This window comes from Apteryx mantelli, chromosome 13 (genome assembly GCF_036417845.1).
Source record: "Apteryx mantelli isolate bAptMan1 chromosome 13, bAptMan1.hap1, whole genome shotgun sequence".
In the NCBI taxonomy this organism is placed as follows: Eukaryota; Metazoa; Chordata; class Aves; order Apterygiformes; family Apterygidae; genus Apteryx; species Apteryx mantelli.
The window spans coordinates 21,962,921-22,107,099 of NC_089990.1; the positions used below are offsets into that span (position 1 = coordinate 21,962,921).

At 44.4% G+C, this 144,179-nt stretch overlaps 1 protein-coding gene across 2 annotated transcripts; it reads right to left on the reverse strand.

Moving 5' to 3' along the window:
* Positions 1–23,874: 23,874 nt before the first annotated feature.
* On the reverse strand, positions 23,875–100,170 carry DCX (doublecortin). 2 transcript variants are annotated; one of them, XM_013955112.2, is made up of 7 exons: positions 100,134–100,170; positions 98,273–98,663; positions 87,301–87,641; positions 42,627–42,729; positions 38,433–38,555; positions 28,024–28,118; positions 23,875–25,453 (listed from the first exon to the last, which is right to left on the reverse strand). In XM_013955112.2, exons 2-7 carry the CDS (start codon positions 98,634–98,636, stop codon positions 25,397–25,399), a joined length of 1,083 nt encoding a protein of 360 aa, XP_013810566.1. In that variant the 5' UTR covers positions 98,637–98,663; positions 100,134–100,170; the 3' UTR covers positions 23,875–25,396. The 2 variants fall into 2 exon arrangements, with proteins under 2 accessions (XP_013810566.1, XP_013810565.1); XM_013955111.2 differs by having other exon boundaries at positions 38,418–38,555.
* Positions 100,171–144,179: the final 44,009 nt, after the last annotated feature.

Genomic DNA, 144,179 nt, shown 5'->3' on the forward strand with positions numbered 1-144,179 from the left:
CCTGCTAAGCATGGGACAGTCAAGGGCACATACAAAGTATGAGCCATAGAAATATGAGACACCTAAATGTTTAGGCATTTAAGCAGTAGCTTGGAGAGCGACTCAAGTCCACAGACACTCAAGTCCCTTATCAGATCTCACCCAACGTTTTTAAGTCCAAAGCACTCTGCACATGTGGGCTTTGGTGTGGCTCTGACCCTTAGGACAGGGTGCCAGCACGAGAATGAACATGCAGCACCACAGTTAACACACATGCATTTGTCCGAAGTTGACACGTACGATTAAAATGCTTTTCTAAACAGCTGTGCACCAGCACTGCGTGTGCTACCCTTTCCATGGGACTCAGAAGCAAGTACGCAGCTTAGTTGTTTCCGCTTCAGGACAGAAATTGCCACTTGGTAATTTTTGCTGCCATTTGCTTTCCCTAGTGAAAGGAGACCTGTTTGGGGCTGTGCACATCGCATAATCTCAGTCCATCTGGATCCTTTAACTAGATTAATATATCTCTTTTCCCTGATAATCAAATGAAGACACAAAGTGACTAGGGGCCACATTTTTAAGAATCTGCAGGCAGACAGGATCTTCCAAAGTGCAGAGGTGTCTGCATATTTTAAAAAATTGACCTTAAATAACTTCCACGATAGCCCTAAATCCAGGTAGATTTGCAGTTAACTACAGAGAGGTACCATTTAAGTTCTGAATTCAAAAGAAAGTAATTTAGCATGGTAGATACTGATTATTACAATTAATATTAATGCAAGTCAAGAGATCTTTAACAAGTTGTATAGAAAACTCTAACAGCAATGTTGGCTGATTCTTTCAAGACATGCTTTTGTGCTGAAACCACAGGAAACAAGTTCCTCCAGAATTCCAGTCTCTCCCTTCTGCTTTTCTATAAAAGTCAGTTTAAAAGAGGACTACGAGCACAAATTAATGGGTAACTCCCTATCAGGCCACTCCATTATTCTATGTATCCACTTATCTACTATTTTAGACACAGTACAAAAGTCTCTCCTTTATGCACAAAAAGAAAAAAAAAAAGTAAAATACTTGAATTTTACAATAAAAGAATCCACAGTGAGAACTGACAGTATTTTTAGAAGATCAGAGGCAGTATGAAAAACAGAATTATATGAGCAACAAGATTAAATCACACTTTATCAGCCTGGCCCCTTTATTTGGTGTATCTGTTAATCGTGCCTGTAGAGAGAACGATCCTGTTAGTGTTAGGCTGGTTAGCACAGAAGAAGTGAGAGCAACCATGCTTTTGCAGTAAGGCACAAGGAGCAGTTGGCTCGTGTTTAGCATACAATTGAGATGTGACTTTCTCAAACAAATATATATTACAGCAGTACACAAAAACATTTTCTCACTGTGCCTGCTGAAGTGCTGATTACTAGTAATAAAGAAAGTTTTCATGCTGGTGTTAAAGCAGCAAACCGAATAAATACAAGTGTAGGTGACACCTCTGGCACTTACCTGGCTGAGGCCAGTCCCCGCTCCGGGGCACGTCAAACTCCTCAAATCACTCCTGCAAACGCCATCCCCTCCGCTTCTTAACCTGAAACTCTCTGGGCTGTACTACGATCACATCACCAGAGGGGTGTGTTCCAGGATGACCCCTTCCAGGGATGAGTCACAGGGACACTGGGAAACCATCTGAGCTGCCCCGAAAGGCACAACCTTGTTTATTCCTCCTGAACTGTTTGTTCGCTGCAATTGTGGCCATAGCTGTGAATGAATTTTTAAAGGAGGAGATGAGGCAAGGCCATCTGGCAAGAGTTACAGGCATTTTTTGGTATGGAAAACAGGGCAGATTAACGTGCACCATAAAAAGTGATACTCCTTTTTAGGCTGCACGCTGTTCCTCACTGTCTTTGCCTCAGCGCGTCTCCTCTGGTAACGGCCCATCCTGGCCGCAGAGAGGAATCACGCAGGGTTTCTGTGGGACTCGGATGGCTGAGGTTTTGCAGCTCATGAGATGTGGCAAAACCCAATGGGTGGCTTCGTGCCCTCAGCTCTGAGCACTGCAGCAAGCCCGGAGCAGCCTTGGGGGTGGCTCTTGCACACTGTCCGGTACCTTCTCCTGGCCCGTGTGTCTACAGTCTAGCATATCCCTGATTTTGCTGTTCCCATTTCACTTGTGGAAGAGAAAACAGCCTCAACAGGGAAGAAATCCTGCCTGGCCAAGTAACGGAGCAGACTCCAAAGATCTCGAATCATTAAAGAGGGTGGGCTGCTCTGGGACACGCAACACTCCTGGCCAGCTCTCTTGAGCTCTGATCCCAGCTCCACCACCAATCTGCCCAGGTTCACTCAGGCACTCCTCCTGTCTTACTACTCTCCCCCGCTAATAAAGGGAGGATATATCACTTCATGTGGGTAACGACAGGGTTTACAACTGGGAAAATAATACATTTTTCAGGGCTATGGCAGAATAAAAAATAGGAGAAAAATAAATTCCCATTGAAACACAGTGTTTTTGGCGAAACAAACTTCTCTCCATACTCCCCTCAGCCCCAATTTCATTTTGGGTAAATTCAGGACGTATTAATTTGACATGAAAGGTGTCTTATTTGAGGATTACATAACTTATTCCTTTATACAGCTTTTATTTATGCTTTTGTAAATGTAAGCCAATTTTTAAATAAGCACCACTTAAAAATACATTGCAAAATTTCATTTGATAGATATTGAGACAAACTCTCAGCATTTTTAAATATTTTCCCTTGTCTGCCTCCTCCATGTAATTCCTCTTGTTTCAGCATAGCTGGTCTAAATTTACAGATAGGTCCATTCCTTCTCCCAGACTGTGTATTCAGCAAATCTTCTACTTGCCTAAAGGAGTTTGGATCTGGGGGATGAGCTACATCTAGAAAACATTCTGGAGACAAAGCGTTAAGTACTACCATAAATCTCTGTTCTGCAAGGTTCACTGCAGGACTGTTTGCTCTCTTATAAAACACTTATTTGACTTCCTTTTGAAGGCATGCTGAAATTTGGACAGAAAGTCCCTGGAAGCTGCCACTACAGTTTAAGTATTTAATGCCTAAAAAAACCCTACATAATAAAGCCATGTGTTTTCAATACTTGACTGAACATGCAGACTGGAGTTTAAACCATAATAAAAGCTGGCTTCCTCCTACACATACCACGCAGGGCTGAGGAAGAACATGAAAAGTCACACTCGGGTACAACGAAATTCCACTGTTTTGTGAGCTGATAATATCCACAGCTTATACAGACGTGTTCTCACAGTAGCTGCCTTTGATCCAACACTGGAACAAAATCATGAGAATTTTTTTCATATAAGTATCAAATCTGGTGGTGTAATTCAAGAATCATATGCGATTTCTCTGGACTAGGGAGGAGCTTTTGCTGAAGTCTCCTCAGAAACAGGAATCCCTTTAGAAAGGGAGCAAGATGAGCCACACAAGCAGGCAATCCAGGACAAGTGGACAGCTCTACTCTTGCTGCAGAACCTTGGCAGAAAAAGCTTGTAATTCAGCGGGGCAATGCCAAAGCATTCAAAGGGACATGCTCACAAGTGTCACCATGGTCTGGAAAAAGGCCTCACTAACTGTGGATAATTTGGACCTTCAGCACATCCCCTGAAATCCCTGGATGCTGCTCCCAGCAGCTTCTAGGCTCCCTGCTAGAGGGGTGTCCTAAGCATCATCATCACACCCTCTTCTAGGATGGTTTACACCAGTGACTATGTTGCATCTCTAGGTGTCCCAAACTCCCCCATTTCCCTGCTCCTGGAAACAGCCATGACTACACCTAAGAGCATCCACTAGCCCTTCAGCTCCAGAAAAATAACAGAAGGCTATCAAGCAAGTCCTCATCTGCTAATGGCCTATTAATGAAAGGCTGTGTGGTTTCTGCAGTAGATTACTATCCCCACCTGATTTAGGACACCTTTGACATCCCCTGCCCTCTTTCTGAACCCCATAGCCTTGTGACAGTCTCCAGGCTGCCGGGAGACACCATGGAACATTATGTCTTGTTGAATTGGGGTAGACACTCACTGTCTTGCACAGCCTGCTAACACCCCCCAGAGCAGTGCCCCACCTCCTGCCCACACTCTCTCCTGCCCTACACCTGCAACTTTCCACACTTGACTCATGCCTGCACCCTCAACAGGCACTCAAGGGCCCAAAGCTAGTTTACATAAAGACACATCACAGCACAACTAAACAAGGGAACTTGCTCCTTCATGGGGCAGTGATTCCCATACATCCAACCCATCCCAGCACACAACTCTATCCCTGTGCTCAGAATCCCTGTCTCTTCACACCTCCAGAAAAACACACCCTTCCCTAGGCACTGCCCTCTGCAGTCCTGCATCCATGCACAGCTCCAATACCTCACAATCCTCAAGCCCAGCCACAGGAATCACTCCTTACAGTCTACCAGTCTCTCTCTGGCCAGAGCTCCACAGCCTAGGCTGCAGGCTTAGCCTCATCAGGGGGTTGAGGGCCAGCTGTGCCTAATGCAGGATGATTCACAGCTGGAGAAAGGCCACAAGTCAGCGCTATAGCCAGATAGTTTATTACGTGGTTGCCAATGACTTCAAGAGACTGTTTTGAACCAGACAGTCCTCTTCGGTTCTGTGCTCCTGTGGGGCCATCAGTGGAAGGTCTGACTACAGGATACACAGAATAACAGCATGGCTCTGGGCTTACCAGACCAATGGGCAACACTTCTGAACAGAGTAATCAAAGTGCTTAAGAGCTGTCCCAAATACAGATGGCAATAGCATTAATTCTGACTACTAAAAAAAATGAACTGTAGTAATCAGAAGAGAAGCTGTTCCTTTTGAGAGCAGCTGGAGCTCTCATCCTTGTGGCCCAAGCCTCCAATGCGACAGTAAATGTGGCACATTTCCTATTTAAGCCCTGTGGCTTAGTTCTGCTGGCACAGCCACATCTTTGCAGTTTTAACAGGACAAACACTAGCAAGATCATAACATGCCTGAGACATGTCCAAAGCCACTGAAAGCAGAATTTTAACAGGCTACGGTCCAAAGCCACCTCATTTTATTGATTCAGTATTTGCAGCATCCTGCTACGTAGAACAACACATTTTTCTTCTCTCCCCACCTAACCTCAATCAGAGCTACTCTTATGAAAACACTTTCTTCCCAAGGAAGAGTGCAATGGCAGGGTCTGCTTGGTGCCAAAGGACTTCTGGGTTTCCCAGTAAGGGCACCAACCTTTGATCCAGTTCCAGATTGCTTTCCTTTAATATCTGTTCTCATGCCTGTCAGCAGAGCTATTACTGCAACGTGTCAGGTTTTGCCTGACTCATGACTATTTATCACAGATGCCTGCAACTTGCTTGTCACCTTGCAAACACACTCCACTGCCAGTTTCTCATGTTCCACTGGAGCCACATTCATCTATTATTCACTTATTTGCATGGGGCAAATTGTTAATAAAACATTAGGTGGTTTCCAGCAGAGATTCTCCTTAAGGGCTACATGTCTGTTTTGCTCTTTCTTGCAGTTTTGTATAGACAGGAACACAAGAGGCAGAAATCGAAAACAAATCAAGATCCACAAAAACTCAGAGTTCAGCCTTGTGTTCTCAGTTGAGGTTTAAGTCTGGTCACAAAAAGCATTTAGAAAACGGATCACTCATCCCTTGCCTGTTAGGATTTTGATAATAGGTTCCTTCATACTTTCATCCAGTGCATACATGATAGCATGGACTGGAGTAAGGGATCAGTCCCAGACTGCTGTGTCACACAGCACACTTGCTGCACTGAACCTGGTAGAACAAAGACAACCCCTGTGAAGAAGAGAAGCACAGAAGGGGCCATACTCTGCCCCTGGTTACTGTTTTCAGAAAAATACCTCCAAATACCTTAACCACAATCGGGGGAAGAAATTCTAACCCTTTAGAAATAAAGGGCCAGTTCTGCTCTCAAAGAGAGCCACCAGTGATTTTAACAGAGGCAAGAAAAACAACAACATTGTCACCCCTCAGATTCCCTGGAGAAACAAGACTTGAGGCAGGTGTTTGCAGTGACTTTTTTGGGTAGGAGAGCTGAGTAGGGAAATGAGATGGAGGCAGAGGGCTGCAGGACAGCCCCGGCCGGAGGGGCAGGCCCCAGGACCCCTCTGAACTGGCACAAACGTGACTCACCTGTGAGCCCACCTGCAGCTCAGCACTCTGCTCTCCCCTTGGCCCCCGCACCAGGCAGTTGCTTAGCACTCTGTAGAAACCAACTTTTCTCTCATGGAGCCTCATGGCCACCTTCTCTGCCCACTGCTGACCGCAGCGAGACCCTGAGCAAAGCAGCAGAGCCCCAGCGCAGGGCTCACGGCCCGCTGCGCACACCGCCACGTCTCCCCAAGCGGGAAAGGCCCTGCAGCAGCAGCCTCCTCTGCGGCACCGCAGCGCGAGGGCGAGCCATGTGTGCGAGCACGGACGCGGGGCCATGCAGGGGGGAGCTAAGGGGCTTTCCTTCAGCGCTGCGCTCCGTCCCAGGCGCCATGCGTGTTGGCATGGGTAAGGGGGGACGCAGAGCACCCCAGACCTGCCCAGCGGGGGAACGGTGAGTGGCTGTACATAAATCAAGCAGCCTGTGCCCAGCTCCCTGCTCCCCGTGAGCCCCCGCGCACTCAGTACTGGGGTTGCAAGAGGAGTCCCTCCACCGCCGCTCCTCCAGCCGGCCCCGGCCCCGGTACGGAGGAGGGCAGCCCGGACAGCCCAGGGGCCTGCCGAGACGTGACCGAGCGTCCCGGCCACGGCGTCAACGCGGAGGGCGGCGGGCGGACGGCTCCGAGCGGCCGGAGCGACCCGCGCGGCCCGCTAGGTGGCGGCCTCGCCCAACGGTCGCCCAACGGTCGCCCAACGGCCGCGGCGGCTCCCCAACGGCCGGCGCGCGAGGGGCCGCGCGGGGCGGGGGGGAGCGGCGGCGCCGCCGCCTCCCTTCCGAGGGCGCCGCGGGAAGCGAGCCGCAGCCCTGCCGCCGCGGGAGCCCTCACGGGGCCGCCGGGTCCCCTCAGCTCCGCGCCGTGGCGTCGCCGTGCGTGCGGCGGGGAAGCGGCACGGGGCCCCGTCGCTGAGGCAGCTGTTGCCCCACGGGTGACAAGGACCACGTTACCCACGAGTGCGCGGGCGCCGGCGGCGAGGGGCAGGCAGCTGCCCGCGCCCACAGCCCCTGGCAGGGATGTTTGTGGAGGCACACACGAAGCCCCAAGTGCTGCCATGTACCTTTGTGCAGGCAGATGTCAGTCATGCTGAAAAACACACATGAAGAGAAAACTCCCTGAGGGGCTTAGAGAAGGCAGGAGTTTCCTTCTCTTTGAATTGCCATTTGTGCTCTGAGTGTTGTGTCAATATTAAATATTTAACGCATTGCCGGGAGCGCTCTTGCTGCTTGGTGGGATTTGGATAAAGCCATTCCTGTCTCGGGGTCATGAGAAAAGCTCTCAGGCTGAAGTGTTTTCCCTTCTCCACCTGAGCAGCTGAGACCTCTAGGAACGTCGCCCCTCTGAAACCGGCTTACGTCAATGCCTCGCTTAACATCGGAGGGGGTTAGCCAGGCCTTCGGTCGCGTTTCCTCTGTCGCTCACAGCTCTTGGGATGATGCTGCAGAAACGTCCAGCGTCACGCACTGGGATGGTCGCTACGCAGAGTGGGGTCAGCCTCTCCACAGCACGCTTGGCCATATGATGCCTTTTTTTAATTTAACGGAGGAACGTGCGTTGGCAAAGCACACAATGTCTCATGTGTCTCCTTTTCTCCTACCTGTTAACACAGGGTTGAAAGGTCCCCATGCGCCTGCATTTGGGAGATCTTTCTCATTTGCTGGACGCATTTACAGAGATCTCAGCCTTCTGCACCACATCAGCCATTATGATGCACAGATTACTTACCTAGATGTTATATTACGGTGGAGTCTCACAATAGGCTGGAATAACCTTTCTATTTGAACTAGGTTCACGCATGTTATCTTGCAGTTTCAGATCCTGGCTCTGCTCCTGATGGTGCTGCTGCTTTCGGGTACTGCTAACTCTTAGCTATTTGTTTCACATGTAACACTACTTATACAGAGTCTCAAATAGTAGTTATTGTTCCTGCCAGCATGATAAATTCAAAGAGCAAGCAGTTTGATAGATGTAGGCAAGCTCTTTCTGCAGCTGCCTGGGAAGACTTTCTGACCTGCTGTTGCTTGTTGTACCTAAGCCCACTTTGGATATCTGCCCTGCTTTTTGGCTCTGGCCCTAGGTGACTCTCCAGGTCACACACAAACCTGTGGCAGCATCAGGAATTGAAACCAGCTCTCCTGAGTTGTAGCCTAGTGCTCTAATTACTCTTTTTGTAATGTTATTGTCTGACATTTTTAAAAGTCACAGCTGATCTACTTTTTTGACCAGCAGCAGAGCCATTTAGATTTCAAGATCAAGGACAGTAAGGGCAGGCTTGGTTTTTTTGTATCTATATCTATGTCAAGGGGACTGAAGAGTGTTTTTTTAGTTTATGCTTTAATGGAATAAGCCATGAGGGGGATGTTGTGCTTGTCCATGTGTGCCTGGGTGCCTGTCCCAGAGCACTTTGTGATGAGCCACTAGCATAAGGAAATTGTCCTTCAAAAAGAGCAATGAGAAGGGCATAGGAGGACACATTTGCCCTCATTTTCGAGTTCTCCAGCATGTAACTGTACTGCCTCTCCTTTCAGTTCACCTCCCTGCCCAAAGGACAACCTATTCATTTGCACAGCTACAAAAGCTTGGCCTCATCTCACTGCATTTGGCTCATCTTCTTTCTATATATGTATAGTAGTATGTGGGTGGGCAACCTCATTTGAGAGTTGATTTCATTATAGATTGTGTTCCTCCCATCACATATCTCTTAGTTATTGTCTTCCCTGATGAGGACATCTAAATTAAAGCATAAACAATTTGTGGCAGAACAGCATCTTCCCAAGATTTTCTCTGCTGGATCCACAAATGCATTGTTCTCCAAAGACCAAGGCTAATAATCTATTAACCTAAAATCAAGGTTTCATTTCTTTGTCCTGCTATAAATGCTGGTCATAGCATTTGACAGCAAGAATCATAATAATGTACAGGCTGCTTACAGACTTGGCTGTGTATGGGTCTTTAGTGGGAATTTTTCTGGTTATTAAAGTCAGACTGCCGTACTGAGCTAATACAAGCTCAGGTTGGCTTTGCTGACTTATTTTACAGCAGAGCTGGGGCCACCTATGTCAGAGGATGGACTCTTCTTCCCCTGCCTGTCCCCAAGAAAGGAAGTTGAGCTCCCCCATTCCACAACAGCTGAAACCCTGAGCAGTTCCCGTATTGCCTATGGGAAGAAGATCTTTTGATTGCTCTAGTGCTCTCTGCCAAGAGCCTTGGCAATCTTATAATGATCCTGCCCAGTGTCCCAAAGCACCGTGGTCACATTAGTGCAGTGCTGCAGTGGGGGTCATCAGCCATGCAACGGAGCTGTGCTGCCGTCAGGACCCAAGCTAGTACCGTGGTGCTGTGTGGCTCCAATCTCTGCACTACACCCCACTGCATGATGCACACGTGCTCTTAGTCACAGCTCTTTTGTCCAGATGTTCGTAAGCTTTTAAGGCAGCTAAAGATGCAGGTTAGCCTAAAGGGACTGATAAAGCACTGATACAATTAAAGTGCTGCCACTGAGGTGTTTAGACCACTAATGTGTTTTCAATGCTCTCATGAGACTCTCTCCATGGTTATAAATGCTCATATTCATTTGGACATCTCCATTTTACAAGGTGGACAAACATTGGCTGATACCTTTTCTGGAGATCACCAACCAGCTGGCCTGTGGTAGCAGCGCCTGAGGGAAACTTGTTAAATTGCAGAATTTTATGACAAAGGTTTAAAAGGTGCATCTGAAAAAGTGATCAAGCTCACAGTTTGTTGCCCTGGGCTTGAGAAGACCAAGATTTGAACACAGATGCTGAACATCATTTCCAGTGATCTAAAATCCTTCTCCAATTGACCCTCAGTTTCCATATACCTTTAAAAGCAATAAAACTATTGTGAAACCTCAGTGCTGTGGGAATGACAGCTTGTATTACTAAAATGACATATTGCCAGAGACCTGAAATAACTTACTTTTCCTCAGCTCTGGTTGTGTTCCTGGCTGTCACCCTCTCAAGGTGACTAGAAGAATAGAAGTTTAACCAGCTTAATGACACTTCCCATGACTGTACATGGGTGATAAAAGCCCACGCTGAACACTTAAATTAGAAGATGACACACATGTCATGGCTGGAGCACAGTTGTCAGAAAAAACAACTCAAATCTTTTCCAAACAGCTGTTCAAGTGCTAACACTTGTTTGGGTGCACCAACTGTGGGAATACCTATGCTTAAAATAAATGGGTTTCCAGCACAAGGCAAGCAGCGGTTTTGACTTATTTAGCATCCTTTAATGGCTCTCATGTTTACTGCAGCTTTGCACCATCCTGGCCCAGCTGGATTCTGTCCTAAGCGAATTCGGAGAACAGCCTCGGAAGAAGGTGCTTCTTCGCAAAGGCACATCGCTCCAGCAAAACCCAGCTGTAGCTGGTGGCCTGGAAATTGGAGGAGGAGTGGGGCTGAGAGAGGACAGTGGGAGGGGATGTCACTGGCAGGCCAGCACCATGTCTCGCACAGCGAGAGGTGCTTTCCTGAAGGCTTTGTAGTCTCCATTTATCCCGGTGATGTCCAGCTGCAAGCATGTAACTGCACCCACGGCTGCGTGCCCGCCTGCCGCTTACCCTCTCTAAAGGTAAATGTCTTGCAAAATCTTTTGTGCCCTTCACCTCCATACAAATTAATGGAGTTTAAGGCACTCAGTGCCTTATTACTCTACAGTAGAACCTCAAAAGAGAAATATAAGCTAAAGCAAAATGTCTGCATCATTTAATACCTGCCGTTTTGGGAGAAGCAGAGCCACAGTCATTGTGAAGTGGGATGTTTCTGGGATCTCGAGAGGAACATATTTATGTAAAACATTGATGGGAATTTTTAAAATCAAGAGATTAGATCTGGTGAACAGAATAAAAAATACAGATTAGCAATGAATGATTATGGTTATTGTCACAGTGACATAGGTGTGCATAAGGTAATTGAAATTATAGTGCATAAAACATGACTCCTGCTGCTTCACACACACATATGCTTGATAGTTTTGTAAGACTTACACAAGGAGTTCGAACTTTAATTCAATGCACCATACAGAGCCCAGGTAACCATTACTCTTATTAACAAGACTACAAAGATAGGACTGAGACCCTATAAATTGCAAGTCATTGGGAGTTCTGTTTTTTATTTAGAGGGCTACAAGATTAAACCTTATTGGTTTGGTGCCTTTTTTTTTTAAACTTGTTTTATGACTCTTTTTTTCCAGTGTACTTTTTCCAGAGGGTTCATGTCTGCTTACAGGTGTGCAGGACCTGCATTATGGTGAAGGTGATGCGTGCACGGAAACCCATACCTTTGCAGTTTAGCATAGGTGCATTTGAGACAAACATCACCATATAAACCTTGAGCCACAGAGCTGATGCTACAGCCATGTTCCACATTTTGCAGGCAGCATATGCTGACGGAGTCCTGTAAATGTCCTATTACACCGTGGATCTGGCTGCCATATTTTGGGCTAGAAATCAAAGCCAGCAGCCACAGAAAATTTGGATCATATGCAGCTGACAAGCCTGACAGGCAAGAAGTATGCTTTGTTTGATTGGAACCAGACTTGTGCAGCAAGCAATGCCTGAGCATCGAGTAATGGAGATGAGGTCAAGAGACAAGCCAAAGGTTTTCCAACCAGGCCAAAACATTTATTTCAGCCCAAACAACTGACACAGAATGGGGCCAATGCACTTGGACCTAGAGCTTTTACAAATGAACACACTCTGTTCTGCTGCTCTCATGAAACATTATATTCAGGGATACCTGACCTGCATTTCTGCATAGATCTGGGCTGACGTAGTAGGAATGTTGGGCTTTGGAAACTTAGTTTTGCTCTCACTTACAGGGCTGTAAATCTGGAGTGATTTCATATGTGTCAGTGGGGCGTATAGTAGCAGAATAGCATCAGTTCCAGTGGTTTCAAGTGCTGTTTTTTGATAGTTAAGTAGGACACTATCCCAGCCTAGGTTTCCCCTTGACACTCTCTAAAGCCCCTGCAATAGCTGTGTTAAATGCACACAGTAGGGTAAGGGTTTTAAAGCTGCCATTTTCAGAACATTTTCTATAGGCAGGAGCACTCACTCTTTTGTCTGTTGATCTCATCTAATACTTAACCCCTAGAAAAGCCACCAGTGGGCTTTGTTTGCTTTTGGGGTGCATAAAGACACAAGCAAAATATTATATTTTCTAAAGTATTTGTTCTGTTTTTCTGTTAACATTTGCTTCAGTTCCAGTTCATGCACATTCAAATAAAGGCTGCTCTCCTGGCATTTTTAATCCCACTGATTTTATTCTGGGAACTGCAGTTTCTTTAGCATGGTCTTTCAGTGAAAACAGTACTGTACTGTATGCCCTGCTCCAGTCTGTCCAAGCCCAGCACAATAATGGCAAGCGGGTGCCAGTAACTGGCCAAGTGGGGCACTGTGCTGGCAGTCCCTGCTGCTTCCCAGTCGGCGTGGGGTCCTCTCTGGACCTAGGAGGCAAGGAGCACAGCCTTCTCTGCGCTGAAGTACGGTGCTCGCAGGAAATAAAGGATGAAGGGCTCCATCCAAGCATGCGACAGTGGGAAGGATCTGAGCCTTTTCAAGACAGCCCCGTCTCCAGCCAGGATGGCCAGGGCTGACTCACCACATTCACTTTTAATTTTGCGGATGCGAAGCAGAAACGAACAGGAAAGTGGCTTGTACTATATAATTAAATGAGGAGGTTTAAGCCTTATGGGTGATTTTCAGGGCTTACAAGGAAAAATGTTATTGTGTTCAGTGTGGTTCCGACAGGGTTGCTCTGAAAGAAGAACTTGGGCCTTGCTCAGGCCTGTGGGGAAAGCCAGGACAAACACAACAGCTCTCCCAAATCTCACCAAACCTCCCAAACTAATGCGTGAGCAAACAGGCCTTGCCCAGACCCCTAATGCAAATACAGAGCTCAGCTTAGGGGCCGCATCCTGCTGTTTTGAATCCATAGCTCTGATTGAAGTGCAGCATGTAAGAAAAGAGCTGACCTTACCTGCCCTAGATCTGCTGTGGCACACACTGAGCTAGTCCTTTGGTCAGAAGGATGGGTCCTTTACTGGTCAGGCTGTTTAGTCAGGCATGTGGGTCTTAGTTAATTCAGAGCAGTCACATTTCCTCCCCAGTCTTTTTTCTCCATTTGTACAACTGGGTCTGATTTAGGGAAGTTAAGGAATCAAAATGAACAAGTACCACTACAATGCATAAGACACAATATATATAGTATATAAGTCAACACACATTTGTCAGGGCAAATAAAAGCATCCAAAAAGTTTTATCGGCCTAAATATTGGAACCAAATTTTATTTTTTGAAAATGACATTACACACATCTTGCAAATGTACATTTAGATGAGAAAACAATGAGTAACAAATATTGAGAGCAAAGCTATAAAGTGGACAGGATCTCTGCTGCATGGCATTGCATTACAAGAATAATCAGACCTGGGATGGTTGTTACAAGTAGTAAAAACAGTTCACAACACCTCACAAAAATGGAAGTTCGTTCTAGAAAGTCAAATCTACTAACAAAAGGAAATTCTACTAAGGGAGAAGAGGCACAGGGGATAGAGATGTGGATGTAGGTAGATTTTGTGGTTTTGTGAGGGATTTTTTTAAGTCTATTTCTTACAAAATCCATCTTTGCAAGTGACTATTTTCCAAGCCTTTGGCTGTTTTCTGTCCCCTGCTGCCAGCAGAACCACAGCTATCAAACAATAAGCCCTGCATGCCGAACTCGGAGCTCGGAAGCGTGGAGAAATGGTTTGTTTTCAGAATCCATAACAACATAATTCCCATATATCATCCCCCATCCCCTTCTACTGTGTATCCAGTAAAATCAAAAAGTGTGTGCAAACTCTGCAAATCAAGGGCCTTGCGACCAGTCCCATGTTAAACAACCAGGTGTGGGATGCCACGGCCAATACACCACATGCCACATGCCTCAGCTGCACCAGATCAGCATGATCACAGATTTTACCAGTGACACAGACTTCCAAAAATTTAAACTGTTCCCCAGCTCAAGCAAAGGCAACAGATGACTGATCTCCATCTGTTTTACCTTGAAAGTTAGAGTGCAATCAAAGTGCCAAGGCAAGGCGCTGTGAGAAGTTCCCCAAGAGAACCTGTTGAGAACTGCTTTTCAAACCTCATTGTATCCCATTTTATTTATGCCCAAATCTGTACTTTACAACCACGAGAGAGACAAAGACAGAATAATAGAGAGAAAAGGAGAGAGAGAATCTTTCCAGAAGGAAAGGAAGAGCTAATTAAGAAAAGAGAGGTACAGGACCATGCATTTACTCTCAAAAGCTTGTTCACGAGCAAGCTAACATTTCTAACACTACAACCACTCATCTACATCTGTTTGCTAAGTAATTGAGTTCTACCTACAACTAGGGAGCAGAAGGGTTTTTTCTTTTCTTCCCCTTCCCTTTAAAACGTCAATAAAAATGTTTTCTGTACAAGTTGAATGGCACAAAAGGTGGTTAAAATGCTAAATAACTCACCACAAATGGAGAATGCAAAATTAGTTCAAAACATGCATGGACTGTGTACATGTAAGCAAGGAATCATTGGCATAAAGCTGCAATATATTACAAGATGATACAGTTGAGATCTTTTGGCATAACCTCTGCTTGTTCTACCCCTTTAAGAGAACTTCACATTAAAATTCAGCTTAAAGGGACTTCAAGGGATATCCCCAAGCAGAAAGTTAACTATGGGCAACGTTATTTGTCTGAAGAGAAAAGAATTCCCCCTCCCCTTCCCTGTGCTCCCCCAAAGTACAAAAGTCAACATAATGCTACGTAGAGCATTGCTGCAGGCTTGCCAAAGAGAAAGGTTAGATAGATCTGGTTTAGAACGAAAGCATCATTTAAATTAATAACTCTTTGTACAACATGTCATTAATTAAATACCTTATTATTTAAACAAAAACAAAATGAAATTTACCAGTCCAAAAAAATAACAGCTCAACCCATACCACCCATGTGTCCTCCAAGGTTATGTACACAGAGTTTAAAGTATACCAGCTAAACTTTAAACCCGGCTGCCCCGCCAACCCCCCCACTGAACAACAATAGAAAATACATTGTGGCCTCTCAGTTATATTATATTGCAGCTTTGCTATTAATGACAAAAATCATACAAAATCAATTAATGATCTAAGACAGTAATCCATGATCAAGCTCCAGTTCAGCTGCATATCTCCCTCCCTTACCACGACTGACTTCTCCGTGGACTTGCAGATGACCGAGAGCCGCCAGCTCCGGATGCCGAGCGAAGGCAGCTCACGTCCTTCAGGAAACAGTGGTGCGAACGGCTTGGGCTAAGCTCGGCAAGAGCCGCTTACTCTACCTTGTGATTGCATCTGTGACTAAGAAAATAGGCAAAGGCTAGTAACAGCAAAGTCAGCAAGCTGGTACTCCTTTCCTGTGCTTTGAGACTAGACAGTGTCATAAGATACAGAAGATCAAGGAGGGAAATGTGTCACAATTTCAGAGAATAGAAGGAGATTTGTCGAGACAGGTTTCCTCTTTCTGAAAGACCCTAGGTGTCTTCTAAATTGACAATTGTAGCTATACTAGTACTGCCACAGTGGTAAAGCCACTTGGATCACACATCATTTAAATAAGTACATGCTGAATTCTGACATGTAAAATTATTAAGTTTGCTTCTTATAACTCACAGGCTTTCTTGTTCTTACATTCAACACTTCTGCTTCACCTTATCTATAAACACCAATTAACAGTGCAATTCATTCCCTAGACATTCTTCTTTTTAAGGAGACACATCATTAGACATCACACTAAATCTGGAAAAATCTCTTCCACTGTGTTAAAAACAAAAGAGGGGGGGAAGACGGGGGAGAAGTAGCGTGCTGTTCTGCACCCCTCAGTGACTTTCCTGTGTGGTCAGCACGACAGGGAGACAGAGCAGCACTACGTTTCAGCTGCCACCTGCAAAGGGAATGATACAAGGACCCATCCATACCTGCTGTGCTATGGTTAGAAGCAGATGGAAAAAAGCAGCCAAAAAAAAAAGTAAATACTAACATTCTTCAGTTCTAGAAGTCTAGTTCTGGGCCTAGACCCCAGTCTGGGGTCCATTTAGTCCATTACAGACATTTCCTAAGTTTGACTCTGCACACAGGCGTCCCAGAAACTTGGAGGGATTCAGGACCAGGGTTTGCTTTAGGTCCACCTTGGCCAAGTGCCACCAGTGTATTTCTTTCTGACTGCATGTGCCCAGTGACTCAACAGCTCTGCAACAACTCCACTGTTCAAATATGACTCGAATTAATCTTGATTCCTATATATAAAACTGAGGCGTGTTTTAGCTGCAAATAAAGATGAAAGACCAGCTTGGATAAAATCAAAAGCAGCCTTGAGTTTAGCTGAATGACTTAAACCAACTGAACCTTTCTTTTTATGTTCAAAGACATTTGGCAATACTTTTCTCTAAAAACTAAGCTGATCATAAATCTCTATTCTGCTTGGTACTAGCTGGGACTAGCATGGAAAAATACTGAAAGAAACAGAAATGCTGTTTCTAGTTCCATAAACATGCTGGGCTCAGGGTATGTCTATTGGTAGACTGAGGTGACAGTAAAGCCAACGCTCTTCAGAACCAGCAAATGCAGAGAGCCTGATTTGCTAAGGCTCCTTGTTTGATTTTCAGCCCTACAAGTTATAGGATGATATTTCAACAAATGGAACCATTTCAACTTCATCATTAACTACAATAAAATGATACAAAACATCTCCCAAATATAACTTTCTATTGCAGGTACATACAAGAGATCACCTTCTAGCTGGGGTCAATGAGGTTTTCTCTGCAAAATCTGCAGCTGTCACCCAGGAAACTGATTCCGCACTTAACTAATCAATCACGCAGAATTATTGACAGCAATCAAGCTTTGAAAGAGGAGACCAACCTTGGACCAAATGGATTCAGCTCCCTTAATTACAGAGGAGTTTCTATCTGTTTTAAGCAGCAGAGAATTAATTGTACTGGGTTTCACTTGCGTTATATTGAGTGTAAGAGAATCTACAGACACAAAAAAGACCTGCAATCATTATGCAAAAAAATCCAAGAGTAAACAGCAAAAAATCTGTTCACATAAGTCACTTGTCCTGCCTTTTAGGAGTAAATTCCCAAGCACTGTAACTCCACTGAAATTAAAAGAATGATTTCATGAGACAAACCAGCATTAAGCATAGATCCCCTTGTTCAGCAGGGCCTTCCTATGGATTTATTGAATGCAACAGCTCTAATACCTTTGGCTCAGGATTTCACAGGCAAGATCATCATCAGCCACTCTGTGTGTGCAGCATTACAAGGTACCCCCCCTCCCAGGAGCCCACCTTGGCTTCACCCTGGTGAAAGTGGGTTGCTCCTTTTTCCAGAGTCTGCTGGGCTCCATGGGGAAGGACTGGAGGTCCAGAGGTGCCCTTATTATTCCGTCGTACATGTCTTGCAGTTTCCCAGTGTGCCAGGCCTGTCCTCCGAGCCAGGCCACACTGATGAATTTCTATTTCTGATCTAATAGGGAAGGATAAAAATAAAGCCAAAGCAAAGCACAGCCTGGTGCTGTCATTCAGCAAAGGGCTGGACCTTCCCTTCCCCCTTTTGGGGATGACACAGACATCCACACACCAGCAGGAGAGAAAACAGGGGGCAGGGGAGGAATTTCAAACTGAGTTCTCCTGCCTGCGGCCAAGTGTGACCTTATTTCTGCAATTGGGAGTGGGACACAGACTGTTGTGGCAGATACCCTGCATCCCAGCTTAGATACCTGCAGGGGCAATAACTCTCTCAACAGGCAGCCAGGGTCCCCTGCTGCTTTTCCATCCAGCACCAAGCTGTAGGGCCTCAGTCAGCCCCAGCCTCCCCCTTTGTTTCTCCCAGGAGTTTCTTGGCTCTCTTCTTTTATTATTCCCACACATCGATGGTGTTGATGTTCCCAGTGCTCTGCCTCATGCTCTCCGTTCCATCTGATTTTCTGTGAAGTTCAAGCTTATTTCGCCACTCAGTAAATATCTCCTAACAAATGCCCCTTTCCGTTGCTCTTGGAAACAAATCTCTTCTCTTTGTTTCCCATGACACTGGCCATCAGAGCATCTTTCTCTAATGATGCCAACTTTCTTTTTTTCAGCTGACAGACTCTAATTGCTGCAAAGATTTGTTAATTCCCTTTGGGAATCCTCCTGCTTCAATTGTTTTAGTGGCAAACTGTCCAACCTAGGGAGGCTCGAAAACTGGCTTGAGTGTCCTGAGCTACAGTTCACTGAGCTACAGAGCAAGAGCCAGAATAGGTTAGTTCAACTAAATGCATTAAGCAATGGAGACTGAAAGGCAACTCTTTCCCATGAAGGGATCTGGCCATGAACTCTTTCCAAACAAGGAAGCTTTCAACAACAGGCCCACTGTCTTCTTGGTAGAAGGCCTTTGAAGTCATCAGACTTATTCATCATTTACAAATACATGGCCCATGTTTTGGACGGTAACACAAATTCCCCTCAGATATGTACATGTACACATAACAAGAAGAGGAGCAACAGGAGACTGTATTCTGGCCAGAGGTGGCCAGTTCAGCTCCAGATGAGAGCACTGCGTTATTGGATGTGGCCTTGCTCTCAGGTCATTGCTGGCTCCTCCACAGATTTGGGGGGAACTAAAAATGGCACGACTATTTCACCATTAATGAAATAATAACAGCTCCTACCCAGCATTTGTACTACTCAGCATTTGAGAGAGCCAAAGTTCCTGAAAAGACTTGCCAAAAAACAGTGGACTGTAGTTTTCCTCAATATGGTTTTCAGACTTTGCTAAGCAATCAATAAATCTTAAGAGCTCTTTGTAGCTGTTTGTTTGAGCAGATCTCAAAACACCCGATAGACAGAAGTAAGTATTATGATCTGCTTTTAATGCATCAGGACACATGGCACAAGGAGAACTGATCTGCCCACGGTCATGCATCAGGCCAAAGAACCAGTGACTCCAAAGTCCTGCTGCTGCATCCACTAGGTTTGATTCTCATTTGCCATAAGCTTATCTATTGGCTGAAAATTGGTGTCAGTGTTTTTAACCTTCTCTAAACAGAGTGTCCCAAAGGATGGAAAATGGTCTATGACCCCAATGCTCTATGACTTCATCTGCAGAAGAAGTACTCTTGCCTTGCCCTACACCTGGGAATCTATCAGGGTAGCTATACAATGGAATTGCTGGGGAAAAAAAAAAAAAAACCTTTCTGTCAACCCACTCGTAAACTCTCTGAGCATCTTCCATCTCCCTATTAACACATGGCATTTTGTCAGCTTGGCCGCAGACCTGCGGTCAGGCAACAAATGACTAGATCTTTTCCAGAGGTGAAAAAATTCCCCCGGGGTCTATTCAGGCTGGCCCCAGCCTTTCAGCTGGAGGCACCTGGAAGGTGAGATACCAGATCTCAAGCCAGGAGAAAAAGGACAGTTAAGACTACCCGAACAACAGGATCAATAACCAATGCAGCAGAACCCAGCCCAGCCCCACCAGTCAACATGGACTGGCTGCACTGTGAGACACAAGACTCAGATTTAACATTTCCTGAGATACCATGGAGAGGCCTGCTGAGATTCATAGAGACGGGACAGAGGCATCAGCCAGAAGGAAACTGTGGTCATTACCACATCAAATACAGTCATTTTCAAGAGCTGGTTCTACAAATGTGAGATGAACTAATCATCTCAAGAGACTCAAGAATCAAGCAGTCTGTCCTGTCCACTTTTGTCAAGGTCACTTTTACCTAGGCCTTGTTGGGCACTTGTATAGTCTCACTTCTGAAGCCCAAAGCATGTTGGAAGGCACTTAAAGAGTTAACCTACTTGGTCTCATTACACCAAGGTGGTGTTTCAGCTGGATCCCTTCTAGGTTATCATGTATAAAGTCAGGTATAAAGTACTAATCCTGTTGCATGGACTGACCTCACTCTTTACCTAGAGAGGAAAAGATCTACATCCCCTGTCATCCACCTTCTACAAACAACCTCACCAGTCCCAATGCCTGTTCCAGCCAAATTCCATCAGCAACTAGAAGAATAACTTTGAGCCTAAGTAAATCACCACCAGAGAAAAGAAACTGTTCTGTTCCCTCTTGGTCATGATCAGCACTTTGTGTACGGTAAGACTAAATGAGATGCAGCTCTATATTGCTTTTCCCTGGTTGGGGATTGTCCTAGCTTGAGGATACACTTTCTGGACTATTTTTATCTCTACTTTACTTGCCTATTTTTAATTCCATTCTCTAAAAATGATTCTGCCTCTACTGTAGCCAAAAACAGCTCTCCAACTGACCCGAGTGGATGTGGGGTACCACTGATGTCAATGCAAAATCCTTACTGTGCTCTTACTGCAATATAGAAAGCTCATACTACAAGGTCCATACTGTGCCCCTGCAGAGACCATGCAGCTTCCAGGGATGGCTGTCCCTGCAACAGCATCTAATTAGGGATACAGCATGGGCTTACAGAGCAATTTTGGGAGGTATTCTGTGATTTAGCAGTAAGACCAGCACGGAGGAGGAAAGGCATGAAAAAGCAAACACAAGACATCCTAGAAAATGTCATCAGTATTATATGGATAAAAGGAAACTAACACTTATACCATTGCTTCCTATTAAAAACCCATGGGTATAACACTGTTTTGCTGTTTGCCATAATTATTTTGGTCCTACCTCCCTTTTTTCCCTTCAAAAGCACTATTCAAGGAAATGAGAGAGAAATAACAGCTAGATTCAGGGTGTGATTGTTTGCATGCACATATAGGTGTTAGCTAGACGTGTAAGAGCGATGTGGTAGTTGTTTTCTGGTGTCTATGAAAATAACAGTTAGTGCTGCCAGCTCCTGAGAAGACCATGAATGACGTGCAGATATAGGAAACACAGACATTAGTAGGCAAAGCTATCTCCATCTCCCACCACAGAGTGGACCAAGTTAAAATCCAGTTACCAAATTCTTTCAAAATTATTTCAAGGTGCAGAGACTTGGTTAGCTCCTAAGCTGGTGGACTTGAAGTAGCTCCATAAGTTATACTAGATGACGCTTTAACCCAGAAATTTCAGGATGCAAATGCTTTAAAAAGTGACAAAAATGCCAAGCTCAAGAATTTTGCTGCATGGCCCTGATCTTCTGCAATCAAGACTATCACTGCAAGGTATGAATATGAATACTAAATATGTAAGTCTCTCTATGCTTTGAGGGTTGTTCTAATTCCTCCTTAACAATTATGTATCTGAAATAGGTATTTTAACTGTTTTATATGCAAATTCACTAAAATATATGGGGTACTGAATAAATAAAGGCAGATTTCTAAGAAATAAAGCTCTACCAGTTTAAGAGCCTCTCCAATTTGTTTTTAAATACTGCATTGCTTTAAAGCAGTATATTCTTAGTGATTCAATTAGTCTCTGAAAACACTAAAGGCAGCCTCATGAGGGAAATTAGACAGGGCTTTTACAGCAGAATTAATATGGCAAATCCTCATATCCTGTGGAGTTTTATGTGCTTATAAAAGTAGAAAAAAATATAAAAGGTAAACTCTGGAGTATATAGTGGAATTACTATCATCTGCTCCAGGAACTCATAGGGTCTGGAATTATTATAGTATATCGAAAGTAATTCCTAATTCATTCCAGTTCAGGAAAGCATTCTGACCAGGCCCAAGCCTACATCTCACAAAAAATCAGCAGGAGTAAAGCACATGGTACAAGCTAAGCATGTGCTTAAGTTCTTTCCTGAATCAGGGCTGTCCCTATATTTAAATGACTAAGGTATGATGCCTGTGCGTTATTTCTCTTCGTATTCAAATCTATGATCCTACAAAGCCAAAGATACCTACCGCTGAATGTACACTACATTCCACATGCATTTCTGTACACGAACTCATGCAATATCAGCATTAATACAGACTTACCTATATGTTACAGCTGAAATGCTCACTGACTTCTACCTACTGCCCAGGCATTCCTACCTAGAAAATTGCTTTTTAAAACTTGGGAGTTTGACCTCATACCCTGTTTTCTTTGTGGCTTTTGCTAGCTTGAATGGCTATTTTTCCCTGCTGAATAACTTTTTTTCTTCTTTTAGGCCTCTTCAAGTTCCCTTGCTAACACCCCAAAAGTATTGCTGGGCTCAGCCCCACTGCAGGGTGATCCTGTGCAAACAAAACTCCGCTCCCAAGGGAGCATTTGCAGGATCAGGTATTAGATGCAGCTTGGGAAGACCACCTCAGTGATTCCTTAGCACGCTCCACCAGGAAGAGCATCTTTAAATAACCAAACACTATTCACGGCAGGAAGGAAAGTAACCATCTCAACGGTAACAACTATCCATAGCACATCCACAGACCCATTTACCCTCTGCCATCCTGCTTTATCTTTTCCAAACTGAACTGATGGATGCTGGAGGAAAGTACATCTCAGACTCCTTTCATACTGCTGTCAGTTGTAGCCCTTCAGTCTTCTCATAGATATCAGAGATCTAGATTTTCCTGGTGGATCTGTGGTGAATGTCCTGCACTGAAGGGCAGGAGAAGGTAGATGTGATTTCCTGGCTGGTCTCCTGGGTTAGCAGAGACTCGCAGGAGGGTGGCAGGACACGCTAACCCTGGCTGTGAGCAAAATGGCCTGTCACTGAAGTGACACCATCTTTGACTGGAGTCCAAGTCCATCATCTCTAACAGGCAGGGCCATGACTACTAGTCAAGGGCCCTGGAAAGGCAGAAATTTGGGCAGGAACTCAGATTTCCAGCAACACAGAGGAGAGAGTAAAGGCATTTCAATTTATCTGTCCCTGTAAAGTTTTTACTGAGACAAAAGCTCTAATGAATAATATTGTTGGCATAACCAGTTAATGGCCTTTGACATCCTTACTCTCTCTACAGTAGCACCCACAAGGTTAAACAGCCCCAAATTAGCACCCATAACCAAATCTGCACCCAGAATAGTTCAGCACCTTCTGTTAGAGGATCTGAAAGCACTTTACAAATGTTAACAAACATTTGGCCTCACAACCCCCAGTGAGGTAGAGCAGTATTATCCCCATAGTACAGATGGGCATATTGAGGCACAGGGTTACCAAGAGCCCTGCTTGAGTTCAGACACCAAATCTAGTGGTGCCAAGAGCCAAATGAAGGTGTCCTGACTACCACAGCTATGCTGTGTCCACAGGACCGTACTTTCCCCCACAAAGCTTCAGTATGAGCCCTTAGCCTTTTGAACTGAAGCTGGGCACCTATTTACAATACATCAAATATTTAGCAGTTACATAGTCAGAGAGTTACTCAAAGTTGTTTGCGGGCACAAATGATTTCTTGTGCAAAACTCTGGGTGTAAATGATCAAGCACTAAGACTACAGGGTGCAAATTTGGTCCACAACAGCTCTGACCCCTCAGCAATTCCCAATCCTATCTCTCAGATTCAGCTCTTTAAGTTGCACTGCATGTATCATCACATGAACCTCTGAAGACACAACCTGCACAGATTGTTTCATACCAGTGATGCAAGCAAACAAAACATGGAGCGGCTTCGGGAAAAACCCAGCATTCATGTACCGTCGAACATCACAACATTATAATTCCTTCTAATCATCAGGGGTTGCAAAGGAATAAGGAATAGGTATATACGTTGAAACAAAGGCAAATAGAGCAACAAAGAAAGGTTTGATTGCATGGATTTCATTTAGGTAAAGTTCTGTAATTCTCAGTTTCATCAAAAGCATATTCCATGAGAAATAGAGGCAATGCCAGCTAGCCTATGACAAAGCTTCGGCATAGTAAAAACCACCAGCCCTGCACAAATAGATGAACTTTGCATTCTGTAGGAGTCATTACTGATTAATAAAAGCAAAAGATTTCTCTAAATACATTGTTTGTTTTTGTCTGATAGAAGAGTTTCTTAAAACATGTTTTTTGAACACCATAAAGTTCCATTTGTTATATAAGTAGAGAATTTGGTCAAAGTTAGGAATACTGAAGTGTAAAAAACCAAATATGCAGTCTTAAACATTACAAAAACTATCAAAACATTCAATATTTTGAACTGATTCTCTTTTTTTCCCTACAAGTGTCTGTTTTGGCAGTGACGACAAGATATCTAAATTAAGTTGCTGTTACTGTTCTGCAGTTGTTGGTTGGCTTTTTTTTTGTACATTTTTCTGAATGTGTTTTTTAAACAAAAGAAAATTACCAGCTTTTATAAAAAAGAAGGAGCTTGAATCCTTACTCTCAAAACACAGATACAAGGTTTTCCTTTATAAAAAGTGTATTGATTTTTTGCTATAAAAAGTGACCTATAGGGTGTCAGACCTGAAAACAAATTTTCACAGTGTTTTCAGTGTTGGCTGTTTACAAGGCAATACTACTGTAAGCAGAGATAGAGAGATACCACGGAGTAGGTAAAAAAATTTGTTATCAGCCAGCAGTATCTTTGGATTATATGTGAAAGCTGTTGCACTCTAGACAACTCAGCTGACTTACTTTCTTTTTTATTTTCTTTTTGCATAATCACTACAAAATATTCCAATATTTGAATATCTGAAGAAACACTATTGTACTCACTTTACTTAGCATCTTATGCAACCATTCCTAATCTTTTCCAAACTTCTGCTGGCATAGTCTGCTGGCATAGTAAGCATCAAACTAATAAGTCATTTCCCTCCCTGCCCTCCAGCAACAAAAACAGTACTAGTTGGCATGCAGGTGCTACAATCAGGGGTGAAAATGAGAAGCAGGTCTGCTAGCAAACACTGGCAGTTTGGACAGGTGAAGAATATCATTTGCTCTACTTGAGTTTGCAAATCGGTCAGCAAGATATTGATTTGCACTCTTCCAGGGGGAGCTATTTTACTATCACTAGAAAAATCATGTGGATGCAGCAGAGGAAGAAATAATAGAAGAAAATGAGAAATGTGCAGGATCGTTGGCACACTGGCCTAAAATTGCTGGCAATGTCCATTTTGCATCCCTATAACTTTACTTAGAAGAATGGTATCCCTCTATCTCTATAAATTGATAGGTGTTGATTTGTGGCATGGAGGATAAATCACAGAAAAAAAATGACATATAACTGTGTGTCCTTTGTCTGATCTGAAAGCACCAGTCACCTATCTGCTTCTTTTGGCAGAAGTACTCTACTGTATCTTAACCGTAGCTTGCAATATGGACAATCAGCTTCGTGTCGCTTTACATGGAATCTCCCAGGGAATCAGAGTCATCCAAAGACAGAGGCAGATACAAGTCCTGTAGGGAAAAAGAAGAAAATGTTAACTCACACGCTCAGTTGCCACCTTTGCTCATGAGTAGCCAACTGGTCCAGTTCTGCGCACTTCAAAGGGGCCAGGTGGATGTCTTGGTCACTGGTTATGGGGCGGGCTAACCAGTTGTCCAAGTAGTTCATGGCTAAAATCAAAGCAGGCTACTTGCAGCACAGTGGATCTCTGTGCCAAAAGAAAGATGATTGTTCAGTGACAAGTTTGAGAAGAATTTTTTTATCACTTCTGGATGAATATATCCATTGTAGCATATGCATGAAAAAACGGGATCTTTCCTTAAACAGGTCACTTTGAATCTCAGTGCACAATAAAGAGTCTTATTTTATTTTTTTGACAGCTGTCCTTAGGATCAATCTCTAGAAAAATCACCTGTTCCATGATTTACTCTGTATTTTAAGCCATTTTGGATCAATTAGAAGGGTTAGGAAAATGATCCCCAAATTATTATTTGGATCTAGCACTGAATGTAAAAGTTCTTCAGGGTCCCTTTCTGGGATACCATTTTATTCCACTTCTTTACATTTCTGCATGGAACTAGGTACACTAACCTGCTCTAGGGCTAAAGCTCTTCTTGGTCCTTTTTGAACCCTGACCTATGCACAAGGAAGAACTGTGAGCAAAATAAAGCAAAGCACAAATACATAGAAAGGGGATTCACAACAAATGCTGATATGAGAAGAGGTAAAATATGACTTTGTGGTGAACTAAGCCTAAGCATTTATCATTTGAGCTTTAGGGGAAAAAAGGAAAAGTGATTTCGTCGTAAGTGGGAAATAGCTCCTAGGAGGAAAACAATGATGCATGAATATTCCGGTAACCTAAAATTTTACATTCATGTCTGCTGATTGGCTTAATTTAGCGGAGAAGCTCATAGATGGATTGGCTTTGCCTTCAGCAATCACCATCTATTATAAATGTTCCAGGGGCTTCACTGGAAAGGTCATAAATCAGCCAGCCGAAAACAAACATAAAACATTAAAGAAGATGAGTTTATACTTGTCTTTACCAGGAAGCAAATCCTCATCTCCAAATCCCTAAATGAAGCAGTGTTTGGAAAGTATTTTCAGGTCTTGGACTGCTGAAGAAAAGGATGCAGTTTGCGGTTTACAGCATTACTCTTGTTGAAATACACACAAGCAACTGTTGAATGCAAACTATGGGCCAGATCCTGTTTTCAGTTATAAATTAATAATAAATCTGGACCCATTCCATTAAAACTGGTGGGTTTCCTCAGACTTAAGTGGAGCAGCTGAAATCAGAGCGCAGTCCTGAGGAAAATACCAATTTCATCTGGTTTCAGCTATGCCTTTGTTAAAGTCAAACAAAGCTCAGTGGCTACAACCTCTCCATATATTGGAAATATTTTAAGGATATGATTTCTGAGAAGCCATAACTCCACCCCAGGCTCCCCCAGGACCATTGAACCCCATGTCCAAAGGTCTGGATCCGAAGTCCTATGTATTAGGGGTGTAATCCAAAGCCCACTGGACTTTTGGGGGGTTCTTCCCATTGACTTCTCTGTGCTTTGTTCCATCATTACAACAACAGCAGTCCAACTTCTGCTACCATTACTCACTTTGAGAAAAACCATAATCCTCAAACAAAATAACAAGTTGAACTTGTGCAATATAGCCCACAATGAATGACATGTGGCTGGCTGACTGCAAAACCTCAGCACCATCACAATTTTTTAAATAGTCTTCCAGAATTTCATCTCAAGTCAATTCTTTCAAAATCAGACTCAGGCTGGGGGGAAATTCTGATTACTAAATTCAAGTGGCATTTGATTTCTAAAGCAGAAATCCCACTGACCTTCTCTCAGCCCTTAAGTTTATGCTCAAATTCCATCTAAAGACTGTTGGAAGAAGAGAATAGCAACACTGTGGCTATCCCAGAAATAAGAAAGCCCATGGAAATGACAAGTTGGATTCAGTGTGGAGAGACACTGAGTAACAGAACCATGAAAAGCTGCGACTGCTGCTACCCCTTTCAAATAAATCAATACATGAAATCATCTGTGAGGCCAGCCCAAGTTTACTGATCTCTGCTAGGACTACTCACTACCTGTTAGACACCCTGGATGTTACCAGGAAAAACAGCCACTGTGGCAGAACACAATTAGTACACCACCAGTAAAAGAATCACTTATTGCCTGTAAGACAGAGCACGACCTAAAGCATTAAAAAAAAATCCTTTTGAAGCAGCATTAAAATGAAGGCTTAGAGCTTCAGTAACATTCACGTTTCTTCTGCTGTTTAATGCGCCAGATTTGCCAAGACTTAAGCTTTCCAAGAGAGGAAGATTTATATGAAGATGGTATTTATCAGTAACCAAGAAATTCTTTTGAATATTGATACTGCTTTTTCGTCATGTCACTAGAGCACAAAGTGACAATATTTCTAGGTAATGGGTCAAATTCTCCACTGGTTCAACTTACAGAGTTGTGCTTCCAGAGAATATGGTCCTGAATTAAGTATCTTACATATCTGAGTAGACTAAGAAAGAAACAGATGTAGTAAGGTATAAGAAACGTAATACCTTGTGCTTACGGAGGCTCCCTGGGCTGGTGGGTGTGGAGATTGGAGACTGCTTGGATTTGGGTGTAGACAGCTGACTGCTTGAGGTCCCATTTGCTGTCACAAAACAAGAGAGAAGCCAGCAATCAGACAAGCAAGAACCCAATCATTTCTCTCCTTTGGGGAGATGGAAGATATCCAAACAGTCAACACAGAAAAACTGTAGTTTATTCATGTTATGCAGGGGAAAAAAAACAAGCATGGCCATTCACCTGACTTAAATCTTTCTGTTGTTCAAGATACTGGGCTGTAAAATACAGTGAAATTCAAAATACATTGAAGAAGCAATATTTTGCCTTACAAATATTCACCAAACTGATCCAAGATACGCATCAACAGAAAAACAGAAGGACAATTTCTACATTCTCAAACAGTTTAGCACAGCTGAAGCCCCCAGGATTTAAAAGCACGAGTGGAAACCAAAGACTGCAGATATCCTGGATCCTACACAAGAAATGCTAGAAGTCAAGCACACATTAGAAATTATGCAAAAATCTAAATGACCGAGGGTTCTTCTGAAAACCTGGCATAAGCACTGGGCAGTGTGTCCTGGCTCCCCTTGGTGTCTCGAGGCCGGACACGTTCTGCAACTCCACCACTGCCAGCCCCAACCCGCAGAGACAGGAACGTGGCCCACCAAGGAGAGGAAAAGTGGTACTGCATGAAGCAAAGACCCCCATTTCAAAGATCAAAATCTGGCCTTTGGGGTTGTTTTGTTTGTTTGTGTTGTTTTGAGGAAAACAAAATTATTCTCAGTGTTCCTAGTCATTAAAAAATATGGTTCAGCTAAACCAGCTTTTGGAAGGGTTGCTCTGTGATACATTCGCAGAGACAGCTTTTAATCAAAATGAAGGGGCCCAGGTCTATGTCAGAGTCGGCTATCATATATTTATTGGACTAAAAAGAAATCAAAGTAAACAGCATATTATGGAGAAAAGTGAAGCAAAACAAAATGGAATATGGAAAAATTAAGTTTTTCTTACCACTGATGTTCTTTGAAGTAAGCTAATGCCTTTGATAATTAACAAGTGTCACACTAAAAATTTCATAGGGATACTTCTCCTAGTGAGTATGGTCATGCATACGTTCTGTATCAATTTCAGGGATACAGCCCTTCACCCTGGCCTTGTTACCATGGGCTGTAAACATATAGCTCTGTCAGCACAAGTAGCATTACCTGGGGGGAGGAAATTCAAACTCATGATAGCTATATCTAAGTATTATCTTTTCTGGCCTTTTCTTTTTGCAATCCAAGCAGCAGCAAGCTGGAGGCCTTATGAGCACTGAAATATGTTTCCTAGTCAAGTCTACAGAAAGTGACATTTCCAAAACCTACTCCAGATGTTAACATATTCAACACAATTCACAAAACTAAACCCCAAGTATTTTGATTGTCACTTTCTTAAATGGCACTAATGTTGCCAACCCTCTAGACAACTATACCAATCCCTCCCCCTCTTTTAAAGAAACTGTTTTTAATTGCTTTGATATTTCATATAGAAAGACAAGCATGTAATGATTCAGGCTTGCTGTCCTGCTCTCCAAGCGCCCAGAACCTCTGCATACCATTACTCTAACTGTAAAGGCACGTGGCATCCACAGGAGGATGGATAATTTCAACATATGGGACTTATACTTTCAGTTGTAGTAACTGCATATGCAAATTAGATATGCAATTAAGCAAGTATTTGAGTGTCTAGAGGAGGCCTAAAAAGTGTATAAAGTATCATACCTTGCCACTGGCAAGGTGTGTGTTTTTAAGAGCAAAAATAGGAGTAACTGATAAAGGTGTAGTTAGGGAAAGCAAGGTGGCAGTATATCAGTATATGCACCTTCAGCATCACCACTGCCATGAAAAGTGGAAATGAGAATTAGGAGCATCTCAGAGGGCTGCAGCCCTGTGGAGGTGGCGAGGTTTGGCCTGGGTAGAGACGGGTGGGCTGAGTTGCAGCTGTACAGCCCTGACTCTAGTGATTCTGGCCAAGCTGAACTGAATTCTCATGTAAATGTGTGAGCATATTCCCTACCGCAGGTTTACACATATGCGCAGCAGCCAGTAGGGCTAAAATACATCAGGCCTTTTCATCAGTGCTTTTTTGCAGAGTCTGGTCCCAATCAAGCAAGTATTTTTAACCTCAGGCTCATTACTGTGGGGGATGGCTGGAGGTAGGCAGCTAAGTGTGCACTTGATTAACTGCCTCCGAGGGTCAACGGCAGAGCCTGGCTTGGCTTCAGCCCTGCCGGATGCTTCACCTCAGTGCTCCAGCCCTGTGTTTGGACTGTGCTGGAGGTGATCAGCCTGCTCAGCCCCTCCTCGTAGAGCAGCTCCATTGGGTATAAACCATTCAAAATTACAAAAAAAAAAAAAAAAAAAAAAATCACTGGAGCAGGGACTGAACTACATGTCACTACATGTCATGTAGAAAGAAATGTTCCTCCTTCCCACTCTGTGATCAGCAATTCCACACTGGACCTTAGATCTCTTTTCTGTCAATATGCCCATACACCCTTCCTGCTAAAACTTATGGCTTCATCAACTTGTGAAATCAAGTGAGTGTAAAGAAACATATGCCCCAAGCCACAGGATGGAGGAGGAGAAGCAAGAGCAGACATGTTATTCCAGCTCAGACTCAACAGATGCATGGTGACATGGGACCTCTATCTTCACATCCATCATTTCTATGCAAAAAGGACTGTTGGGAAGAGGAGGCTATTCATCATAGATAGCTTTTTCTCATTACAAATGCACCTCACTGAGGAAGTAGATGTCTCTTAAAAGTTGGTAGAAATAATGATTTCTCTATAATTGGGGAATGGAGTGACCCTTCACCTCCCTGTTCCACCCAGACCATTCTTTACTGCAGGGGGAGAAAACTAGTTATGGAGACCCAGAAGCTACTGCACACTGGTCACCACTCTGTGACATTTCCACTTTTCACTTTGCTCCAGTTCTACAAAGTGAGTTGCCCTTAAGGTTGGTGGGAAAAAAAGTAGAGTTCACTAACTATATGCCATATAATGAAGGCAGTTCAGACAAAAAGACACTGGATCTCTTTTATGCTTCTTTAGCAAGTGACTTTGGGTTTCCTGTTAAAGAAAACACGGAGTAGAATAATTCTAATATGTCCTGTACTAGGTGGAATGCATCTCTAATTTCTAACATGCCTCTTTGTATTTATTTCCAATTATCACTGATCCTGAGGCAGGCGGTAATCCTTCCTAAGATGAAGAGCACCACTTAGAAACCCCAGGAAGAACCCAAATTTCCCTTCCACAAACAGGAAAACTGGAGAATGGCTAACATTCAGTGCGCAGCAAATGGATGTAATTGCTGCAGGGAAGGAGAGAAACTCCCTAATACAATAAGACTTTTAAGTGCTATAGCGGGATGTTAATATTTTATGAGCACTGATGAAAAAACAGACATGACATCCAAATCAGTAATCCAATGAGACGGATGTATATCATTACAGATACTCGCGTACAGTTTTGCAGCAGCAGCAGCAGCAACAATTAAGAAGCTCAGTTTAATTTTCTCTATGTCTCCTAATGAAGAATAGCATTCATAATCAAACTTGCACACATTTCTTCTGAACTCAATGCAAAGAAATAACAAGAGGCAAAGAGCAGATCCCAGGTGATATTTAATGCTGCTGCTCCACTGAAATCTGCTGATGACTTACAGTAGCTGGGGATCTCACATAAGCTCAGCTATTGGAAACCATTCTTCATAAACAGCTTTCATTTGAATTCGTTTGTTCTTTCTGTGGCTTTACTGTTTGTGTGTTTATCTCTTATTTATGGCATTGTATCTGATTTGCAACCTCAATTTACCTTAAAGCTCCTCTGTGCCTACGACACATCCTTTAATTGCACAATCACATGCCTCACTTTCCTCCCTAGGCCCCTTGCCTCCTTCAGTGCACAAGACAGTTTGTACTCAGGAAAAGAATCAGGCTTGTCCAGCAAAGAAGAGGGAGGATGGAAAATACAACATCGTGTCATGTTTGAGATGGCTAAGAGATATCCAGGTAACCTGAATTCTCTGCCTGCCTCTCCCACAGATATTTTAGCTGAATTTCTCAAATGCAATTGCTCCTTGAGCGCTGCTCAGGTTTGCTTGGCTAGCTGGGACTCTGGATCTGAATTTGCAGCACTGGTAAGCAGTGAGACCTGCAAATGAGGTTAGGGAGATCACCTTTTGAACCTGACATTTCTATCAATGAACAGAACTGGAAAAAAGCAGGGCCCAAGGATCAAAGGGAATGCTCAAAATCTGTGGCTATTTCTCTTCTTCTCGCAATTTGAAAAATGAGGCTAATACTCCTTGCCCCTGTGGGGTTTCCAGGGTTCTGCAGATGACTTCTTAGTTTGGGGAGCACACGCTCATACATCACAAAAGTGAGAGAAAAAAAAAACGTGAAATACGTGAACAATTTTGTCTCCAGGTGAGGGATTGAAGAGTCACCAAGAAAATAAGAGGGGCAATGACCAGAACAAGAGGAGCACAAAGCAGATGTAAAAATCGCAGCTCATTTACTGAGCACAAGCCATCCGGCCCCCCAAGACAGAGGAGCCTGTGGAAGAACTAAAGACTCCATTATAGTGCTCACTCAGGAGTGGAAGAATTCAGAATACGCCAACATCCGTCACTCAGGCACCATCCTAACTTCTAAGCACTCAGCTTTGCAGTGTTGACACCCTTTTACCATAGTGTTTTGCGAGGGCGATCTCTCCGCTGGGTGCATACTGAGGACTGTCAGCTAGCAGAACATAAGTGCAAGTGGGATAACAAGCTGCTCTATCTTGTGAGCAATGCAAAAGACATCTGCTGCCTTTTTAACACATTCATATATAATGACCCTCGGGAGCCAGATCTGCAGCCAGGACAGACGGACATTCTGTATCTGTTTTGCTAATTGCTGCTGCCTTGTGAATATGCTTTTGTCCCTCTCTGAACCCTGCCACTAGAGGAGTGAGAAATTAAAGTCTGAAGCCGTGCCTCAGAGCCCTGCTCATAGCCTCCCTTAGCCAAATCAGTGCAAGGCTGGGGAAAGTTGTGTTCACATTTCAGCACAGGTACCTGTGGCTCTGTACTGCAAGAGACTACGGTCATGCTGGTTTTAAAAATCATAGACTCTCCTACCACAGCACATGTATTTATACAGCAGAACAATCATCTATCATGTAAGTTACTGTAAGATGAATTACGGTTTTCAAAATAAAGAAATAATGGCAAATGACATCCTATTTTCGCCACTGTTTTCCTCACCTGAAGGTTTGACTTCATATTACAGTGGCCTGTTAAAGAAATCTTTTGTCCTAATGTTGCCCAACTTCATGCTGACCCTACCACATTTAAATTTCACGGACTCTATACAACACCTTTGCACATCCTCCTCCTGGACAACATGAGAAGACTGCCTCACGCCCACCACAACATACCATTTTCTCAACACATCAGCACATAACAACCGCCTGTGAGCTGCTATGGCAGGACACAGCAGCAGGAACCCAGAGCCAACCTCCTCTCACCCAGTCCACCTCTAACATGCTAGGAGAAGGCACTGCAGGTGTGACTTAGGCTCGTTTTTATTGCTCTAAGCTGTGTCATTTAGTAAAGCTGGCTTCACAGAAAGAGATATAGAGGCAGGGAAGGACCACAGAAGTTTTGTACCTCCAATCCAGTGCTCTAAATTGCAATCAGGTATATTTGGGTCATCCCCAATAGACATCTGTCTAAATTATTTTTAAAAAAACAGCAAGTCTGACAGGGAATCACAAGCTCCTTAGGAGACCTGCTTCAGTGATTAATGATCCTTATAACAGAAAGGTATTCCTAATATCTAGTCTATATATCCCTTATTAAAAATTAAACCAATTACTTCCTGTCTTATCCCTAATGAACACAGAGAAAAATTGACCCTATCCTCTCTTTAAGACTTTGAATGCACTTGAAGAGTGTTAAATTGTTCCTTCGTGAACTTCCGAATCTGTCAACTTCCTTCAACCTTGCCTCTCAAGCCAGTTTCTGGGAATTTTCTTCTCTTCCTCTTTCTCAGCATGCCTGCGCAGAACAAAGTACAACACCCCAGGCTCAGCCAAGGCCAAATAGAGAGAGCAATCCCAGCCAGGCTCAAGGGCTGCGTTCCTGTCAGTATGTCCCAAGAAAGGCATGTGCTTTTTCTTAACAGAGCACCACCTGGCTGACATACATGCAGTCAGAGTTTCACCATAACTTTTAGATCTCTAGGCAGAGCTCATCCCAGTTCACACTGATATATGAGAGAGTAAAATCAGTGGAGGTCTACTAGCTGTCGTTTGGGGGATAGAGAAGAGAGAGGCACTTGGCTACATGCTTGTAGAGGGATCAGTAAAATCTTGTTGTATTTTGCTAACTCTGCCTTGCTGGAAACAGCATTTTGCGAGAGTTGTGTGGAGGATGATGGTGAAAGGCTGCATCACAGCCTCAGCATCAAAGAGATGAGAAGCTAAAGGATGTTCACTGGAAGGACAGTGGGAACTGCTGACCAGGCAGGCAGGGCCTTCCAGTCAAAACAAACTGAGAGGTGAAAACAGCCCCAAATGGAGCAATCAGGGCAGTGTCTGCAGAAATTGCTGGATCAAAACAGAAATGCAGTGGTATCACTGAGAAGGTGCATATATGGGCTGGGGTGGGGAGGAATGAGAGAAGGATGAAAGCATTCCTCTTGGGAATATAGGACTCCCCTTGGGAGTACAGGTCCTGGTTTCATCGGCACAGCTACAGCTCTCAGACACTGCACTCTGGCAACTGATCTCCATTAGAGGTAAGGAAACATGGCTGTAAGGACTGTGGTCTTCACCATCTGATTATATGAAGACATTTCTTCACTCTCCATTTATTCATTCATCTCATCTTCTTTCAATCATTCATTTAAATGACTGTGATGATAGAGAGATAAAAGTTCTGTCCCACCTCCTTTTCAGTGCTGGCTTTACATACTTGTTACATTTATTTCCTTCTGTATTCTGCCCTCATTCTGACTCACTGTTGGCCCAGAAACCACAGTCAGAAACGAAGCTTTGGGTGCCATCAGGGGAAACTGGACTCTGGCCCACAATACGATCTCCCTGTGGCTCTCCCAGAAAGTCCATTACACCAGGAGCCATGTTACTCATTGAGAAGTAGATCACTGGATCCATAGTCAAAACCAAAAGGAGTAAAGGGTATCAAAGGTAAATAGAGAGCATCTGGCACAGAAGGCAGATCCCTACATAGAAAGCTTCCAGGCTGGCAAATCAACTTAAATGGGGATCTACACAATGTAATTCCTGTGACTATGGCCGACACAGCATCAGGCCACACAGCTGTGTTAATCCACCTGCGTAATCTGACAAATTATTGCAGCAGTATCGAATGGCTGTGGCAGAGTGTGTGGTGTGCTGGAGCAGTCTTTGACCACCCAGAGGGTGGTACGGCTTTGCTCCAGGTGACTTCCTCTGTCAGAAGGTCTGGGGCACGTGCCACAGGACACCAGGCACGCAGGCGCTGGACATGGCTATCATCTCTGGCAATCTGGGAGCTGACAGCTTTGGTTTTGGCAATATTCTTCTCCAAATGCTTTCAGAACACACAAAAATCCCTAAATAAAGAGCCTAAGAGCTTTTTTCCCTGCATGATTCCAACTGTGGGTACACAACTCTCTGTACAGGTTGGTATCACTATCCTGGATAATCCATTGGGAAAGGAGGCATAAGCAGTTTCAGTGATGTACTCAAAGCCACAGAGTGAGTCAGTGGAAGAGAATGGGATAAGACACAAGTCTCCAAACACCCTGGCCTGCGTGGAGGATAGCTGCTGCTTGTGCACGAAGCGTTTCCACAGCTTTGAGTGAGAGGTGTTTTATTTATGTTGACACATGAAGATCAGAAGCGTTCATAGTGGTGAGCGGCAGGGGAAGCGGATGCAATGTTTTCATGCTGCCAGCATTTCATCCTCAGAATTAGCAGCACTAGCCAAGCTGTGCTGAAGTAATTTTTTCTTCTCTGTGTTATAGAAGCAACGTATTTCTTTTGTCCGCTGTCTGCTGGCAGCACTGCAGTCCACGCCAGTGCATGAGGCCCAGCCCTGCATGCACAATTCGCTTTAAGACTTAGCTGCCTGCATGGACGATGGATGAGCACTGGCAAAGGCTATTGACCAGGGTCCAGCTGTAAATCCACTGCGTTCTACATTTTGCTCTTGATAAATAATGTACCGTTTTTCCATAAGCTTTTAAAGGAAAATGGAATAATTAGGATGAGAAATGGAAAAAGAAATAACATCCTTTCCTGTAACTGCAGGGTAATTGTAATGGTGACGGTTCAGACTTACTTCATTCAAGCAGCTTGGAGATTTATCTCAGAATCTGCATTTACATCCTCACCAAGATTTGACAGTGGCTCTCAGAGACTATGGTGGCAAAAATGATCAAAAAACTATGTGGAAAAGAACTGAAAAGAATAGAATCTAATGACAGAATCAAGGAAACTCCAAGTTCTGATACTACGACCATAATAATAAAAGAGAGCAAAGATAAAAGTTGCAAATGGGTAGGAGATCAAACACATAGCGAAATATTTAACATACTTGAAATACAACAGCTTCTAAATCCTTTCACAAATGAAATAGGTGAGAATTCTGCAAAAATGGGTCAGATCATCTTTTATTAATCAGGCTTTATTCAGCATTCCTTGCCTTTTTCAATGTGATAACTTCAAAATCCAGCTAAGCCTGTTGATTGTTTATGTAATAAAGTATTCATTCTTAAGTAACACATAAACCCACTTTATTACAAATCCAATGGGACAAGAACACAAGATCATATTCTTTTTTCTCTCTATCCTGATAAGACAACTGTCTTTGATTACTTTTCCAGTACCAAAAGATTTCCATCATTTTTATTCTCATTTATTCTCATTTCCATCATTTTTTATTCTCATCATTTATTCTCAACAGGATACGCTGCCATTTTTTCTGTATTGAAATCACAGAGGAAAGTTCGAAAGACCCTTGTCTAGATGGATTAGAGAAACTCGAATTGGCCTTCATTACTGGTCTTAACTCCAGGAGCTGATTATTGTTTAGTGTTTGTGGTTATTTTAATCTCCTTCCTAAAAGCTTCACTGTTTGACATAAAGCAAACAAGTAATAGTGTGTTCATTAAACTTCATCAGATGATTCACCATTTTGTTCCTACTGAGTCAATCAATCAGTTAAAATCAGGGACACAGTAATTGCCATTTCACATTATACTATATGCTCATGTAATAAAGTCTAATTCTGGTGGTAATAAGCACCTGATGCTTAGTTTAAATGCTGTCTCACAATTCACGCATGGCCTGATTCACAGATCACTGAATGGGACTTATTTATCAACAACAGATTTTGGATTTTGCCTTTAGTGTACCTAGGGAACTCTACCATGCATATGGGATTGTAAAAACTTTTCAGTTTATAGCAAACCTGAGTTTAAGAACAGTGGATATGGGAATACTGTGGGAAAGCTCTATAAATGCAGAACCACTTTCTAGAGAAAAGCTTTTTTTTTAAAACCAGAGTCCTGGCATGGATCAGCCAATATTATGTTGTCCTTTTCAATAGCTGAAGAACATCACGAGACTCTAAATAAATGTACTGTTTTCTGAGGCAAATCTTTTTGAATACTGTCAGGAGAATTTTATTTCCTGTAAGCCAGTACCTACTGATGGTCAACTGCTGTGTGGTGTTCACATGCAATGTGTTACCATGAAGGAGAAAAGCTACGCATTGCCTGTGCTAACACTGCAGGCCACTTGAATTCAAGCTATGAAGGTCTCCTGGAACAATTAAATGCTCATTTTGGGCTTTGGCCGTTTTAATGAAAGGCCACATGGGGATGGATGACACACCTAGAGATCCACTCTTTCCATTGCATGACTCTAAAAGCCACCAATTACCAGAGGTGTGATTCTCAGCCAGGCCTTAAGGTTACATGCTCTGCAGGTCTCACGGTGTGTTACACTGCCATTCCAGTTGCAGTGTACCTGGTTCAGGGACCTGTTCCAGTTCTAGGCTGTGCAATAATTAACGTTTGCATCACGCAGGAGCTTATTCTAAATCAGTCTGTATCTGTGGGGAACACACAGGAGCACTGGATGATCCTAACCCCACTATTACACTTAACAAACCAGAGAATCCCTCTCTGGTATTTATTAAGCACCCCTGTACACCAGCACCAGCTTTTTGTGTGTAAAAACGCAAACACCCAAGGTCAGTGTATCCAAAGACAAACAGTATATTTTTTTCCCCTCTGAGCAGAGTTAATATTCAGACGCCAGAAAACAATCACTCACCATCTTGATGGTTACCTGAATCGGCTGGAGACTTGCTCCGGCGCATGGGGGCTGGACTCTTTGCTGAGCTCTTCTGAGGTGTGGGAGATGACTTGCTGCCCGTGGCGGCCGCAGGGCTCCCTTTCATCACCCGACACTCTAAGGAACAGACAGCAAACGCGGTTATGTCCTGACCCATGCTCCCTGCCAGGGAAAGTGCCTATGGATATGAGGTATGAAACACCCACGGGCAGCTTAGGGCTTTCTGTCTCCAGGGAGCCACGAAAGCATGAGCACCAAGGGCAAAGCGGGTATCAGCACACTTTCTCCAGGGCAGCTGCACCAGAAAGGAGACTTTTTGGAGGGAGGGCAAGGAGCATTGCTCCTCTAGAGGAGGCCCCAAGACACGCTCCATCAAGGTCAGGCTGTTTCCCTAGCACTGCCCATCTCTGTACTTCTGTCCTAGGAGGATTTTCTGCCCTTCTCCTTCCCTTGGGGTCCCACCAACCAGTGGGCACCATGGAAATGGTCAGAACCTACTGAGGGAAAAATCAGGCAAAACCCAGTTAATTTGGTGTGAGCATAAAATGTAATAAAACGTCTATTCCACCCTTGAAGACCTAGTAGTAGGAATGATGAGTTCAATTTACACAGGTGGAGAAAGCCAGCTCACAGCACCACTTAAAGGTCTTGAAGGGGTGCATGGGCCACCTGGGCCAGGAGGCTTTCACCCAGCCTGAACCGACCTTCCTTCTGTGGTTTCACCAAGCTGCAACATTTCAGATGCACAAAGAAAAGAAGACAAAATAGTTTTACAAAAACATGTCCTCTGTCCTGGGCACTCAGCCCTTTTGGAAAGGTTTGTATACATACATCTAGTAGATTTATGTACTTAAAGACATGAGCCCCAACTGTGTTTCATTAAAAAATAAATACACCAGGAAGAGAGGAAAATGTAAACACAATCTACAGTGTCCTGCAGAAGGGAACTGAAATGCTAACAAACCTCCTTGTGTCCCAGGATTTCAAGCATGCCAGACCTTCAAAACCAGGGTTTATTTACATGTAGAGCTAAGAGTAAAAGCACTTTTCCATCCCTGAACTTAGTTAAGAGAAAGGCAATAAAAAGGGGATTTCCTCTTTGTCAAATGCTGACTGGTCTCACCTCATCTCTTACAGACTGTTCTCACCAAATACGTGAGCAATAGGTTTTTATCCCAGCTGTGAATTAGATGTCCAACATACAGACTATGTTTCACGGGCAAGTTCAGCTCTGCTTGCGTGGCTTTTGACTGAGAATCTCCTTGACTGGATTCTCTGATGGGAATGAAATAAGGCAGCACACAACAGACAAATAATTGGTCAACCAAAAACAAGTTGTCTGACCTAAATGTGTGTGTTATTTATTTATATATCAGAATATCTATGAAAATGTAATCACCCTAAATTTTTCCCCAGGCTTTCCTCATTCTCAGGCAGTCAAGAGTCAATCTTTTTTTCTTCCAGATGGTCTGTGAGAGAGTTTGCTGTTGGGCCATGCAGTGCAAGAATATAAAGGATGTCCTATGCTTCAGGGATATTGCATGGGGATAATTAACCTACAATGACTTTATTCCCTCACCTACTAAATGGTACAAAATAGATTTTGGAAACTGTAAATTAGGGATACAAACAGTGTGCATTTTTTTCTAAGATACCTGATATCTTAGAGATGATGCCATGGAAAGCCTGGTAGGACTCTAGCACTGATACATCCCCAATTTTTTATACACAAAGGGCAGTAATGGGGTGGGGTGGGGGGAAGACAGCCTATTCCTCCTTGTCAGTAAAGAATATACACTGTCTTATGTGCTACGGTGAGATAGCCACTAGGGAGAGCTGTGCGAGAAAGTGCTCATGGTGTTAACCAGCCAAACCAAAACATGGGCAATATCATCTTCAGTCACTGCAGATGAAACATTTTTCAGGGCTCCAGCACTTACCTGTCTAACAAAAGTAGCACAACGCTTGGGCCTTGGGATGCGATTCGGTTGCCCAGCCATAGGCACCAAGGCCCCTGTGAGCTGCCCTGGAGTACAGCCTCTGCCAGCCCCTGTCTGATACCCGTCAGCTCCTCATGGGTAATTCAGGTAGCGAGCGGCATCTCAAATGGTGCCAAGCACCTATGTTTAGGCACCCAAATTATTCCCTAAATATCATTCCAATCGGAAAAAAATAACCCTAAAAAGTGGAAATACTCGATTTTGCCTCTTTTCAAGAGCTTATTCAGATTCCTCCCCCGCAGTAGAGAAAATCCTCAGAAAGGAACTCGACTGCATTTTCCAGCACAGAAAAGCTGACGCTGAGGAATTCCTCCAGCTCTGCCGCGGGCAAGTGCCAGTGCACCAAAGGCAATCACTGCCTGTTTGCACTCCTTGAAACAAGGCACCAAGGGGAATCCTGCCTATGCTGACAGCATGTCAACATGCCCCTGAACACCTCTGGCATGTGACACCTCAGTGCGTTCAATCTGGAAGCAGTGGGTACAAAACAGACAGAGCAGCAGCATCTGGAAGGTGCGCAGTAACGGGGATTATGGGGCGGAAGCTGCGGTGGGCAGTGAGGAGGAAAAAGATGACATAATCCTCTTTTATGCTATTTCTCATTTTGTTTCCTGATGTCCTGCCAGAGTGAACATAATAGCCAGCGATCTGAGCACATGTCATCCAAACGGGCAAGAAAAAGTACCCGTGACAGAGGAGGTTTTAATAAGTGACGTTCATCTGCAAGACATCAGGACTCACAGTTCTCCTGGCAGAGTCTGACTCGTAACAAGGAAGGATGATGGGTGCATAATGGGAAAACGCTGCTGACTGATAGCTCCTCATCTGTTTGTTGAGAGGTGCGGGGCACTCTCGCTTCCCCTGAAAATACCACTACGAGGTGCAGTTGCTCAGTGCCTGCTCAGCAGCAGGCTTGGCTTATTTTTGTTAGAGAAATCCAAGCTGGAAAAATTAGTAGTAACCAGGAGTGTAGGCAGAGATCTGGGCTTCCCATCAAGTTGTGCTGCTAGGATTGCATCCAAACTGTTTTACAGTGTGAAACTCCCCCCGGAGCTGACTCAACTGTGGAGTGTTAAAATAAAATATGAAGCTCAGGTTACAGATTGCTTCCCCGGCCGACACAGGCTTTATTCTCTGTCTGCAATGTTTCAGCTGAACCTTGGAAACTTTCTTTGAAATACCAAAGACCACCAAATGGGTTCATCTGGAGTACACAGGTCAGAAGTACCAGCATCAAATAAAATCAGGCTTGCAAAGGAGTCATAAAAATGCAGTGCTTGGAGATTAGAGGTCGCTTGGCTTCCTGGTATACAACAAAAATTCTATTTGATCTTCAATTCTGAGTCAGTTTGTGGCACATGAGATAGCATGTGATTTCTGTTCCTTACACAAGATACCTAGAGCTTCAGGAAATATGGGTCTGAATGTTTGCAGACCACATTTTCTCCTACTTTTTAAATGGGTTGGATTAATTCACAGGCACCAGCGCACAGCTGCGCTAGTGGTATGCACAGTCGCCAGGTGGGGTAGGTGGTAAATCCTACAAGCAAGCTCTACATGTTCTCTGAAATCAAAGATTTCATGGTTTAACTGATCATAGAGACTTGCATTATCATGGATCTGTGGTTGCAGTTGTAATGGGGACAAATACTAGTGCTGTCCCACATAAGGTGGGAATTATTACCCCTTTCCGCTTTTTCCTTTTTCAGTCAGCAAAAGGAAGTAGTGGAGAGATTTTTCTCTTTAACTATGCTTGCTCCCATTTTTTAATGGAGTATATCCATAAGGACAAGAGTGATTAACTGTGTGGGGAGGTGTATATATGTGTTTTTCTTGATCAGAAAAATAGAGATTATTTTCTTGCTGTTTAGTTCTCAAGAAGAATATATCCAACTGAGTGCAACTGCATAAAACTGAAAGGACATACGCTACTGGATTTTTCAACAGGATGTCAAAATGGTGGTATATTGTAGAATTCCACCTTTTTTGACTTAGGCTACATCTGTCAGTGTTTGCCAGATTATAATATTTGCTGACTGTTCCAATATGCCAAAAGGATGTTGTATTCCATGTACTAGGTCTTAAAAAACAGCACAAAAGCATGCAGCATTATTATTATCCAATACAAGCAACTGAAAGGAAATCAAATAAAAACACAGACTGGAGAGCAGTGTGTGTTTGATGTTACCGCTTTCATCCAGAGAAAAGTCATCCTGTGCATAGCGGAATTTTTCTGGACCACAGGCGATAAACACATCATCATCCCCAAAGAAATCATGGAGACAGGTCACCTACAGAGAGAGCAAAGTCATTTATTTTATTTTTAATTGGCAACATTCTGATGTGGCTCAGTTTTAATTTAAGCATGAGGGTACTGTTTCTCTGTTCCCCCCCTCCCATGCTAATTCGGTCCTTTTTTCTATAAGCTTGTTGCACAACACACAACGTTCTCCAGCAAGTCAACCGTAACAGTACAATTAAAAAAATGAAGAAAAAATCCCAACCACCTTGCAAAATCCAGTGAGGTATGGCCTTTCCAAGCCATTCAGGAGTTGACAAGCTACATTAGTCATCCTAATGAATGATTCAGGCATTCCTGATATTTCTCTAAAATACGAAGCAGGGGTGGCCCCCCCACGCCATGTTGTTCAGCCAGGCTGTGACACCATTGCCCACGCTGATGAGTACCTTAGCACCAACAAGGCCTGCAAAAGCAAAGGACCACTGAGAAGGTAAAGAGACACAGAGTGGGGTGTCGAAAGCTGTCTGAGATACACAGCAGCCACGGTCATGATGGCTAATGTCTCTGAACACCTCACTTCTCTGTTTTGCCATCCTAAAAGGGCAGAAATTATGTCTTGCAGCATCCAGAGCTCCAGACCCTGCGTCTTGCCGTGCAGTATTGAATGGAGCCGGGGATGAATGAAAGCAACACACAAGATGAGGGAGTTCCAGATCCTCTGATTTTCTCAGAGACCTGACATCTGAGAGTTTGGAAATCTGAAAATGCATGGCAGACCTCAGGAAGCATGCTGTGAGGAAGGGAAGTTTAAAATGCAGTCACCCTGGGAGCTAATCCCCAATGAAAGCATATTCAACTGGCAGAGATCTGTAACTCACCTTAGTACTCTACAGATGATGGATGTGTTGTTATTTTAACAATATTTTTAACAAGATCAAGAGGTTCTACTGATTGGTCAGAAAATCAAACAAAATATCTGCTTAAAAGGAACAAGGAAAATGAAGAAAGTTCTAAAGAATTTAAGTTCTGAAAAGCAGCTCTGAGTGATAAACCTTGCTCCAAGGCTGTGCTGAGCCCTGCAGGCACACAAGGATGCATCAGGCTGGTATCTTTGCCTCCTGTCCTCCTGATTCTCTGTAATTAGCTGGGAGGGGAAGTAGAAGACAAAATTACCACCCACCACTGTCATCCCTGCTGGCTGAGGAATACCATATCAGTGGCTGGTGGATGCCTTAGCTCTCTTGACAGCCAGAGCATCCCACTTGCTTTTTTCCCAAAGCGTGGGGCATGACAAGCTCTCTAGGTGCATCTGAGCAATCCGACAAATAAAATCCTGATCTGGAAGTGACCTGGGACAACGGCAACACCCTTGGTTGCTCCTACTCTTTTTCTGCAATATAATGTACGTTGAAGGCATTTTGTTTGTTTGCAACAGGACTCAAGTTCCTTCAGGATGTTAAGAAACTTTCTGTGGAGTACACAGCGGTGGGAATGAATATTCTCTGGGCCTTTCTGGCACAGCCACCTACTTCATACTTGCATGTAATTGCAAGGAAATGGGCCCCCGATCCCATCCTACGTTTCCACCATAATGACAACTGAAGCCACATGGAGACATCCTAAGACACATCAAGACCTGCTGACACTCCCTTTCCAGAGAGGTGGGCCTCGCTCTGCTCCAGCTCACCTCCCTCAGCTGGCACATGCTGCAGGAGGTATAGCCCCTCATCCCTGTCTTCTACCCTAAATACAGTATGCACACACGAAAGAGTATACAAGTTTTGCTCAAAGTGAAAAAGACTGTGACTGCACTCACTTTAAACCTTGCTTGCCCAGATCCCAGCCCATGTGGGTGGGTGTGGGAAACGCTCCGAAACCAAGCTCAGCCGACTCCAGCTGTATGCTGTGGCCATCAGTGGCTTTGCTTATTTTAGTGGGAACATCAAAAAGGGCTGAAAGGCAACACCTTCCTACAGAAGGCACCTCCACTCCAACACCATTAGCCCTTCAGAAGGAGGTAACACCTCTGCACCCAAGCAGCTTACGGAGCTGGCGAGGAGACCTCAGCACCACCTGCCTTCCGCTCCCTCTCCCCGTCCCTCTGTCACTGTGCGGTGGGTTGGCTGGAAGAGCTGGAGCCTCCCCGTGCATCTTCCAGATCGGCCAGGACAGCACTGCCAGTCACGGTCCAAAAACCACTTCATTAGGTGCTGCAGTGTGAATAATGAGCCATTCAGATCTTTACTATTACCCCCTGCACAGTTAAAGTTGTGGCACATTAGTTACGCAGTTACCAATGAAATTATGGAGGTGATTATATAGCGACAGCAAGATAACTACGCACATGGTGACTCCCCTGGAACCAGCGGTAATTACACCGTAACTCAGGTTAATGCTGTTGTGTTATCTCCGGGTAACTGGTGTTAATTCGTGTCATCTCAGTGCAATACTGGGGGGATATGTGTACCTCATCGCACTTTGGGGAGAACCTTAAACACCCCGACTTGTCATCAATATCTTGCAGAAAATCCCCTTTATCAGGCCCTGGCAGGCTGACAGGTGGTCTTCTGAAGCAAAGAGAGATGATGCTCTTCCCTCTTCACAAAACACTTTGAAAACAGTATGAAGTGTAAAGTATTGCTGTTATTTTTAAGAAAGGAAGAAAGTTACTGAGGAAATGTTGGGAGCACTTCCATGTTCCAAGCAGCTGTGTAGCCATCAAGAGGCAAATGCTCAGCACAGTACCTGCCTGCGAAGGGTTCTTTAGGAGACACCAAGGTACCTCCACCCCATCGACTTTGCCAGCCGTTCCCTCCCCTGGAGCTTCAGCCTGAGGTCCTGACATCCTTTAACCAGCCATCTAATGAGTCAGTGCTGTGCCACAAGGACAAAAACTGCTCATTCTTGAGCACGGCACATGGGAACACCTCCAGCATCCAGCAGCCTGCTGCAGCCCACCAGCAGTGCTCCACAGTGTCTGAGTGGGATCAACAACACAAGCATGCACCTGCGAGAAATGGGCAAACAGATAAAAAAAAACCCCAGGTTCCAGTTTTTGAGACCGTTCCAAGCAACCGCAGGATCAGCACCGACACTGGCAATGGAAGCGCCGGGCTAACAGCTGCTGTCCCTGGCTCTGGCAGGGCTGGACACTGGGGTCTTCGCAGAGGGTCGGGGCACAGCAAGGGACTACAGAGGGCGCTGGAAATAACAATTAGAAACTTACTGTAGACGGAGCTGAATTTCCATATCTACTGATCTGGTTGAGCTGGACTGCGAAAAGTTAATTTCAGGCTCTAATAAATCAAATATAAAGAAGGCTTTTGGCTATCTTAATGAGGCTCAGAATTTCACACTGGTTAATATAATGTATAATTAAAGCAGAGCCTAAGACTGCCAGCTCTGGCTGCAATGCCAAACATTAGCGAAAAGCCTGCTTTTCACATCTGCATGGCTTTCAAAATGGAGCAAGCTGAAATCTTCTATGGCTTCAATCAAAAATAGAATTTTCTTGGCAACCTTCAATGAACTCTAATTTCTATTTGACTAAAATTAGGTTGAAAATAGTTAACGCATTACCTATAAGGAATTCTCCCACAGAAAAGGTGATATTTCAAACCAGGACAAGGTATTACAGTCCTCCCTGAGGATGCGTGCCATTGATTCATTTGCAAATAATTGGGTTTGGCTCAATATACAAGTTCCCATCTGAATGCTATGCAATGTATTTATACCACGGAAAAGACTCACAGGTTGCTTCGCTCACCCTTCAATATGGAAACACAGTGTAGTTAACTTAGCACTAAGCTAGATCACAACATAAGAGTTCGAAAAGTTTGCAGCCTTTTAGATGAAATCAGAAAGACTCTAGAGGTGCTTTTACTGTTTCCAGGTCATGACACAAAATGTATATTTTTTCCTTGAATTCCCACCACCACCACAAGCAAAAAGAAAAACTAGGCAACCAAGAAAACCTTCAGAAATAATTCAAAAGTCCAAATGTGGTGGAAAACTACAAGCATGCCCAAGGATAGAAACCTGATTACGTATCAGGCAGGGATACTAGCAACTCACTGTTGCATTCTTGTTCCTTCAGATAGTAAGATATTGTGCATGTTTTATAATTACAATCAGCCGGCTGGCTGAGTACTGAAGGCCAATAAAGAACCTAGCTGGTCTGCTTGTTGAGCTCCAAGCACTCAGGAAATGGTAACTTCTGTATTTGCTTTACTTCTTCCCTTTTCTTCCCTGCTGCAACTTCCACTCTTAAAAACCCACCATAATATAGTATAAAAGACACCCAAAAGCCAACCCTTCTCCTCCCCTCAAACAGTGCCAAACAGCAAAGTTCAGGAAATGCATCACATGTTATGCAGTTTTAACAGCTCCGTTGCCTCTGTTCACCATGTATGTGGTATTTCCTATTTCACTTGTGTTTATTAACTGTAAATCCTTGCTCTGGATGCCTTGATTATTACTGTATGTCCCTGCAACATGTCCCATATGTATTGCTGTCAACATGAAGTTGCTGGAGTAAACTTTCTTTGCGGAAACATGTGCCCTAAGGGCTGGATCTTACTGCATCAGACCCATCTTGTCCAAGTGGTGCCTAGTAAAAACACCACCAGGGAAAGCGCTGCATACGCACAGCCGCGCAGGCCATGCCGCCAAAGGGCAGCGAGCGGCTCTGCAGACCCCCCCTTACCCAGGACTCACCGTTTTCTCTCCCAGCGCAGGGTTGCTCTTGACCAGCAAAGTACACATCAACAAAAATGTATCCCAGCCAATAACCTGAAAATCACTGTTTTAAATGCTGCATTTTGCTGTTATCCATTAATTTATTAAAGCGCAGGACAGAAAACTGATAATAGCCTGCTAGTGCAAGGATCTGTGCTACTACCAGAAAATGGCAATTTTGCTGGTGTAACTGTTACCATGAACCAGTGACAATGACACTGGAAACCATCAGATTAGTAAGATTTTGTCTTTTTACATTTTCTAATTTCCAAACTTTTTTCATTGTAATGACAGATTAAACCTGTGTATACAAAAGAAAAACTACAGTAAATAGGATAAATAGTATTGGTTTCCAAGCTAAATGTGCATGTCTTTGTTTAAAAGAGGATCATATTTAATTTGAAATTCAGGATTAAAAAGACAATATTGACTTAAAAAGGATCATATTACATGAAATGTTTACAATCTATTTCCTGTAGCTTAAACAATTCTAATGAAGGAAGTTTTGTCATCACACCCCAGTAGAGTAGACAAGGCACAAATTTATTTCTTGCAAAGCAATTATTTCTAATAGATTTCATGGATTTTCTTCTCTGTGTTAAGGTTTGATTTTTTTAGCTTTACAACATAAATTATAGAAGAAATAGAAGTTGGTAGAGATTAACAGCGATTTTAGGGAGCGCAAGACCATTTGCAATTTCTTAGGTTTTTATTAAACATGGTGTATTTTCTCCTTAAATGAAACTCTGCTCTTCTTATATTAGAAAAAACCTTCCCTGAGAGGGCAATGTAGCTAGGATTTCCAAGAGGGGGTCCCTGCAGTGACACTCCATTAGCGTCTGCTGCAGCAATTTTAATTGCAGAAAGGAAAGATATGGCCTTCTGAGAGATGCTGAGTCTCCTTGTTCATTTTCATACAGGAGTTGTAGAACTAAGCATTTTTCAGCCTTTTGACAAAATGGAGCTCGCTTCAAATGTCTCTCTGGATGTGAGCTCTCTGTTGGCTGAAATTTCTGTGACACTACAGACATCGCTCTGCGTTCACCAGCGAAAGGAGCAGCAAATACACAGGATATACCTGCAGAGTTGTGAATAACTGGCTATTTCTACTATGCTCCAGGAGGCAGCAGTAGTGTTTAAAAACCATAATTCAGTGACAAATAACTAAAAGGAACTAGAAACTAAAAGCCTTTATCCGCCAGTTTAAGCCTGAATCACCTACCAGTGTAAAACCATGCTGTGCTTTAAAAAGGTGTTATGATTAACCAGCACCTCCTGTTCCCTTTAATAATGTGCAGCATGACAGTTTGCTGGGTCTGCATGACTAGCAGGTCGACCTCACTGTCACTCTCAGCTACCACAGATATGAAGAACAGCACAGCAGCAATGCAGACCGCTGCCACGTTTCCATTACTTTCACTGCTTGATGAAGCTCTGCAGCTCCTGGAGGAGCTTCAGCAGGAGGCCTCCAGCAGCCTGGACTGGCCTTCACCGTTTGCTGAGAGGAACATGGGGCAGGTCTCTGAAAAGAAGTGTGTCACCAGGAGGCTTAACTGAGCTGTCTTCCTCCCTGTCTTTGAGAAATTACTTTATCAGAGGTTCCTATTCATAGCTGGTGGAGCCAGGCGAGGCTGTAGGACAAACGGGCAGACGCTGCAGCTAGTGACTCTTCAGAAGAGTGATTTATGTGTATAATCCTGCCCCCTGACTTTCCATCTCTTCCTCACATGCAAAGACCTCTGCCTAAGAGAGGAAGGAGAGATCGGGCTAAGGAGATTTGCAGTAAGATCACAACAGGATCAACTCAGGGCTGAATTTCTTCCATCTTGGGGACTTTCTTCTTGAACCAGCGGCTTGATTCTGCAGAAGCCTTAGGGAAAGTTAGCGCTAGGCTTCTTCCTCTGTTTCTTCCTCTGTTGGTCATGATGACTTTGATAACTTTTCTCTCTGTCAGATCCCTTCTGTTCAAGGATTTAGAAGACAGAACAGGAAAAAACTGAATAAACTGAAACACAGGAAGTTCCATCTGAATATGAGGAAAAATTTCTTTCCTGTGAGGGTGACAGAACACTGGAACAGGTTGCCCAGAGAGGTGGTAGAGTCTCCTTCTCTGGAGATATTCAAAACACGCCTGGATGTGATCCTGTACAACATGCTCTAGGTGACCCTGCTTGAGCAGGGGGGTTGGACTTAGATGATCTCCAGAGGTCCCTTCCAACCTCAACCGTTCTGTGATTCTGTGAAAAGATCCCAGCACAGGGACAGGCTCAACTGTTCCCTGCATTTCTGCAGATCTGATGGCTATGCTCAGGAAGAAGAGAGATGTCTATTTGCTTTCTTCTTCGGACTGTCACACTTCCTCAGTTTGGAAGCCTCCTAAGTTCAGAGCAGGGAGACCATAGAAGACAATTTGTATGCAACACCTAAATAAAACCCATCAACAGCAGAACAGAGTGAACACTTACTTGGATTCTCTAATTTGCTTTGATAAATACTATAAAATCAGCATACTGGACCACCTGTTAGCTGAAGATAACTAATATATTTTAGAAGCCTGCAAACGTCCATTCTCTCTCAACATTCAAGCACTAGAAAACGTAGCTGGAGCTCAGAAGTCGGAGTAGGAGCTAAACAGGCACTGCGAATTTAACTGAGCTGAGACCATAACTAAACTCTGTTCAAACTCAGGTTTAAATCAAGCCAGAAATCTGATGGACTTCTTTGTACACCAGCACCTTTACAAGTCAAAGTGGCAGTGGTATGTTTACTTCAGATCCGAAAAGCCAAAGTCCTAAATCATGAAGGCAACTTTGCTTTACAATTAATCAGTTGTGTGTTTGCAATCAATAAAGCATGATACAAAAACAAAACGCAGAGACATGTCCGGAGCAAGGTCATGTGTCAGACTGAACATTAGGAACTAATGAACATGCCCAGTGGACTTTACAGGAAATACTTTCTCTTCTCTCACAAGCTCTTCACCACATGTCCAGAAAGGAGATTTCAGAAGACTTAAGGAGATGTAATGCAAAATAAAGATGTTGATACTGGAATGCACAGCACTTAATACAGTTTTTTATAACAGTCTAAAGACATGACTGCAAGCCTAGAGTAGACACTGAACTGATTTACATTTTATTAGATTTTGGTTTCCTGCATTTAAAAAGAAAGGATGTTTGGATTCAATTATTTTTCTAAGTATGCACACACCCACTCAATAGATTCCACATTTGCATTCACAGAAACAGAATTACTGATCTCCTCCTAGGAAAAAATACTGCTTAAAACGGATGAACAACAAAAAGATGAACCGAAAAATCAAGGATGTTGACAAATGAATCAGAAGCACTCCTGTATGCTCAGCCCATGCCAAGGAAGTATGTGCAATTAAACTGTCTTTGGGAAGCCACTCTCTGAGCTACCCAGCATTACAGGAAGCTGACTCTGTCTTCTGCTCTCGCATGCCACCGAACATCCATGTAGAAGCCTAGTGAGACCAAGGTCGTGCTGTCCCTTGCTACTGTGATAGCAGTGAGCCATCACGAGGGGAAGGAAGAAGCGTCTCTACCATCTAGGTTTCAGGGTCCGTAATTTGCCCCCTTCACCACTCTCTATAAAATCCTAAAGTGCGACTTCCATTGCTGAAAACATTAGTCAAAGGTTGCAGCTCTCTCTTGCGTTCATGGAGAGCCACAGCTCACAATTAAGTCTAGATTGATTAAAACAAACAAACTCCACTCTTCTGTAGAGATTTTTTCCTCCTTTCTCACCTCTAGCAGAGAAAATTCTGGCCAAGTTGGCATGATTCAAGTGTTTTCTGTGATGTGTTAGGAAATTTTTACACTACTTTTCATCATTTCTCCAACTTCATATTTTTTAGATTGATGAAAAGCCCAGATCCTCTTCATTAAGCTGAATAGTACATTATGTTGATTACAGGTGCTTTATATCCACTTGGACTATTTTGTTACAGTGCAACTAAACCAGAGTAAGGACACCAGCTTCTGACCAACATGTATTATTTGCACTGATTCTGTGATGCTTATTCAAGTGGAATAAGAAATATTCATGCATGTATATTTACAGCAGCTTGTAAGACTTCATGCATGAAGAAACACTGCAGCACAAAGTGCCTATTTATTTAAGTATTGGAAAAAGATCAGTTTGAAATAGAAGAGAATAAAAAATAGGGGGAAAAAGACAATAAGCAAGGTATCCAGTAGGAATGTTAAAACTGAATTTAATATATCTGGTGAATAATTGGTGCTTCCAAACTGTGTGAAATCCAATTAGCCCCTGGAAGAAAGGTTAGTTTGTTATCCCCATTCCCTATTCATACGGAGGGGACTATGAAACAGATATTCAGGCTGCTGATTCTTTTTACCCAGAATAAAGGCTTGTTCTCGCATTCACACGGGTATTATGCTGAGGACAAATGTGCCGTGCAGTTCAGGGGCATGAGCAGCGCAGACATCAACACCAATATATAAAAGATAACGCTTTCTCCAGTCAGAAAACCATAAAACCATAAATCCTAGACAACAGATTAAGACCAGGAAAGGAAAGATTTCCAGCACAAATTGCCAAAAAACAGCTAGCATGTAAGAATGCAGAGAACTGTCAAACCATTCTTCCTAAGTGTCCCCCTTTGTCACTCCAAGAGGAAACAGCTGTTCTGGAGCACAAAAGACCGTCAGAAACTTTGGAAATAGCACGACTACATGGCCAATGGCAAGCGACACTGTGAGAAATGGCAGCCTTGAAAGTGGGGGCACAGGGAGCCTATCAACCTCCTCAAGGTCAGCCTGAAAAAACAACGGGCTGAAATTTCCAGTTAATGGGATTTCCAGCAACGAGCTCCTAAAACCGATAGCTGTTGCTGATCCTGTTGTGCATATCTTCATAAAAGAGAACAGCTCTTGCTCAGCTTTGTGCGAGTTTTTTTTAGCTACGACAACGGTGCTGACTGTGATGGAAAGGCACTGGTAAATAGATCCTCACGCTGGTTAAAAAAGCAAACAAAACACTCCTGTGCCAGGCCTGAGTGGGCTGGATGCATGCCCTCAAACAACCACCTCCGTCTTCAGTGAGCGCAGAAAGAGAACTACCATTAGCTGACCTACAAGCCCAGCATGGTAAAAAGCTATGCTGAGCATTTATGACTTATAAGCAAGCTCTAAGGGTCTGGAGGAGACCAAGAGCTGATCCTTACTTAGCCTCACAGCTGGTCCTCGCTTCCCCTAAGAAGCCCTTCCCTCTGTGCCCTGCTCCTCCGCACCCACCCGGCGCCAGTCAGGGCCAGTGTTCCCCAAAGTCCCACCTCTGACTTCCAGCTGGAGAAGAAGCTGGGGAAGGGTGGCAGTAAAACTTTGTATTTTTGCTGTGAAAACTGCTCCTATCTCCACCTGCAGCACGCACTGTTTGCCTAAAAGCCTAAGACGGCATCGTGGCTTTCCCTGTCGCTACCCACCAGAAGGGCGCCTGGGGAGAGCCGTTCTCTCCTCCCCCCATACGAGCGTCCCTGGCTCCCACTCCTTTCCTCTCGCCAGCCAGCACTAAACAAAAATACTTCCTCCAGTTAAGTGTTTCATGGTTAGATGCATCAGGAACTTAATTCTCAGCTTGAATATTACAGATACATTAACCAGCTACCAAAGAGAAATTTTTTCACCCACCTGGGTATGGTTATGGACTTCAGCCCAGGCACACTTTTCCCCAACACTGCAGTGACAGTGGCCACAGAGGAACCCTCCCAGGAGGACACAGCTGATTTATTTGTGCATTTGTACTTTCTGGCGATAAGTCCACTGCTCCTGCAAGCCCCCTGTTCTGCCCAACCGCCAGGCAGCACACAGCGATGGAAGCCAGGGACAGCATCTCCCGAGGGCCATTAGGCCCAGCAAGGATCTGGCAACATAGAGCATCACGCAGGTGGGCAAAGTAGCAGGTCTTGCTCCTACAGCCTCTCGGCAACACAGTCTGAAAAGTCACAAGAGAGGAAATTCTCTCTTTGATAATCACCCAAAGTGACAAAGGAAATTACATTAAATGTGAACAGGTTCGGTAACCATGCAACAAGCAGCTATGTTTTATTACCCACTGAGGCCGTCTCTCTGCAAGAACTGCAGTTACTCCACATTGTAGCATGCCTGGATGACATCAATAACTCCTTTCCAAAGTAAGCGCTGGGGAAAAGTCAGGGTCAGACTTGCCATTATTATTAGTGCATCACAAGAGCAGCTTGAGGATACTCCAGCTCAAGTCAGACATCACCACTGACTTTGAAGGCAGCAGGTTTTGTGCGAGTTGTGCCTTCCCCGGCACTGCAGCAGGAACACACTAACGCTTCACTGCAGATAACCTTGTCTCCCCTCGGGTCTGTGGTAGATAGCATATGCTAATGAGCATTATGGCAATGTATTATCACATTTTTTTTCTGGGGAAGATGCACTCTGTGTCTCAGTTTGAATTAAAAGCCTTTTTCTAACCAGAGAAGACTATTCTGTCAATTCAGCTTATGCACATACTTGTATCTCAGCCTGTGCTGGGTTGCTTGCAGCTTGCTTTATTCAGGGTCTGGGTCTCAAACTGCATAGACTTTCAAATATCTCTGCTATTTTTATCATTTCTGAAGATACTTCTTCTATTAATTAATCTTGGAAATGCCACTGGGCTCATATTTTATGAGTCCCCCTCTGTTTTGTTAAATATCTGAAAAATCTGAAACACTTTCTCACCAAAGCAGATATCGGAAAACTAGTAACATTTTAGTTTCAATCAACATTAATGAAAAAAGACATAAGTATGACATATTCAGCCTTCAAGTCATCCTTCCTAATACGCATCTCCAAATCTGACAATCCTGTCCTCCAACAGCATAACTTCACTCGCAGCCTCCAGACCGAAGTCAGCCTCATTCTTGAAGAGGATCAGAGGAAGCAACGGGTCCTGTCTCATTAATGCTGGCCTTGCCTTTCACCCCACTCACAGTATCTAAGCTGTTGCTCAGTTGCTAAAATATTCTGAAAAGGCTCCTAAAGGCATTTGGACTGGTTAAATTTCAGTGTTTGCAAGGATCTTTATTACACTGTTAATTCTGGAGATTAATGGGAATTAAAAATGGTGTCCTTTAAAAATTAAATTGTACCAGATGTTACATTAAACCTAAAGGAAAGTAACAATTGCCATCAAGCTGTTCTTTGAGGGAGTTAAAATTACTTTTTTAATTATAATTCTGAACATGTTCTTTGTGTTTTGGGAGATTTCCTGAATTTACAGCAAATGCATATGCCCTCACTACTGGAACAATTTTGTTTTCACCCTAATTTCTGTTAATCTTTGAATAAAGCTATTAATTTTTTTCTAATTAAACAGGTCTTTTCAGTTCAGCTGTCAGCTGAACTGAAAATGCAGCATTATGTGCTGAGCGAAACCATATTAGGGTAGAAATTACCAATGTTAAACAGGCTGTGAGATAAAAATACTTTGCACAGAACATGCAGCGAGGCTGCCGAAACGAACATCCCAAAGCCTCTCAAAATGAAAATGCCTTTTTTTATTTGAAATATGGGCTATCCTTCCCATGTCTACAGGACCCAGTGACAAGTTCTAGCTTAGCATGCAGTAATGTTAATGGAATAATTGATGCAGGAGGACTGAAATAGATGATGTGTAAAATGGCAGGCTGCATAATTGTCTGGAGTGAGCTCAAGCATTTCTGCAGTGAAAAATGGTCCTGCTTTATAATCCTCTCACGTCTCCCGCTGCTGTGTAGCAGGCAAATTTCATTTGGAGATGATCCCAAGATGCAGTTGATTTAACAAGGGGATTCCTAAAGGCAGAAGGTTATAGCTTTCTTACCCCAACTAAACAACACCAGGGAGGGATATTAAAGGGTCCACGCTAATTTGGGGAGTATCATTCAAATTATGTCATTATAATAAATGTATAGCACATCAAGAGATATTCTCCATAGGCTGAATCTTGCCATAGAGCAGTGGCAGAAGAGTTACCTGATAAAACACACTCCTTTTCAATATATTACCTTTCTTTTTGAAATACAAAGTATTATGTGATGGAGGAAGGGGCAGGGCAGGAAAATTATGATGAAACATGCAAGAATCTTTATATTTGGTCACTATTTCTCATAAAACGAATTTTAGGCCACTGAAACAATTAAAAACTAATTGCTAATTGCTAAAAAAATTCTCCCAAGAGATATACAATAAAAGGAATAGGAGACAGCCAGAGACTTAGCAGCAGAACTGTATCCATTTCCATCCCAACCTCTCCGAAATAGTAAGTGCTACTTCTACAGGTGCAGGGGCAACTGTATGAGCTCACACGTCCGCCCGCTGCAGATGGTTACACACATTTCCATTTCCTTTGTGCCTCCATCTCTGGGATAATTGGGCACCACTTTTTTTACTTAAACCATAGAAATACATCTGGATGTTTTCTCTTTTCTCCTTTGCTGCATGAATTCATCAGCTCTTCACACATCATTCACTCTCCGTTTCTTCCCCATCCCTCACCCGCTAGATCGACTGTGTCACCTCCATGATAAATGGCTCCTTACAGCTGGTGTGAAGACCACGAGCATCTGCCCATGCGGGGCTGCTCGCTGCTGCTGCCGCCACGAGCAGCGATTGCAGCGGGCGTCTCGCCCTGAGCAGCACTCTGGCGTGAGCCGCTAATGAACCAGATCGCACCTTGCAATAGTCTTCACCCTTCCAGGGATAGATACTGTAGGGTTTTGGGGTTTTTTCGCAGATCCTTCCAGCATTGACACTCCCTCCCACCCCAGCAAAATAAAATATTTCTTGTTCCTTGCAGATTTTGAGGCAGTTTCTGATCTCATTTATGCACCCAACAACCCAGGGTTAAAGCACTGATTCTGAATTCTTGCTACAACGGTGGAGATCAGACTGTAAATCATACCTACAAGTCAAATAAAAGGATGTTAAATAACCCTTTGTTAGATTCAGCAAAGCTGATACTTTAATATCAGTTAAGAGATACAGGTTCATTTTTTTAATTTGTCATGGAGGCCAGGAAGGAAGCAAGTCTTGGTGCCTGCTCACTCTGGATAAGCTGCTCATACCTAAACTGTTATGTAGACACTGCAAAAAGACTGAAGATACGGTTATGAAAAGAAACATAAACAAAAGGGCCAAATCTGTATTTATGAAAAGAAACATAAACAAAAGGGCCAAATCTGTATTAGCACACAAGCCTCTTGGTACAAATCTACTGAAGTCAAAGCAATTACACAAAGCATCAATCTGACTTCACTTCCTGATTAAATATACTGACAGCACTTCTAAAACTTTATATTCATTTATTTTTTTTCTCAGATGCTTTATAGCTTCCCTTTGCTCTCTTCCTCTTTCATCTCAGATCGTTTTTGACAGGTAATCCAGCACTATCAGCCTCTCCTGGGGAGACTGCTTCTACACTCATGGTGGTTTGCTTTCCATTTGCTCTGGCGCTCTAACATACAGCGCAGACACTGTGGACTGGACTTTTTTAAGAAACCCCCAAAGTCTGCACTCCAACCGGTTTCAAAATGCTCTGCAGATCCACAGCACCTCTGAAGCACGGCACCGCAGGGATTAGCAGGGAGAGGTAATTGTAACAAGACCAGTTCATTGTGCTCTCCTACAACACATTAGCTATATTTTCATTATCTTCTCTGAAGAAATACTGTTCAGTCCAGAATATACATTTCCATAGGGAACGCAGTGCTACTTCACTAAAATGTCACAGTACTAAACCAACTGCCCTTTTTCTTTCCCTTATTTTTTCTCTGTATCAAGAGGCACTAAAAGCATCTGTGACAAAATAAGGCAACACATGAACATCCTCAAAAAAAAAAATTGCATCCTGACAATTAACATGCTGGTGCAGTCAATGCTTGCAACATCAAATCTGCTACGATATTAGCACACCAGGATGATTTAACAAGCATTTTGCTTTTGCTGTGCTGCCTTGAACTCAAACATGCTGAAGTAATTTTAAAAAATTGACACTGTTTTTCCTTTGCAGACTAGGCTAAGTATTTTGTTACTTTCCTCAAGAGAATATATTCTCTGCATCACTCTTATCGCATTTGTTCCGAAGCATCTTTCTGGGATAAAAGAAAAAAACTAGCTCTGGCTGCTCTGAAGAAAAAAATTAGCCTTAGATAACAAATGGTATATTTTTCTCTTCTGCTTTTCACTTATATTGCAATTTCTAGGTGAGTATTAGATTTATGTGAAAATAGTTTTACTGAGGAGTGTCCATTTTCCCTACTTATCTGCGTGAGCTGGTCAGGTTTGGTAGCAGTACAGCAGGCCACGGTCTTGGTTTGGTTGAGTTCTGCCCGCGAGTCACAGCCACAGCGCTCAATCAGATCACGCAGAGATACTATTTTGCATCCAAACCTCCTTCTTTGGAAGCAGAGCCAGGCTGTGTACATATACGATTATTAAGGAAAACCAGGTGATCATACAACTAAGCATTAGATCGCAAGGAGAGGTTGATTCATAAAAAAAGGTGTGGTTTTGTGTCATTCTGACTACTAGACTTAAATGTTAGGCCAGTGGTTGGCAGATAAAATTCCCAGTCTTTTCCTGAACAGATTTTTCCTCTCCTCAGGATATAAATGGAGATCATGAAAGTCATATCTTGTGGGCTGAGCCTCTATTTTCCTAATCCTCCTTAAGATGCCCAACTCACCTATATTGAATTAAAAATAAGACATCAATACTGTAAGCCTTCTCACCTTGCCCCAGTGATGCACTCTCATTCTGCCTTAAATGGATATTCCTGAAGACTTCAGCCAGTCCTTATCCAGTCTTTGGCATCTCCTGTAAGCCTGCTGAGAGATCCCTCATCCACTCTAACACCCGAATTTAGTCCTCGAGCTTCCCCTTGTTAGTACTACACCCAGTGAGAAACATGGGAAGGTCTGAGTCCTAAATTTCATGCTAGCAAGGCTTGGTAGCTGCTCTAACAACTATATTTGGTGCAGAGTTTAAACAATGTGACCTACGACAGTTAGAGGCAAGGAGCAGTATTATCACACATTGTGGTGCTTGGGCTGTAGGAGGAAACTATGTGAAAATATCATTCCATAATGCCATTCAGTATAGGATTTCCTTATACTAGATTTCATTTTGGACCTGCTGATGAGAACCTGTCCCTTTTCAGCAGGCAGCATACAAACGCTTCAGACTGTATATGCGTGCATTGTGTTGACATGTTCTACTCATGGTTACAGCTACTAATGAAATGACTATTGCTCTTTTCTCGTTTGTGTAGCAGACCACCTTGCCATCTGAGGGGTAATGAATGATGGCAAATGGAAGCATGAAAATAAAATTAGCAATGCCCAGAGCAACCCACTTTATCAAACCCACCAGTTTATAGGATTAGTAATGGATTCAGCGCAAATCTCTGCTATGGGTATTATGAGTAAGATTTACGCCAATTAGCAGTAACAGTGCAGATTATTTGGGAAGAACACTCACAATAGTTTAAAGCTCCTTCTACTTTTAAACTATGGTGTTAGGACATTCATTTCAAGCATTCAGGTCCACTTACAAGTCTATTTTTACCCATCTCCCAAGTGCTATTTAATTTCTTGCATGCATTCATGGCATTGTTTCCTGAGGCACTGAAGAAGACTTACATAGTCCCTTTTCTAAGCAAAGTCTTCCAGTAGCTACTCTCAACCTCTTTCGACTCAGGTCAGGTTGTTCTCTGCAGAATCCAGGGTGTATTACAGCCTTCAGCTCCCTACAGAGGGCTCGATTCTGATCACACAGAAGTCAGTGGGAAATCTCCCTGCCAACTTCAGCATGCTTTGGATCAGCCCCTAAACCTCCATAAGCAATCGGGAGATGTGAAGGGAAGAATTACAGTAATTTATTGGCAGATGCCATTTGAACAGTGGAAGATGTTGGCCTGTCTCCATCAGAGGAAGGCTGCTGATGGCACCCAGCACCAGGCGTCCGCAATGCGCAGTTTTCCTGTGGGCACCAGGACAGCACAGCCAATACACACGTTGTTGGTAACCTGCTTAGAAAACAACAACAGGAAGGCAGACTTTTCCCATTAACTCTCATGCTACAAGACAGGAACAAGGCTCAAGACAGTGCTATTCTAGAGGAAAACATGTTGCTCCCTTGAATAGTTCAAGTCTGATCCGTTCTGTGGGGAGGACCTTTGGCTCGGGATCTTTACAACCAGATTCTCCTAAATTATATGACTTCCAAGACGGTTTCCTCTCGTCTCTGCACAGGGCTTGTTCGGAGCCAAGGGGGATGCGTGAGCTGGCGCCACACAGCAGCACTCGCTGAGGCAAGGATGTCAGGTTCAGACTAATCCCATGCGTGCACTTGTTAGGGATACACAAATAGACACCGTCTGCTTTTGCTCTAATACAGTTGATAATCTCTTAGTCAGTTTATCCCTGAAGAAAAGCTGGTTAATATAACTAGTTATTTACAACTGTGACAGCTACACTGAAGCAATTTGCACATGGACAAAATTATATTCCTAATGAAAACTAATTTAAATTAAATGCTTTTAATTACAATTTACACAGCCTTTGGCTATTGCACTGACAGTATTCTGACATTTATGCCTCATCAGAAATGAGATTCGTACTTTGCTGTGACAAAGCTGACCGTAATTATTTGCTGGATATGCGACGTCAGATGCTGCTGGCACTGCAAAAGGTTCCAGTGCTGTAAACCACAGCACGGAGGGACTGGAGACTTAACCTTGCTTTGCCAGCCACTTTTGAAAGCCATTTGCTCAAATTCCTCTGCTAATGCCCCTTCTGCCTTCATGAGCGCAAGCACATCTGTGGGTCTGCTCCAGCCTTCTCCAAAAGCAAAGGCAATGTTGCTTTTTACTTCATTAAGAGCATGTGGAGGCCTGCATATCTTTACAGTTTGCCAATGTCTCTTCTTCTCAATGTTACATTAGGAGAAAAACAACCATGAGAGCCCAGCATACATATTAAATCCAAATTTAAAAAATTAATTCCAAAGGCTCCTAAGAGGCAACATCTTTATTATTCAGAAAATTTTGGCATGTAAACTCCACCTACCAGCATTCAAAAGGAATGAGTGATGAAAGCCAGATTACAAATTCATTAGTGATTAATCTGTCTGGAGAACCTTCCCTGATGCTTTGCACACATGTGATTGAATAGTAATCGGTACAGTAGGTTTATGGCCAGAACTATAAACAGCTACTGAGAAACATGACTGCAGGAGCCTTAGAGTCTCACTCCCACTGGGATCGTGTTCGGTTGAGATGTATCCACCATCGCTCTGCTCCTTCTGAACCACTACGGCCCATTGTGCCAGGCACCTTTGCAAGCTCTCACGCACCATGTCCAATATGAGCAACAAGAGACCTTAGCTCTGGAGCTGCGCTGCACTCCCAGAAATGTGCGGTGTCTTGCAGGATCCTAAGTTACTGCCTCAGTTATGCCCTGTGCAACTCTAACACCCTCAGCAGAATTGAAGAGGACATAAGTCAGGGCAGAACTGGGCCCAGGGCTTTTAAGAGCAGGCTTCTCCTTTTGGGGAACAGCTCATCCTTTCTACAGCGTTCTCTCAATGCCTGGGTATGGGATGGGGTTACAGAAAATATTTCATCTGTTCTCCCTGCTTTCTGCAAAAGACTATCACAGAAAAGACAATCACTGTATGTATGTGTGCAACACACGTCTCATTTCCAGACTGCGTCCAGTCGGCCCAGCCACTGGCCACCCTTGTGGCTCGAGGCTGGGTGAGCACTTTATCCTTCCCCAGGAGGCCGTGTCAGCTCCCTGCCTGCGCGTCTGGCACCTCCCTGAGGACACATTTACTGACAACGAGAGATTTGGCAAAATGCACCCTGGGAAGACCTGTAGTGGCATCTAAATCTGCCAAAGGAGTACAGGGACCCTCCTTTTGGGAATGGGAATCGAAGGGTGTGAAATTCCCCTTTTAAACATGGTCTCACCATATACAAGCAGCGTTTTGTGCAGTGAGACAGCGCGGAAGCTCTGCAACACGTGCACTGGGCTAACATGCAATAGGGCTTGTCTGTAATCCAGACAGTCAACGCCGCAGGCTGCCAGATTTGTTTCAGCTGAGAGTCACGCTTATCCCAGTTAGCATTCATTCCAATACATATTTCATCATGTTAATACATATTTTACTGCACTTCTTATACTGATTCCTCCAGCATTTCACTTCTGCAACGGTGCCTAATAACCCATGATTGCATATAGCCCTGTGTGCATGTTTGTGAGTTGGGCGATTCCCTCCCATCCCTAGGAGGGACTGATCCTTCCAGACTCCTGCTCTTGCTGCATACTGCTTCCAGTTTAGTTCTCTCCCCTTGGGTTTTACAGCCCATATGTTCTCAGTTGTAACAAGAGTGACTCCATACTGTGACTTCCCAGCTCCACTTCAGACATTCCTACAACCTTACACCATTCGGGTTTTCTAAAGATAACATCTAGGGCCAAACCCTGCACTTCACTCATATAAACCAGGTCTTGTAACTTCTATTTGCACCCACAGTCTTCCTGGAAGTGATAAATTTTATCCACAGAAATGCAGATTATTATTTGGTAAAATAGCAGGAAAAATATTAGGATGAAAGACAGACCACAGCTCCCCATCAGCCTTTGTTTGAGCTGTTATCTCTGACTTACACCGCAGGTTCACGGGCTGGCCATCCCCAGCAGTGCACCATACTCTGTGAAAAATTAGACAACGAAAAACATGCCAATGTTTCAGAAGTACATTATTCCCAGTAAGTTACTGAACCACCTGAAGAGTCTCTTAATTTTTGAGCATTCTTCAGAAAGAACATATAGAAATAGCAGGATGGTTGAGCTGTCTCTTTGCACAGTCCAAGCTAATCCTGTAAGAGTTATCTGAAAACATACACTTTTCAGAAGTGCATACGTGCAAGGCTGTGCATATGTATGTATATTTTTATACATTTATGTACATGCATACAAAGATTATTTGCATCTTGAAAGAAAATATGATATGACATTTAAAAATATTATGGAGGAACTGACCACAAGATGGTTTCGCTGTCAGATCCTTGAGGACCAGAGTTTAAAGCAGCTATTTAATTTGCTGTGTTATCAAGTTAGTTCAAATCAGGAAGTGCTCCACTGTCTGGAGAAATCACTAGTGGTTTTAATGACTCATGTTAGGATTTAAAACATTTGAGAAAAGCTCTGTGAAAGTATCAAAATCATTAAGAATAGTATACTTGCAGAGTTAGTTTTTTATCTAATTCCAATTATCTTTTTTTCTTAAATGTAAAATATGAATTTATAGCCTGCTTTCCTTAAGAGAAATTTAATACAAATCCCTAAGAGAAATTTAATACAAATTTTATGTGCATTTAGTTCTAGCAGTACAAAATGCAATCACTTCCCAGCACACCTCAGGGCAGATTTACACAAACTAATTAAAAAACACATACACGTATACACACACACACACACACACATCTCTCTGCCTCTGTGTAAGGGAAAAAATTACCATCTTTGCTGACTCCAAACCACGCTCAGGAAAACACAAAAGAGAAGAGTCATTGACATTTCCTCAATGTCAAATAATTCAGACATTACTGGGCCACTAGGGAAGGCAACTTCTAAATGAGAGGGCCCTCGGTGTAAAATTGTCGCCGAGGTATTAGATGTAGGAAGAATTCAGGGCACCTGGCTGATCCCAGCTGGTGCCACAGCACGTGAGGTGCAAGGAGACCTCGTAGGAACTCATGACCCAAACTATCTGGAGTTTTGCAAATCACAGTCAATACCTCAAATTTACACTCAAAAGGTGAAAATAAATAAACTAGTGTGCAATGGTGTTTCTGTTCATACTAGCAAGCGATGGCCTTACATTTTTTTTCTGATGTTCCTTAAGCAGAACACAAGACAGCAAAGACCAAATTCAAAGGTTACAAAAGGATGGATTAGTGTCCTGGGACCCAGTTCCCCGAAGCAGATGGCCCCAGCAGTCCCTCGGGCCTGGGCACCACAGACACCGAACCTCTTGAGCAAAGGCTGGAACAAAGCCCTTCGCGCTGGGATACGCGCTCGGCTCTGAACAGTCTCAAGGTCCCTCCCACGACCCCACTGCAGAACCTGCAATTTGTCTGCATGGGCTTCAGGCAGTTTGCTCCTTGGCCGGCAAAGCAAATACACTTACCTGACTCAATTTATTAAAAAAAAAAAAAAAAAAAAAAAAAGCATTTTACTCCCTCACTGAAGGTAATGTAACACAGCTTCTTCCCCACCATCTACTGCTACATCCCAGTCTACACAGCACAAAGGGGACTGATACAAATGAAGTTCCAAAATCTACCACGAAAAAGAAAGGATGAAAATGTTATGCAGCAGTATCCTTTCCCCATCCCTTGCAGGTGAGCAAACAACACCTCAGAGAGTATTACGGGCTGCCCAGGAGCTGGCAGGTTGCGTGTGGACATTCAACCATTGCCTGCTGCAAGCAGAGTTGACCGGAAAGGCCAGGATATTCTCATAGGCACGCAATAACAGGCAAGGCCATTTGTCTCACTGGCAGAACAGCTTGAAAGGCATCTTCTAATACTTTTGTATAATAAATAATAAGCCGTGATGTTTGGGAAGGATGCTGAAAAAGCACTACTGACTAGTTCCCTTCTCCTTTCTCCTGCTCTTTCAAATCATGTCCCCTGCGACAGGCTAATGATGTGGAAAAGAGGCTCTCCTACCCAGGCACACTGGGGCGTTATCCCACATTATCCCAAGCTTGAGGTCAAGCTGTTGTTTCATCTTGTATTACTTCCCATGAAGGCCTCTTTCCCACAAGGAATTCTTTGTTCATTTTGGGGCTGTGAAAAAAAAATGAGCTATTTCAGCTATTCACACCTTCAGACCAGTTTCCAGCTCACAGTTCTCCAGGGATAATCAAGATTAACTGACCTTCCCTGAAAATCTTTACTTGATAAATGAAGTCTGCCTACAGCTTTGCCTGGGAAGGACATTTCTGAACAGGTACGGAGTGCTCCTAGCGCAGCAGTTAGGCACAGTGCAGCTGTGAGTGCAGTTTAATTGACAAGGAAAAACAGAAATAAGCCGTCCAAGTACTGTAGGGAACAAGGCTATGTTAGGGGGAAAGAGAAAAAGGCACAGCAAAAGATCACTGAACCGGGAGGAAAAAAAATACCTGCTGTCAGGGGGACCTCAGCAAGCCAAACAGGCTGAGGATGTGAGGCCAGGAGAGATCAATGCGGGAAGGGCACGTAGCCACCTCGAGGAGCAATGTGAGCATTTCTTATCTGTGAAACAAGGACAATAATACATGCTTCTTCTCTAATGCATCTGAATTGCACTGGTAACCTGCTTCCTAAGGACTAAGCGTTATCTTCCACATCCAGCACAGATCTCTTTGATGCTTTTCTCCAAATGCACTTGCTTTCCTTGGATTTTGGTTTCACTCTTCCCTGAATAACTTAACCAACCATGAGGTGCCTAAAATAGTCTTATGTCTGACTAATTACTTGGTTTGGAAGGTTTCTTTTTTTTCCCCAATCAAAAAGTATGTTTATTCAAAGTAATCCCATTTTGTTGAAACATAAATCCACTTTTGCCAATTATCACCTAGCTTTGCAGGACTTTCCTCAGACGGACCTAATTTCAAGTACTTTTCCATTACATCAACATTTCCTGGACTTCCCACTCTAAATTCCTGCAGCAGAGATTCTGTCTTTCTCTGTCAACATCCTCACATTAAAATTTTTAATCTTATATGCCGCCTGCTGGGACAATCTGAAAAAAGAATCCAGAATAACCACAGTAATCGCAAGAATTCTTAACTTTGAACTTAAATTCATCCATTTGGCACCTGTGATTACTGAATTTGAGCCCAATTTGACACCACCCTTATTTTGACGCAAATTTGCCCTAACACTTCTTTCGCCATATGCCCGTTCAATTACAAGGATTCCCTCTCTGCACTGCTGCCTTCCAGATGCACTGAACTCCCCTCCTGCAGTCTAGGAGAAAATGACTTGGCTCCTTTGCCACTGCTTTCTCTTTACTTCATTACTTCAGGCAAAAACACTAACTCAATGCAAATTACTCTTGTTTATCACCTACAACCTGCCCCCCCACACCATTTCTTTCTTTTACGAGGATACAAAAATTTATCCAAACCTCACACACTAGTAACTGGCATACTTAGAAGCCCATCTTCTCTCTTATTCCAGGGGAGAAGGAGATAGATAGACAGAAAGCAAGAGGAGTCATTATATCATCTCTCCATGAAGCAAATCTTGGTTGTCTTATACAACTGAACTATACTACTGGTTCAATGGGACAAATCCTGTTTGAACTCCTCTCTTACTTCTTTGTCTACTAGTTTTATATGAATGCTGGAGCAACAGGGAGGAGAACCTGGCTGAGTACATTAAATGAGGTAAAGCAACAAATATTTGGCTCTTTGAGATTTTTATGCTGCTTCCAAGACCAAGTATCTTTGTTATGATTCATCCTGTGATAATTTTTAGAGCAGCACAGATGCACAGACACCTAGAAGCCAAGCAAAAGGGCACTGCTTGCTTCCCGGCAGGGCAAGCACAGAGGACTTTATCTGAGTCCCTACAGACACAAGATCAGCTCCAGCGAGCGAATGCAACTGATCTGTTTGATAAGGCTGACATAAATAGCCAAACTTTGCATATGCCTTATAACCAAGCAAATGAACTTTTGAACCTTACAGATGCATCAGATGGGCAAAACAATAAGCTAAACGTTACTAGGTTGATATGCTACCACTGACCACTTGCACCACCTGAGGATTTGGCCTTCTGTGTCAAGCTTCTAGAGCCCCTTTGCCCACACCAGATGTGTTTCTAAGCATAGCTCCCTGCTATACACAAGTCTCACGAGCATTTAAAACCATGAGACGGAAGCAACATACCTTCCCCTCCTTGGTTTGCCTCCACTGAGGCACCCTGGCAAAGGCCCTGGAGAACCAAGGCTGTCCCTGCAGCAAGGCTACCGCAGCAAGGCAGAAGAGCCCTATTTCCACTCCAGTCCTGATTTGCTGTAGCTTGGCTGCACTCTGGGAGCCCGTGATACAACTGGAGACTCTTCTCAGACCACGGCGCCTGCAGCCCAGGCTTGGCTCGGTCATTCACACCAACAGAAAGAGAGTGGAAATGATGAAGAGAGAGAGAAAATTGGGGTCTTTATGGCCAGCTGAGCAATAAACAAGCACCCCGGCATTTTTAAGCCCATTAAGGCTTAAATCTCTTACTAAGTTACAGGTATGTCAGTACATATACACGTTTACAATCTGATTGGGGCCACTTGATGCTACAGGTGACAGCTAGCTCTGGGGGGAAGTAAACTGAGCCTTTTGGTCCAAGCACATTCACACTCGCGAAGGCAAGCTAGCACCCTAATCCTCTCCCATCAGCCATGCCCCTATTTTCCTTTTAGCACATTAAGTGGCTTTGTACCTTACCCCTCTCTGCCCAGGTTCGGTTCGCTACCACCCTGACAACACGTTGCTAATGACCTCTGCAGAGCAGACGAGCAGGGCACAGCGCGGAGATGTCTTCTCAGGAAGTAAAATTCAGAGTCTGTAAATTATATCTATAGGAATGGAGGAAACTTGGAATCTGTTCATCTTTGAAAGTCTGTTTTTCTCCTGTGGTGCAAACAGACACATGGTTGGGCTGAAAAAGTCCAGTTCTGCATATCAGATTCTCTTACGAGACTGGGACATCGCAGCATTGTCTCACTTGTCCCATTTATCTGTTCGCTACATCTCTCTGTAAATACTCCAGCATTACTGAGCCCAAAGCAGAAGCTTTAGAGCCATTTCTCCTGCATCCTGCTGATTTAGCAGAGAAAAGGGGCTGTACCCTGCGGCATGGAAAGCTTCAAAGAGCAGTAGCTTGGAGGGCTAACAGTCCATCTCAGATACGAGCAAGCAACACAAACACCAAATAAAAACAAAATAATTAGGAAAGCATCTCGGAGGAAAAATTCCCTTCTAAGGTGAACAGGAGATGTTATTTCTTGGAGCAGTGCAGCTCATTTGCCACAGCCCGAGCAGCTCAGCTTTTCCGCGGAGCTGCAGCAAGTGCTGAAACAAAGGCTTTGCCGGCAGCTCGGCCGCCTCAGCGCTGCCGCCCCGGCAGGCTGCTGCAGGGGATGCGCCACGAACGGATCAAGCGAGGCGCCAACGCTCACCCCGCGCTCAGCTCCCAGCCTGCTGAGGAACGGCTGCGGCAAGGATGCAGCTCACAAGTTATTCAGACCTGCTCGGGTGAGACAAGCAGGATAGATTTTTCCTTTTTAGAATTTTTCGTTTTCCTTTGCAACAACGAAGTGGATAAACATGGAACCTCCTGCCTGGAGCTGCCTCAGATGCTGGGTGTCATTTGGCAGTGGGAAAACAGTAATGTTGTTTCACAAGGTGGCAATCTGGTAGCTAAGGGGATAAAACAGCAGATTTACCCTGCAGAGGAAACTGGGTAATTGGTGAGGCTGCTAGAACAACGCTCCTATTAACAGTATCACACTCAACATCCTCTAACACCCTTTCCAAATGCATTTTTAAACCGTCAGCACTTAAGCAAGGGGCAGAAGTAACAGTGTAAGGAAGGACAAGGGCAAGCAATAAGAACTGCATTACTTTGGTTTAAAAAGCAGCTTTAGGAACAGATTATCAGCTAGTATAAATCAATAAATCTGCACTGCTTTTAATAGAGCTTTCCAGATTTATATCAGCTCTTACCCTGCAATAGTGCCTCAGGCCTGCCCATTTGCAGCGTCTCGCGCGCTCGCTTTGGGGATGCTCCGTTGTCAGGAAGGATCCATCTTTCTAACAGAATTCTTGCAAACATAAGCCAAAGGTGACAGCCAGGCGGCTCCCGTACCAGCCCTGTTAACGGATTTCTGCACATTCAAGATCTGCGCGCACTGTGCTTTGGGAATATATTTGTTTGCAGTGCTGCCTGAAATAGCCTCTCTGCCAGCTTAGGGAGAGTTATATGGGTGCCACCCGCAAGCAATTCTTTCACAGCTCTCCACTGCGAGTTCAGCATCATCCTCCCACCCATCGAGCTAGGAGGAGCGATGGGGGTAAAAACCTAGAGTATGATCCCTAGTTGGTGCAAATCCACTTAACTGGTAGTTGATGCTCGCTGAGGGTACAGCCCCAGTCTGGGGCCAAGGTCTCAGTGTGAAGAGGGAGCTTCACAGAGCTTAGGCTCGCCCAGAGCTTACAGGCCCAACAGGATATTCTCTCTTGCAGACACCATTTTAAGTCCGGTACAGTGATGCAGAGAGGAAACAATGGCCGTGTATGTTGTAGCATATCAACAAGACACGCTGTTCTTGTGTGAGGACAAGCAGAAATGGCTGCGAGAGCAGGCAGCAACACAGGACATAACAGGAGAAGCGCTCAGTGGGGATTCAGCACTGGAAGGGCAGAGAGGTGAACATTGCTCCCTTCCCACTGGGAGCACTGGCTGCAGACGCAGCCTGGACACGGGAGCTGAGGCTCTGTTCAAGACACATTCCACTGAGGCTGGAAGAAACCTTTGGGTTTTGTGGTTTCTGGCTTGAACTGCCATGAGATTTTTTTTCCTTCCTTATATTTTTTCTAATGAATTCTTTTAAACTCCTGGCTGGGGTATGTAGTAAAGGTATATAAGGGTGATCATGGAGATAAACGGTCATCTGAGTCACCAGAGGCACCTTCGGGTACTCTTCCCACAGGAAAACGCTGCCACAGTGCATCAAATCAGGAAATATCAGGATTGCTTTAGTCAGGCTGCATAAATGACGTGCAATTATCAAAAGCATCAGAGAAGTCCAGCGAGGGCTGCATTTGCAGGGGAGCCACAGGCTCGCTTGACTATCGCCCCGGCTTCCTTCCCTCCAGCTTCTCCAGGGTTCCTCAGTGTCACAAACCGCCCCAGCCAGGATGGGGACGGCAGCCCGAGGGGACAGCTCTTCTCAGTGGGGCCGGACGCACACAGCTCACTGCCCCTCCATGCCAGGGATAAGTAAAATTAAATGCAGCTCTCAAGGAAACTATGACCTTCGCTGCTCCTGATGGCTTTATTCTAAATGACAGAAACATTTAAATAACTGGGCAACAGCCCCCCTCCAAAACTGCATTTCTTGCTACATCAGACATTGCTGACTCTTCAATTATAGTTTGTCAGAAAGTGGATTTTCCAGTCCTTGCTCCACAGGATCTATCTAGGACAGTGATATCATTCTTAAGGAAAAGCCACAAGTTTTGAAGTGAGCTACAGTCAGATTTGACTTAAAACAACACAAGTGTTTAGACTTATAAAGAACAAAACTTTCCACAGCCAGCTGGCCTGGGGAAAATAAATAAATAAATAAATAAAATCAAGGCTTAGTTTGTGCAGACTCTCTTGTGTGGTGACAGATTTGACTCAATGCACTGGCATTTTGGATGCAAATGCTCCAGGGTGGCACTAGCAGAACGAACTGTGCAGAGAATAAATATAAAGGCCCGACTGTTGGAAGAGCCTTATTCGTGCAACGGTGAGATTCAAGTCCAGACTGAAGCATCTAGTAACAACAGGGCAAACAAAGAGCAGCCAAGAGGGACCGGAGCCGCAACAAGAGACGAGGGCAGGGAATAACAAGCTTCTGCAGTGAGAAATAAACTCAAACAAAAGCCTGGTTTGGAAAAGCTTTGGCAGTGGAAATAACGGGACACATGTACGCAGATTTCTTCCAAATGGCCAGCTAACCACAGCTGCTTGTAGAGCCGCACACACACTGCTCTGTGTTAGTGGTTAATCCGCAGCTGATTAAGATTCATGCCACTGGCGCGTGCAGAAGCAGCATCTAGCAAACCCCGGGGGAATGATGCTTAATAACAGCACACCCAGTTGCCTGATTTACACCCACAATTATCTTCACAAGAAGGAGGGTAAGAGGTACAAACGTGGTCTTTCCGAGTCTTATGCATGATGCAGTTGCTTCTCATCGTCTATGAGGTGAAACACACTGTTGCATCCTTCTTTTCAGAGGTGCCAAGGCAGCAACAGTGAACCAGGCTTGAAGGGGTTCAGCTGCTGGTCTTTCCCGTCTTCATGGGAAGCCCTGAACACAAGGACCATTGGACTGAGGTGGTCTTCAGGGTCTGTGGAAGTCTTTCATGGGCCTAATGAGCTTTGGGCAAGGCTCTGAAGCTGGTTAGGAAATAAGCATCCATAACTGAGATAGACACATCTGTATCGACAAGGATGAGTTCAAGACACTGCCCAGGTCCCATGTGCCACATTTCAGCCTTTTTAATATTTCTTTGAGGTTATACAACACTGTAAATTACAGGTTTATTTGGAATGACACTATGCATGCCCAGCACGCAATGAGCAGTGCCAAGCCACGAGGCACAACCTGGGCCGCTGCAGGTTTTCCTCCTGCTCCTGCGGAGCGGTTGCAGCTCAGCTGCATTACCCCGGGAGCATTTCCAGCCCCAAAAAGAACCAGCCAGGGCCAGGGGCAAAATGAAGGACTTGGCAGACTAATGGTCTCATTCGGTTTGGCAAATCCCCTGAAATCCACTGACAATTTGGGAACGTAATCCCCTCACTCTTATCAGAGTGACATACTTCAGTCTTCCACACAAATGAGACACTACAGGTTCACCATTGCCACAAATCTGTATACAGTGATTTTTCTCAAAATAGGAGGCATTTGTCAAGCTGCCTAGCAGGAAGGTCTTTGCCCTTGACCGTGCTGAGGATTAAGGTGTGAAATTCCTATTAGGGCAAGGGGATTAGGCTGTTGCATTTACATAGGGATTTGACACAGAGGATCAGTTCATGGCTGTAGGCGGGCTGAGGCAGGCTGCTGCTGTGGCAGGGCAGAGGGCAAGCTCCCCCCCACCAGTAACACACTTCAGCCTTTTTGCATGATGCTGCTTGGAGGGGTAAATTCCCTCTTGATCCCTTCAGTGATCACTGTACATCCTAAAGCATGAGCTGCAGGATTGGCCCGATTATTGTCTCCACACATTTACATCTGAAGTAGTAAATTGGAAGGTAATTGATGAAAAAAGTGATAGATTTGGTATCAACATTAAAAAAACATGCAAATATCACACACAAATATCTGAGAAGCAGCAGCTCAGGGATGAAAGTTATGGCAGAAGTACTTGGATTAGAGAGACAAGATATTTGCAAATCAAAAAAGAGCTTATTGCTCAAACACATGTTTAGCAAAGAAATACCACCTGGGTTACTGTTTCATCACTGAAAAAATCCATGTAATAAGGCTCTGAAAGGTCAAGCTGTGCAGGCATGTGGGCATGAAGAAAAACAGTCCAAGGCAATGATCTAAAGTGTCTCCTAAAAACCCTATTACAGCTCATGAATGCGAGGCAGTAAAATTCAGATTCCACAGTTTCATGATTGGATGGCACCAACTTAGCATGTTCCCTGCGCAATTTTGCATGCTAGATTTAGCACTGTGTTAAGCAGGTACGTTCCCACTTTGGTCCACATTCCTCAATCTTCCTTGACTTTAGCCCTAGGAAGAGACTAGACAAAACTCTCAAAAGTTAACTTTACTTCTCGGTACCTCAAGGCTTCAGGTCAGGGAAGAAAACACATGAACCTATAGCGCTTTCTGCTCTTACAAATTTAACAGCAGGTCCTTTATTGTACACAGCAGGTTTATATATTAGCCTATACACTTTAGTACCTTCCAGTGAACTGTAAATATTCAGTGTTAGGATCTACTTGTTTAATAACTACATAGAACCTTGCATAAAGTTACCCAAAAGCAAAAGATTAACAACTGACTGAAATCAATACATTATGATTTATATCTCAGTAAGACTAAAGTCCTGCAAAAGCAGACCTTACATCTTCAGTAATCTAGGAACATATTCACAGTTCCTCATTCAACATAACTACAAGCAAGATGACATTAGCTTCAGCCTTGCCTCTACGTGCCGAACACTGCTTCTCCAATACAGCAAAGCACCTCTGCACGAGCTAACTTTCTGCAGGGAGCATTCATTCCTTAAACGCTTTGACGCATCTGTATCTTCATGTACCTAGATCCAGCCAGGCTGACCCTAAGTAAAAATCAATCAAGCCCAAGTTCCTCAAGAGATAATAGTATTCCCCAGTGTATCAGTGAGTTAGCTGAAACATGGAGAGCAAATAACTTGGGATGACATAAACTATGTAGGAGCAGAAATGAGAAACGAGAAGTTCTCAAAACCGAGGCCTGTGCCCAGATCATTAAATCACGGCTCTCTCACCTCTGGAATTTATTTGGTTTTATCTCACAACACAATCTGAAGAGCAGTGTATCCTTCTGGGGCAATGGAAAATCATTAACTGCTATTTCGTAGCAGTGACCTGCACAGCGTGCAATTACTACACAGAATGAATGGGCAGGCGAGCACATACCAGCTTAAGGAGCAACGATTCAGAAATCCAAGCCCCAATCTGATGCGTGGCTTTCACAGAGGAGCTGGTAAGGGACTGTCTGAACCAAAAGTGGAAATCACGCCTTGTTATTTTATTCTTACATCTTTGCGTTAACAGGCCACTTCTGCCCCACACTGCCACTTCCCTGACTCAGGGAGAGAAAGGTGGATGTTAAAGAAGCCATAAATAGGATCTGCTGCTGCTCCCCTTACTATTACAAGTTGACTTTGATTCAGCTCCCTACAATTAACAGGAACAAGAAAAAGAAATAAAATTCCCCCAGCTGTTTGCGGCTGGCAGACCTGGCCTCCCAGCTGAGCGCGCTTTGTGCTGCTGTGACCGTCACCAAGCAACCAGCCCTCGCAGCTGCCAGGCACAAAAAAAGTGAAAGCACGACTTACGGAAAGAAGCACATGCGAAGGGGAGAAAGGTTGGGACTGAATCAATCTCCGCTTTGTCTCCTGGCCTGAATATGGCCCAGATACAAGAAGAGATTGCCGTCAACGGATCATGCCCGCTGAGGGGGCAGGACCTGGGCACTTCTTTTGTTTTAGAAGCCAGAGCCTTGGAGTACTAAGGCCGGCTATCCCATACCTGGTACTCGGATGCAATGAAAAGAAGAGATCGAGTATGTTATGATGCTATTGAGATTTTATCTTCTTCAGTCTTAGCTGGCGGTCCAAAAAGCAGCAGGAGGTGGCTCACGATACAGTTGCCAAAATGACTATATTGTCCCAGTCGTAAGCCAAACCCACAAATAAGTCAAGCGGAGGTGAAAAAAGATTGTCTGGTAATTGAAACAATATGGCAAGGGAAGCCAAGCAAGCAGGCCAATCCCCCCACACACAAGTCAGGAATAAATAAAATGGAAGAAAAATTAGAATAAGTGAACATTCAAAACATAGACTATGTTCTACTGATTACTATAGAAACACTGTTAGAAATAGAAGATTTTTCTTTTTCCCCCACAGAGGCTAGGTGGTCCTTTGATAAAAAAAAAAGGGTAGAGAAACCCTGAGCCCTCCAGCTCTCTGCACTGTGACACAAGTCCTGCATGTGAATCTTGTTCTGTTTTACCAAAGACCACCTAAGACAAAGATGTGTGAAAACTTTTCAAAACAGCATTAAACACAAATTAACAATCCGATTTCAGCCTTCATATGAGTTTAAATGAGGCAAGGCACACCTGTCTAAAATGCTGAATAGGTTGCATTAACTTAGGTCCCACACTGTGACTAAATCTAGGATAAGAGCCCTGAGACCTGCTCTGCTGCTTGAATATCTAAATTACACCTTCCCTCTTCCACGATATAAAATATCTCCTGTAGCAACTGCCCTCTTCTGCTTTTAAAAGTAAAAAAAAGACTTCAGTGAGTTATGCTTAGAAGAATGAAAACGGGCTCATTTTCACCAGTATTAAATATTACTAGGTCCTTAAATTAATGCTAAGTGTAACCACTTTGGGGCTCAACTTTATTTTGCCTTATTTACTGCCCATTTTAGATTAAGTCAAACACTTCACACATGCAACGGGAAACAGCCCAAACAATGAACTTCAGGATCAGATGAGATTTTTTTTCCAGCATCTGTTCTCTGGAAGAAAAAGCATTCTGCAGAAACAGCACAAAATGGAACAGTTCAGTTGTTTGACACCAAATCACTACCTGCTGTCAATAGCAGAGCAAAAACTTTACAAAGAAGCTCATAATACAGGTAAAAATTCAAAGAAAAGCAGACATTTTAAAAACTGCTTTCCATTTTAAAACTGCAAGAAACACCAAGGTTGCAGAGATCTCTGTTGCTTAGAGAGCTAAAAATAACACTCGCCTACAACTCTGTTGAGGTTCTCATACAAAATTCAGTCAGCCTTCTGGCTTTCATTTTGATCGTCAAATGTACACATCATTTTGCAACCCTCAGCAACTAGCGTTGCCTAAAATGAAGGAAATCCACAGTACCAGTTGCTCTCAAAGTAATAGGTAGTATTAAAATTCACTAGAAGCAAGAGGATGCCTCAACTTTCAGCTGGTATTAAGAGATGTAGGTTCTTGTTTCTAATCCATTACAAAAAGCTTTCAAGTAGGCAAGAATAACATTGTCAGCTCCTAACGTTGGCTAACTCGACTCTCCGATATGTTTAATTTACATGTATTCCTGCAGCCTGCCAGCAGTTGATAAGGTTGCCGATATGCGTATACTGGAGGGAGGGAAGTTTAGCCCCCTGACTGCCTGCTGAAGAGCTCAGCCCCGTGATGGAAGGCTGCTCAGATTTAAGGTTTCAAACAGGCTTTTGCTTCTCAGCCTGGTACATTTGTGCCCAAATGATTTATCTGCTAAAATTCCTGAAAAAGTTCAATGGCTGCACTTGTATTTTTACTGTTTCCATTATTAAAATGCTTCACAGACTACTGTAAATACCAGGTGTTATGACAAAGGTGATGTGCATAATCATTGCTCCCACTCCAGCGTTACTATTTTGGAGATCTAAAGACAGTATGAAAATTAGACATATCAAAGAAGTGGCTGACAGATGTTATGAACCCTGAGTCAATGGCTATACAACACATTCAACTGAAGAACGGACAAGTAGGAATTAAGAGCAAGACTTTTTACAAGCATATATTTTTGTGCTCCCAATGCAAAGAGTAGAATCAATACTTGCTATTTTGACAAACCCATTTCAAATGTTGTCACACAGTGGGGTGACATCTGTCACCTCTGTGCAGAGGGTTTTCAAGTAGAAAATTTCCTATAGAAATAAGGGTATTTATCCTCTGTAGAGCTACAGCTTCTCTTTGCATAACCAGACACCTTGGACCTCTGCAAGAAGTTAACTTACTGGGTGCTATGTCACCCTGACACCCCTCTCCTCCACTGTGGTCAGAGGCAAGCTACTAATGATACCAGTGAGCTGGGATTCAGCCCCACTGCACGGTGCACCTACCCCAAGCCTGCTAACGGAGAGCAGCAGGACCGATCCTGTCTACACCTTCCAGCTGAAACTCTTCCAAATATCATACTTGTAGGGATAAAACCAGGACTTTAGCAGCCAGAGAGCCATATAAGCCTGGGTAGTTTAGCACCAAACGCTCCATGGTGTATATGCTCCAACTGTTCATAACCTGTTTCACCGAAATCCCAGTTTTAACAAAGTGAGCTACCAAACGAGTTACCAAACGCCTGCATGAGCTATCCCACTCCCGCTAGAGAAGACAGGGGAGTTGCTGGGGGCAGCAGAGCAGCACACACCCTGGCAAAGCTCCTCACTTCCACCTTCTGAGCCACATTTGTGAATAGGGAGAGATGAAGTGGAAAAGTAAACAGAAGAGTATTATTTAAAAATCAGAGGGTTTTTTGCCTAAATTTTGGTTGTGTACCATGTGTTCTGGCACGTTGCTTTGCTTTGACCCTGTGCTAAGATATTTTTTACTAGCCTGTCTATCAAGACCAATCCTCTTTGCCGTATAGTTACATTTAATTTAAAAGCTAGGTATAAGAGTAATTTCTTTCAGTATGCATTAGTGTGCACTTATGATCTTCCATTATACTGCCCGTTCGTCTATCTGGTAAGTCCCTCACTTTTCTCCAAGTTTGCTTTATCCGAGTAATTCTTTCATCCTCTGTCCCTTTACCAAGTACTTTCATATCCAGATCACTCATGAAGACAGTAAACAACACTGGTCATAATACAGAGCCATGTGGTATCTTGATACTTAATTTTTACTCTGATAAAAAGTTTGTTTCTACCCCATTTTCTTTTTGTTAAGCTGCTTCCAATCTTTGATAATACTTGCACTTCTTGTTATTACTTCAGCTTCCTTAACAGGTTACTGACAGGGCCTGAAGGCTTTTCAACCCAGCTCTCCCCATCCAGGATTTCATTTGTTCTATTCTAATAGATTAGCAAGGTGAATGGGGCTTTTTGCAGCAGTTTTGTTTATTTAGCCACCTTCTTCAGCCACCTATATATTTTGTGATTCATTTTGACTTTCATTTCTGTTGATTTATATAGTGCAGAAGCTGCGTTTCCTAGCTTGCTTTCACCACCAACCACATACAGGCGAACAGACGCACGCAGCCGTTGGTCACCATTCCTAGCCTATCTGCTCCTCTTTCAGCAACATTAGGGGCATGAGGGACTGAGAGAAAGGGCAGAAAAGGTTATGGCAAGAGCACAGGGGCACAGCAATAGCTTGAAGCAATACTTCTCTTTCACAAAACACGCACACACCACAAGATCCTTTCCTAAACCAATTACTTTTCCCTGTTCAGAGAATCCAAATAAAAGACAGACATCTGTAGCCGTAAGCTGTTCTCTCGGTAGCAGTTAGTCTGGCTAGATGTTTCACGGGGTGGGTTGAACTTTGAAGTCCATCGCGACCAGAGCGATGCCCCCAGACAGGAAATAGCAGATCCTGAGTCGTGGTCCCCAGCAGGCGAGGGGGCCGAGGACCAGATAAGCAGCACAGAGCAGATGGCGAGGGCAGGGGAGTGCAACGGAGGCGGCCGGAGTCCTGCTCTCCCCGATGCCCTGCAGGCTCACTGGCTGCGTAATTATTCCTATGGAGCCAGTAAAGCTCGCGGTATTCCTCGTCCTTCAGGTAACGGAGCGCAGCCCTGGAAGACTGGAAGGACTGACCTCTCAGGCCAACCCTGGCTGCAGCAAAATCCCCTGCAAAAAGTCCTGCTAACAAAGGGTGCACGTTAGCTCACTTTCCCATATCTAGTTTTTGTTCATTTCTAACTACATCTCTTATTCGGGGACAGAAGAAAAGAATCAGTAAAAAGCAGGCCATTTTACATCAACTTTATTTGAAACATCCTCGATCTGAAGCATTTTTCAAGTTAGAAAATGGTAGAAAAATGCAACATGAACCAATACATACAAGTTTTCTATTTGTTTTGGAATACAGCTTAAAAGTAAATAAATGTATTTTCAAAGTGCAGTTACAGGCCTTTGATTTGAAAGAGTAACAGAAGAGGAGAGAACAATTTAACACAACTCAAGGATCTCACTTTCAGATCACAACAGTCCCTGCAATCCTTTGACTAAAAGGAGAGTTTAGATTGCTGGGACAGCAAGTTAAGTTGAAAAGTTGTGTTTTGTAACACATGGTAAAAAAGATTACTTATATATACGGATGCGTGCACACACACATATACGTACACATTCATAAACTCATATGCACCCTGTTTGCTGGTAGCCAGAAAACTAGGCCTATGTCTATTAATTCAGAAAGTGCTGGCTGTAGGTTCACAGGGGAGAAGGTGTTTTTTTGCTTGCAGCACTGAATGCTTTGGTTATTCTCCTTGCCTATTTTTCCCTATTCAGTTGGGATTCAGAGCTAAGCCCATCTCCAGGAGCAGGCCTGCAATTCCAGTTTTGTATGCTAATCAATTTGCCACAGCCTGAGCAGCCCCAACCTCAGGCTGGAACAGCTCGCAGAGCTTTCATGGCTTGTCTTTGCACTTCCTCACATATGCAGGCCTACCTTAGCCAATTCTGAAAATCTGGATGGATCGGATCCAACTTTTTTCTCCTAAACTCCTTTAGGCATGCTTTTATTACATGCATTTCTGTGCCAATATGTTTTCTCACCCCTGCCAGACCTGAGGGAGGATGGAAACAGTTATACTCTGCACATGAGCAAAGCCAGCACTTGTCCCCTTACTGTCCCACCCAGAGCCCTCTGAATGACATTGGCATCACGTTCAGAAACATGATGCTGGGGGAACTGCAGGGCAGCATTCACTCCCTTGGCGTGCTAGACCAGGTAGGGAGAAGTGAGCAAACACATCATATGCGATACCACTCTGAGCCAAAGGACTCAGGCTCACCAGACTCAGGCCCCCCATTACAGACACAGAAACTACATTTACTTGTGTTTACGTTATCAAGAGACAAGACATCTACTGGCATCCAAGCACGGAGGTAGACGTTTGCCCAGAATACACCCAGCACAACGTGCTCCCTCTCAGAACAGGGACAGACTTTCATTCACACTGATGGGATTTCAGCCTGAGCACCAAAAAGGAACCAGTGTTTCACACAATGATACAGACAAGCAGTGGAGAAGACTAAGACTTTTGTGGCCTACCTTGTCTCCTGATATTCAGCCTAATTTTCCCTTGCTCATTTTCAGCCCATTTATTCCTAGTTAAACCCTCCGGCACTACAATGAATAATCCTCTTCTCTCCAGGGATTCAGAATGAAAAGGGAACATGTCACTCTAGGAGAAAAAGAACTGCTGAAATCAAGATGCTGGTGAGGATTGAATTTTTAACGTACTTCCCCTTGGGGGTGTGAATAGCACCAGGATTCAGTAATAGGGGCCACGTACGCCTAGGTCACCAGGTCAGATCTGACTGCATCCACCAATAATTTTGACAGCCTGCCATCTGTGATACAAGCAACAGGTGTTCATCCAGATTTTGGTCCACAGATGACTACTAGCAAGGCCTATGTTTCTCGAGCAACAACTTTCAGTGAGAGGCAGTGCAGCTCTGGAGCTTGCTCCAGGACTTTGAACCTCACGGCCTCAAGAGGACAATAGATTCATTGCAGCTTTGGCCAGCGTTTCCAGAAGAGAACAACGAATGTCCAGTCTCCACGTCCTGCTGGGTGGCAGGAAGGAGCCTGACACCTCCTTCCCAGAATCAGAGGCTGCGGGGAAACAATGGCAAAACATCTGCCAGGGTCTGAGGGAGGGGTGGATCGAGACGATGGGCCAATTCCCTGTCCCCTGTGCTCCATATGTGGTTTGGGGAGCGATCTGCAGACCACACTGATGGCAGCCAGGTCAGCCTCAACACTCGTGGAAGAGCAGATGCAAGAACTGAGCTGCTGAGATCAGACTGCTTCTGCTTTAATAGCTACAGGAATTAGGACTTGGAGGCTGCCAACAGAGCAGCCTCTCAGAAGAGCGGTGTCACCTTTTCACACCTTTAAACAGCGCACCTAAGAGAATGGAGCACAACAATAAAAATAAAAAGCCGTAAGATGAGAAAACTGACTAGAGCCTGTCCATAGACCCCAACACTTCAAACAGCCTGTCCTTAGCGGGGGGAGAGACATCTTATACTGTCTGCGCCAGGGATGGTTTCCTTGGAAAGCTCCAGCCACAGGCAGCAGGTCTGAGACATACTAGTTACTCGCTCAGCTACCTCTGGCAAGGACAGAGCCAAAGCCATGGACAGCAGCAGGAACCTGCCAAAAATCCTTGCGGCGCTGTGACCAGCCAAACCCCTGAAACTGGGCGTTCTTTGTTTGTTTGGCTTTAAACAGGCTGCAACACAAACTGATCTGTTATGAGAAGTAAATAGCTACAAGAAAAGAGCTTTCATAGGTATTTAGTAGTCTTCTGTTTAAACCAAGAACTCTTTAGGATCCCTGGGGCTGGAGGACACCATTCTCAGGTTGCTTGCTGGCAGAGGTTATCATCACATCAGTCCTACAGGTTTATGCTATTTACAGTGTTATCTGTAGTTGCACTAACAGCACTAGCTAGGCATGGTTTCAGCAGCGATGCCTGATGGACCCACTCTGGAGATGTCAGTGTTCCAGACAGGTCCCTTTTCTCCCAGACTCTATGGCCCCTAGACCTATGTAAACAGAAATTAATAAGCATGAGGTTTCTGAATAATATCTCAGAGAAAATCTTCTGAATATTTTATCATAAGTACTTAGAGATACATTTATGGAAACTTGGCTTATTCACTGTAGAGTATGATAAAACCCTTAAGGGATACCTGAGGACTAATTGGTTTTGTCTGTGTTAGTGTCTAGTTATTGCATGATTCAGGCAATGCTGCATTTCCAGCACAGTTTAAGAGCTCCCTAAAGATAGGGAACTAGGCTGCCTTGTCTGCCCGTGAAAGCAATTTGAGTTCAGAAGTGCTTCAGCCCATACATTATTATTACCTTTTCCTGCATGGCACATGGTTGCTAGTGAGGAGTAATCTCACACAAACACCCTGAGTCAGAGCAGTCTGCAGAAGCAATGAGGAGCAAAGCACGGAGTTCATCCTCCCTCGGTGCAATCTGTCAGAGGGGGAGGCTATGGGTAAAGACCCGGCACACGCTATTCCTCTGCTAGCGCTTGTGAGACAGACCTGTCCTCTTGATATCAAAATGGGAGCCTTATGCAAGGCCTGCCAAATCTCAGCAATGAACAAAAAGCACTGAGAAGAAAGGACTGAGAAAAAGATGTTAAACAGATACAGGTTTATTTTGCAGCTATGGCATTATGCAGCAGGGAGGGATGATGGGCCTTGCCTCTGCCCTATTAGCACCAGCTGCTGTGGAGCCTTTGCAGAACGCAGGACACAAAATACAACTGCACCCCTCTCCTGCTCTTCAATCCCCTTTTGCTTTGGGGCTAGATCTACCCTGGCTTTATACCAGCCCATGAAACTGCTTCATCTGGGGTTACTTCCAGTATCCAAAAGGGCAGTGAGTTGTGAAATCTCAGGAGGATGAGGAGTGTCCAGACTCAGACATCCTACCCCTTGGCGTGTGTAACAGGGCAAACCCATTTGTTTGCTTTGCAGCCTTGAACCTCACGCCTCAGGGCATAAGTTACAGAATCACAGAATCGCTGAGGTTGGAAGGGACCTCTGGAGATCATCTAGTCCAACCCCCCTGCCCAAGCAGGGTCACCTAGAGCACATTGCACAGGATCGCATCCAGGCGCGTTTTGAATATCTCCAGAGAAGGAGACTCCACAACCTCTCTGGGCAACCTGTTCCAGTGCTCTGTCACCCTCACAGTGAAAAAGTTTTTCCTCATGTTCAGATGGAAGTGTCTGTGTTTCAGTTTGTGCCCATTGCCTCGCGTCCTGTCGCTCGGCACCACTGAAAAGAGTCTGGCTCCATCCTCTCGACACCCTCCCTTCAGATACTTGTACACGTTGATAAGATCCCCTCTCAGCCTTCTCTTCTCCAAGCTAAACAGGCCCAGCTCTCTCAGCCTTTCCTCATAAGAGAGATGCTCCAGTCCCCTAATCATCTTTGTAGCCCTTCGCTGGACTTGCTCCAGTAGTGCCACATCCCTCTTGTACTGGGGAGCCCAGAACTGGACACAGCACTCCAGATGTGGCCTCACCAGGGCTGAGAAGAGGGGGAGAATCACCTCCCTCGACCTGCTGGCAACACTCTTCCTGATGCACCCCAGTTAACTATCTCCAGGGCTCTAAAGGGAATTTTTTCCCTCTGATCTTTCAGCAATGCAAATGTTACTAGGTATATCATGGAGTTACTTCATCTTCTTGAGCATCAATTACAGATTATAGGAGTTAGACACATTTGTGTACTTTGGTACAAACTTTGCTCCATGTCATATCAATACAAGTCTGTTAATACAATCAATAGAGCTATAGTGGCCTGGCAATAGAAGTTGGTCCATTGCTCATTTTGGCACTTCAGAAAAGAAATTACAGTATTTTGACAAGTTTGTTTCCAAATACCAGCTTAAAATTAGTGTAGCAGCTCTGAGGTTGATCAGGCATGGCTGGTCTCTCCACTGCAACCTGAATGGATGCATCTGAGGTAGCTTTTAACCAGTGTTGCACCAGGAGCTGCTTTATCAACTGTTTTATTGGCTGTGATCCAGAAATCCCAACCTTTAACCTGTTGTGAGCCTACTCATCCTGCTTCTTCCTCTGAGCTGCTGCTGTCCTTCCTCAGTGCAAGTCATCTGAAGTGAAATGGCAACTTCTTCCCTGGCTGGCCTCCCATGCATTTGCATCATCTTTGCAAACAGAAAGGTGAACTTCATTCATCACCTGCCACATGAAATCCTTGTCAAAGCAAAGGCTGCTAGAGGGCACCATTTTTTTTATGGCTGGAAATTCTTCTGGGAGCACAGTCACAAATGCCCTGACACATGAATACGTATATAATTTCATCTGGTGAGACAGCTAACACTCAGATGGAACAGAAGCACTTTGTCTAGGTTAGATAAAAGCCAATGAACAGCACGTGCATGACCCTTTCCTTATGTTTGAAGAGTTCAAGGTCCAGAAGAGATCACTGCCTTTTATTATGGCTAAAAAAGGCACTCAGTTGCCCTGCTTGTCAACCAAAACATATATATTTATGTGGAACTGGAGCCTACAAAGTCTCTCCACTCTGAACAGCATCAAATCCTGCTTGCTCAGTTGTGCTAACAGAGGGGTTAGCAGAACAAGGTATTTAGTTAATGAAAGACATGGCAATACATCAGCCTGAGAAAAAGAATAAAAGCAGATGAAACTTCATACCATAGAAAAGTATCTTAGTGCAAGAGTAAAACTGAACTTGCCTGGTGAATGTCTCCTCCTTCCAAAGCATCGGTCACATAGCCAGTCACAGAAAAAAAATGACTGATTTTTGTCACTACCTGTCCCCATGTAGATGCTTAGCTTTGGAATACCAGACAGAGCAGGAAAAAGTTCAGTAGGTGCAGAAGACATGAGACATAGCAGTTCACTTAAAGCAGGAATGAATGCAGACAGACGCTCCCTGCAAAGCAAGGCAACAGAAAGCAAAGACACGCACTTTGCTCACTTAGCTGGCAGGGGCAAAATAGCCACCTCTCTTCCAGAGAAACACCTAGTTATTGCACAACACAGCCAGAAAGCTCAAGCACAAATGGGAGAGTTCATCTATGCGACATTTTCAAGGTCTAGTTCAATCCGTTGCATTCAAACTGTTTGAATGCAGCTTCATCCACAGTCTCAATTTCTGTTTTCTAATTTGGCTTATTAACCATGTGAGGCAGAAACTGTCATCATGTGTTTATAAAGCAGCCAGTGCTCCAAGGAATCCAGCCTTATTTGGGACACTAGAAATTACTACAAGAAGAGTTTAAAAAGAGAAAGAATTTGCCAGTGCAGCTGATTTCCAACATGATCCACAGATCAGACCAAATTTATTCCTACATATATCAACACAACAGGAGTTGTAGTCATGAAATCAAGTGCTGACTTCTTTTGCATTATATCAAGCATTTGTTTAATGCACTGAGCTCTTTGGCCTTTACTATTTCCTATATGGCCATGAGAGTACAAAAAGGTAAACGTCTAATGCCATGATCCTCTGACATGACTTGGTCAACTCTTTGAAGCCCCTTTTGAATTCTGGGGTGTCTGTCAAGATAAGGTGATACGTTCCCAGGAGAGAAGCAGCTTGAATACGGGCAGATAAGGCACGAGGCATCAGAAATATGTGCAAGACCAAGTTACAGGAACTACTTAACAAAAATGCTTATTTAGCAGTTTCAAAAGCATAATATTCTACAGACAATCCAAGAAATAAGAGGAAACAAAACTTCCTATAAAGATGACCTAATCTCACTATTTTAAGCGTTAAATTTATCAAACATGCCCCATTCAGCACTCAATTAACTGCTTTCTCATTTCAAATGCAGCAGGTCTGCAGTGCACAGAAATGTAATTATTTATACACCACTATCATTGCCACTACTGCTTGTACTTGTAAAGCATCTTGATTACTCTGATGAGCACCATGGAAATGCCTATAAATAAAATAATCATCTCCTCTCATTAAGTTACAGCGCATGGACTGGGGAAGGATGATTTTCCTTTGTACATTCCTTTTGTAAATTTTACCATTTCACAGAGGGAGTAATGCAACTCTGATGACACTCAGGAGAGTGTCAGGATTCTTGTCACTATTTCATCTTTGAGAAGCTTGTGTATTTCCATGAATATTTTCTCCTGAAGATAAAGTAGTTTGTCAGAATTCGGCATTAAGAACCTCTTTCTAACGTTGGAATCAGACATGCAAAAACCTCTTTCTAATATCACGTCACAAGGTCAGCCTTTATGAAGCAGTATGCAGTGGAAAACCTAAAAGTGACCACCACACCCACAGCAGAAACTTGCACACACAGGTTGGAGACTTCAAATAAACTTTGATCAAAATACAAACATTGAAAGAAACCTTCCAATCAAAAAAAAGTCTCAGTGGGCCAGATTTGCTCCTCAGGACTCTTCAACACTAAATGATGCCACAAACAAATACTAAACATTCAATTAATGTCAAATCACAAGTAATCTCACTCTTTTCATTAACTGCAGTACTGCATGTACTTTTGCATACAGTGAAACAGCTGGGGTGGCAAAGATTCATGTCTCTATAATGCACTAGGAAATACCACATTTCAGAAAATGGGGAATTATAAACTCAATAAAACAAGCTGAATGTAAAAACTTTACTCAGACTTTCAGTGAAATCAGATTTCTGCAGCAAAAATTGGGGGTGAAGCCATGACGTTGCCACAATGAAAACAGTGCCGAATTAAGGCACCAGTCACTGCATGGATATCAGAGCCTGATGCAAGGAATTCAAGGTTGCCGTTTATTTTTAGATTCAAGAAGAGTCATATATTGTGGCTGCTATGGACAACAGCTTGCAGTAGGAACTGCTAAATTACACTGATCTTTGTGCTCTATGGACAGCAGTAGCTCCACGCAAGGCAGCATATGCCAAAATGCACTCTGCCCCACAGCAGGACTTCTCTAGGTGAGCTGTACTTTGAGAGCAAGCAGCATTTCCCAAACCTCTGCTAAAGAATCAACATACAACTTCACAGGCTGGTCCAACCACAAGGCCACAAGCTCAGTTCAGTCCAGGGGCTGATGTGGTCTTGCTCACTGGTCAGAGGTAGAGGGGAAAACACCACTTACTCACGTAACCGGTTTGAAGGTGGACAAGAGACAACAGTTCTACAAAAGCTCACTGGGCATCACCATTTCTGCACGCTGCCCAAAGCGGCAGCTCACCTCTACCTCCAAAATGCTGGGTCTTCTCAAAGAGCTGAGGCGTTTTAAGGGTCCAGTTAAAAATCCTAATCCAGAACTGTAAGCGCAATAGGACTTTGCGTTGGCATGAACTGGCAACTGCTTTCAGGTCAGACCCATGTAATAAGCCCTTTCTAAAGCAGCTGTGATTTGATGTGCATGATCCTGCACAATTTCTCGCTGGGCTGCCGGTGAGGGATCGTTTGACTCTGCCTCTCCTGTTCCTTCCCCCCACCACTTCCAAAGCTCCCACTGCATCACTCTGCATTGCTGCTTATTTACAACATGCTACCATATCTATGGACAGACCAGTGGGAAAGTCACCCACCCATGTATAAATTACATGGATTATGAAGTAAAAGTGTTGGGTCAAGACAAGTGGAAACACAAGCTTTGACAGGCACAAGAGATTTTTGCATTTCTGAAGCTACAATAGGCCACTAATGCATGAGATACTACTGTTGAGAGAAAACATGAATATCAGACAGGTTAGAGGGATATGCTATATTCAGCTCCCAGGCACTGCACCTGGACTAGTACACTTTATGAGCCAATATTTGGTATTGGAAAGATGAACATCTTCACTGGTGAAGTCTGTATGTTGGTCAGACTCACTGCCTAGTACTAGCATGGTATTTCAAGAGTCAGCATTTGAATGATTCACTCCAGAGACAGGAGACGGAGTCACTTTAAAGCGATAGTTTCAATCCCTAGAACAGCCAGTGTCCAACCCACACAAGAGCTGGGCTGCCTCACTCCAGAACATGAAACAAGAAAAACAACAGCAAAATAAGATCCTCCCTCTGTTACAGAAGACACTAAGACCTGCAAAATTAAGCTTAGCATTTTCCTTGAGGAATCTAGCTCTTTCTGGTCCCCAAAACATACCTTACATATTCCTTTAAGGCTTTTCATAGATGCAGTAATATTAAATGGCTTATTGCTCTGCTGCTGCTAACAGGAGACAGATGTTTCCTTCAGTTCCAGGAATATGTAGACATAAAGCATATTATGATAACCCACTAAGTATTTTTGACTCAAATCCCTTTTTGCATGTTATTTCTTCACACATTTAGTCAAGAAAATGCACCAGAGTTCCATACTTTTCCTGCTAAGTACTGAGCTAGCCAGAAGAGCATGCATGGATCATTATCTTAACAAGCCCTCATCGGAGGGCAGGGAAAAATCAAGCAACACATTTTCACTTAGTGAATCCATAGCTCGAGAGCTCCTGCAATTGCTTAAGAGCCAAATCAACTGGTGGCTGTGAGCCGAACTCTTCATGTTATTTATTTAGTTAGTCCAGAAGACACACACTGCACACTGGCGTGCAGGACAGAGCATCTGTTTCACTCAGACGGTTGGCTGCATTCTTTGCTTGATATTAATATCAGTGAAAATTTAGTAACTTAACCACTGGCATGAGAAGTCTGACTTCTAAAAGAACAGATGGCAGTGATCATCTCAGGTTAATTTTAGGCTTCAAAAATTGTTCTGAGTCAGCAAAGCCTCAAAATAAGAGAAAGTAAGGGAAAAAGATAACATCTGTAAAACCTCCTACCTGTTTCCCATCCAGAGTATACAGCTTTTTGACCACTCCCGTCTCCAGCTTTATAGCTTCAGTGATGTCAGTGAGAACTTGCTCAAATGAATGGGCAGTTTTCTTGTTCAAGAGCACACGGACTGCCTTTCGGGGCTTCACCCCACTACGGATGATGGTTACCAGCTTGGGACGCACAAAATCTTTGTTCTCCTTTGCCTGGGCACTGTTGCTGCTGGCCAGAGACTGAGGTGCTTTCTGGTTGGCGGATGTCTTCACATTGACAGACCAGTTGGGGTTGACATTCTTGGTGTATTCCACCTTCTTGAAGAAGTTGTCAGATGAGCAGACGTAACTCTCCCCTTTTGAAAGAAATTAACACAGGTGTAATTCTACAGGTTTTTTTATGATAGGAATGCTGCAAAGCAGACACTGTGCATTTTCCCCCGTTAACCAAGTAAATCCCTAATCATTGTTTTCATTAGACCTGCCATGGCAGTTTGTTATTAAAACATGTCTTATTTTAATTTTACAATAATATTTATGTTTATTAAAATACATCTAGTATTTCCCCATCAGCAAATACACTGTCACTCAGAAGTGACATGAACCAGGGGTTAAACAAGATTGAGTTAAACATGTTTAGGTACCTGAGGATGCAACTAGGCTGTCTAAAAGCTCCTAAACACCTAATTCATTCAATTATCACCTAAATTTCTGTAACTCTGCCAGCTTCCTTTTTGCATCTTCACACACCCAGCTATTACTTCAGTCTGTCATCTCTTGCTGAGAGGGTATCAACATTCATCCAAAAGATACCTTTTGTGTCATGCCTGAAAAATGATGCAAATCTGGTACTGAAGAATCTCTACCAAAAGCAGCTTTGATAAATCTAGCAGGCATAACAACTAGGCTTTGTTGTAGTGTCAGTGGTTTATTGGAAGACAGACTTGGAAGCCGCTGAGATAAAACGCTACACCATTGCTTGCTTCAAGATAGCTGGTATTAACAAAAAAAAGTATATATTAAATCCAAACTTACACATGGTAGAGAAGGGTGAAATATTACATAGTCACATTTGTAATCAATACAAACTATCTCCATCCCATCCAAAGGTGGTTTGAAATTTAGTCCACCATTTACAGTATCCTGTCTACCTTAGGTTTGAAGAGTACCATAGCACACAAGGATTTGTGAGAATCTTCTGGGCCTGCAAATCTGATGGATCCTAGAAGATTTTTTACTAGAATAAGACTGTAGAACAGTTTCCCTAAGGGAATGTAGCTGTCTAGTCTGAAATGACTCAGGCAGCTGAGCACGTGAGGATGCACTGAAAAAAAAATTCAGTCATTGCTAGAGTAAGAAACTTTCTTTGTCTCCCCATTTGATACAATTTTGATGGAAACTGAAGGCATAACACAGGCACCTATAGGACCTTATGGTGGTTTTTTGGTGTTTTGTTAGGCTGATCTTACAGGAGAAAGTGAAATTCTTCAAGTGTTATGGTAGGTTTGAAATCAAAATACAGATATTTTGAATGAGGAAAAAACTCCTCCTTCATGTAAACAGACTGGCTGCATTTCCTTATTTGTTACCTACCATGAACTCTAGGGCCTGGACATCTAAGAAAAGCCTGCCCCAACATCCAAGTCTGGCTTTCCATTACAGTATGTCTAGGACAACATTTGACATATATTTGGCAAGGATATAAATATGGATTTCCAAACAGCCCATTGCCTTCCACAGAGAATTTTGGAGTCTGGACATGTATCAGATATCAAGTGCAATGCCCGTATAGTCATCCTTCTGCTGACTAAATTATATTCCTGATAGAGTCACTAAGACAATCCCTTCATAAGACACATGCAAAGACTACTAACAGGTACATAACACATAGCAGAGTCTTTAACATGCTTAGAACAAGCGGATGTGTAGCATTTATGTCCTTAATACTGCTCAGTGTTTGATGCCACAAAAAAAATTTTTTTGCCCTGACTTTACAACACCACTTTCTGGCAAACTGGGTATACTCTTGGTGCTTGCACCTCCACCCATTTGCATAAAACGCCCCAAATCATTTGCCAACAGGAAGCAAGTGATCTGTGTCTCTCCTGAAGGAGAAGCAGAAACACAGAAGGCAGAAGAGCGCTAAGAAGGTTTATGATGAGCATATTTATCAATTGGGCATTTTTAGTCCACCAGTGTACCCCAAACCGACTGACACAAAAACCCCATTAGAAAGTTCTGTTGGCTTTAACTACACAAACGTATATTCAAGGGATGTATGCAATGAACAGAAACCCTCAAACTGACAGTGTAGTACCTATAGCTGAAGCTCCTTAATTCCTCACATTTCTTGAGCTGGACTATGTAGAAGCCTAAAGATATCCCATGGAGTGACATACATCAAGACAAATTCCCACTGGAGATATTATTTTCCAGAAGCATCACATCCCTTGAATCTTCTGATTAATAAGTGATAAATTGTAGTTTAATCATCTGCTTCAGCCAAGTGACATCTGGTGTAGAGGGGGCCCACACTTCTCTCCAGTTTCACAGCTCACTGAGTGAGAAGTGGAGCAAGGGGAGTTCGACATGCTTGTGGGGAATTAGACCTCCTAAGCACCCAGAGCCTCCCCAGCCCATAAACCCTGGGCAGCAGGGCCTTTCCAAGAGTGCTCAAGAGTAATATCACACTGAGGGATGGGAATCCCATGTTTGAACACAACACTAGGACCAAGTGATTTGAACGCTGTTCTTGCCTCTTTCCCAGGAAACTCCTGAACTGACCTGGGCCTCACCTTCCCTATCTGAAAAACAGGAGAAGTGATATTTGTCACAGAAAGGTTGCAAGGCTTAACTTTCACCTGTGTTTACATAATACTTTGGGAGAAAAGACACCATGGTGGAAGAAAGTATATATTTGTACTGTTCTATAAACACATGAGGTCTTAGAGTGTATTTTCTGTGAATAAGTTCCTCATTTTAAAGTAAACAGTAGAGATTATTGCTCTGTTTGGTAGAATACTATTATACTTAGGCCCAGCTGCCTCCTTTCAAGTTCTTCACTATACTCTGTAGTTGTCTAGTGTATTTATAGCAGTGTACACTGAAGGCAGTAGTGGCATGAAAGCAGTATTCCTTTCATAGGCTTTGTTTCCACAAAGGTGGTATTAGGTAGTTGTATATATGCACTGGCCTTTCTAGTTATGCTCACAGTCATAAGTGGAAAATGTAATCTGCCCTTTTTCACATTGTTTCATTTAACCTAACCCCTAGCAAATATTTTATTCAATAACTGGCCAGAAATTTGCTTGGAGTGACATTGCTCTGCAGTTCAGCGTAGCAGCTCTTCTCAGCAACACTTCTGCAGTTACAGCAGTACAGCTCTGGGAAAAAGGCACTGCCTTCTTCCCTAACCCACAGATGTAACCTGAAGTGTTCAGTGATTTTAAAGATGACTGCAATTTATGTCTTCCCAAACTCGGACAGTTTACGGCCCTCAAATAACTGAATTATATTGCAAGTTCCTTAGTGAGGCACATCCCTTCTACCATTTGCTATCCAGGAGCATATACTCTGTTTCACTTCCTACAGCTGCGTTTTGCTCAGATCTTACCATGAGGCGGTAGCAGGATCGGGCAAGCGCGTTCTTAAATCCACAACTTGCCAGCCTTGAACACGTGTACTGGTCACGTGGTGACCAGAGGGTCACCAAGGAGAGAAATCTTATGGGGACTATCACTACCACAGAGAGAAGGGAGGTTTCTCCACTACGTCTATCTGTGCTAAGCCTATAATGAGGAGTCAAGGTGTACCACCGTGCAGTTGCAACAAAATTAACTGTGATAAGCACAGCATGGTTGTCAAAGACATGCACAGCATAACAGAAAGGAAGGGGAGGAAGCGGATGGAAAGACTCAGAAGTAAAAGAAAACTCAGAAGCACCTGGCTCCCCAGATCTGAACGTGAAAGTCTGCACACACATTTGCAGGGACAAGCTGGTAGTCAGCAAGCGGCTGTGTACATGTGCAGAAACCCAGCTGGAAGTCATGACTCCAAGGATGATGAACAGCCATTTTGTTGCTTTCAAACAAAACCCCAAATGGCAGCCCCAAAGAGACGCTCTCTCAAAGGGCGCCTCACCCACACATCTTACAAGTTTGGGGTGCGGGTGTCTACAAAAGTGAGAAGCATCACCCTGACATCTAGTCCACTGCCGAACACACTGTCCTTAGGGCCAGGGTGCTCGTGGTGCCAAGGACAGCATTTTTCTAGTTCAGTGCCAAGTCAGCACAAGATGCCCTGTCTACATCGCGAAGCCAAAACTCTGCAGGTTGATGCGCGCTTGGCATCATGCCAGCGCGCTCCGGAGGCATCACTATTTCTGTCATGCCATCAAACCAGCCACACCATTGATTTATTCCGTCTATCATGCCCTCAGCAAGAGATGGACTGACCGTAGAGCTTTGAACTTAAGTCACCATCAGCATATTTGCCATTTAAAGCCATGGTTTGTACCATACTGAATTACACCGGCTGCAAGCGCGCTACCCATTACTTTGCAACCTATTTGGCAGTAGCACAAGGAGATTATTCAGCTCCTAAAGAAGGGATGATCTGAACAAAGATAAGGTTTGCCTTGAGAGAAATTCTGCACTCAAGATGAGTGCTAAGTCTTCAACCCTCTTACAGCGGCTCCTTTTGACAATACTAAAAACGACAGGCTGCGCTTTCAAAAAAGTTATCCTCTCTCAGCATGCACCAGCAAGTTTAAGTGCAATGAACTGTGTTTAAAAGTCTTGCAGGAAAAATTGGGAAAGCTGGATTGAGGCCATTTCAAAAGTGTAACTGTTAGCAGTTATTCAAAAAACAGTCTCTGTGGGCTGCAGTCTATTTTGGCTGTGAGCTCTGCTGTCTTGAAGTTGAGCATTTTATATTGTGCCCAGCTTTCACATTTCATGGAATTTATTATAACTTCAATAGAAAGTGTGTTAACACCTTGCAGGAGTTCATTGTACTGTGGTAAACTAGGCCTTTAATTTCTACTGCATGAACCTGCTACTACCTTATACACGAAAAATGATACTCCTGTCTCACGACCAACTCTACCATGGCAAAACGGATCTGTGGGATAGCTTTCTTCCTTTGGCTCTTCCACAACGACATCTCACACGAGTGAGAAGCACCTCTTGTTCTACTCATAAAATGAATGAAATGCATGATTATTAAATTGCCTTCCAAACCACATAATGCCCAAAGCTTCATAAAGAATTTGCCACGCCAAGTTATCTGCAGGGACCAACACAGTCCTAGTATGACAGCCAGGATGAGTAAGCAAAGCAAACAGAACTGCAAGGGTAAGCTTCGTTATATAGGATGTAATTAGGCAAGCTGTCAGGATAACAGCCACACCAAACAATGCCACAGGTCACCGAGATCTCGGTGTTAGGCTACATGAACTTCAGCTTTCCAGGCAAATTGGAACATGTGCCCACTGGGTGGAGATTTCCATACACTTCCTAAAACTCCCCCAGCCCCAGCACACACCAGGGTCTGTAGAGCTTCAGGGTGGAGCCTCTCCTGTGACTACTTTAAACATTCCTGGACAGGAATTTGGAAAAGATTCCCCAGGCCATGACAGAATATAAAAGCTTGGAAACACTTTCTGGAACATCTCGCATAACCCCCAAATGTTTGCAATTAAATCCCACCAAGCAAAACAAAATCCTATTCAGCTTTTTCTGATGCTTAAACTGAAGCAAGAACTGATTTCAGACTGGAGCAGCCCAGTATAGAACAAGGACATAAATCCACTATGTGAAAGACCCTCACCTCCAAGGCACAGCAGGGCTGGGCTGCGCTCTGCCTAACCACCCCAGCACACCAGGAGCTGAGAGCGCAGCTGTGCAGCTTCCCCTAAATGTTACAACTCTCAAGCACTAGTTCTAATCTCTGGTCTGAATTTTTCCCTTTATTCACCATGTCTAATCCATGCTATATTTACACCTGATAGGCTTATTTCACATTTATTTCTGACTCTGACCATGGGCAAAGGACCCTTTATTCATATTAAATCTGCCTCTGCTTAGAAGCAGGCCCAAAGTCCGTGTATAACAAAAAAATTGAAAGATGTAGACACCTCAAATCCACTGACCAGACCCTGAGGAAGACTGAGGGAGGAAAGGAAAGCACTTGAACAAGAAAACTCAGAGCTCTGACTTCCATCTCTCTCCCCCCTACGGAATTAGGGCAAGCAGCTGCTGCAGGAGGTAGGACTGGCTGGCAGGACTGGCCAAGCTTCCTCTCTGCATCTCAGTTCCTCACTGGTGACACCACCTTCTTCCACCTTGACATGTTTAGACCACAACCTCTCTGGCAGCTCTCTCTTCCTACTCATTCCACAGTGCACAGTAGGATGACCAATTTTTTTGGTGCCTCTAAACACAGCATAACACACACCTCATCTTGACAAGGTGGAAATTTGGTTTCTTCAGGAGGCATCAGCCCCTCCTTTAGGAGGGAACAAACCGCAGCCTCCTCGGCACTGAGGTTAACTCAGGGCTGTGCTGGCTTCAGCAGTTCGGGATCTGTTCCCTATGCCTTTAGCTCCCTCCCAAGTTGCAGCTCACCATCCCTGTCATTATTTTAAGAAACTGCTAGAAGAACCATGTGGAAAAGTTGCCAAATTTTGAGTTGCACTAAAAATAACCTTTTGTCCCACAAAGAGATCTTGGCAGAATGGAGACAGTGAGTTGGGACCCAAGTTTGGGGCACAGAGCCAAGAGAGGCATTTCTTAAGCCATCTCTGCTGCCAAAGCCAATGTATAACATCAGCTTGTGTCTTTATCTAGTCCTCCATTTAATGACAAGAGCAACCAGAGCTTAGGCATGGAGCATTTATCATCTCATTGCAATGGGTCTATCAGAACATGGGTGCTGAAAAAAGCCACCTTGTAGAGATGCTGGATTTCAGTAGAGCCTTGGATGACAACGTAAGCTGCTCTAATATCAACTGCAGCATGGCCAGAAAAAATGGCACAATTTTTTTTTTTTTTTTTTTAGCATGTTTCATATTCAAGTTTTCCCACTGCACAAGGGACAGAATTAACTGTTACAACAGTGGCTCAGCAACAATCTATAAGGGTAACTTCATATATAGAAGTCCTAAAGCCTTGGTCCTTGGAACCCATTATAATATGAAAGAGAATAAAGATTACCTAGTGCTCTCTTCCGGAAGATTCACTAATTGACTGGAACAACCATAACAGATAGCTGCACCTGGCCCAGGATCCAGTCCTGCCTCCGTATCTCAGCCAAGGGGCCTTTGGAGCACTTAAGTGGAGGTTTCTGTTGGCAATTTACCTGATAGTCAAGGTCAGAGGTAACGGTGCAGTAACAGGCTGCTGTACTGCATCAAACCAACATACAAGTTAAGGAGGAGCACACCCCTAATCAATGGCAGCATGTACTTGCATATTATTTGCAAATACATTAAAAATGAATAGCTGACAATAGAGAGACAAAATTAAGAAGCAACTGCAGTGATGGAAGATAGCCATTATGGGTGAGAGAGAAAAATTGATCCAGCTGGTGGGCTGCGGGAGGAGAGGGTCCTTGAGAGACAAGGATAGAGCCAGCTGTCTGGGCACAGGAGGCTGGACAGCAATGCAGTGACGGGTGAGGGAGAGCTCCGGGGGCAGCAAAGAGCACCTGCACGGCAGAGTCCTGGTGGGAATGTGATCAGAAGAGTAGGAGGCAACTCACTTGTTCCATTTGTACAAGTGGGAAGTAAAACATTCATCCAGACTCTTATGGGAATGATCTCTAATACCACGAGAAGAAAGTCTCCCAAGTCTGGGGCTGGAAACCAACAGGATTATTTCCAATTTCCACTGAATTAGTAGCACACCAAATCTTTGTTCACCTGAAGTGTCTGCTGTCTCAAGGATATAAGTTATTGTTCAGTGATTCTCTACCCTACATAAATGTATTCAGACTACACCATGCAAGCATGTTTTTTAATCACCCAGATGTAATCAAGTACATTGAACATGACATGAAATATTAATATCAGTAATTCACCAGCTATTGCAGAGCAAAGTACTGAGATTAGCATCTCTGATCGCCTCTTTTCCTAGGTTCTACTTGTTTATTGGAAACTATAACAATAAATTAGTCATAGTATAGAAAATAACTCTGCTTTAGTTACCCTCATTATCAAACCTCCAATGACCGCCTCAGTCTAACCAAAAAATAATTTATATAGCACACACTCTCTATCCTTGTGCGGTTTTACATTATATGCACCTCAGTGCAATTACTCTGAAGTTCTGTTTATCCATGCATGTATCTAGTACACAGTCATACAAACAAGCTAATAGCACAGGTTACCACAAGGTTGAAATTACAGTATAATGACAACCGCTGCATTATAAATTAAAAGTGGTGTCTCTCCCAGATTGCTTTTCTACAATAGGGGAGTAGCCCATTGCTAGAAATATGGGAATAGGGCTATCGTTAAGCTGCCAATGACAGCATACAGAACTACTTTTGCATCTTCGGCCACCCTATTCCTTTGTTTTCACTCCGCTCAGCCTGCGTTCCCCCGGCCGACGCTCTGCTGGGGACACGGCCGCGCACACAGTAATTCCACTTCTGTTTTAGTGCCACTTCTTCGGTGCTCCATTTCCAGATACCGTTTTGGTAGAACAAAGCCAGATCCCAAATGCCAGCATCTCCTGCCTGTACCCCAGCCACTTAAAAATATCTTTTTAAAAACTAGGTACCTTCTTGCCTGCAGCACAAAAAACAGCGTACAGCAGGTACAATAATGAAAGGCTTGTTAACTTATTTGACAAAAAGCAGAAAGAGTATAAAATAACAATCTATATTTTCTCTTGGGAAGTTATTCCTGAAGATGTACATGAAACCTCAGAAAAGCAGGACCAAGAGCTGCCATTGGAGGAAGGCTGTGGCCGTATTGAGAGATCAGACTGAAAGATGGCAGGATCTCTAAAATTAAGAACGGCCACACCTCCATTTGACAGCTCTGTCGTAACTGGGCTGAGACTAACTCCAGCAGGACAGCATCGTCTCCGTGAGACGGCAACTCGTCCCGAGTAAAACGCTCGCATGGAGAACGGTGTTTATTCTATTGTGTTTCCCCTACCCATCGTGTTTTGGGAAAATGAGCGTCCCGCTTGATGGAGAGGGAATGGCAGGGAAGGAGGCCGTAGGCAAGGTCGCACAGGGACTCGGGGCTGAGGCCAGCCTGCGGCCATGGCTCACCCGCTCAGGCCCGTTGGGTTTTATTAAAGGCCCGGTGGCTTCTCGCTAGTGTCACCAAATGAGCCAGGGCAGCTGCGGGGAAGAACAGACCAAGGAGCTGGGAAAAGCAACTCCCCTCTCCGACAAAGCAACCAGAATATTCCAGACTCGAACAAAGGATCAAGCATCCAGAGCGCTGTGGGAAGGGAAAAGCGCGGCGGCTGGGGGCCCCGCATACTCCTGTGCGCAGGTCTCAGCACCCCCTCCACGCACAACGCCCCAGCACGCCCCTCCAGCACCAGCCCCCTCGGGAACCCCAACACCCCCCTGCAATCGACCCTCCCGACACCTCCTCCACACACCCCCGGTGTGAAAACCAATCTCTCCAAGTGCAACCCCCCCCCCAAATACCCCTCTCCGCACATGCTGCGTTCATGAACTCCCCCTCCAAACCCACTACATGAACGCCCAACCCCCCCAACGCACACACGCTTCCCCCCACACACACTGCATGAACCAACACTCCCTTCCACGCTCCCATGCACACACACTGCACCAACCCCCCCCACACCCTGTGTGAACCCCCAAACGCCCAGCACACACCCCTACAAATGCACAACACCCCCTTCCACGAACCCCTAGCACCCCCTCCACACCCACCCCCCCACACCCTGCACGAACCCCCAGCACCCCCCCACACCCATGTACACACACCCTGCACGAACCCCCAGCACCCCCCCACACCCTGCACGAACCCCCAGCACCCCCCCACACCCACCTACACACACCCTGCACGAACCCCCAGCACCCCCCCACACCCACCTACACACACCCTGCATGAACCCCCAGCACCCCCCCACACCCTGCACGAACCCCCAGCACCCCCACACACACCCACGTACACACACCCTGCACGAACCCCCAGCACCCCCCCACACCCACCTACACACACCCTGCACGAACCCCCAGCACCCCCCCACACCCACCTACACACACCCTGCACGAACCCCCAGCACCCCCCACACACACCCTGCACGAACCCCCAGCACCCCCACACACACCCACGTACACACACCCTGCACGAACCCCCAGCACCCCCTCCACATCCCCAGACACACCCCCTGCACAAATCCACGGCATCCCCTTCCGCACCCCCTACACACACACTGCACCCACCCCCAGCACCCCCATACACACACCCAGCATGGACCCCCAACACACCCCTGTACACACACCGCACAAACCCACAACACCCTCTTCCACACCCCTGTGCACACACCCTGCACGACCCCCCCACACCCTGCCGTGCACACACCCTGCACGACCCCCCCACGCCCCCCGTGCGCACGCCCATGCACACACACACTGCATGGAGCACCCCCACCCGGCCCCCCCACCCGCGCTGCCCGTGAACCCCCCAAGACCCCCCTTTTCCACTAGCCGGGAGAGGGGGCCGCCCCCAGGACAGACACGCAGCCGTGCCTGCCCCGAGCAGGACACAGCCCTCCAGCTCCGCACCCGAGCCAGCCCCGGGGCGGGGGGGGCACACAGCCCCCGCACTGCTGCCCTCTCGGCCCCTCGCCAGGCAAGGTCAGCCCGGCGGGGCAGCAGCGTCCCCAGACCAGGAGGAAGGTGACCTCAGAGGCAGCCCCGCGTGGCGCAGCCCCCTCCCACCCCGCCTCCTCGCCGCGCCAGGCGGCCACGCTCGCCGCCCGCTCATTACCTTCCTCCAGCTCGTCCATGCTCCCGATCTTGCGCGAGCCATCGATGGTGTATATGTACCGCACCCCCTGAGGCAGGTTAATGTTGTCGGACAGGGACCGGGTCAGGTCAGCCAGGAGAGCATCGAAACTCCGGAAGCGGTCGGAGGACACGGCGTATACAATCCCCTTGAAGTAGCGGTCCCCGTTGCGATAGAAACGCACCTTCTTGGCTTTCTTCTCGTTGCTCAGCGCCTGCAAGGTGCGGGTCCTGTAGAAGCTGCAGTGGGCGCTGTGAGTGGGGCTGGGCAGGCCGTTCATGCGGGAGCCTCGCATGTTTCTGGACGCCTTGTCTCTTTCGTCAAAGTGTCCAAAATCAAGTTCCATAGTTTGGAGAGCCCTAAAGATCTGAAGCTGAGTGGGAAGGAGACGGGGAAGGAAGGAGCGCAAAGGGCGCACGTTAGGGCTGAGCAGAACAACAGTCTGGAGAGAAAAATTACCCTACTGCAAGAGCTGCGTCTGGAGCAGGACACAGACGTGTTTGGGAAGTGCCCCCTCCGCTGACCCAGATTTGTGTGGATTCTGGGGCTGAGGGAAGGAGGGTCCTTACATTTTGAAAGGGATCCAGCTACTGGGAGCAGGGAACGCGTTTCGAGTGGGCAGTCTGCTCCCACACCTGGGAGTTTTCAAAGTGCAGTAAATTGGGACTCGGAGCCAAAGGAATACATGACGACTACAGCTCGGCCCCCAAAAACTTATCCAAACATCAGCTGGTAACGAATTAAACCTCTAGGCCCCGTGAGGTTTCCTTTGGCAACCGAAAACAAGGAGATCCCAGTGAGTCAGCCCTTCAATCTGGCGAATCATGGAAGGAACCAGAGCATCTGAATATTTAACATTAGAATAAACTGGCATTTATGAAAGAATGGTCACAGGGGAATAAGCCGTTTCTTTGTGACAGCCTGTTCAATAAGGGTTCGCAAGGAGACCCAGCCCACCCTTCCCCCTCTCCGCAGCCCCCTCCTCGCCCATCAATCAACCCCCAGGACCAGCCTACCTCTCTAAGAAATGACTGCAAAGAAAAAATCTGTCATTGAAAAGAGGCTTCGATAAGCTCTCTTCAATCTGAGTCTCTTCGGAATTGCATTTCTGCTCCCATTTAATGAGGAGGAGAAAACAGAGGGGCTATTGCCCCCCTCCCCAGGCCGGTGTGCCTGGGGAGCGCCGGCAGGCCCTGGCGGCACCTTTCATTGTTCCCTGTGCCGGAAAGCCGAGGCTTGGGCTGACACCCAGCCAGCGGGTGTTTTTGCCTAGCATATCGTTTTTGCTCCAGACCAAACCTCCTCGCCCACCTAACCCTGACACAAAAGGGGGAGAATCCTTCGGTGCTGGGGGGAGCGCCTGGTGCTGCCCTGGTGCAGCCAGCAACGTGCCACTTGCATCTGCCGGGTTGCACCGGGCAGAAGCGGGATTTACACCCAGCATTTGGCAGCCAGGTATCAGTCTAGGAAAAGCTGTTGCTATCTCTTCCCCACCCCTCACATTTGCCAGAACAGGGCTCCCTCGCAATGTCACTGTGACCTGTGCGAGAAGGAAATCATTGTCCCCAAACTGCAGTAAAGCCGAAGGTGACAATGCAGGCGACCTGCCCAGAAGCCCCAAGCAGGGAGTGTCCCCCCACGGCACCAGCTGCGGCAGAGACAGCCTGGTGCCATGCATGAACAATGAAACAGCCAAGCAACTTCGGGAATGAATTGGGGGATGCAGGCGTTTTGTTTTAAAAATGAACTGCAGATGCTGCAAGGTCCTACGAGAAAGATTCCTCCCTTCCTTCCAATATCCATTACTTTTCTGCACGCAAGTCACTAAAAAAGCTCTACTCACCGGTTTGCAGCGCGCAGGGTGGAGATGCTGAGAGAAAGAAAACCAGGCTCACTCTGCCTTTGTTGTCTGAGCTCCAAGCAAGAAATTCCTGCCAGGGTGGATGAGACTCCTCCTAGGTCCTAGTGCCTTGTTCGATCCCTTCATGGTAACTTTGCCTCAGTTGTTTTTACTCTGTCATCTGCTTGTAGTCTTCCCATCTGTATTTGAGGAGAAAAGGATGCGTTCACTCCAGCTCTGGATATGTTAACAGATGGGGAAACAAAAAGTTTAAAGGGGCAAACCTTGGGGTCATGTTCAGAGGGAGCAAGTTTCCCTTTGGCTCTAGCTTCACCAAGAAAGCATCTGACCCCACTGAAAAAAAGAGCATAATTAGTCTGCTGCACCAATATTACAGGATTACCACTACAGTGAGGTCACAGCTGCAACATGCTGCGGTGCTGGCACATGATTCCAGCGTGTTGGGAAAGCGACTAAGAGCAAGAGTTCACAAGTGGCACTGGACCCAGTATTGCTCCTGTACTGCCTTTACACAGCCTTCATGGTTTATACTGGCAAGCAGAAAAGGAGAATTAACTTGGTGGTTCTGCATGCCAGTGCCCCTGAATAATTTCTCTCCATTAACATTGGACATAGGCCAAAACTAGAACTCTGAATCCCAGTTCATTCAAATCTCCAAGGGATTCAGGCTAGAGTCATTTGATATAAACTTAACCAAACAGATTCAGCCTGGCTCATGTCCCAAACTAAGAGAAGTTTATTTTCTGATCCCTCTGCAGAAGGACTCAGCTGTTAGGAAACTGCACTAGGCTCTTTCCCTGAGACGGTGAAAACCTTCACCTGCTTTGTGGATGGATACTTCCATTCTGCTGGTAGGAGAGCAGCAACCCACTCCTAACCCCACTGCTGCTGATCCATCTTTATTCTAGGTAACAACAGATCGTAGAAATGGGAGGGTCTTCTCATCTGCAGCAGGGAATCTTTCCTAACATGCTGTGTCTGTTTTGAATGAGAACCATCAGATTTTGTCATTTTGGCACATTATGGCATATCACATTTACACAGAAATATTTAGCATTTACTCCAGCTTTGTCTGCCTTGTACATGATAGTCCAGGCAATGCTGACACGAACCCACTGAAAGCTCATCTTCTTTGTTTCCCGGCAATTTTCACATATTATAGTTATAAAAATGTTCTTATTCCCTGAAGACCGTCCTCTCTCATTTATAGAGGGCTCCGCTGCATCCTCTGCCAAAGCTGTCAGCTGCTCCAACACATGCTTGGTGGGATCACTGGGGAGGAGACTGCAGTTCACCTCTCCCTCTTCAGAAATTAGCACTCAAGGGGGCCACAGGAAAGAGCAGGATCTGTGCTCTCCAGGGCATGCTTCCTTAGGCTTCTGCATGCAGATGCAAGAGGCAGATGAGACTTTAAGCCTTCTCCATCCCATTCCCAGATTAGATAATGCCTGGCCATTTGTGACCATGTGCCTAATCTGTCTAGAATTAACACAATTCTTCTCTATATCACAGTACTGTTGTAAATATAAATTCATTCATATTTAAAAATGCAAAGATATATTATTATGCAAGTACTAAGTGCAATAACAACAAGAATACAGAAAAGGAAACCAAATCTAGTCTTCAGCAGTGCACAGAGCTTTGATACAGAAGAGGCAGACTATATGGGATCACATCCAAGGCATTGGATACTACTGCAAGGGGAGCCTGGAAGGATGATGTCAATCCCCCGCAGCCAGTGGAATCGCACAGTGGTTGCTCATCTCCCCCAGTTTGGCTCATATGGAGTATTCTGAGGACAGCAAAGGGTCTCACATCACATTGACTCTTGACTTCTTTCCACATCTGAGAACTTACCCACTGGTAAGATGAAGATGAAAACATCTGTATGGACATGTCTCCTCAGGACACTACCATAAGTCTTTTGTAGCATGTCCCCTTGCTTTTAGAAACATTCAGAATTAAGCAGAACTACTCCAGCAACAGACCTTGCATTTGTTCCTGACTGAAGGATAAGGCTTCTCTGGCCAATGACTGCAGTGTTCATCTTGGACCTGACCTCAAATTATTCCTAAGAGATGCCGAAATCACCTTCAGTCCAGCTGTCCTCCTTTAAATCTGCCACGAGGCAAGAAAGATCTCAGTAGCCAGAGCATCACAGGAGGCAATGAACCCTGGAGATCTGATGTGATCTCAGTGTAATTGCACCACATTTACTACTCTACAAATGATAACAGAATCTCATCCTACAGACATTGTCTGGGCTGTTCAGTATGGCATAGAAATAAACAGCAGTTTCTTGATGAGTGCAAGGGTCTGCTCCTCCAGAAATCCTCCATATTTCACATCTGTTGGTCAGACACAAGAGCTGCTTCTCTGGCCCCAAGGAGTTAATGCTGGTCTAAACCTATTTATATCAGAAAAGACTCATCCTCAAGACAATAACCTAAACCATTTTAGGCAGCCTGAGTGATTGAGAATTGGAAAAACAATCTTTCTTCCCATCATAAAATTCATCTAGCTAAAAAGGAAAGATAAATTTAGCTCTTCAGATTAAATTATCTGCTTTAAATCAGGTGAATCATCTTTACTCCACAAAACAAGCCATTAGTCTTTTGCCTGTGAAACTAAATCTGGATAAAGACACTTTTGTTGACATTGCTGAGCAACCATGATACTTTGGAAAAGGATAGGTTGTGCCAGTGAAAGGGATTTTGTGACTGCTTCTGTGGTAAGTCCTGCACATACACCTAGAAACCCCAATTTCCATTACTGTTAGGAGTTGCATTCTTAAGTACTCTATGTCAACACCTAGTTGCCCTGCTACTTGGCATCCTCACTTCTATAAAAAAAAAATTGTATCGCAATTGTAACACATTTTGCCATTAGGATCTAAGTTAGGGTGATAATCAGCAGAGGTCTGGCTGCATCATAGGTGAAAATTCTGGAAAAATTTCAATCAAGTGTTCATTGCTCTTAAAGGAAGTCTTGGGTCATCATTTTCAAGTCGGTCTATTTAGATACATATGTTTAATTACATTTTTTATTTTAACCTCTGTTTTTACAGACTGCTTTGAAAGCATCACCCCAATCACTGCTTTCAAAGCTTTGTTTGATGAGAACTTCTATGCTAAAACTCTCCAGAGTCACAAATGACTTTTAGGGCTCTGCCAACTGTCTCAAGTAAGGCATCCAAAACCTAAAGACAAGGCCAGTCCTCACTCAGTCTCAACCCTGCAGAGCAACAGGTTTTAAACCTGAATCTTCAGAAGGGCTGACAGTTCATCCAAGAATTATCCTATATAAGACTATAGAGTTAAGTCTCTCCTACATGATACTATGAGCTAATAAGCAATGGGGACTTAGCAGACTTTCACCACATAACATTTGTTTCCTTCGGAGATTTATTTTTACAGGGACCACACACATCTGAAAGTCTTTTAAATGCCCATGCTGGTGAGCCAAAGTCAGCTCAGCTGCTGGGGAGAGATGGGTGGAGGAATACCTCCACAGTGAAGCCTCACCACTCATCCAGGCTTGCTAACCATCTGCAGAGGCTGTTCAGACCCTGAAGTCATGGGACTGAACCCTTTTTACAGCATGAATCACTGGGAACCCCAGGGAGCAGCAGGGGCAAAGTTTTCCTTTTCAGTTTGGGAAAGGAGAGGGTGGAAGCTGAAGCACCAAGGACAGACAAATCCAATCAGTTTGGCACAGGTAGGGCAGGTCAGGCTCCAAGGCCACCTCCAGCAGCTGGCCAACACAGGACTCCTCACTCCTGTCCCACCGCAGTGGCAGCCTGCTGCAGAGTGACTGCTCGGTGGGAGCAGTCACTCCTCTGGAGCCATCCAACAACAGCGGGCAGCCAGCCAGGGTGGAGAGGCAGTGCTGGGTCAGTGCTTCTGTGATAAGCAGAATCCCAGATCCTGGCAGATCCCCCTAGACCTCAGCAGATGACTTTGGCTTCCATCAATAAACGTTTGCTGAAATTTGGGAGAAAGAGGCCTTTGCATCCTCTGCAGGGTCAACCGGAAGGATGCTGCAAGAGAAAAGGCTGTTTTCTGTGTTGATAAACCCTTTATAAGTATCTGGAAATGATGCAGCTCGTAATGAGTTATTCAGTGACTCACTGAAGATACCCCATTGCATCCAGATATGAGACTTGAAACACACAGTCATCCAAAAGAAAAACACTTTTTGTACTACATTTCACTCTGGCTCATTCCCTCCCTACTACAAGCAACAAATCACCACAATTAATAAATCATTCCCAACTGAAAATGAAGTCTCTGAGAGCAAAAAATGAAGCAACACCCCCAGTCCACTGCACACCCCATGACATTTGTCTAAATCATGACAGACCCAGTGGGTTCCACAAGCTGAATTTTGGTGGCAGTTCAGGGGCAGCATTTTCCCTAAACAGCAATTTGCAAAGCTTGCAGAAAGCTATGGAAATCTGCCACATGTCTTGCCTCTGCCCTGGGGGACTCACAGAACCTCAGAGGTTGTCAGGATGTTTTTTGCTGACCCACACTATGTTTGATATATAGCCTGCAAGTCCTGGCCAAGGTCATGACGAATGGAACCACAAGAAATCCAGATGTCTCCTTTCGCTGAGGTTGTCCATTGGCTGCATCACAGTAGTCAGGAGATCATGACCAAAACTTTAAACAATTTCTTGATAAATCCAGATTATACAGTAATTCTAACTGAATACATGATTACCAGCCTCTCACAAAATGTCTGCTGAAAGTAACATGGGTTTGAGGGACTTCTCTGATCAAATAAAAACAGAAAGGAAAATCCCATCAAAGCCATCACAGGATCATGTCACATTCAAGTTGGAAATGCAAGTGTTTCCAAATAGATCCTTTCTGTCACTCAGAAGACAGTGACAGATGTCAGGTGACACTGGAGAGGAGACCCAAATGGCCTGTCTTATGACCTTAGAAGTCTCAATAGACTACTTCAGGATTTACTTTCACAAGAGGTTTTCACACAGTGTACATCTCTACATCAAGGCAATCCCAGACCAAGCCGGACAGAGGCTGCAGGATTATATCAGCCTCCCAGGCAAACAGCTTCTCATTATCAGCTAATGAATAGATGCAACCTACAAGACTAAAATTTTAAATAGAAGCCAAAAAGATGCCTCTGGTGGCCTTAGGAGACATTAAGTGCTTTTGAGCTCTGACAGCATGTTCAGCATTGCATAGGACAGACTAGAGGCAACAAGAGGGCAAATTATACCAATTTAGAGTTGGAACCTATTGCAGGTTCATTTTTAACTCTGGGGTTAAAAGAAAACTACAATCATCCTGTTGGACAGGCAAGGACTATGGGCCTGCAAAGGTTTCATAAATTCCTTAAGATCAGAGTCAGAAGTCAGGTAGGAGTTGGAGTTCAAGTGCTCTTGGTTTTGAATCCCAACTCATTCCAGTGCCTACAGAAGTCCCTGTACTAGACAGGTCCTGCTTTTAGCAGTCCTAAGCGTTGGCCTATACCCCTACATCCCAACATCCTGCCTATCAGTACTCCGGATTCAGGCCCGCATCATCTTTGGAACAGGATCTGTATGCACACATACCCTCACTGGCAGAGGGCTCACGTGCTGGCACAGGCGGTGTTTGTGCCAACACATCTGGCCCCGGCTGCAGACCACAGGTACCGGAAGCTCCCAGGGAAGCTGCAGGGCTCTGAGGAAACCTGCCTTTTGGCAGAAGATGAGTAATCAGTATTTAGAGTGTGGATTCTGGCTGAGCTCATCTGTTGTGCAGAGGCGCTGAGCTGTCAGCCACATAGTAGAAATAATTGTCATTCAGCTTGCTCACCTCTTTTTACCAGCAGTAGCAGCTGAGAGATGGAGGCAGCTCACAAAGGTTTTTATGCTCTCCAGGAAAGGGAAGAACAGAGCAGGGAAAAAGCACTTTTGTGCTGGTGTTTCATTGTTTTCAGGGAATTGTTCCAGTCTGTTTATCCTAAAAATTCAGAGAACAGTAATAAATGATTTTTTTCATGACTGCAGATACTGTTCAGCTATTTTCTTATTGTTCTTCAGGCACACACACCACTTATCTGTAAGGAAGGTATTGACAACCTTTGTTTTGCATCTGTATTGAAATTCAAAGGTAAACTTAGCAATGAACAAAAAGAATCTCATTTAGTTAGATTAAAGGAAAGACTTATCTGCTCAAAATCTCATACAAATTAGAATTCACAAGCACATCGACAGACCATTGTTTAAACATCAGTGAACTGAGATTCCTTGTCTGCATAGCTGCAGTCTCTCACTGTAGAAAGACATGAGCTCACTGCAGTCAGAGTAGAAAAATAATAAAATACACTGTAACACACAAGATCAGGACTGACATCTTCAGGCACATTTCTCCAGCAACCAGAGCCAACACTAAGCTAAGCTGAACCAAACTTGATTCTACTCTCCCAGAATTACTAGCAGGCTTTGAAAGGATGGGGCTCTTGCAGGAAGGAGCCCACAATACCCCATTTGCTTCTGGTACAAGCCACCCTTGAGCGTTATGAGCACAGGAAGGAGGCAAGCTCCAAACACATGGTGACATGTAAAGCTCTGCCCCTAGCAGCTATTGACAGTGTCCAGAGATTTCAGATACCACTTGAGAGCCTACACAGAACTATCCTCTAAGTGTGTATGTTTTATCTTTGCAACAAAGGCTTAAGTGTAAACATCTTAAAACTGTGCCTTCTAGAGAGCCCTGTATTTAAACCACTGAAACACTGATCTGAACTTCTGAAGCTGCTCTTCTCTCTCCATGCATACAAGAGTTGTGCTGACAAGTGAGAGATGGTTTCAGGCAGAAGCTCTCTTCCTTGCCTACAACATGACTTCAAGAGTGAAGCACAGGGCAACAGGACTCTCCTGCTCCATTAATGAACCTGCTCAGACTCAATGGAGAGAAGCCTCTTCGCCAGCAGGGTGACATTGGCTGCTGGCCTTTTTAGGAAAAAAAGTAGTATCTGGTTTTTTTAGAACATCTGCAGCTTGCTGGAAACCAGGTCATTTTAAAAAAGAATCTCAGGAGTAGTAGATGGTGATGTTTTGTGAGCTGTTAGGCTAGAAACTGGCACCAGAAACTCTACAGTGCTGATTCTGATGTTATTTTGTCTTTAGGTTATGCAAGTACTGTTTGTTATGAAGCAGTCCCAATGCAAGATAAAAGTTATTACACACTGCTCATGGATTACTTGTTCTTCCTCATTACAAGAGGCCCCCAACCTGGAAAAGTGAGTGAACCGAGGCTTAATTGAAAGGAGAGCAGGAACTGTACCTGGATTAGTATCCCAAGGTTTGGATCAAGAATCAGATTAAAAGGGACTCCTGATCTTTTGTCTGAAGGTGCTGCTTTCTGCACTTCCAATTCAATGAGCTCTGCTAAGGGCTAGTCAGAACCAGCTGAGCGAAGACTCAAATTAAGCAAAGATGGTAGGACTTCAGGCACCAGCTAAAGCAGGCTTCTGTTTTAGACTACTCAGCTCTAAGCAGTTATTGGTCACCACAGGCAGAGCTGGAGCCAAAATGCAGCTATTTGCAAGCCACAAGGAAATATGGATATTTCCTGCAGCCTCAAACTCATCACAGCCAAAAACACACAAGCCCTAGAGCCACTTACTGTTGAGTGTGTAAGTGTGCCCATGCAAGTGGGACTAATTCTCCCTTCATCATTAATTTCATAGTGGTCTTTACATGGGATGTAAGGGACAAGTTTTTAGTGGTACAAGTGAGAAACTCAGCTGATGAAATGTTGTAATGGTACAAAAAAAATCAGGTTCAATCCTCACTAGCTGTGAGAAGCAGGTATCAGAACCAGACTTTACCTAGGGCCCAGTGGGCAGTAACCGGTCATCTCCTCCATTAGCACCTGCTAAACATCAAAGGAGAGGGCACTCCTGCAGCAATAGGTGTCAGCCCCCAGTGCTGCCTGTACCTAGCTAGGTCCCAGCAGAATGTCACCATCCCACCTTTAAACTGTGGGGTCATGGATAGATTTACCCACAGGTGTTGCTAAAGCTGCTGCTTTTGTCCATCTCTTGCTTTTTGCCACCCATTGGAGAATGGCAGATCAGAAATATTTGACTGCAGCCCCAATGCAGAAACTGAGCACAGCCATAAATACTAATTAAAACTTGACTGGGCAGTGCTCTGCACTGACATGCATCTCAGGGTCAGGAAAGGTTTTGATCTTCATGAGTTTTAACAAGCAGCAGCAGAGCCAGGCAATGCAGGGGCCATACAGGCCCCTTGTTTTGTTCTCTGCACTCATGAAGTGTTGTGCTGCTCTGAGCTGTTTTATTCTGTTTCCAATTAGAGATCCAAACTGCTTGCTGGCTTAGGTGACTTTCACTTACTAAGCAATCAAAAAATTTTTTTTCAGTTTGATCCTTACAGTACTTAACCCCCAAAACATATGCAGCACTTCTCAAATGCTTATTATTCAAGACTCCCAGGCCTCACCACTGCAGACTGGCCTGAGCCTCCAGTTTGTGGGCTAAGGCTGCAGACATAATCCCGAGAGGCAGTCATGAAAGGCAGCGCTTGTCTCGCTTTTAGCCCACACAAGCCCACTCATCTCCAGGCTGGTTGAGCTAGAGTCATCCCTTATCCCCTGCTTCCTGGCACCCTTCCCACAGTTTGCTTTGGGATATCCATTTTAGGCTTCTTTCCTTGTCTCTTCCATAGAAGTGTGAAAAGGTGAACTGCAAAGAGACGGAGGTGCCGAGATCTAAGATCTAGCTGTACTTCTTGCTGTGCCAGTCACAGCAGAGAATAGCGAAATTTGTCACACACACGCACACCTCATCACAGATGTAGTAACAGCACCGTACGCTGGCTCCCTGCAAAGCTGACAGATGTGATAGGAAACATACTGTGAGCTGCAGATGAGACTGGATGAGTAAATTCAGTGCACGTAAGGGATACATCTAGGCTGCCTCGCACAGCGGGGCCCTGCGGGACCCCCGAGCTCGGCGCTGGCCAGACCCAGACCGCGAGCACCCCCGGCAGCCCGCCCAGGGTTGCGTGCCTGCCTTTGGGCATCGGTGTCCAGGACAGCAACGGTGCCACCCGGTGGTAAAACTGAGCATCAGGAGAGCAGAAGCGATCCTCACTGGAGCATAACCCGCATGGAGCAGGAGCTCCTCAGGAGCACCCCGGTTTGGTCCCCGGGAAGTCAGGGGAGGATGATGGCAGGTCAGGTAGAGCTGGCTGGCACCGTGCACTCATAGCACTGCTGTGTGGCCGAGAGCCACGAAACTCCAGGCACAAAAGCTTGTCCATTTTTTGGACAAACTGCTACAGCAAGGAAGACATGAATCCCCTCTCCTTCCATGCTCTGCTGTTCCCACCATCCTAGCCCCTTCACAGGGCAGCAAGAAGCAAGGCTGCAAGAAAGAGCTCGGCATTTGCCATGGTGATATGCACAGATACTGCAGCCCTGAAATACACCCGTGTCCCCGCACCTGGGGAATGGTAGCACAAGCATGCAGAAGTCCAACCCTTACCCAGATACTAAGCCAACAACCACATACCAGCTACTCATCATAGTACTCAGTGTCTGTACAGCAGCACATTACTTCTGGCAGGAAGTAAAGTGATCATTTGTGATCAGAAATGCAGGCAAAGCTGAACAATACATTTAGTATTTAATGACAATGGATTTACTTTGAAGAAACTCATGCTGATACTTGATGGAGTCCAGCTCAACTGAAGCCAGCAGGACTTTCCACCAGAAAGGCTCAATTTAAAGCCAAGAAAGGCTACTCACTTGACATTAGGATTATAAAACTTCTTACCAAGAATCTCATTCAACCTGAGCCCCTCTTCCAATTTTAAGGGTAAATGCTCTGCATCCAAGGTCATCAGTCACACAGAAAAGTTCAAGATTTTAGCTTTTTCTCTGAGCAAGGGCTTGGTAGCTTATAGTATACCTTGAGTCTTGTGTTTCAACTTCCTCTTAGCAATCAAACTCCTAAAATCTGGTTATTCTCCCTACAAGTTTCAGCATAGACTAAGCACAGACTTGCAAAAACCTAGCAGTAATGAAGGTAAACTCAATTTCAGCAGGCTCACCTCAGCCTGTGGGTTTTGAGCTTCTCTTGCAACCTCTTGAACAGTTAGGCAGGCCTGGATTGATTTTTTGCGGTAATCATACAGCCAGCTTTACACACACCTTTCTCCATTCGCACATTGGGATTAAGCGATTTATCATCCCCGAGCTGGAAGAGGAACAGACATAGCCCGGTTTTTGCCTTACAGGCTCATCAAAAGCAGCACAGCCCTTGCTCAAACTGTACTAGTTTCTCATTTGAGCCATTTCTAAGGGAAACAAGTCCCAGAGAGAGAATTTCAGCTTAGTCAATATTGCATTGAGACATTAGCTGCAATGTGACTTATTTGATTCACGTCAGGCTAAATGAGGACTTTTCAGAAGGTAATTATTGTTTGTTTCATGTGGCCCGTTGGGTGATGGCTGTAAGGAATCATTTCAAATTAGAACCGACACTAGGCACAGGCTCCCCACACGAGAGCATTTGGGACAGCACAGCTTTCTTCCCTTCCATGCAAGGCCTGCTAAGCCAGCATGGACAATTGGTTGAAGGACTCAAACACTAGAAGAAAATAATTCATCAGGCGCTTACATTTCAGGCTTGCTTGACCCCCTTTGTAGGTGCCCTTCTCTTTGCTACCCTCCCATAGGAAGCACTTAAATGCAGTGCCAGCAGATGGCAACCCAGTAAGAAGTTTCCCTTTGCAATGACTGTTTCGAGCCATGCAGGCCTGGAGCGTGGGCAGCAAAAGGTATCTGCTTTCCTGCTTTGGCAAAGAAGCAAGAGGATGAGAAAAAGATTTTTTGCTCATTGCAATTGGATCTTCGAAGGGGATTTGAGACTAAAGAGAATATCCAAATGTTTTAGACACTAGCCCAGCCACTCTGCAGTATTCCCTAAGCAATACATTTTGATACTCTTGAACTCATTCCATAAAATTCTTATTAGCTTCTCAATGCTAACATGCAGGAAGTTCACACTGCACACACATGGTCACTGTCTGCTGTGATTTCAGTGTCCAGCTCTGCAATATCCAGGGCATCATCTCCCTGTATGCTCCACACCCCTGCTGAAGACCAGATGCAAGTAATCTTTGAGCAGCACTCTGAAGTGCAGGTTTGAATTCATGCACGCTGGCATTTCAGGCAGCATAAAGCCACCTGTACACAGCCTGTTTTTTCCAAGTCCCCATGCCTAGGATTTCCTTTCGGCCAGCTCTAAGAGAATCCCTCCTCTGTGCTACCAACTGCTCTTCAGGCATACCCGACTCGCTCCTACCCCCACCAAATAGTGCTGAGAGCCTGGTTAAGTTTTGTGCACATAAAACATTTTGAACAGTGCTTTAAACATTTGGAGTCTTCACAGACTTTTAAAGACCATTAAGTAGCAGGCCTGGCGTTCCCTGCAGCATTAATATACTGAGAGCCTCTTTAATAGGAGCAATAATTTATTTCAGCCCACAGATACAGAGCCAGGGTGCCCAGGGACACATCTGAAACTGTGAGCAAGGACTGGAGCTAGAGCACAAATTCAAACAAGCCACAACCTCGGCACACTTTTCATCCACGTTGCTGGCAGCAGCTCATCTCTACACTGAGAAAGAGCCCAGCTCAAGATGCCAGCTAGCCAAATATGCTGTTTCACACATGCCTTATCAGTCTGGCCTATGCAAACAGAAGGAGCATATACAGAATGCCTGCTCCCTTCAAACTGGAGTCCAGCCTATCCCTGAGTCTGTGCTTTTGTGTTTACAGTGGGGAGAGCTTAAATCTGAAACTGGGAGGACTGCTCAATCTTCCCAGTGCTTGACTATACCCTAAGCCAAGGCAAGCGCTTCAGGAACTTTAGGCTCCCTGTGAAGGGGTGAAGAATTGAAGGACATTCCTACACAGCAACCCTACCAGGAACAACACAATTGGGAAGGACTACTGAAAAAGGGTGACCATTTTGGAGCCATTAAACAGAGATGAGTGAGCAGTCTAGTGAAGGAAGAGATCACAGCAACATCCAGCTGATTAGTAAGGGAGGGGACAGGAGGTCCCATTCACTGAGCTACTGATGGAGCTGGTGCTTTTAATTAGGATCTGTAGTGGCTGTGTTGGAGGGCTGCTTTCCACCTCCTCACCCAGGGCAGAGATTAGCAGTGGTTTTATGCTAATATACATTGGCTGAAAAGCTAGCAATTTTAAGGGATACAATTAGATTTTGGAAAGGAACTTAATATTCATCTCAGCTTCTATAAATACATTTCTAATACACTGCAGGATTTAGCAGGCTGTGGATGTCACAGGTGCCACTGCATGCACTGGATCTGTTAAGGAGCAGGAGTTGCACCAGGTCATGTGGGTTTGAGAGCAGCAGCAAACCTATGCTGCAACAGGGATGGATGCTGGCTCACCAGCTGCAGGACAGGGAGGTTGGCATATCTGTGTTTACACTGCAATGATAGAGCTTGACAAGTCCCAGGACAAGCACCCACAAAAAGTCTCCTTAGCAGCTGCTGCAAGCAGTAGTCCTGGCTCAGTCTGAGCTCATCCCCTTTGTACCTCAGGCTTCTCATACTAGTTTAAAGTTACTCTCCCTTAACAGGGCAGTCTCATGTTTTCCAAAAGTCCCATTGTCTCTTTGCCCCAAAAGGATGTAGACAGCTATAGTCCAGACTATTTGTTACATGAAGCAGTGACTGGCCCATACACATTTCAGTCACAGCAGAAGCAGAGCATTTATCCTTTTAACTCCCCTATTACAGAGTTACTGTGTTCACAAAGTGCCCAGAGAGGACACAAGGGGATCCATGAGCAAAGCAGATAAGTGGTATACAAGACCTAAGGTCCTGGATGCAGGCACAAGATTTCTAGAGGACCAAAACAAGGAATTCAAGTGTGAGTGAAGATGACACCACTTAAACAACATCAAGTTACTCAGAAGCAGGTAGAACCCTGCATCTCAGGTTGGAGAAAAGGCTTTTGGTTCTTTTACATTCTGCACACCAGCTAGAATAGCCAAGGGGTGGGTAAAACTGAGGGTGAGCAATCCTAAAGTGACAGTCATCAGGCCAAGACAACAGCGAGGAGAGGTGCTACCACAGCTTCATTACAAACCAGGCAGCTCCATACTTTGGTCAGGAAGCTCTGTAATGGATTCAGAGCAACTTTAATGAAAGATTTCACTGACAGGGAAACCATCTTTCAGAAAGTGAAAGAGGCAGTAATTCATTCTGGTATAACTGTTCCCTGAAGTAGACAGCATCAGATTTGTTTCTGGAATAACTAGCTCATTACCTCAGCCTGTAGCAGAAGCAGCAAGTACCAGCCATCTGGAGTGCTAGATGGCCTGTTGCCAGCATAGCTTTGATGCTACAGAGGCTGGAGAGCAGGGGCAAGTTAGAGCAGTGAGCAGAAATACGGCATAGACAGAAGGAAGAGTAAGGGAAGGGACATGTAAGAAAAAGCTAAGGAAGAAAAAACTACTCTAAGAGTCTAATTGAGGTCTGGCTAAAAAAGCAAGCAGGTGTTAGAAGCAAGCTATTTCCAGTCTATTTGCTAGTATGAAGATAAGGAAAGAGGCTAGCAAACCACAAAGCACAATGAGAAAACAGAGGATAAAGAGCTATTCAGGAAAGTACTGAACTCATTGCACTGAATCAGGAAATCCCAGGACAGCTTAAATATCCTGACCTGAACACCCAGTGCCACAGCACAGTCCTCACAACAAGGTCTTCTGCTGCACTCATGGACACAGAGTGCATCTCCCTCAGCAAGAGGGCTCAGGAGAGCACAGAGCCCATAACGCAGTACAGGTCTCTCCTAGGGACTCTACTAGGTGCTGTGGGACAAGGGCTCAAGCCATCACACAGCCTTTCCTCACCTCCTTCTGAGGTGACAGTGTGAGAAGTGCTCAGACAAAACCAGACCTTTTGCATAGCCAAAAGGTTTTTTTTCCTATCAGACCACAAAGCCTGTACTGTGACTAGCTTGACTGCACCAATACAGCTGCTATCTAACTCACAAAGAACAGGCTCTTTCTATGAAACCAGGTTTAAAAAAAAACAAGCAAAAACCAAAAAACTATTTACCACCTATAAAAAGAGACCTCAAAGCACCAGCTCCTCTTGACACTAGCACAGCAGAAAACAGCTATTAGAGCTCACCAAGCAACCACACTCCTGTGCTTACTGAAGGCTTATATACTTCTGAAACAGAGGGTTGTTGGCACGGATTGGTTAAGAGCAGAGGTCAGGTGGGGCTGTTCAAAGTACTTAGAGGAAATTGGGCAGGACAATTTCCCTGTATTTTCCATAGCACCTTTCAGGATCAGGCTGTGGTAAAGAAAGTGAAATACCTTAATGGTACCTCAGTTTTGTATTAGTCCACTGTGTAAGAAGGCTGTTTCTCTTTCCTGCCATCATGGGCTCTTCTGATGTGAGCTCTTTGTGCTGCAGGGAGAGGCCACCATAGGCCAGGGCAGCTGTGCTTGTCTTCTGCTAACATGAGGATATCAATCAGCCTGTGGCTCTTGCTTCTCGAAAGGTCAAGGCCTCTAATGAGTGTCTCCCACTGCTCTGCTTTCTCCCTTTTTCCCTCCTCTTTCCCCCAGGCTTCTTAAAGAAAGTTGTTCTACTGTTTAGGAAACTGCATGTGAGAGTCACGCCTGCAGAGAGCTGAAGCACTATGGCTGTGCTGCTGAGCTGGGAACCCCTTCTCTGGAAGCAGAGGAGAACAAAGCTTTCTCTGTAAGGCAGATGCGCAAGCTGTTTTTAGGTGAAACATGGCAAACAATTTTGCTCTTTCCCCCAAAGTAAAATGTGCTAGCTTGAGCTGATTCTAGGGAGGAAACGTCATATCACCAAATGATCAGGAGGCCAACAGCTAACACTGGTTTGCTAGCCACAACCTAGGAAGCTAGGTCAGATCAGGGTCCACCAGTTCTGTTCGTCCCAGACACAGCAAGACAGCTGCTTCTGAAGCTGCTGTAAAACCTCTGGTAATAATACTTGGGCAATAACCTATCCATAGGTTGTTTCTCAAACCCAGATAGTTATTGGTTACTCCATGCTGTAAAGTTTTGGGGATTTTTTTCATCCATTATAATTCTATAAATAACTCTAAATGTTTTGGAGCCCTGAGATCCTTGACAGTACCCAGAAACAATGAATTCTAGAGGTTATTTAGAAACTTTCAACTGGCATTCCCTGTACAAAGTGGTTGTCAGTGGATACTCCTGTCTATTCCTGCTTATTGATGCTTATTGCTGTTTACGAATTAACACCAAATAAAACAACATAATGGGATATGCACTGAAGATGTGGTTGATATTTTTGGCTTCTAGAATGTCAGTCCATTCTTTTTCAGTGATGGAAATCTCAAAGGTAATGAAATTGTTATTGCCTCGAGTTTAAGTATCAGCCAGATCCTGCACTCAAGAGCTGAACAAACCCTTCACCGATATATGGATTTTACAGATGTAAATGGAAACAGAATGTGGTTCTGCCCTCTGCATCTCAGATACTGCTCTGAACCCAGAGATGACTGGCAATAAAAAATGAGCCCTGGCATTCAAATGGCTCACTTGCAAAGCCTGGCCATGTGGTCAAGGAAGCTGAGGAGCTTCTGGATACAGTAAAAGCAAACCCTCAGTGAAAACCCACTGCTGTTTCTATTATGAATCCAAACTTACTCTGAGTTCAGAAGCAAGTAAAACTGAGGATTAGGAGTGTTTCAAACAAACAAGGGTATGCAGATGATTTTGCTTTGTACTTGTTATCCTTTGCACACCCCACCAACCCTGGCACTTCATCGCTCAGGTAAAGTATGATCACAGGTGGTGAATTTGACAACTAGTCCAACCAAAAAGGAAAATTTAGATGACAGAAGCAAGCAAAGCAAAGCCCTCAGAGGAGCAGTGATTCCAGCTGGTTGTCTTGGTTCAGGATTGGCCAGGACAAAATTTGTTTGTGGCCATTTCTCTCCTCCTGCTGGCCTAGTAGCTTCTTGGGAGCTGCTGACACTGCAGCAGGTCCTTTTTATGTCAACTGCCAGCTTTTGGAGTCCTGGATTTTAGCTGCACTTTCTGCTCCTGTGTCTCAGTGACTCTGCACTGCGTCAGCTACAAGCAGTTGCCATCCCAGCCCAGTTCCCTGCTTGGCAGTTCTCTTCCACTCTCTCGCTGCCACCCTCTGTTAGTGCCACCAGTACTTGTATTTCATGTTTTCTTCCTTGTTGTCCATTCCTTGTGAATCTTATTCATTACACAGATAATTGCTGTAGTCCTGGAGAGACTGGGAGATTCATGGTTGGACTACAGAGGTTTGTTATCAACTACCTCTAGGGAAGGGAGAGCAGTGGCTCAGAGCGAGCTGTTTGTGGGGATGTTACTAAAGGGCAGCAGCACCTTCTCCAGCCACTACAGATGGGGAAGTAAAATCTCCAGAAAATTGTTATAGTCCATAGTATAGTCCATAGTCTGTTGCAGTAAGCAAAGGATAGAGCAGCTTTTCTCTTGGAGCCTCTTGTACGGGATCTCCTTCCTTTCCTGCTCCTGCTTTCTGCTCTCTGACTGGCACCGCTTTCATGGCATTGCTGAGCACTGGCACAGCTGCAGTGGTTGGGGGTGTGTGCGGGGGGGGTGCACCATTCTCCTACCATGTAATACAAAACCTGCCCCTCTCTGAATAATGCTAAAAGAAGGTACATGGTCCTCTGATAGTACTCCCCTGATATACTGGATATGGAGAACAGCTCTTTAAATAGATTGGTTGATTGTGAAAGCCAAAAGGGATTGTAAGGTCCACAAGCCCTTAGTTAGACCTTACTGTAACATATCAGCCAGGGTGCAGAGCCAACAGCCATAATACCACTATGATGTCTAATGGAAAAAAAAAATCCAAGCTTAATCTGAAGACATCAACAATAGAAAGCATCACGTCTATGGGCACGCTGCCTGTGGGTGCTGCATCCCTCTGGAGAAGTGGGACTGTAGGGAGAAAAAGTGTCCACTGCCAATTACAGAGCAACTCTCCCAGCTACAGGGGAAAAGGCTGTGCCTTTCAAGCCAAGCCTGGGTGCCCTCTTGTCCAAGAAGACATTTATTAAGACTTCACACAGTTCTTTCAGGCAAAACCCACTAAAGCAAAGAGGAGCAGAGCTAAGTGATGGAAGACAAATGGCAGAAGCAAGGTCACCAGTATAACAGCTGAGCCCCGTCTTCTCTCCCTGCTTGGAAACAAGAGATGCTGGCAACATTAAATGACCAAGGAGCTGTTGTACCTTTGTATCTTCTTCCAGAAATAAATGCATTTCTCTTCTTTATGGGAGAAGGTCTTTATGGGAGGGTGTCTAGGACCTCTTTAATGAAAAGCACCTTTTTTGTTTCCCTAAGGTCATCTGTGCTGGGAAGAAGGCCCTGCTTTGCTAGTTTCAGTCATCTAATTAGGAAAGAGGTTGTGTGAGTAAGCAGGTAGCTTGGGAGCCAATCTTCTGTGAGCAAAGCAAATTTCATTTGAGCAAAGAGAAACCTGGGGCTTAGGCTGAATTGCCAGATGAATTATAACAACAGATCACTTGCTTTTGCACTGATTTAATTATCAAAGATTTTCCAAATGAAGGGGAGGGAGGAACCAGAGGAGGAACAGAGCATTTCCTGAGGGAAATATCAGCTCCGCAGTCGCACCCCTTACCTGGAGATGACAGGCCAAGATCATTAAGGGAAGGTCATGCGTTACAATCATTTGTAATGGTCTGTGTTGCTAAGCATCAGCTTTTCCATGACGTGGCCTACATATTGCCACATAGGAATAAATGTGTAAATGGAAGTATTCAAACGAAAACTGAGCACCGAAGGCCACTTTTGTCCCCAGAAAAAAGACAGTCTGCCATCATCATGTGTATTAAAGGCACATCAGACGGACAGATTGGAGAGCAAAGAATTAAGCCAATTTCACTGGTGGTGAACTGAGGTACAGAAAATTAAGTGCCTGGGATGGAGCTAGGACAGAATCTGGGACAAAGCTCAGAGCTGCATCCAGAACTAGTACTGATCTTCCACTTACCACCGAGTATATGAACTATTTCTAGGAAAAATTGTTATGCTATTAGTGTGTATTTGCAAGATTAGGTACAAGTTGTCCAAACTTCCAGGGTAAATCATCATGGGAAAATGAAGGGTGCCAAAACTTTATTTTAGGCAAGACAGTCTGCACCAGCCCAGCAGCCATACAGTGTCCAAAAACAAAAAAATACACTCAAGCCTTTTGATCATAACTGCATGAAAACTGGCAGCATCCCATGGATTTCTGTGAGAAACAGCAGTGCTAAGTGAACAAAAGATAAAAGTTATGGATACCCCAAGAGTACCTTGTCTAGCACCCACCTAGTGTGCGCTTTTCAGGTGGCACTGCTCAGCATAACACTTAAATTTAACTCCAATTTATTCCTATTTTACTCCAATGTGTTGAAGGTTGTCACATCACTTTAGACAGCCCTTATTTCTGAAGAGGCTTTGGCTTGGCCTCCCACTACTTTGCACTGCTAAACCATTGTGGGTACAAGTCACAAGCGGTGTAAATCACATCACTGCTGTTAAACCCTCTAACTTTGTACACCGACAAAGAGAAACTCATTTAAATGGGCTTCTGTTTTTACTGTCAAGTGTTTTCAGTAGGGATGCTACTTCCATTGCTCCATCCTCTCTGACACACTGTTCGACTTTGAGGTCGCACCAGAAGGCAAAGAAGCTACAATGGTACGTCAGGAAATGAAAATGGTGCTCAGGTTGTCAGCAGTGTTGGGAGGTATTTCAGTGTACTGAGACCTGAGCAAGATCAGCCTGGGTAACTGAAATGCTCCTCCTGCCGCTTGGATGAGCAGTACTGGAATTCTTCTGTATGTGTGCAGTCACTTCAACTGCTTCTCCACAGTTCCTTCAGGCAGGCTACCGTGGTTCCTGTGCAAGGAACTTACCCTCCGTTTCAGACAAATTATCCAAACTACCACAGACACTTCAACATTTCTTGTCAGACTCATAAAACAAGTTTCCCCTCAGCTGGCAATGAATCTGATGTGCTGTGACAGTCACAAGCAGGGCAATAAAGAGCATTATTAAATGGCAGTAGATTTGAGAAAGACCTCAATATCCCACTGCCCAGAAAGAACAGGATGTGTCTCCAAAAGTGATAGTCCTGATTTCTGCATATAGAAATGTGTGAATGTAGAGACTGATGTACCAAGTTTTATTAATGCAGGTTTGATCTGAAAGAAATTATTCATTTGTGAACATTGTCTTACAATTAGGCCTGAGATTATGCTCTTCTGTGAAAAAGAGCAGGAAAAAAATCTCTTTTGTCGTCATTTGTTTTAAAACAAATGTTTTCCTGACTACTGGAAATATTTGATGGCAGAAGACAGCCCCTATATCACAGGCCATGCACCACAAAATATGGGTAGATTTTACACAACATGGAAGTAACTTGTGTAATTATAGCCACTGAAAATGAAATATCTCAAAATATGAAAGGGCAAGAGAAATTCAAATCTTCCCGCTATAACTTAGTAAAAGAAGATCATCAGCTGGTTCAGGAAGAGATTAAAATTCCCTTCCAGAGAACTTCAATTTAAAGTAGCAGAGTTGATTACATTGCAGGGTTTTCCGACCTTCTTCTTTGGGGGTTGGACTTTGCCACACAGCAGAATTTATGATACATCACTGCAATGGACAGAAAGACTCATCAGAGGAACCTTCCAGCTCCAAAAATACACTTCACCTTTGCTATTTCCTCATAATTGGTGGCACCTGCATTATTTAAAACTAGACTGGCTGAAGCACTGGTAAATGTGCTGCAGGGAAGAAAATTGCTATGATGGGGAGTGGGAGGAGGTTTTTTCCTTTCCTGATAACTCTGTTTTCAGTAAGAAGGGAATATGCTCACCCAAGTCACTGCTGGGTGGATATACAAACAGCTGCAGAGGGAAGGTGCCCATCTAATTGTTGGACTTATAAGACTGCATCTGTCCCTTCTGGTACAAATTTTTCACCTGCTTTTCCTTATTGCCAGCTGCACACTTGGGGCAGCCACTGTTCACCAGTGGGGGAGAGAGCTGAGCATGAACTGACTGATGCAAGGAAGCTTCAAGGAGCTGCAGCCCACCACAGATGGTGACCTCTGCTGTTGGGTTTATACCTGGAATATAGCCATGAATACCTCGATGTGACCCTGGGCCAGCAAGAGTGAATCAGCCAGTAAATTTCTGCACTGTCACCACAACCACAAAATCTAACTTAAAATCTAGCTGAGGCAGGCTAAAGCTGCTTCCCCCCCCCCCCCCCACCAGGGAAGGGGCACATTCATTTTCATAAGTGACCAGCTCTTCTCACTCTAGTACAGCCTGGAGCTTCCCTACTGTCCCTGTGAAATAGAAGAAAGCCCATGCTGTGCTTTGGCGATAGAAGCCACAAGAATCAGATACTTGCAGCCAACGATTATGTGCTGCAAAGGAGCTAAGAGCTGCAGAGGTTTTGCTGTGGCAGTGGGTGATAAAAATTAAGCTAAACCTGCTAATGAGATATGCAGACACAGTGAATCTAGAAATTCAGAAGCAGTTGGCTGATACCCAACCAACCAAAAAGCAGATGCTAAAACCTTGTTTAATATTCCACTGATAGCACTATGAAGGTTACATGTGAATAAATGGGAAACAGCTGCCCACTGCTGCTTTTCCACTGCAGTCCTGTACAATATGACCTACTCACTGAAATATGAACGTTGCAATGAATTGGCTTTGCTCCTGCAAGCCTTGGGTGAGCCTGAGGTGGGCTGGGGGTGGGGGAGGAGAGGTCTGCAAAGGAGGATGGACGACAGACTGGAAGAGTTAGCAGGATCAGGAGGGAAATTGAAGTGCATGGTTGGTGTGGGGACTGTGGGCTGGGGACACCAATACTACAACTAAAGCAGCAAGGGGTAGCTTAGACTTGAGGAACTAAGCAAATTCTAGACCAGCCACCCTCTATCCTTGTAAAAACATACATCTTGACTGACAGCAGGTTTTAACAAGGCTTCTCCAGAGTTACAAGCATGAGCTGCCAAGTCCAGCGTAACATGGATAACAGGCCAACCTCTGCTTTGTGCAGAGCAACAAGGACTTGTCAGTGACTTATAAACTGCCCACATCAGGCTGCAGGTGCTGGGCTCTGGCAATGACAACATCCAACATGGATATGGTGAATTCCAGAGGTTCTCCCAAATAAATGACATTAGGTAAGCTAATGCGGCCCCCAGGGGAACACAGCACCTCTGGGTGCTGCAAGCCATCTCTTAGCCTCCAGCAATGTTATCGAGCAGTTCAGCTTTCGCAAATAACCAAGTGACCAGGAGTGCATCAAGAACTGAGGGCTATGGAAGTATTCACAGAACCAATCCCAGTATTAACCTCAGCCCACATCTGCAGGGGATGCTAAACAAGGATCACTATAGCCCCCTACCTGGCAATGCTACTGCACAGCAAGGTTTGCTTCAGGACTAGGGCAGGACTGGGCTCTCAGCAGGCAAGCGGGGTATGGAGCCAGCTGCAGTGTCAGTGATGGAGTCCCCAGCATCCCACTCACAAAGGGCTCCTCTGTGGAACCCAGCGCTGGGAAGTGAGCACAGGGAACTGAAAGAGTGCCTGTGGAAAGCACAGCTTCACCCAGGAGTGACCGTAGTGCAGCCCAGCCGAGCATTGCTATCCCAAGCCTTGGTCATCAGTACAGAGGCTTTCCATCTGTGTGATATGTGAATAATCTCCTGACTTACCTGTATGGTTACTCAACTGTTTGCACTAAACCAGGCAGAGCCCTCACTGCAGTCTGGTGGAGTCCACATACAGAGATTTTTACAGATTGGTGTAAAAATCTTATAGCTGTTGATTTTGTGTCTGTTCCAAGCCCACCGAAATTGAGATTTCCTCATTTTAAAGCAGTGACATTCCTTAGAAGTCTAATCTCCAACACTGGAATTCCATTTAAATGCACACATTTATTCCCAGGATAATCTTTGCAGGACTGACCCCTGCTTAGAGTCCCAGAACATCACACACACAGTGTATGCTCCTGTTATAACTTAAAAAATAGACCAGCAGCTCATTGCATTATTCCTGCTTTTTTTTTTTCTTCTTGATTATGTTGAGCTTGTCATTAGAAGTACAGCTGAAGCAGGAAGAAATGTCAATAATGAATTATATGCAGAAGCAGATAATGTGCCTTTTTCTCATTGCATGGGACTAAAATCCTAGGAACTGGAAAACAGGGATTTTGTTGGCACTAGCTGGTAAGATAGCAAATTACTATCTTTTCAAGGAGTAAAAACAGACCATTTGAAAGCTTTGCAAAGAGCAGCACTAGTACTGGACAGACACTGATACAGATTTAACGTTTCCTAAAGCTGTTGTTTGTCAGGGAGAGGTTGAATGCCTTTGCATCTGCAATGGGAGTTGCATGGGTGTTTGGAGGGTAAACCTGGCCCAGAATATTTTAATGTCCTTTAATTTGGGCACATGAAGCTGCTATTTAGATAGTAACAGGGATCTGCCAGAGAAAATGCTAGTCTTCACCAATAGTCTTCAGCAACAGCACAGCATCTGTAAAGTATCTCTTCTCAGTATCGTCCCCTCTTGCAAAGCACATCTCATGTGGTCACTACTGCCCATCAAGGAGGCTTCCTAGTGTTTCATAGGACAAGAAGCCTCTCTCTCTTTAGAAGAGCGCAGAGGTCAGTATAAGATCTGCAGGGCAAAATGGTCAGTGTTTGGAGTCGATGCCTACACACTAGAGAAGTCTGGGTTTTAAGAAGCTGGAAGAGCCTGGTAATGTGGATCTGGGACATGGATAAAACCTCTTGTTTTTAGTGGGAACGAAGAGAGCTTGTGTGTGGTGAGTCACTGCGTGGTGTGCACTTGGGGCCTGAGAAAAGAAGGACCAAATGACCAAGCAGCGCACTTCATGTGTGCCATGCAGGAGAACCATGTGGTGAATGTTTCTAGGCAGAGCTGTTTGTCGCTATCAAAAAGATGTCTTCATCCATGAATAGTGAAGTAATAAAGCAACTTTTGTTGATAACATGCTAAAAATAAATAGGGACAGACCAGTCTTCTGATAAAAAGGAAGGGATGTTCAATAAGCTTTTTGTCTAGTCTCTTCACAGAACAGCGACTTCCCAAACAGCTTGATCCTGGAGACAGAACGGCACACAGGCTGGGAGCGGGACCAAAGCTGGCTATTAATAATTAGGCACATTAGTTAAACACACAGACACACAGTGACAACTTATTCTTTGCTTCACCAGAAATAAATGACAATTAAGTGGAACTGGCCAGTGAGCTAAGTGAGTTTGTTCTGTTACTGACTCAGAGGCTGGGGAAGAGGGAACTTGTGACTGCTATTAGACAAAAAAAGCATCAAATGGGAACACCCCTGGCTTTACCATAAATATATAGGAACTGCTGTCTCAAGTCAGACTGAGAGTCTGCCTAGGCTGACATCCTGTCTCCACTGTTGGTGGTAAGCAGCAGATGCTTAAAGAAGTTGTATAAAGAGGCTTTCGATGAAACAGCATGAGAACACAAACACACAGTCACACTACGCAGTTGTTCTTCATTTGTCTTCATACTGTCTTTATCTCTTTCTTGCTCTTCCTTTTTTTCAGTGCTCTAAAAGTCCAATTGGGGATTGCAGTTTGGAACTAGGGCTCAAGACCCGTCCCTAATCTGATCTCACTGGTAATGTTTGGTTCCTACTATTGCACCTGAGCTGAATCATAATAGTTTCTCTTCTTTTCAGCTAATGAATCACAAAATACATCAAAACTGTTTTACTTGGCAGCTGAACAAGTGGGATCCCATTGCAAATGATCAGGGCAATGCATGGGGCTCCTCGGACATAACTGGCAGTTGTTAAGGTACAGACGCCTTGGGGCAGAAGCAAGAGCAGGACTTAGGGAGTCATGGAAAAAGAAGAACTTCTGCTATTGGGAAGAGTCACTCCTTCAAAGTGGATTAAGAAAATTACCTCAATGACTTTTTTGTGATATGAAGGAGCACGGGCTTTTGTATCATTTGCAGATTTTTTTTTTTACCTAAAATTGATAATTCTGTTAGCACAACTGGCAGTGGCTCAGGATTTCTGCACTGTAATCTTCTGTACAGAACAAATATGACAGAAGAGAGGGTTTATTCAAAATTACAGTCAAAACCAGTGGCAGGGCAGAGATGGAGGTGTTTGCATCTACCACCACTTTTCACTCTCCTGCTGTAAGAATTTCCACCATATTTCCTCCAGGAGGGTTTAGAAAGAGTTCATCCAGCCCTGGATGGAAATGCTGATATCTGAAATGTCGAAGTGTGTGGGTGGGCAGAGTCCTCTCAGCTGCATATTTTGTAAATGAGAACTGAGAAAAGGGATTTTCTTCTTTAAGACTGGAATTAAAACAAACAAACCAAAGGATAAAAAATGATGTAATGGGGTCATCAAAAATTGTCTTCCTCTCAGTATAAACTGTCATTATTATTATTTAATGATTGCAGTTGAAGAACCGTTCCCCCCTGAATATAGGCATGAGCCCATCTGTTAACTGTGAATCATGCAAATAATGTGACATCGGAAACTTTGGAGAAGGGTTTAACTGTTTTGCAGCTAGCGTTCCCCATACTCTACCCCGTGTGCATTCAGCTTTATGATCTGGTTGGGAGGATTTGGTTAGCAAATGCATTCAGGGAAGATCTGTTCATATTTTAAAGATTCTGAAAGTTATGCCTCATGGGTCCCTGCCAGAAGTGCGTTAGTGAGTACTTGAGTCTATTAGCTTTGGGCTCAGACCAAAACCCCATTCTGCATAAGAGTGAACTCTAGCTTTAGGAAAGTTCTGCTCAGGATTTGAACTCTGAAGAAAAAGTCCTTTTCTGATCAGCATTGCAATCACAGTGCTGCCTGACAAGTTCAGGTGGTACCTTTGACTGTAACAGGAGGAGAGGCACACGTTTTAACGTGTTTGATTGTATCTGAAACCTTCTTGAGCATCATCTGCGCTGTGAAAAGCACCTTTCAGGGAATCACATCTCAGCCTCAGTCGTGCAAGCTGTTCCTGTAGGCAGAAATCTGTGTGAAGCCCATGGGAGTCAAAGGGCTCTTTGCAGACAGAGGGGCCCAGCTCCAGGCAGGCTGAGACGGGCTTTGTGGTGACAGTGAGATCATGTACTCACTGGCTCGAGAGTGACTCACATGCTTGTCCATGGAGCAACATTAACTGACACTGAAGGCAGTTCTAAGCTGTCCACAGCCAGAGGATGGGGCCAGGCTGCAGGGAAATGAGGTGGGAATAAAAATGAAAGCAAGGGGAGAACAAGTATATTCTGAGGCTCCATCAAGAATACCCAGAATTTCAGGAAAAACAAATAGAGCACCAAAGGAGAAAACATGCACATTTCACAGATATTCACAGTAAAGGTGCTGCTTCTGTTGCTGAGGTCTATGCCGCGTCTCCCCTGGCACACAAGCCCTGTCATGCAGATGGGAAGAAGAAAATCCTATGAGTGACCTAATTCCTGGCAAATGCTGCACTGTCCACGTGGATTATTTGTCCATCATGCTGAGTAACAACCCAGTCTCCTGGAAGCCAGTCCATTATCTTGTTGCTAAAATAAGGCCCAGTTGCTAGCATTCATTGTGCATCGTCATCAGTCATGCTAAGATCATCTGGCAAGCAGTGCAGATGGGCTGTAAGACAAGCTTGGATAATGAGTGTTAAAATGAGTGCCCGCTTCAAGTGACTAAAACAGAGTGGCGCACTGCCAAGCAAGCACCTCTCAGGTTGTATCTTAGCAACTGGCCAGCCAAAACCAGATCATCAGCACATCCCAAAGCTTCTCCAGACTTACTTGAAGCTCTCGGGTCTAGGAATTGTGCTGAACTCCCTAAAAATAGGCACTGTTGTGAGAAATATCCTACTTCAGAGGAAAATGGAACACTCAAGACTATAAGTTAGAGAACATGATACCTAGTTGTAGTTCTACGCCTGACTCGTCGCTCCATTAATTTTTGCCAAGGCCCACAAGGAGCTGTGTGGGACCTTGGTGGAGGGTGAATGCAATATTCTTGCAGTTTAGATCCAGCTGGAACCTGCTGTTTAGGCAGCCCCCGCTCCGAGGAATGTCCATACGACCCTGCTCAGTGCCACCCTGCCCTACCTGAGCTAGCTCTCATCGACTGACCTAGAGCACGGGAAGTCTCTTCTGTGAGTGGTGCTAACACCGTTTGGGGGATCTGCAACGTCCTTCACAAGCTCACTCACCAGGACGAAGCTTAGGACTGTTTCAGACAGAATCCTGTGTAGGACAATGCAGCCCTTCATTGACAACAGTAAATCAAACTAGAAATGTTCCAAAAAATTAGCAGTAGCATCAGACCAGGCTGAATATCTTCAGTTATCTGTGGGAGAATTAGTTTCTATAAATAAACCGAAGAATTGCAATATTTTTGACGACGAAAGTTCAAAACAAAGCCAAATTGTCAAAACAGCCTGAAGCCTTTCAAAACAACGAAACTCTTTTAGTCCAAACACATAAGCAATTTCAGGCACACTGTACTGGGCAAAACAAGATTGTGTGGGAATGCACAGGGGGAAAGGCGCTTAGCCCTGCTGGAGCAGTGGGCATATGACCACGTGCATTTGTGTAGCCTTTTGTATTGACAGACTGTTTATAAGGGAGAGGTAGCAATAATTTTTCCATTTTCATATGAAATAAATGAGGCAGAGAGAAGTCAGTACATTTGCTCAGGGCCCTCAGTGGTCTAGGCAAGAAACAAGATCAAGACAACTCTCTTTGCTTTCAAGGTTGCCATCCAATGGACTGTGGTATTTCTCCTTTAAAGTCGGTGGTTGCTAGACCTATTTCATCCAAATCTGAATGAGTAATGAATACCTGAAAGTCCAAACATAAATTCAGAGACTCCTGATTCAAAATCTACTAATACATGATTTTTTATGTTTTGCACATGCCTGTTGGTGGTGTAAGATCACCTGCCATTCAGTGCCATGGCTATAAAAACAAAACATATTCGAACAAAAACATATTTACAGCAGGTTCCACTCTGCTAAGGCAAAGAGCACAAAGTGCTGTCACTTGCTTCAGTGTCACTTCCATAGTGACTTACCTCTTGTTCTGAGCGCTCATAGCCTTTAAGATGGAAATTAGGAACCACCCTGATCATTACAGGAGCAACTCCCATAACAACCACCTCAGGCACTTCCAGTTACCAGACGCCCCTTGGGGCAGCAAGTGGCCTCCTGGCACCTGTGTGGCTGGCCGTGGCAGGGGATGAGGAAGGGTGGAAGGGTAAAGGACAGGTCTTTTACCATGTGACACATCTAACGTCAGCTGGGCACCTCAGGAGCTGTACCTTGTGTACAAGGGTGAGGAGAGGATGGGCACCTCTTCAAGGAAGAGGTGTGTAGCCACACAATGTGTGTAGCCACACTGCACAGCTACACAACCCATAGCAGCCACAAAAGCTGTTAAGAAGGGGGCACTTGGCAGCCCACCTCACTGCCTGACTGCACCTCACCAAGGAACTGGGTAACTGTTGGTAAAATGACTAGAAAATATAGAAGTGCTAAGTATGATTAGTATTGCCATATGTAATGACTGCTACTAGAGGCTCACAGTGCTGAGCTGATTCCTAAGCCATCTGGTGCAGGTTTCTAGCAGTGTTCTCAGGGGACAAGTGGGTGATCTTCCCCTAAGCCCTTCGTAAGCCAGTGAAACTCCAGGCAAGTGGGGCTGCCTTGGCTCAGCACAGCAGCTCCATCAGCCAAACTCTCGTCCAGGCAGAGATTAACCACATATACAGGGGAGAGAAGGTGCTTTAACAGAAGAAAAGGAAATGACCATAATGAAGAGAGAGAAACGGTGAGCTGGTATTGACTGTAACCTCTAAATAACAGATGGAAAATATGTCCAAACACAGAATACGCTTCAGACATTAGACAGCTCTGAGTTAAATGCCTGCTCTCATTTTACGTACTCTCTGTCCTGCACAGTTAATAGTGAAGCCTCAGCCACTGCTTTTGTTTTCTCTATCATTTTTGACATGGGCATAGGCACTGACCAAGGTGTGGTTCTCTCCTGAGTTCAAGAATCAGCATTTACATCAGCAAAAGACACCCTCTGCTTGGCCCTGACCCTCCCTCACACAAACAGCCCGGAATGATGGAAGATTCTTGCAGCTCAGGGCTTGAAGAAACCAGTTTGGGATGTGTCCGCTGCAAAGGGGACATCTCAGGGAGAGGAAAGTACAGCAACTTTTCTGTTCATTGCAGTTGCACTGAAAGCAATTTGTAAAGACCCAAAGTATACACTTACTCTGTTCACAGGATTCATGAACTTGGTAACAGAGAATCCCCATATGCAAACATAGACTTTACCCACTAACAACCATTCAGAGATCTTATTTGCTCTTTGTTAAATCCAAATTTCACTCTAAGACTGGTGTGGGACCATTGTGAGAAAGATGTGTGAAATGGCACATCTGATATAAAACTTGATACGCAGGTCAAATAACACAGAGGAAAGCATCCAATCAGCCCCCGATCTTCTGCCCCCAAATTCTCAACAGCTGCTTGAAAAATAACTGTCACTGGGTTCATATCTCTGTGTATCTCCAAGGCAGATTTGAACACCTTCATTTTATGCAGCACAAATTTACCATTTGGTTGGCCCAAGAATTTACATAGAGAGAAAGCCTTACATACTTCTCAATAATTCAGGAATTCAGCAATCTGTCAGTCAAGCATTCATCAGCCTCAGCTGGTATAAATTGTGGCATTATCTAAAATTCATCTGTCTTTATTATACACTGCTACAAAGGAAACAAGAAATCTAAGCGTGCCCATCCGGCAAACAGCAGCTCTGTCCTACAAAAGGGAGAGATAATTTACTGCAAAATCAACAAAGGGAAAATAAGCTGAGCAGAGAAGCTGGGTTGCATGGACGCAGAAAGAGAACCTTTCATTTCAGCACTGCTCATTAGCATTATTTAGAAAGCAGGGTCACAGCATTTCAACATAGACTTGTCTCTTTTGGGTCTCATAACTCAACCAGGAACATTATTCCTGGTAAATAGAGCTCTCACTTGTTTCTGCTTAAATAAGAGGACATGTGTCCAGGGTTTGGAGGTGCTGTCAGGTAGTTTGTTTGTAAAGGAGTAGTTGTACAGATTCCAGGGCAAAATACACATAGTCTTCCTTCTGATTTATGACGGTACTTTCATTCCTATATGCCTAGCAGGGAATTCAGTACCTATGGCACAGACTGCAATACTGGGCACCATGCCTGGTATTACAATAAAGGAAATGTGAAAGGAAATCAGCAATCAAAGCTGCCTTATAAGGCTTGGCTTTCAGAGGGTTCAGCCCACCACAAAAGTGTGGGGGAACTGTACTTTTTCCAGGGGCTACACTTTATTTATCTAAATGGTTCTACATTACAATCATACATTGTGCTTGTCAGCTCCAGAGGTTGAAGTCATTAGAAAGACAGACATATAATCCAGCCTTCCAGCCCAGGCCTCATCCGCATGCCTGAAGGACCAGTGGGAGGATGAAAGAGTTGTGCAGCTCCAGGTTTCATTAGGCGTTGGCCCTTCTGCTCAGGCTGTGGTGTGGGAGGTCTAAGAGGGAGAACTATTTGGAGGAGACAATTTTGAGAGGAAACGTCTCTGTCTTGTGACACAAAAAAATGCACAGAGGGGAATGAAATCCTCTTCCCCAAACCTTTGTGTGGGACCCTTTTTCCAGAGGGGAGTCTTGTTCCCAGTGCCCGAGCACAGGCCATGAAAGACAACCGCCAGGCACTGGGAACTACCACCAGCCAAACGAGCAGCTGCAGGCCTGTGGGTCAGGTTTGCCCTGTGAAGTGCTTCCAGCCAACCCATCTGCTGGGGGACAGGGGACATGGAAAATGGCTGCTCAGACAGCACGTGAAATCCAGCTGCACGCAGCTGCACACAGCTCAGTGCTTAGAGCTGCAAACTGTCACTACCCGTCTGCATGCTGGTCACTGCCAGTGAAACCTTGGGGCCCCCTGCGAGGCCTCCCAAACTGGCCTCTGCCCCCAGCAGATTCAACTACCTTGCAGAAAGCAAAGGAAATTTTGTTCCCCTCTCCCCTTCCTGAAACACGCACACAGTTAAAATTATAGAGATTCACTGATACAGAGTCTATTCTTACTCGTGTAATAACTGTAACAGGGTCACAAAACATTCTCTGTCAGCCTGGGGGGAGTGAAGAAACGCAGGTCAAAAGGGTTGGCAATCAGAAGGATCAGGATGGTTTGGGTTCTCACCCTGACTTTGGCTCCTCCTGCCTCATTTCTGTGGGGTCTTGTAGGTAGACCTCTGCTTCACACATTCATAAATTGGCGAAAACCATTTTTGCTCACAACACAGCAAAATTGGGGTTATGCTTATTCACGCACAGTTGCAAACTCCTCAGGGGAGAGATGGCCTCTAAACTAAACCAGCTGCAGAGCCTTCCCCAAAACATCCAACACTGAGCACAGACAAAAATACCTCAAAAGCACCAACACCAAAGAGCAACGCGTAGGGCTGATCCTGAGGGTCTCAGCTGGCATGTGATGCCTGTCCCCGGCTCCAGACAGAGCCCAGCTAGGAACCTTCACCAACCCTCCCAAGAGGCATGAAATAAAAACCTATTTACCCTCCAGAAAACCAGAGAGAGAAACTGATACCCTGTCCCCCTGGCTCATGTCTTCCTCCGCAACTGACAGCCAACGTAGCCTTGTTTACTGCTTGCAAGCACCAAAGGGTTAAAGCGAACCTTGCACAAACTTTGCTGTGAGCTGAGCTTGCAGCCTCCCTCCCTTCCCTCCTTGCCTGCTGCGAGACACAGCAGCGCTGGAGCGCTACTGATCCTCTCCGCTCTGTTGCCTGCCGCTGCCGAGGGAGGGGACTGGCTGGCTTGCGCCGTTTCCACCCCAGCAGCAAAACACATGAAGAGAAGGCTCCTTGCCCCCTTCTCCTATTGCCTGCGAAGGAAGGACATCACCACTGATGCTGTTCAGTCACACCGTCAGTTGGCATCTCAAGACCTGGAGTAAGAGCCATCCCTGCCACTGAACCATGTGAATTCAAGAGCAGAGGAGAAGAAAGTGCACTTGGCATGTTTGTTGCTAAAAAGGCAGTATCCTGACTCCAGCAATAAGACAGCAAATCTTTTCTGCACAAATCCCACTACCTGGGAGGAGATGTTCCTAGATAAATCACCAGCAAGCTCATGGTCTGAAACAGATGCTCAAATGTCTAGTCCCAACACCCCTGCCTGCTCTGAAAGGTAACTATGTTTTATTCTGTTCTCTCTTCCTATGCACTGCCACAGCTGAGGTATTGACATATAATCTTACACTTCAGCATGAGAACACAAAATACCATCTGCCACTGAAAGAAGAGACACCCTCCCTTTCCTCTCCCTCAAGGATCCTCCCTGGAGAAAACGCAAGCCATGGATGGAATTGATACTTTAATGCTTTGCTTGCATTTCTTCAATGCTGATTTTTTTCTGTAAATGTCACCCAGATAAAATACACCTGGTAGCATCTGTGTTCAAAAACAAACCTTTCTGCTCTTGCCAGCCAGCTAAGTGCAGGTTAACTAATAGCCTTGGAGAAGCTACACGAGTAGTTGTTCTGTTCTGTCCCATGCACCTCTGTAGTAGATTTAGTATTGGGTGGAAAAGCAAAAGAGAACTCAGAAAAGTTGCCTGCACTTTCAGAAATGCCTTGCTAGCAAGTGGCACTTAAACTGATCATGGCAGTAAAAGGAAGCAGCTAGGCAAGACAATGCATTTATCGCAGTTGCAAGTTCAATTTGTGCTGTCTGTCCGTACTGTTTTGGGGGAGTCTCTCTCTGTTCCTCTCTGACCTACAAAGGTGCAGAGTACGGCTGTGTGGGCTTCATAAAAATTGGCCAAATCGTGAGAGTTACCGAAGCTCCCCAAACCCTGGTAGCTGCAGTGGGAGGGTGGTAATTTCAGCACCCTTGAAGTTTTGGCTTATGCATTTGCTGTCTCGATGACACTCTAAGAAAAAAACTTGCTGTTTTTATGTTTGGGGCTACTATTTTCATTATCCATTATTTATTAAATTAAATATGTTGCTTATTTTAATCCTTGCTTAAAACCAAGCACAAACTGATAAAAAAAGAAGTGTCTGCTTGGAATTGATCTGCATCCGCTGAGCATCAGTGAGCACTAATGGTGCCTGGCACTGCTCAGAACTGGATGTATTATCTAGCCAGAGAAGAATGACTAAACCTTGATCAACAGCTTAGATCACAGGGAATTTGGGCTCTAGTTATGCTTTTCTGCTCTATAATAATCTATTTCTCTCTCAGTCAGTGGACTTGGGGGCTTCTCAGGGTAACCAGGGAGGTTTTGCCTCTGGTGTCCTGAGTTGAACAAAACTATAATCCCAACCTGCTTTATACACAGGTTCGCAGAGTCTTTGTGCACCCATTTAATTTCCCATGACTTTGGTCTCTATGGCCCTTAAGCTTCTATGCCTTAAAGGGGAGTTTGTTCCCCTTTAGTAATATCCAAAGGGATGTGCTCACTGAGGTAACTGGTGGATCGAAAGGCAAAAATCTTTGGGGTTGACTGGAGCAACTGAATTATTTCTGGAAAAGATGTAGTTAATTTCCCAGCTTTTAATAGTCTTAACAGTTGATTGCTCCTGACAATTCTAGAGTTGAGACTAAAAAAAAAAAAGAAAGCTGTGCTAACTCTCCATTGCTAATATTTTCTACTCTTAATCTGTTCCTTTTACTAATAAGCGCCCAGCAGAGCTTTGTTAATTCAAGGTCTTGGTTTGTACTTAATTATTGAACTTAAAACTAATGTCCTTAGCATTATGCAGTCTAATTTTATGAAGTATGCAAAGCCATTAGGCTCTCTGCTCCTTAAGGAGAGAAACCAGCTCTGGCTTTTGCTCTCAGCAAGACAGCAGATGAGATGGGCCAGGACATTGCTCTGTACTTTCCTCAAGCACATGTCAGATTCTGGACCGACTGCATTTCATTACCAACAAAGAAATCATACTGTAAGACCAGAGGTTTAATACAGCCAGTACCCTTCATACCCTCTATTTCCCACCTACTGTATAATGTAAGAATATTCTTCATGGGGAATAATTTCCATTTATATATCCAAAGTGTGAAAATCACAAAATTAGGATGAACCTGAGAGCCAGTGCTCGGCTGTAACACAACCTTCACCTTCATGTCCCCTGCTTCTGCCTCAGCACTGAACCTGCAGTCAATGCCACAGACCACGTAACAAGGCTGCAAGAGCTCTGCAAACACAGATCCTTCAGTCTTCATGCTGCTCAGGGCTGGAGGTCTTAGGGGGTTCCCCAAGGCTGCCCTAAGACCAGATGCTGAGATTACAAAGCTGCCCTCATGCCTGTGTCTCTGGAGGCTTGAGCATGCCCAGCCCCTTGCTCTGCCACTTGCACGCTGTCGGGCAGCTTAGTACAGCGCCGGCACAGGCTGTCCGAGGCTGCCTGCCGTGCCTGTGTCAGCAAGAGGCACAGGCATGCGAGAGCCCAGAGGGACGTGGGAGCCCAGGGAGCTCCCTTCTGTTTCCGAGCCTGTTCTTGGGCTACGGTGTGGACATACCCACTGAGACCTCCAGGCACACGAAGGGGCAGGGATCCAGCACAAGGCAGGTAGGTTGGAGCCCTTGTGCTGACATTCAACCTCAAAGTATACTTCACCCTACATCTCTCTCCATCGCAGCCATGAATTCACTGGCATGACCAACTGCCTCCTTGTCTTCTGTTTCTTACATTAGGAACGTGTTGCATGGCTCCTCTGGGCAGCTAAACCCATCAAAATGGGAAAAAGCTTTGAGCCCTTATTAGCATATCAGCACTATATTACTAATGACAATGATATATAAGGCACCTTTCTTGTTTATAGTTTAGCAGCACAGGTTTACACAAGCTGATGTTTCTGAGTCACAGTGACTGGATATTTCATGTTTGGGGTTGAAAATCTGAGATATCAGAAATATTCAAAGACTGGGGATATTTCCTTGTAAACTAAGTACATCTGAAGTATTTCATTTTAAAGCACCCTATGCCACCTGTAATTTGGACTCACTGAAATCTGAGGACATTCTCATTTGGTTCATTTTGATAGAACTGTGGCTGGGTTCTTAATTTGTTTGCTTTTTCTCCTGAAAACAGTTGTTTGGAGAGATCAACAGAAGATGGTTGCAGTAGGGGGAGAAAAACCCCAAACCAAACTCTGGTACCTCCTGACTGAAGCTTTCAAATCTAGACTCCTTCCAAGCTGTTATGAAACTAGCTGAGCACTTTGAAATGCAAACCCTTCTAGGCATTCTCTAGTCCTGGAGCAAGTTCTTGCTAATGACCTTCCCTCCATAAAAACTGCATTTTTTACGATACTGCTACCTGTAGCAGTTTGTAAGGATTTCTCCATGTATCCTATAAACCTTTGGTTTCTGGGGAAGTTTATAATCTGCACATAAAATATTCATTTGGCTTGAAGTGTGACATTTGCAGCACTAGTTACAATACAAATGGCTTGCTTTAGTTATTTGCAGGTATTGCTGTTATAGGTATTCTGACAGCCCAACTGTTACTTGCCCACAGAGATTCAGAGGAAATTATTCAAAGATACCTAGGGGATACTGAAAGTGCAAATCACACTGATGAAGCCTGAATGCTTCTAGAAAATCCACCTCTCATTTCCAGTGCTCCTCTTTCCCTCCCCAGACCTGCATGACTGAAGCCCACTGGAGACTGCACCCGGTCAGTCCTGAGAACTTAGTGTTTAGACCTCATAGCCCAGGTTGATGGACCAGCAGTCCCCAAGCATTGGCTTTGGGAGAGGATGTTATCCTAAATACCCTTCAAGATTCCTGCCTCTCTAGTCTAGTTAAAAGAGAGAGGAAAGCGCACTACCTATGTATTATTGCTGCCTATGGGTCTGTGAAGGTTGGGAATCTCTGTGACAGGCAAAAAGAAATCATGCTGTCAAAACCAACATGACCTTGTAGCTGAGATGAACACTCAATCTGCCCTGTGCAAAAAGCCCAGAGCCTTCCCTAATCTGAAGATTTCTCTTTTCCATTCCCCACTTTCTGAGGCTCCAAAGGGGCTGGGTCACCCCCTGGAAAAATGTTGAGCCATGCTTCTACCATGCTTCCCCATATCTTCCTACAAGAAGCACAAAACAGGGCCAGCTACCCACTCGGGGACTGCAGAAGTTGAACCCCTAGGCAATTTTTTACATCAGCAATTTGGCCCAGTTTAGCCAGCCTATTACCAAGCAGGACCTGGCCCAGTAGTGCCTAAACTGGGTTACTGTTGTCTCAAATGCTTTGATACCAAAGAAGGTACCGCAGGATTTGGGAGTCAGGTAAAGACAGTGTGGACAATTCTCAGAGTCCCTCCTCCAAAAGCACAAGACAACAGATGTTTCCCCATCACATGAAGCAAAGTAGGTCTGTCTTGCTTGTCAGAAAAGCCTGAATACCAGCTTCTTGATGCCTCAGGCCTCCAGAGCTCAACCACCTCCCTCTACAAGGCACTGGTGCCTGGGGAGGACTGAACCAAACATTGTCAATAAAATAGCCGTATGTCAGGAACTGAAGCCCTGCCAAAGCCAGAATGTTTTGCAGCAATGTGTCTTTTGGGTGAAATCTTTTATTTAAAAGCATCAAAGAACATCATTGTGACCTAATGTTTCATTTTAATGACTGCCGTAGTATATTACCATATTAATACTATTCTACTTATATCCCATCTAGGTGTATATGTAGTGAAGATTATAAATGACTGCATCACATTATTTCAGTACCATTTTTGTTTCAGCTAACACCAAAATTCTGGGTTTTTTTCAGAGCAGAACATGATGCTTTTGGATACACTATTCAGAGAGAAGTTTCAGCATTTAGGTTTCCTGTTTCCATCTGGAAGAAACCATGGTGCTGAAATGTTAAGATTCCCCCATTTCTGGTAAGTTTTGCTCCCAGGATGTGAGCAAAGGGTCATATCCTGCGACAGAGTCCCCTGGAGGGGCCGGCAGTGCTCCAGCAACCTGCTGTGCACGCCCTGCCACAGAAATGGGGGGTCCTGAGAGATGACAAAGGAGAGACACATGGTAGAGGACAATGGCTGGATTCACATTTTTCCCTTCCTTTGTGACATCTAATCGCATAGACACTGGGGCCTTCTCCTACTCCTAAGTAGTTAGTGGTAGGAGAGGAGACCATAGCATTTAGATTTGCATGGTCTTCCTCTAAAGTTAAATATCCAGTGCTTCTCCTGATCACCAGGTGGCTCACAGGAGGAAATGAGGGATTAAACTCATTTCTTACTTATTTGTTCTAAAGATACCATGTACAGCCTAAGCTATTTTGGTACTTGGTTTTATTTCTCTCTTGCTCTCTCTCTTTTTTCCTTTTAGAAAGATGACTTCTTGACTGTCCCTAATGAGCAACTCAAAACTCCATACTCTTTAAGCAAGCATCAGTAACCCTGGCTTGGGAGAGGAGAGATCCCCCAGCAGACAGGCAAAGGAGAAAACAACCTTCCCCAGCTCATGCAAGGATAAACCACCTGCTGTGGGAGAAGCCAGCAGAAATCTCACTCACTCTGTTTGGAAAAAAAACTCTTACAAAGACCAAAGCTGTGCAGCCCTTTGCAGCTCAGTTTGAGAGAAGGACCAAAGCATATCACCTCCCAAAGGAGGTGTCCTACCAGAAGAAGGACCACTGCACTTTCAGGACAAAATAAAAGCCTAATACCAGTGTAAAACACAAGTCTAATGCTTGCTGTCATTATAACAGCAACTTGAAAAATGATCCTAAAGGCCTGTCTGTGTGAACCAGCAGTCCTGGGACCAGGAGGAAGGAGCATTTCCTGCTGAATTCTGCTCAGAAGCCATCCTGCAGTCAGACCAAAGTCTCCTCTCTTGACCTGCTTTGTGAATCTGGTGACGGAAGACAGGAAATTTGATGGTAAATAGGGAAAATGGACCAAAGCTGACAGAGAGCAATGACTGAGATTTATTTTAAATTTCGTGGAAACCTGACTGGCCGTGTCCACTTTCCAACTCTGGCTACAGAAGTAGACACAACAACAGATAAATATTCTGGCCTGTACATCTACATGGGGTTGTTCTTAACACTTCTGGCTATTATTCTCATACTGATTTTCACCATGCTCCTGCGCCTGAAGCATGTTGTTTCCCCAATCATCACATCTCCAGAGAGCACTGAGAACGCCCAGCAGTTCACAGATGTGGAAATGCACAGTACGATTCCCAGCACTTAGAGACCCCGAAGTAAAGAGAGTTCTGGGCTCGTGAAACATGTATTGTTCAGCAAAATGGTGGTGGAAAGGATCTTTGCCTGCCTGTTGAGCCCTACAACTTATTGCACCACCCTCAACAGCAGCACAGAGCATCTGGAGAATGTCAGGCAACTCAGTACGCTGACTGGCTGGGACCCACTGGCTGTTGACACTACAGGCAACGTGTGCAACACCCTCAATAAAACTGATATTGTGGAAACCCACTGCTGTCAGGGAAGACTCATATCCCTCTAAAAGCCCTTGCAGCAAATGGTAAAAGCCACAATAATGACAGCCAAAAAAACAGAGAGACACATACCAGAATGTGTCCTGGAGCCTGTACTTGCTGACCTATCTCTCTGTCTTCAAACTCCTTCCCTGTGAAAAGAGTTGACTCAACAAAGTTAAGTGGCGTAAGCTCAAAGAGCCCACAGGGCACACACAGAAATGATCAGTGCTTTGGAAATTCTCAGGCATCTCTCCCATTCAAGAAGGAAAAACTTAAACTGCTTTTTTTCCACTTGAATGGCAGATTACACAATGGAGTTTCAGAAGTATACAACTGTTCCTGAGCTGTGGATGTGCATCGCCTGCCGGAGCTATTCATTTCTGACATTAAAAACCACACAGTGAATAGTTGCATTCCAGATATCAGAAAGAGATAGCACTTTTACAAGAGGAAAGAAAATAAAGGTAAACCTTAATAAAGGTTTACAATAAAAAGGAAGTATCAGCAGGAAATGAGCAGCAGAAGAGAAAAAATGTTAAAAGACGATCTCTTCCTTTGCTCTCCTTTACATTAACTGAGCTGACTACAAATACACTCATGTCTTTCAGCTTTCCCAGTATCACTCAGTAATTAAAAAGCAATGCAAAGTTTGTGAATCAAATGGACAATGTCCTCCTAATGGGCTCAAATTCAGAGTAACACTTCCTCTCATATCTATGTTGGTTTTTCTTCCTCAAAAAATAGATCAGTTCTTCCAAAGTTTTTTTGTTTTCCTCCAAAGAAGGTTGAAGAAATGTCAGGACTTGGCACTGCAATAATGAACAGTGTGAACAGCTTTGGACATGGTCAAGTAGGGAACATGCAGATGGAAAGCAAACTGGCTGAGCACTAAAAGATAGGACTGGATTCAAATATCCTCTCAGATCATTTGGAACAGTGAGGAAAAAAATATTTACTTAAAGCTATGAAACAACATTCTGACCCAACCCTTTCACCTATGAAAGTTATACAGAGATACACTTCTTTCCTGTGGATGGGAAAGATGGAATTAAATACGGCATATCACTTCTGGGAGGGCCACTGCCTCTTACAGAAAAACATTTGAGTGAGATTGTTTCAGCTATATCTCTAAAAGCATGGATTTTACCCAGTTTATCTTCTTTATCACAGTCTAATTCTAGCTTAGCAATAAAATCCCCTGGTGCTTTCCCCTTTATATACACTTAATTGCCAATTCCCCACTCTCCATGGGACTGGAAAGTGCAAACTCCCCACACACAGTGCTAAAATTAGAGATGACACTGACTCCATGGACTTGTGATAGTAACAAGAAACCATTCTTCAAGCGCTTTGCATACAATGGTTTCCTTATTTACCTTTAAGAGCCTGCAGATGGGTGAGCTGTTTGGACTGGGAAGCTGGCTTTTTCAGCTGACTGAGAATGGGGAAAAAATGATGTGAAACATCCATACTGGATATGGTTGGTCCACAGGAAGGACTGGTGTTATTCTCACTACTGTATTTAATACGAAACTGTTTAAAGATCGCCTCTTCATATTGAATAGCATCTTTTATACTCCATGTACCCCCAGAGAAGCAGGTTTAATCTGCTTTATATAGCACAGTGACTGTGTAAGGAAAGTACAGCAGCCAATATACTCTCAGCAGTATGTCTCCATGCTGTGCTTGGCTGTTTACCTGGAAGAAAAGGCAGGAGGCAGGTTGCCCTCAACCATTCTGTCATGGGACCATCACACGGACATCACCAGGCAGGACAGTGGCCACATCTGAAGGGTGGCTCCTCAAGAAGTTCCACTATTAGTACTGTGAAAGAGCCCAAATTCTGCGTAAGGGGGGTTTGAACATTCATTCAGCTAATACAGACTGATACTGACTGAGTCAATGCCATTTATATTTAACAAAAACATATGCAGATAAAGTTGGCTTGATACATGTCATTCTTTCAGCCACCAGAGATGCAGGCTAGCCCAGGCTCAACTACTGGCTTGCCTTGTACAACCTCTCTATTTTCTCCATGGGCCGTTTGAAAGTTGCTACTTACTTAAATCATAAATATTCTAGCATACTAAATCTGCAAGTAAGATATATTAGCCTTCCACTAGAACTATCTGTGGAAAAGCTTTATTTCCAAAAAGCTGCATGATGGATTCAAATATTGTTACAAATTATCAGACCTACCAATGGAAAATTACAGTGTCAGAATCTGAGCTGGGACTCAAATGCTGATTTCCCTGATCTCAGCTGCAAAGCCCCCAGAAGTAGGCAGCAGGACTGAGCTTCTTTCCCTCACACTAAAGAATGTTAATGTCCCATAACCTTTTAAAACTCATTCAATAAATGCATTATAAACAAAAGAGCAATCACTTTTATGTAAATTATAGTTGCATTATATCATAGTATATATTTTGGCAGACTGTGTATTTCTATATAATACTGCTGGTGAAGGCAGCCATATCTTCTAACACAAAACTGACAAGTTTTCCTTTCTAAAGTTTCATTTCTCCATTTCAAACAGAAAGTATCTGTCCTGATACAGCCACAGCCCCAAAAGCACTCTGAGCATATCACTTGTCTGCACAATGTTGGCAAATTTTAAAGCCTGCATTTCCCCTTTAAAAAAGTAAGTATTTTTATTTTTCAAATGCTTTTTCTTCCTTCTCATTCTCATTCGTAACGTTCAAGATCTGATGCCTCTGTAAAAAGATTGTTGGGACGTGTTGACCTGGGTTTGCTGAGTGGGCTTTTAGTGGGCTTTGGCATCGTTTTGGCTACACAGAATGGTAACTGGAACTTCTCCATGAGTTTGCTGGATCTTGGAGAACTGTGAGTGTCACATCCACACCCTTCCCCTCCACCAGTTTGTCTTCTTCCCACTTGTCCATCTGCTAGGGAAAGTTGTTTTTTTTTACAGAAATAAAGAAACCTGTTACAATCAATGGGGAGTCACTGACTGCTCTGTACTATGCCCAGAATGCATTCAAGGTGTGGATTTGAGAGACTGGCACATATGCAGAAGTACACTCAAGTGGTACCGCTGTTTTCAAATTAACTGTGGGCCTTGGGGGGCACCTGTGTAAGATCCCCATGTTAGGTATTACTTGAGCCAGGGCAGTTTGCTCCCATCTTAAACACAGGAAGCAAGTATGACTAGTAAAATCATCAGTCCCTCCATTCCCTACCTGGGGGGGATGACACTTCTGTAGGAACAGAAAAGCGATTATGCTTTGCTGTTCCTTGTGGGTGCAACTGCGAGGTCAGAGTAAATCATCAGAAAGCCACCATTGCTCCCAAATCTCCCAGGATATTCAGTCTAGGAGGTGTCAGGACTCCTCCCACACTTTCTGAGCACAGTGTAACTCCCCAAACCATATATATTCTACAGGATTTATGCGTGGCTAATCTCATCCACCTGACTTCCACCCATGTTCATGACTGTCCTGCATTAACAAACCCCTCAGTATTTAGCAGAGATGGTTGATATGAAGAACATGCTCTCTATGTCAGAATATATAAACATGAACCTATGTTTTCATATTCTCACAGGTCTTCAAAGGGGAAAATAACTTTGCAGACAGCAAAACTCAGCACAGCTTGAGCCTGCTGAAGGAACTTTCTTGATTTTACTTGAAAAGGGGATAAAAAATGCTTGAAACTCCAAAATTATGTGAAGTCACACATCCATGTAACTGTCAGCATTGATGAAGACTTATTTGTATACTTTATCCTCACTAGAAAAATAAATATATCCTTATCCTGTAATCACTAATGTGTGATAACTACTGTGAAGTAAAATCTAGTGCAGATAGGATAGCTGTAGTTTTAAAGGAGGTTAGCAGGTCAGGAAAGATGCAGACTCCCCTGTACCACTCACTGTCTGCTGACAGGAAATGCTACAAGCCGGCTTATCTGCACTAGCAAATCATGGCATATTAGGCAGCAAAAATGAGCAAGACTGCTGTATGATCATAGTGTCTTCCAAAGAAGGTATATATCTGTGGTGTGTCTACACTTCAGCTTAATTCTGGAATGGACAGAAAGTTTGTTCACAATCTGTTTACTTGTATTTACTCGCGCAGTCTTACAATGACATACATGACTAAAAATTCAAATGCAGACATATCTGAAATGGTACTTTCTGTGTACATGATCTGTCAACTTAGAGCTTGCCATTTTGACAGAAAAACATACCCAGAGATGGTGATGTCTGCTTGATAGATGCAGCAGGCTTAGAAAGGACTACAGAGAATGCTAAGTAAAAACCATGCAAATACATAATTTATATACAAATGCTAAAGCTGTAAGAGAAGATTTAAGACTCCTTCCTTGGGGATTGGGGAAGATACTATTTTCATTTACTGTTCTTAACACGGACTTCACAGTTGTTCACAAAAAGGAACTGCATGTGTTACACATTACAACTACCTGCATCCTCAGCTTTTTACAGCTCCAGCAAGCGTAAAAGAAGTCTTCAGTTCCTGAAGTTCATTCTGTAGCTTAGCAGAATGAATGTGGGCCCAGATATCAAAACAAAGTGTGAAGAAACACAGTGACAACTTGGTTCCTAGCTCACTCGCTCTCTAAGCTGCTCTATATGCAAATTTCCCCTCAGACCTTTTATGAGAGACGATGGTTAAAGAATCATCCAGGACAGCTGATACTATGCATGAAAAATAATCCTAAACTGAATTTGGTTTTGATGGATTGGATTTTTCAGAGGTACTCTAGGATTTCTTCAGCTCAAGGCAGAAAGAAGCTGTCCAACTGAAGGCAACACTAAGTTGTGGAAGTGAACCTGGATCCAACAGGGAGAGGTCTGTCCAATTCATATGTAATTAATAAATAATCCACTGCCTGTACTCCCACCTGAATTTCATTTCTATGTAAACTTGTCAACTGGGAAACAAATGATGAATAATTCAGAAGATCTTTCCCTTCCTTCCTTCTCCTCTAGATTTATTAACCCACTTTCAAAGTATAATTCAATCAAGCTAATAACCACAGACTTCCTAAACTGACTCTGTCTGCATTAATCCAGTCTTCAGGATCAAAGTCCTACTGAGTCTCAGAGTCCCATTTAACAGCAATCGATTGAGACACAACACGCAGTCGCTTGCAAGTCGAATGAGCCCTCAGCAACATTCTTTGCTACTCAAAACCTCCTCTTTCTTGCAAGCAAGAAATCTATCTCATTTAGTCTGGGTGGTTGTCTTGAAGCTAAAAAGTCCTGAAAGACTGGTATCACAGTAGTTATCTGGTTGATGTTTACTCATGAGGTTTTATGAAAAAACAGGCACCAACTACCATTATGGAAGGATCAAGCAGACAGCTCCTCACTGGGATGTTCTACACACCCCACGTGCCCTTGTGGGCTGACATGAGGCAGACAAGTTCTTCCTTAGAAGAACTGACTTAAGCCCTGACCACATGTGCCGTTCAGAGGCAGCCAGAGCTTGGCCTGCCCTTTGAACTGCGTGCGCAAGTGGGTGCTGAGGTGGGCACTCCTCATAAAAGAAACTCAGGAGCTGGATCTGAGTGCATCACAGGCCTTGGCGTCCTCCAACAACTTCCCACTATTCCTCCCATGCCCTTTACACGTTTTCCCATATCAGAATCCCAGCCCGGCCCAGAACTCACATATGGGTGACTGCAGTGCTGTGGTGCACAGAGCAGCTGAAGGTAGATTTATTAAGGTTGTGTAAGGCTGTATTATTAGCTTGAAAGACACAGACCTAGATGCCAACTGCTGAAACAAATTTTACAAGGAAGATCTCCCCTTTAGTCTTTATGCCTTAACAACCCTTATTCAAACTAATTTATGTGCATTGCAGTTAATGAGCAGCATTGTACCAGGAACCTGTCCAAACAGCCGTGGCATAACAAGCATGTAACGGCCCAGGAAGCTCACATCTGGGCCAGTGTGAGATTGCTGCCATACACTCCCTGGCCAACCTTACAACTCGGCACAGCAGAATCAAACTGATGCAGGTTTGCTGTTGCTCACAAATTTTTTCGTGCTTCCACAGCTTGGAAGAGCTCTGAGGAGCCCTTTAGGCAATGACCCTGTCAACATGTGGAGTCTAGGTGACAACAATATATTAGTTTGCACTTATTTCATGTTGGCACCTACTAGGGAAGAAATGTGACAAGCTGTTGCTGAATGCATCCAACAAAAGAGAGGAAGGAAAGAAGCATTCTGAATGCACCTTGTTTTGGCTAATACAGTGCTACATTACACTCTGAATTTCAAAGCTGTTTATTGTTATATGGCATAACTGCCACTGAAGA

Coding starts and splice junctions, on each gene's coding strand:
- DCX (XM_013955111.2), bottom strand. CDS start 98,636: ATGGAACTTGATTTTGGACACTTTGACGAAAGAGACAAGGCGTCCAGA. Junction 38,556..42,626: donor CTTTTCTCTGGATGAAAGCG/GTAACATCAAAC, acceptor TCTGTTCCTTAG/AGTGTCGGGTGATGAAAGGG. Junction 28,119..38,417: donor TTCAGGTAACCATCAAGATG/GTGAGTGATTGT, acceptor GTTTTGTGACAG/CAAATGGGACCTCAAGCAGT.